Source organism: Megascapheus bottae, chromosome X (assembly GCF_031878675.1).
Source record: "Megascapheus bottae isolate mThoBot1 chromosome X, mThoBot2.hap1, whole genome shotgun sequence".
Lineage (NCBI taxonomy): Eukaryota > Metazoa > Chordata > Mammalia > Rodentia > Geomyidae > Megascapheus > Megascapheus bottae.
The window spans coordinates 73076181-73220359 of NC_143547.1; the positions used below are offsets into that span (position 1 = coordinate 73076181).

The 144179-nt window shown below is 38.4% G+C and overlaps 1 protein-coding gene across 4 annotated transcripts; it reads right to left on the reverse strand.

The window, feature by feature from the left end:
• Nucleotides 1-10206: 10206 nt before the first annotated feature.
• Acsl4 (acyl-CoA synthetase long chain family member 4) lies at nucleotides 10207-95862 on the reverse strand. 4 transcript variants are annotated; one of them, XM_090326774.1, is made up of 16 exons: nucleotides 95743-95862; nucleotides 61215-61267; nucleotides 49011-49540; nucleotides 47820-47997; nucleotides 45023-45132; nucleotides 41565-41703; nucleotides 38822-38972; nucleotides 38394-38517; nucleotides 35709-35780; nucleotides 34983-35122; nucleotides 32240-32412; nucleotides 29701-29775; nucleotides 26640-26831; nucleotides 22714-22828; nucleotides 19640-19797; nucleotides 10207-13006 (listed from the first exon to the last, which is right to left on the reverse strand). In XM_090326774.1, the coding sequence occupies exons 3-16, from the start codon at nucleotides 49359-49361 to the stop codon at nucleotides 12849-12851; spliced, it is 2136 nt and encodes a 711-aa protein (XP_090182900.1). In that variant the 5' UTR covers nucleotides 49362-49540; nucleotides 61215-61267; nucleotides 95743-95862; the 3' UTR covers nucleotides 10207-12848. The 4 variants fall into 4 exon arrangements, with proteins under 4 accessions (XP_090182900.1, XP_090182901.1, XP_090182902.1 ...); XM_090326775.1 differs by having other exon boundaries at nucleotides 61211-61267; XM_090326776.1 differs by having other exon boundaries at nucleotides 49011-49250; nucleotides 95743-95861.
• Between the last annotated feature and the right edge of the window lie 48317 nt (nucleotides 95863-144179).

The following is a 144179-nucleotide window of genomic DNA, read 5'->3' on the forward strand; positions in this document are numbered from 1 at the left end:
TCTGTTCATTTTCAGAAAAAGAAACATATTCAAAGTGGTTAACTTGCAATACTACTATTATAAAGGGATAGGGTGGTTGCCTTGAGCTGAAGAGCTCAGGGACAGCGCCCAGGCCCAGAGTTCAAAGCCCCATGACTTACAAAAAGCAAAAAGAAAACAAAAAAAACTGCCCTGGGTAAGGTCATCAGTGACCATTTGGCCAAATTCCAGGGATTTTGCTCAGTTTGGCTCTTTGACGTTGACGATGAATTTGATACTGTCCAGCACACACTCCTTCCTGTAATGTTCCTATCCTTGGCTCTTATGGCATTGCATTCTTGAATTTCTCTTCTTATCTCCCTGGCCCATCATTCTCTGTCTTCTTTGCTAGCTACTCTTCTTTCCTCTTCCCATTAGCTGTTGGAATCCCCAAAGACTAAGCGCTCAGCTAGTCTCTCATGACATGTATTTCCTTGGAAAGTATTTCCTTACAGAGCTTCACCTATGACTTGGCATCTATTTAGTCAAATTTGAGTCTCATGTTCTGATTCCTTTCCTTGGTAGCATCACTCAGATACATGGACTTCTTCCTATCCAGTTTCACTGCCATAAACTTAATCCACACTGATTACTACAGGTCAAACATGCACATTGAAAGTCTCCTTGCAGAGCTTCCTGACTAAAACGCAGTCCACCATGCTTTGGTTAGAATAATTCTCCTCCAATACCACATCTATCAATTCAGCCCCACATTCATAAACCCAGAGATGTTCTTTACTGTTGTTTTGTTTTATTTTGTTTTGTTTGGCCAGTTCTGGGGCTTGGACTCAGGGCCTGGGCAGTGTCTACGTATGAGCTTCTTTTTTTTTTTTGCCAGTCTTGGGCTTGAGCTCAGGGCTTGAGAACTATCCTTGGACTTTCTCAAGGCTAGATCTCTACCACTTGAGCCTCAGCACCATTTCTGGCTTTTTTCTATGTATGTGGTACCGAGGAATCGAATCCGGGTCTTCGTGCATGCTAGGCAAGCACTCTACCAATAGGCCAAACTCCCGGACCCATATGAGCTTCTTTTGCTGAAGGACAGCACTCTACCATTTGAGCCACAGCACCAATCCCAGCCTTTTCTGTGTATGTGGTACTGCGGAATTGAACCAGTGCTTAAGCATGCTAGGCAAGCACTCTACCACTAAGCCACATTCCCAGCCATTCTTTATTGTTTCTTTAGTGGAACCCAATCTTCCTCGGCAGGTCTTCATCACCAAATGATAGCATCACCTCCTCTTTTGAGCTAGAAAAACAGCATACGCCTTTTGCTTTCCTCAAAATTCACTGTCTGAAGGAAGCTTTGGTTTGTGCTCTTGTTTGTGTCCTCAGACACTTCACCAGAAATTCCCCCCTTCACATGCAACTCAGAGTGCAGCCTCAAATGCAAAATCTTGTAAAAATACAGAAAAATATTAAAAAATCTACCAATATTGTGCATGCATTCTGCCCAGATATATATGTATACAGATTTGCATACACATAAACACACACACACACACACACACACACATTGCTTTAGACCTATCTTTCAGTTAAGATATTGTGGATTTTTCCTATATTACTATTTTATAACATCATTTATTGTATACATAGCATAATTCTGGACTATGGATGCACATCAGTTTATTTATTTTGTGTTGGTACTGGGGCTTGAACTCAGCCTCCCCATCTTGGCTTAGCTTTTTTGAGCTTCACGTCCAGTTTTGGCTTTTTGCTAGTTAATTATAGATAAGAGTCTCACAAATTTGTCTGTTTATGCTGGTTCCAAACCAGGAACCTCAGATCTCAGTCTCCTGAGTAGCTAGGTTTATATGAATGAGCCACTCGCACCCTGCCTGTCAGCTTTTTAAATTAGCCACAATTGTCAGATTTATGTTACTTCCATATTTCTACTATTACAATTTATGTTTTGATAAACATATACAAGAATATTTCTTTTTCTTTCTTTCTTTCCTCTTTCTTTCTTTCATTTGTCAGTCATGGGGCTTGAACTCAGGGCCTAGACAGTTTTCCATTCTACCACTTTGATACACAACACCACTTCTGGTTTTTCTGGTTGTTAATTGGAGAAAAGAGTTTCATGGACTTTCCTGTCTGGGCTGGCTTTGAGTCATGACCCTCAGATCTCAGCCTCTTGAGTAACTAGGATGATAGGTGTGATCCAACAGTGCCCAATTATACAAGGCTATTTCTAGTTTCATTAAATAAAATATGAGCAGAGAGGAGGCGTTAATAATTTATAGTGACTTGGGCAGTTTATAACAAAAACAGAAATGGAACATAGACATAACATTTAAAGTTTTGACCTCAGAAAAATATGAAAACAACAGGTGTCTCTGGGGTTTCTGGCATTTTTTTTACCCCTCCCCCAGGGTCTACTGGGACTCCCTTCAAATCCCAGTCCCAGGCCAACCCCCTTTCCTATTACAGTTAATGAAACTGTGAATCCTTTGGGAAGGGATTTCTTATTCCTTCCCACTCTCCACAACTGCTTTGTTCCTATCAAATAATCATCTGTCTATCCATCATCTTATTTCCTGAATGGCAATTAAGTTGACAAATGGAAGCAATTATTATCATATATTTAGAGTTTCAAAAACTCTTCTTTAGGAAAACGTCTGATCCGTGCCAAGATTTTCTTAAAAGTACAATTGAGGCGCCATGGACTAGGAAATGCTTTGAATGTTCCTTGAGACTGAGTGCTTCCTGCCAACAGTACAGCTCTATGGAAGTTGGTTGGATTGAACTAAGATGGATTTGGCTAGTTGCCAAAGGACAGCTACAGATGGTAAGCACTGTTGGTGTCTGGGATGTTGGCACAACCACAGTGGTTCCAATGGAAGGGAGGAGAAAAGGTTTTGTGAAGTACTGACTTAGATTGAGAACAAATCATTCATTAATTGATTCACAATTAGTTATTGCAAGTTACTTTGCACCAGACTCTGTTCTAGGTCGTAGACAGACATCGGTTAGCATGTCACATCACTGAGCAGTCTGTGCCTTTGTAACTCTCTGAGTAACTTCTTTGTGAATTGAGAACAAGCAGAGAATGCCAGGACATGGAGCTGAGTGAGCTGTGGGTAGGGAATGCAGCCAGAATTCTGGTTTGGAGAGAACTGTGACTCTGGACAAAGTTGTAAGGAATAGTGTCTAAAGCCTTGTCTGAAAAGAAAAAAAGTCCCTGGAGTCACTGTCTGCTGTTTGCAACGCAACCTACTAGGTCCTAGAAGCACCATCTTGAGAGACTGGCCTGCCATAAGCCTCACAGCAGTTCCCTTCTCAAATGAATGAATGTGGACGACAGTTTGTAGGTCTAGCTGGGGCTTCTCCATTGCTCCATAGGAATATGTGCAGAATTGGAAAGCAGTCACTGGGCTATGATAAAGAGTATGGTACTTAAAAAAATTTCTAATTGTTATTATAAAGGTGATGCATGGAGGTGTTATGGTTACATAAATCAGGTAAAGAATATATTTCTTTTTTGGACATTATCACCCCTTCCCTCGCTCTCTCCCACCTTGTGCCTCCCAACCCACCCCAAGTTATATAGGTCATTTTCAGCAGTGTGTACCATTAGTCCAGTGGGTATCATTGCACTTCCCTTTCCCCTATGAATGCTTTCGCCTACTCCTAGTACTTACTGCAGGTACTTGCAAGCGCCATTTTACTTGCTGCATATCCTTAAGCCTTGCCATGAATTGCACCTGCTGATTTCTCCCAGCAACTTCTGTGAGCTGAGAGAACATTTTACTGATGTTTATTATTTCTTCATTTCTCCATGGTAGGATAGCGTTCACGTGAAGTTTTGCTGTGTATGCTCAGTCTGACGTGGAACTCACATTCTACCCCAGGCTAACGTGGAACTTCGGATCTTCCTGCCTCTTACCTCCTGAGTAGGTTACAGGTGTGGTACCACCATATCTAGTTTATCTAATCTTTTCGAACTAGGTCCTCATGTTGTCGAGGGTGTTGTTCAATATATAGGCTGAAGCAATTCTCTTACTTTAGTCTCCTAAGTAGCTTGGACTACTGTCAGGTGAACACGTGGCCCCAGTGGACTGCCAAATGATTCCTCCTATGGCTGTCAAGTCTGTTCCTTAGCTTGAAGATAGTCAACATTCGTGTGGGTATAATTACTGAAAATGTCTTCAACAACAACTGCTTTGTCGATTGATTGAAAGCTTCCTCTCCTTAGCAGTCCTCCAGCACAGAACAATGACAGGCATGCTCCTCGCTGGCCACCAGAATTTCCTCCCCTGGATCCCTCACGTTCGCTAGCACAGTTTGGCACATTATTTGCTTCTTCCAATGAAGTTTTACAATTGCTGAAAATGATTTCTTGTGTATGTGGAACTTTTAGGTAACCTTTTCTTCCAAGAAAATTTGGTATGCAAAATTCAGACACACAGCATAAATGAAAGACTTTTACAGCACACACTTTAATATCACTGAGCTTCTATCATCCATAATTGCCTATACTTGCTTTATCTTTTCCCGGCCCTCCATGTGCCCATATGGCTATGCATTATCTACCATCAGTGTAGTTCAATCCTTAGCTATTTCCCTACATCTATCACTAACTAGAGGTCATTATCTCCTTGATATTCTTTGGTTTCTTTGAATGTTTTTCTACCAGTACTGGGGTTTGAACGCAGGAGGCCCATATTTTCTGGTCTTTCTTGTTCATGCCTGGCACTCATGAGAGATATCTCCAATCTGAGTTTTTCCTGGTAATTTGTGGAGATGGAGTCTCATGGACTTTTCTATGCAGGCTATCTTAAAACTTCAACCCTTTGGATCTCAGATTCCTGAATAGTTAAGATTGTGGGTGTGATCTATGAGCAACTGTTTTTGCTCCCTTTCGAAGTAAGATATGCATACACTGAAGTATAGAAACATGAATTGTACATTTACTGAATTTGACAAACATTACTCTTTCTATGATTTAGACCAATATTAGTTAAGAAAATTTCTACTTGTCCCTTTCTAAAAGCCCCTCCCTTCACCCTGTGACAACTGTTCATTTTTTCCCATGAATGACTCTTGTTTGTTGTAGAAATTTATAATAAATGGAATCATGTAGTATGAATTCTTTTAAGACTTATTTTCATTAACACAATACTTGTAAATATTCATGAGATCTGCTGTGAAATTTCCACACATGCATCCAGTGTGATAAAGAACAACCCTCCACACTTGTACCTTCATCTCCTACCAGGACTCTCCCAGTCCCTAGTAATTACTCTTCTGCTTTCAGGTTGACTTTCCTTGCCTGCCTGCCTGCCATCTCCTTCCTTCTTTCCTTCCTTCCTTTCATTTTCACATAAAAGACAACATGTGGCATGCTACTTCCTTTTCTCTGTGTGCCTTATTTTGCTAAATATGCTGTTCTCTAGTTCACTCCCTTTTGCTGAAATGACAGGATCCTGTTCTTATAGCTAATATTCTATATACATATCACATATTTTATCCATTCATTGGTTGTTGGCCACATACTCTAATTCCATAGCATGGCTAATATTGTGAATAGTGATGTTATAAATATTGGTGTGCTAATTACATTGTAATTCTATTATTAATTGTGTGAAGAATCTCTATCCTGAGTTCTAAAGAGGCTGGATTAATTTATATTCTTCACAGCTTATAATTTGTCATTTTTTTCAAATAAGAGTTCTTTTCCTCAACTAATGATTCTGACAGGCCATTGCAAGTATCAGTAATTTGTTCATTTTCATTGCTGAGTACTAGTTCCACTGTGTGATTATATCACAGTTTAATTTTTTGACTGATGCACACTAGGGTTGTTTGCAGTTTCTGAATATTAGTAATAATAAGGCTGCTGTGAATTGTCTCATAAAATCTTTTGGTGAAAATATTTGCCTTTTTAAGGTAATACCTAGGATAGAAATTTGGGGTTGAAGGAAAGATGCAGATTTAATATTCAAAAAAAATTGTTAAGTTATGTGACCTCAGGGCCTGGGCACTGTTCCTCAGCTATTTTGTTCAAGGATACCACTGTACTACTTTGAGCTACAGCTCCACTTTCTCGTTTTCTGGGGGACATTTGGAGTTAAGCCAATTCAGGTTGGCTTTGAACCATGATCCTCAGATTTCAGACTCCTGAATAAGTAGGACTACAGGGTTAGCCACTAGCTCCTGGCTAGATTTAATTTCACAACAAACTGATAAACCTTTTCCCAAAGCAGTTGTGTCATGCTACATTCCCATAAACAGTGTATGAAGCTACCAATCCATGATTATTTGCAAAGCTTTCTACTTCTACTCTATATTAATCTTGTCACGTGTCTGTGAAATACATTTGCCTTGTACTTATAAAGTGAAAAGCCAGCCAGGAGCAGTGGCTCACACCTATAATCCTACACAAGAGGCTGAGATCTGAGGATTGCGATTCAAAGCCAGCCTGGGCACTAAATTCTAAAGTCTGTGAGACTCTTATCTCCACTTAACCACTAAAAACCAGGAAGTGGTGCTGTGGCTTGAGGCATAGGGTGGTAGCCTTGATCTGAAGAGCTCAGGGACAGTGCCCGGGCCCAGAGTTCAAGACACATAACCACACATACACACAAAATGTGAAATGCCTGTCTTATTTCTTAACCACTCCCACTTCTATGGAATTTCCATTTCTATGCAAATGCTACATCCAAATGCTAGAAATTTGCCAAAATATGAGAACCAGCTCTGTGCTGTAATCACGTTTACTGAAATTTTATGTGTCATGTGTGGGTTAGGCCCTTTGCATGTTGTCTCAGTCCTAAATGCCAACCCTGTGAGGCAAGTACATTATAGAGATGAGAAAACTGAAGTATGATTGTTAATTTGTCCAAAGTCATACAGGTGGCCAGGTTGAGATTCCAAGGAGTCTGTGATCTTTATTGCTATACTGTTATATCACTGCTGTCTAATGTCATTTGTATAGAGAGTAGCACACTTCCAAGTTAGAAAATACTTCCCCAGACCTCTTATTTTATAGATCAGGAACACTTTGAGGTCTGTGTGGGGAAAGCCTTTCCTGAACCCTCCCCTGGCAGGAAAGCTCTCCATTCTACTACATGACCTCCTTTGATGCTTCAAGCAATTGTGATTTTATCTGTAGACTTTTGATTGTGCCAAAGATGGGGAAAGTGCTTGATTTTTGAAATTAATGAAGGATCTTTATAGATTAGGGGTAAGGTCAACCTTCCTTTTGGGACTAAAACCTACAGTCATAAATAGCATTGTCAACCTTGTGTTGATTACTGCCTGACTATTATCTTGGGAATGTTTCTCCCACTTTCTTCACTGGTTAAGGAAAGCAAAATCAATGCAGTTATGTGGAATGTTCAGTAGAAACATAGTAGCAAATGTGGCTCTTTTATCTTGGACTCCTACAGCTCCACCTGGTGGATATTCAGGATTATTGTTTCTCTTTATTCAGAATGTTTTGCAGCACTTTTTTTTTTTAATTACCTGTTTCTGAGCTATGTGTTATATTAGATGCTGGGAATTAAGATGCTTGATGAGTTGGCTCCTGCTGTAGTGGAGACAACACTCTCATGGGAAGAAGAGAAAGGCGGATGCTAGCCAGACCATTGCAAGACAGTGTAGAAAACATTATGTTAGGGGGTCAAAAGCAGAGTGCAGTGCTTAAAAATATCAGCCTCCACCTCAAACCTGCATTGCATTTCGGCCCTGGCCACTATCTATTGTTAAGCCACTCAACTTTTCTGCACTCCAGTTTCCTCATGTACAAAATGTTTCCTACAGGGTATTGGGGCAAAGATTTTAAAAGGTGACACGCGAAGTAATTAGCATGGCACCGGAAACATATTAACTACAGTAACGCTGGCTATTTCATTATTAAGAAGCACATGGTATTTTGGAACCAAAAAAGTATTTGAGTCAATCTGAGAGTCAGGGCCTGTTTACCTGAGGATGCTATGAGCAGGGAATAACCACTCTCTCCATGTAGAAAGCAATAGCTGTAACATTGGGGGTGGAGGAAACAAGAGTGCCTCCTCTCTTGCTTTTATCAGCAAGGATGCGCAGACTCCTTTGCCTCAGGGGTGCAAGGGGGTCCCATGAGGCTTTTTGAGCTGGAAAATCATATAGGAACATTTAGGAACCATTGGAATCAGGTGTCAGGTCATGAAATTGTTCACATGGTGGCTACAGGGTCTGACTTGAAATTCAATGCTAAGAGAAAATTAAGACCAGTTGTGTCTGCTACCATCTGTTTGCTTTACTTTTTACTTTTTTCATGAGCAGTAAGGCTTCAAGGGCTCATTATTCATCCAGCATTATGCTAAGTAGGCATGATGGGGCCTGATCATTTTCTACTGCCTCAAAATATGAACAATTGTGGCTACCCTAGCTACCCTCTGAACTGCCTAGCACACACCATGACCAGAGCTAAGTCTATTCATATTGCTCATCTCCTCTGTGTATACCCTAATGTTTCCAGGTAATCCAAGTAGCACTTATCCTTATAGGCTTATAGTTCCCCCATTTATCTTGTGTGCCAGCAGAGTGGCAGGCATTGGAGATGTAATAATAGTGAATAAGAGCTGACAAGAGGCTGAGACTGCTGTTAGGAAAACATTCAGATCATGTGTCGACAAACAGGGATACATCTAGAAAATAGATCAAGAAAATGCACACACACACAATGGAATTTCATGCTTCCATCAGAAAGAATGACATTGCCAAATTCATAAAGAAGTGGAAAACACAGGTGGCATATCTTCCCTTATTTGTTATAATTAAAACATGTCTATAAATCCACAAGTAAACCCAATAGATAGGAAAAGACAACTAAACAGGACTATAACATTCACACAATGAGACCAAACAAGGATATTCTTAGGAGAGGATCACAAGGGCTCAGCGTGTGTGTGTGCGTGCACGTGCACACGCATATGGTCATATAAAATGTTACTTATCAAAATGACCTCCAAGAAATACAAAAAGGAGTTGTTTTTAGTTTACTTTTTGTGCTTTTTCCCTATTTTCCCACCTTTGTTACTGTTTTTGATTTCTGTCCCTTTTGTCTTGTATATAAATTTATCTAATTTGGGGAGAGGAAGGGGACGGATAGAAATGGTGTAAGGTGAGGTGAGGTAATTCAGCAGTGATACTCGCTGGACACTGTGTTGGAAATGAACTATACAACTTAGAGGAGAGGGCTTCAAGAGGGAAAAAACTGGGAGCAAATGAGGGGTGACACTTAAAAAAGAAATTATTCAATAACTGAATCTTGTACATCACTTTTACAATAAAAAATTGTAAATGGAATAAAATAAAGCATTTCAACAGTTCTCACTGCTTAGCCTACATGGGTAAAACAGAAGACTCCCTGGGATGAGAGGTGTGCTCTGGCCACTTCAATGGCAGGGGCATCAGTATCTATCTATCTAGCTCTTGGAGATCCCTAGTTTGTAACCTCAAGCTTATTGTCCACAAGGGTCCTGCTGCTGTCACTCCACTTAGTGAAGGCTGTTTGGGCAAAAGGTGCGGCTGTGGGGAATGAATACATACTTTCTTATAACTAGTCAGAATCTGATGATAATCACCCTTGTTTCTTCACCATTAGGCTCAGACTGGAGATATTCAAGGAAGCCTTCCCCAAAAGCTGAAATATAAATGGGTCTCTATCCCTCCCTTCCAAGTTCCGGCACACAGAATCTTCAACTCCATGGTCTACAATGTGCCGAAATCACTTGGTCTTCTGTCTCCCCGTGGCATCTCAAAGGATTACATGATTCTCCCTCTCTCCCCTCTCCCCCTCCTCCCCCCCCCTCTCTCGTGGGTCATGGGGCTTGTACCTTGATCAACTGCCCCACTTCCCGTTATCTAGTGATTAATTGGAGATAAGAGTCTCTTGTTCTTTAGTGCTTGGGCTGGCTTTGAACCGTGATCCTCAGATCTCAGCCTACTGAGTAGCTAGTATTACAGGTGTGAGCCACTGAGCCTGGCTTTAGGAATTTGTAAGTGAAGTGTTTTAAGAAAAAATATGGTATTGGAGGACTGGGGATTTAGCTCAATGGATAAGCACACACCTGGCAAGTGCAAGGCCCTGAATTCAGTTCTGAGCTCTGTAAATGCCCCCCTACCCCAAACAACAACAACAACAACAACAACAACAACAACAACAACAAAAAACTGAAGGAAAAAAAAAGACACAAATAGGCATGATAACATAGGTTGGATTTATTGAATAAGTTTTTGAGTGCAAACTTAAGAACAAAGCTTTTCATCAAAATTAAACAAAATCTACATAACAACCCTGCAATCGTGCATTTGGACAGAAGATACAAATATGAATACATAATTTGCAGCTACATTAAAAAATTAAAATATTTCTTTCCAAATTGAAAACACTTCACTACCTCTGCTAGCCTGTTTTCATCTTGCTACCCTAGAAACATTTCTCATAGGCTCTCAGGAAAATACAGGTAATGATTGCTGATCCAGCTTTGAGATCAAAGAAAACAGTATATTCTCTTTTACTTCCGAGTATTTTTAATTGATCGCTTCCATTTCCTTTCAGAAAAGTTACACAATTCAGCCTCCACTTTAGGCAAAAAAAATACAAACAACAAGGAAGCAGAATATGTTCATTAAAGCAAATGTCAAAAGTGTTTGACTTAGAAATGTACATACTTGTAGTAAGTTTAATAAGTACAACTTTGATGACTGACATGTAATAATAACTGTGTATGATCTAAACAGGTATAAAAATGTGAGATCAAAATCTTTAGGCTCAAATACTTAAAAATCACTATGAATATGTAAAGATTTCTACTTACATAAACATGGAAATTTTTAGATGAAAAAAAAATCAGAGGGTAGTGGCATCTCCCTGGTCCCTTAACAATATTAGGATTTTGCAAAGAATTAGCAGCACCCAACCTTACATGTTAATTAAGCATTTCTAAAGGACCTGTTCAACACATTCATTGGCAGTGTTCCAGCTTTCGGGAGATGAGGGTGGATAGGAGAGCTGATGTCTGAGACAAGATTGTATGTATGCACTCATGTTTAAAGCCACCATTCTAAATGCAGATGGAATCACCAGTTGGATAAGTCTAAGAAAATTACCTTGAAAGGATAAATAGTGGGTTGAGAATAGGAAAAAATGAATAGTAGTCAACTTGATAATGGTTTTTTACTGTTCAAAGACAAGTTAGAAAGTATGAGAATACTCATACATAATTTCAGAGAAACACTCACCTAAAATTGTATTTTGCAAAACACTGCACAGACATCTTTACAGAAATCTTCGATCTTGTTAAAGATACCAGATGATTTTTCATTATTACCACCATATACACAACATTTAAATATTTTCTTTATAAATATTTTAGAGCAACAAGAATTTTTCTTACAGTGGTGGCCCACATTTGTACAGAGCAATGTAAGCAACACACACAGATATACGTATATATAAAATGATTACGAAAAAGTGCAAAGAATAACAGTATTAAGAGTTTATGCATTTAACAGTAACTAAGGTTCAAGTGTGACTATCAGGGAACTATAATCCCAGATTTTAATTAAAGATTTAAAAAGAAACCCACACTCCAAGTTACTACACACACTTCAGTCCCTTATCAAGTAACTCTATCCTCCCAAATCCAGCATTTCCCATTTCTGAATTCTTTACAAACAGCAAAAAAGAAAAGTGATCAACAGTGTTTTCTTCCCTTTAACTTCCTGAAAACTCACCAAAGAAAATTAGTCACCCGTAGGTTTGAACAAGACCTTGAGAAGTCATTCATCATAACCTGCTATGCTAAAATGAAAGCAAAAGGACAGGCTTTCTGAAATGCAAATGACTGATCAAGAATCAAATCGGCAACATCAAACAGATCATGAATTACAAATGTAGTTGTATACTTTTTTACATTTGATAAAGTCAAAGTCTAAAGCTTTCTCAGGTTTGGTGCTGTACAATGGTCATCATTCCAAATGATGTGATTTGACCAGCTTCTCTAACAGAAAAGGATTCCTGTTACATTCTAGTATTTTCTTCCTGGTCTCAGTCTTTCACTTCAAACCAATACAGAAAAGCATTTTTCAAAATGTACTTTCCTCTTCAAGGAAATCATAATTACTCGTTTTAGGACTCAAGGTTTCAAAAGAACAGTTCAATTTGACTTCAAAAAGTGTTAATAGATTTTTGGTATGTATATGTTGTTTTGTTCTTACTTTAGGCACTGTAATTATTCACATTAATTATTAAAATGATTCTATGTCTAATCTATGTAGTATCGTGAACGTAAAACAATACCCCGTAAGGTATTATTTAACTGTGTAGAGTATATTATGACTGAATTTTCCCTTCAAGATAAATCGTTGGAAGAGAATTTAAAGGCCTGTTGCACTTTGAGTCATGGTAACACACATTTTTCATGCTCACTATTTAAACTTCTGTACGAGGAAGACAATAGATACTGAAGGCTGCAAATTTCTTCAAACTACATTCTACTCCAACTTCAGTTTATTTTGTTCAACATTAAATTACTTTTTCTTTATGAAAAAAATTGTATCTTAGGCTAATTTTTTAAAAAGTGTCTGCTCTAAAATTAATAACACAGCTAAAGGGAAAGAACTTTTCCATTTCTGTTTCACTAGAACTATACAAAACCAAGTAAAAGTAGATTCAAATAACTATTTTAATCACTTTTGGTTTATTTTTGATATTACCATGTCTTTAGAATGATACACCCTAACATTCTAATAGAGAGCTCAACAAAGAAACTCTAGAACCAAAAAAGCTTCACTGGGGCCACCTTGTCAGCAAGTGGAAACAAGACAGTCACATTTTATTTACCACCATACATCCGCTCAATGTCTTTGAGGTAATGGTTCCTCAGTTCCTTCCTTTTCAGTTTGAAAGCATCGGTAACCAAACCAGTTTCAGGGGTCCATGGCTCTGGGCTTAAGCGAACCTTAATTGGAATTTCAAACCGCTCCAAATTCACTGAAAAGCGGAAAATCGGAATAGAAGAAAGGGTAAGACGGAGAAAAAGGAGAAAGGACATGGAGGGAGAGGGAAAAGGGGGGAGAAAAGAATAATCAATAAAACACGAAGCATGTAGAATTTACCTACATGATGCAACAAACATACTTAATAGTATGGACAAAGTACCTAACGGTCCCACTACCTTAGAATTTTGTTTTATATTTCTCAAAGTGTGTACAAGTGTTTTAGTTGGATCATCTTACACACACACTGGCACACACACACCACAATTTTCTCTGAAAAGGCTGGATTCTATTACTTGGGATCATCTCCAATCTTAGCTCTATGGCTGCTTTACTTCATCCCCATGGCTGCTCAAATAGCACTGCCTCAGAGAAGAGGATCAGTTGTAGTAAAAGAAAACTCACCCATTTCCTCTACATCCACTTACTCTAAGGGTTGTTTAAAGAATTTACCCCCTTCACAGCATATTACACTTTTGTGTCACCCACTAGAACACAAGGTACGTAAAAGTAGAGTCCTCATTTCTTTTCATTGCCAACCACAGTGTTGCAAAGAGAACCTTCGATACATATGTCTATTAATTCATTCCGAAGAAAATGAAGCCCCTAAACAACTATTCTTCTCATAATCTATTATGAGGGGATTGTGAATTTCAATACCTTTTAATGGTATAAGGGCTAATACATTGTATTGGCACATATTGTATTTGAGTTAGGCAGCTCAGTGCATGCTGGAGATATTTAAACAAATAAGGTCAGAGGAAATTACACTGTATTCGATTACTGTTAGCTTTATTCTTAAAACTGAAGCCATAAATTATATCCTACTATGACAACTATTATTAATGTAAGTTCATACTTAGAATTCTGAAGGCCATTAATGGAATGTGAATGCGCATATGAAATTTATTTTATGTGTAGCTTTCTAAACTAATAATTATTTAGAATAAAACATTTGCATGTTTTCCGAAATAGCCTAGGTGACCTTAGAAACAATTTGGTTTCGGTGGAAAGGACAAGAAATTCAAATTCAGAGAAGTTCTTTTTTTTTTTTTACTACTGTGAATTTTGTGAAAGTTTGGTTCAATTAGTGACTTTTTTTCATTAAAATGAGGTAAGAATACAACACAGAGTATGAAATTTATCTTTCCAATATTACTTAGAACTCAGCCAGGAGTTTGGCCTAATGGTAGAGTGCTTGCCTAGCATGCCTGAAGGCCGGGTTCAATTCCTCGATACCACATACATAGAAAAAAGCAAGCAAGAAGTGGTGCTGTGGTTGAGGTGGTAGAGCTCTAGCCTTGAGAAAGTCCAAGGAGAGGAATCAGGCCCTGAGTTCAAGTGCAGGACTGGCAAAAAGAAAATATTACTTAGAACATATTACTTTCTAAAAATAGTTCCTGCCAGGCCCTGGTGGCATATGCCTATAATCCTGGTTACTCAGGAGGGTGAGATCTAAGGATTGTGGTTCAAATCCAGGCCAGGCACGAAAGTCCATAGGCTTTTATCGCCAATGAACCACTAGAAAACCGGAAGCAGAGATGTAGCTCAAAGTGGTAGAGCACTATATTGAAGGACAGTGCCCAGGCCCAGAGTTAAAGCCAACAAAAATAAAAATAAATAAATATAAAAATGCCTAAAAAGTAACAAAGAAAGATAAAATTTGCTTGAATTACTCTTTATACATTGCAGGAATGTTTAAAATACCTATCCCCAGCTTCCATCCGGATTTCAAGATAAGAGTTAAATTTGTCAACTATAAGTTTGGCTCTAACATGCTCCCTTCATTTTACATTTCCTATTTACATATATCCTATTCCAGAAGCATTAAGAGATTTGAGAAAGGTAAGCACATTACTTCAGTTACACACTAGTTAAAAATATGTTTAACTGACCATATGTTTAACTTCCATTAACTTAATTGCTACTTAACATGAAAACCGTGGGAGAAAGTACATTTTGCAGTATTTTATTTTTGAAACTCCTAAACACTATTTAGTACCACAAGCTCCAGAAATAAACTGATAATCAGTTTCTTATAAACAGAATAAAGTAATTGCTAATAAACAAAATGAGCACTGAAAGAAAAAAATTACATGTAGCATTTTTATCTTAACTTGAATATTATGAATTAAGATCTGCAGGGGGTAGCATAAACCAAAGTTTATAGCCATTGGTAGTGGCCCAACTTACCCCCTACTACTTTTCTTTCTTTTCTTTTTCTTTTTTGGTTTGTCATGGGGCTTAAACTCTGGGCCTGGCACTATCCCTGTTTTTTTCAGTTCAAGGCTACCACCCTACCCAAAGAGCGATAGCCCCACTTCACTTCCTGTTTTCTAGTGGTTAATTGGAGATAAGAGTCTCAAGTCCTTTTGTGCCTGGGCTGGCTTTGAACTGTGATCCTCAGATCTCAGCCTCCTAAGTAGCTAGTGAGCCACCTTGCCAGGCTACCCCTACTACTTCTCATTCTTATAATACTATGTCGTTTAAACATGAAGAGGATGACTAAGGAAAATGTTTTAGACAAAATTTTAATATAAAATTTATAATGTTTTTAGATTAATTTATACTGTATTGTGTAAATCTCTGGAAATTATTTGTTTGTTTTTTGACTTGAATGAAATGTCAGGTCATTTTTTTAATTTAATTTTGCCAGTCCTGGGGCTTGAACTCAGGACCTGAGCACTGTCTTTGGGCTATTCTCAAGGCTAGAGTTCTACCTCTTGAGCCACAGCACCACTTAGGCTTTTTCTATGTATATGGTCCCCAGGAATCAAACCTAGGTCCTCGTGCATGCTAGGCAAGCACTCTACCACTAGGCCAAACTCCCGGCCCAGGTTATTTTTTTTGGTAATGTATAGAGGGGTCACAGTTACATTCTCCAGACAGAGGGTACATCACTTCTCACACATTGACACCCTGCTCATATTTTTCTCTCCATTTCCCTCCCCACCCCTCCCAATCATCTTGTTTTCCCCCCTTCCCTTTCCTCTTTCAAATAAACAAATAAACGTATATATAATATACCAGGTAACAAAGTCAGATACAGTAACAACATGAGATTAACCAAAGGGCAACAAAAGAGAAGAGAAATAGCAAAGCACATTACGAACAACAATTACTCAAGATAAAGCTCTTGTTTCAATATCATAGAGATCCTTTCATTTAGCCTCATCCTATATGGCCTTATGTATATATGTATATAGGTTTTGAGCTATTGTAATCCAGTTAGGAGAGTCCTAGGTTTGTACTAATTATTACAAATGAGGGAAACCATTGAGCCTATGTTCCTTTGGGTTACTTCACTTAATATGATATTTTCCAAGTCTTTCCATTCCTTGCAAACGGGGCGATGTCGTTCTTTCTGATGGCAGCATAGAATTCCATTGTGTATATGGTAATTATGTTTTAAGCAAATGAATGAAGTCTAACATTCTGTAGGGTGAAATGGGACATTCAGTAGAGACAAGTAAAAGTTGAGGGACTCTTCCAAAATATAAAACCAAATGACAAGAAAAACAAAAGAAAATAGACAAACCTAGGCAATAAAAACAAGAGGGTCAAAAATCATATAAAAAGAGGGGCGGGGTGGGGGGAGGGAAATGGGGACCAAGACATGAGAAAGGGTATCAATGTATATGAAGTAATGCACCTTCTAACTGGTGAATACAATGTAACCCTTCTATTACTTACAATAAAAATATATGGAAAAAAACATATGAAAGTAGTTCTTCTAAACACCCACACCCACATACAGACAGAGGAAAAGAATAAAGAAAATATGAATGGATAAGATGAATCTGGAATATAGAATGATCATAGTTGTAAAACAAGCAAAAGAATAGAGATGATAAACAATTCCTAGAACTGATAGCAGACATCTGCATATTGAAAGGATCCACATCAAGTCTCTACACCAAAGCACATCAGACATTAATATCTCTGAAAGCTTAGAAAGAGACAATGATTCCTGTAAAACTCCAGGATATGGAAACAAGAGGTTTATCTTTGTGATTGTTGTTCTTAATGTACTATGTGAAGCTATTTCTTTTCCCCTTAAGGTTTATTTCATGCTGCTACTGTATTTGACTTTGGTACCTGGTATATTTTAAATATATATATATATGTATATATATAATTTTTGTATTTGAAATAGGGAAGGGAAAAACAGGATGATTGGGAGAGTGTGGGGGGAGGGAAAATGGAAGAAAAGCATGGGAAGGGGTATCAATGTTCAAGTAATATACCCACTACCTGAAGAATGAGACTGTAACCCCTCTATACATCACCCCAAAATTTAAAAAGAATAAGAAAAAAGAAGTAGACATGTGGACTGTTCAGCCACCAACACAGATATTAAAAGCCAAGAAAACCAAGATTACAAAATGTAAAGGTGACATGAGTTACTATCTAGACTTGTAAAATATGCCAAGCCATGTCTTTAAGCTGAACATATAATCAAGATGTATCTGACACATAATTACATCTCAAAATTTTATACCTCAGCCCAGCACGATGGCTCACACCAGTAATCCTAACTACTCAGAAGGCTGAGACCTGAGAATCACAGTTTAAAGCCAGCCCCAGCACTAAAGACTGTGAGACTCTTATCTCCAATTAACCACTAGAAACCCAGACGTGGTAGCATAGTAGCCTTGAGCTGAAGAGCTCAGGGACAGCACCCAGCCCCAGAGTCCAACTCACACAACCAACAAAAGAAAAAAATATACATCTCAGCAAACTATTAGAAAAGATGTGCTCTACTTAGATGAATGAGGGTAGAAGCAAAAAACTATACAGTGAGATCCAAGAAGTGATCATCCAAAACAGGAGTGAGGCCAAGGAAATCCCCTGGTGGCCCTGAAGGGAAGCCTGCAGGCATAGCCAGCCTCAACTTCAGCACCAGGACAGAGAACTGTTAAGAACGATGTCCCCAAGAAAAGTATACCTTCTTGTATTTCAACTTTTATGTTTGTTTCAGGATCTGGAGAGACGGGCACTGTTGGTTCATGCCTGTATTCCTAGCTACTTATGAGGTTGAGATTTGAGGATTATGGTTCAAAGTTAGCATGGACAAGAAGAAAGTTCATGAGACTCTTATTTCCAATTAACTGCCAGAAAACTAAGTGGAGCTGTTACTTAATGTGATAGAGTAATAGGTCTGAAGTCAAATGTCCATGACCGGGAAAAAAAAAATATCTCGAGGAAGAAGTAACAGTACCAACAGGTATGGAGGAAAAAATGTCAAGAAAACAAAACAAAAATAAACTTGTCTGAGAAAGAAACTGTAATCATAAAATATATGGCTCAGCCATAAATATTTTGTCACAATGGTAAACATGGACATGAAATTGTACTATGACTGGATAAGGATTTAAGAAAGCTACATCTTCTTTTGTGAGAAGAAAAGTCCACTGATAATATCTCAGATGAAAAAGGCAAGAAAGAATAATAAACATGCATTATCTTTAGAAAAATGGAAACAAATATCATAGATTAAGAGTAGTTACTCCTTGGCACAACTACTTGAAGATTTAAAAAGAATTAAATAAAATAAAGCAGGCTATGTTCATTGCAGCACTATTTACCATAGCAAAGATATGGAACCAACCCAGATGCCCCTCAGCTGATGAATGGATCAACAAGATGTGGTATTTATACACAATGGAATTCTAAGCTGCTGTCAGAAAGAACGACATTGCCCTATTTGTAAGGAAATGGAAAGACTTGGAAAAAATCATATTAAGTGAAGTAAGCCAGACTCAAAGGAACTTAGGCTCATTGGTTTCCCTCATTAGTCATAACCAGTAGAAACTTTGGGCTATCCTTGCAGAGATTTACAATAGAGCAAAACCTAGATACATAAGGCCAGATAGGATGATACTAAATGAAAGGACCTCCAGGACATAGAAACAAAAGCCATATAATGAGTAATTGTTGTCCTAAATTTACTGTTATCTCTCATCTCTTTTAATGTCCCTTTGTTATATCTCATAGTTACAGTATCTTATCTTGTTATCTGGTATATATGTTTATTTTTTTGAAATAGGATAAGGAAAGGGGGAAAATAAGTTGGGGAGCAGGGGTGGAAGGAGGGAAATGGGGATCAAGGCATGAGAAAGGGTATCAATGTATGTGAAGTAATGCACCTTCTATCTGGTGAATATAATGTAACCCTTCTATTAATTACAATAAAAATATATGAGAAAAGTGGAAAAAAAAGACTATACTGAGTGGGAAATCAGGTCTTGGGGACAACGTGGGATACAATATGGAGAAGTATTTTTGATGTAATTCTTGCAATATTTGCTATTTAAAATAACATATGGAGATTCTATTCCTTCCATACATGCCTCTTCCTCTAATGTTTCTTTAACTTAAAACTCTTCTGGTTCAATCTGCCCCCTTACATGCACCTTTGAACTGGTTTCCAAAGTGAAAAATCTAAAAAGGAACGTAAATCTGACCATATCACTAATCTCATCAAACCTGACAATGGCTTCCCATTTCCTATAAGATTAAATACACATTTCAGAAAACGGCCTACATAGCTCTACATCCTTACTTTGCACAAAATATTTCTGGATAACTTTTGTGGACCTTAGCAGCCTTACAAAAACATACTCACTGGCATTTGCAGCTTCTCGAATTTCTTTCAGTATTTCAGCTTCCATAGCAGGATTATTGCAGATATCAACCCAAGATCCTTCCACACCCTTCTGTTGTGCCAAAAGAGTCAACTTTTTCTGATTAGGAACAACAAAACTGATCACATAGGACTGGTCACTAAAAAATTAGAAAATTAAATAGGAATTAAAACACTGAGCATTTTTATTCACATATTACCCAATGACATAGCACAAAGATAAATAACTCCAGATATGCATTTCTCTTATTTGTTAAAGTTTCATTAAGATGGACTAAAAACCCATAGCACTGTCATAAAGAGAGGCAAATTAATGGACTAGGAAAAAGCTCATAAAAGAATGAGCCCTGGGGCCAGGAGTTTAGCCTAGTGGTAGAGTGCTTGCCTAGCATGCATGAAGGCCCGGGTTCGATTCCTTGGTACCACATACATAGAAAAAAGCCAGAAATAGTGCTGAGTCTCAAGTGGTAGAGCTCTAGCCTTGAGAAAGCCCAAGGACAGTGCTCAGGCCCTGAGCTCAAGCCTAGGACTGGCAAAAAAAAAAGAATGAGCCCTTGCATCTATACACCAATGACCTTCAATAGCAGTGGTTCATAACACTCAATGGCAAAATGATAGTTTCTTCAACATACCTTACAACATATACAAGAATGAACTCAAGGCCAGGAGTTTGACCTAGTGGTAGAATACAAGTTCAATTCCCTGGTACCACACTGAAAAAGCCTGAATGGTTCAAGTGATAAGAGAGCTACCCTTGAGAAAAGCCCAAAGGCATTGCTCATGCCCTGAGTTCAAACCCAAGGACTGGGGGATAAAAAGAAAGAAAAAAAAATGAACTCCAACTACATCAGATTAAGAGCTACAATTATACAACTCTCAGAAGAAAACAGGGTAAATGATTAAGGATTTGGCAATTAGTCTTAGATGTAACATCAAAGAACTGACAACAAAAGCAAAAAATTAATAAGTGAAACTACATCAGCCAGGGGCTGGGAGTTTGGCCTAGTAGTAGAGTGCTTGCCTAGTATACACAAAAACCTGGATTTGATTCCTTGGTACCACATACATAGAAAAAGCTGGAAATAATGCTGTGACTCAAGTGGTAAAGCTTTAGCCTTGAGAAAGGCCAAAGACAGCGCTCAGGCCCTGAGTTCAAACTCTAGATCTGGCAATCAATCAATCAATGTTTTGAGGCCAGCCCAGGTAAAAAATTTCTGAGACTTTTATCACAATTTGTAAAAGTTGGGCAGCAGGGACATGTATCCGTCATCCCAGCTATGGTCAAAAACATAAATAGGAGAATTATATAGTCCAGGTTTACTTGGAAATAAACATGGCTCTGAGTTAAAAAAAAGTATTATAAATAATAAAATTAATTATAATAAAATTAACTATACAATTACTACATGTGATTCTATATCACAGTAGCTACCTAAAACAATTAAAAGCAGACAAAGAATTATTTGGCCGGGGGTTGGTGGCTCATGCCTAAAATCCTAGCTATGCAGGAGGCTGACATCTGAGGATCATGATTCAAAGCCAGCCACGGGCACAAAAGTCCATGAGACACTTATCGCCAATTAATCACCAGAAAATGGGACATGGGGCTGTGGCTCAAAGGGTAATGTGATAGCTTTGAACTGAAGAGCTCAAGGATACCATCCAGGCCCAGAGTTGAAGCCCCATGAGCAACAACAATAACAACAACAACAACAAAAGAAGACAATAAATACTTTGAGAGTCTTCTCATATGATGTATCTAGAGAAGTCCAAATTTAAAGACAATAAAATGTAAAAAATTTAAAAGAAATAGAAAGTGGAATTTTGGTGGCTATGGGCCAATGGGAATAGGGAAAGGAAGAGTTAATTAATGGGTAGAAATTTTCCATCCTGCAAGATGAAAACATGCTATAGATTGATTGTTCAACAATGTGAATATACTTGAAATGGTGAAGATGGTAAGGTTTTTACTTTAACTAAAATTGTGATTGTGTAGGTGTACTTGCCCTGGGGCTGGAACTCACTGTCCCTGAGCTTTTGTTCCCCCTGAAAGTCTAATGCTCTGCCACTTGAAGCACAGCTCCCCTTCTGGCTTCTTGGTAGTTTACTGGAGATTAAATTCTAATTGATTTTCCTGCCTGAGCTGGCTTTGAATGACAGACCTCAGCCTCCTGAGTAGCTAGGATTACATATGTGAGACAACAGCACCTGGCTCCCAATTATAATGATAAAAAAAATAAATAAAAAAGAACACAGGGCCAGGAGCATGGCCTAATGGTAGAGTGCTTGCCTAGCATGCACAAGCCCTGGGTTTGATTCCTTGGTACCACATACACAGAAAGAGCCAGAAGTGTATGTGTTGTGGCTCAAGTGTCAGAGTGCTAGCCTTGAGCAAAAAGTATCTAAATACAGTATCTAGGCCAAGTTCAAGACCCAAGACTGTCCTACACAAAAAAACCCGTAATAAAAAAGTAAAACAGAAAAACCCATAATAAAAAAGTAAATGGTTCAATCTCTGAGGCTTTTGATTTAGAAAATTCGGGGCTAAAAATGCCTCTCAATATGTACTAGCAATGGATTTGTTATGTATGTTGAACAAAAGAACCTGTGGCATAGATAAGAACTTATCAATGGGGCTGGGAGCTTGGCCTAGTGGTAGAGTGCTTGTCTAGCATGCACAAAGACCTGGGTTCCATTCCATAGTACCACATACATAGAAAAAGCCGTAAGTGATGCTGTTTCTCAAGTGGTAAAGCTCTAGCCTTGAGAAAACACAAGGACAGAGCTTAGAGCCTGAGTTCAAGACCCAGGACTGGCAAAAAAAAGAACTTATCAAGCCAGTAGGTGTCCAATGAACAGTTATAATGGTTGAGTTACTGCAAGCAACCATCAAGTTGTTGAAGTCAAGAACTTTCATAAATGCACAATTTCCTAATATGGATGAAAGCTCTACGAAGACTTTAATATTACCCTATGCTTCTACTTAGACAAATTCATTTCTAATTTTCCTTTTACTGTAAGCATATGAACCACAAAACACAATGTTGAGAAGTCACCTTTTGGCAAAAGCACAGATGTTGTCAATAAGTGGGCAGTTCTTCAGTGCTGCCTCTACTTTCCCAAGAGAAACATATTCTCCAGCTTGTAGTTTTACAAGGTCTTTCTTACGATCTGAAAATATGAAGAAAGTTAAGTTATACTGTCTGTTTCATAAAGGTATGCACAGCTATGAATGTCTTTGAATTTCAATGCATTAATGTTTATTTACAAAGGTATTTTCCTTAAAATTTTGTTACATATAATGTTTGCCTAGGTAAAAGGTATTGTCTAAATCACACTCTTACCAAAGCTTTAGCATCTTTATTCTTTTAGTAGCATTGGGTCTGATCCAGAGACTTGAACCTACTGTGCTAGTAAGTACTTTTACTTCTTGAGCCATGTCTCCTTGATCCTTTGTATTTGATTTTCTTTATGTAATCAGGTCTCCCTAATTTTGCCCATACTGGCCTTCAACTCAAGATTTTCTTGTCTCAGCATTCTGTGTCACTAGGATTACAGGCATGGGCTACCATATACAGTGTTAAACCTTACTAGTGTATCAAAATTTTAAATATCACAATGAAGTTAATGGAAGGAACTGCATTTGAGTGTATTTGATTTGAAAGGAAGACTTGCCCAGTACCAGCAATGTAATTTCATGAATATCAGTTAACCTTTTTCCTTTTGCTTTTATCAGATAATGATGCTTATCTTTTTATAGGCATGTAACACCACATCTACCATATAGAGTACATTCAACAAATGCTAATTTAATTTCCATGTTTTCATATATGACTTTACCTTTTTACAAGGATAATGATATAAGAAATATCTAGCACTGATGAAGAGCTCAGGAACAATGCGCAGGCAAAGAGTCCGAGTCCCACAACCAAAAAGAAGAGGGAGAAGGGAGAGGGAGATCAGAGTCCCAGTGACCCATGCCTGTGATTCTAGGTATTTATGAGGCTAAGTTCTAGAGGATCACAGCTCAGTGCCATACAAGGCAGGTGGTGAGTGCTTGAAACTCCATCTCCAAAACAACAAACAAAACTTTAATCTTCAAGGTTCAAAGCCAGCCTGGGCACAAAAGGACCTGAGGCTCTTATCTCCAATTAACCTCTAGAAAATGGGAAGTGGGGCTTGGCTCAAGGGTAGGGCGGTAGCCTTGAGCTGAAGAACTCAGGGACAGCCTCAGGCCAAGTCCAAGCCACATGACCCACAAAAATAATTTAGTCTGGGGGCCAGGAGTTTGGCCTAGTGGTAGAGTGCTTGCCTCATTTGTATGAATACCCAGGTACCACACACATAAAGCTGCAAGTGGTACTGTGGCTCAAGTGGTAGAGCACTAGGCCTTAGGAAGTCCCAAAATCAGTGCTCAGGTCCCGAGTTCAAACCCCAGGACTGACAAAAATAAAACCTAAAGTTTTTTCTGGAGGTGTGGTTCAAGAGGTAGAGCATTAGCTGAGCAGGCAAGTAGAGAAAGCATGAAGTCCTAACTTCAAAAAAATAATCTGTTCTTGAAAAAAAAGGAGGTACAAATAGGAAGAGAAGAACTCAAAAGTTATTTGATTTGCAGATTTTATAATGCTATACTTAAAAGACCTCAAGGATAGTCCCATAAAGTAAATCCTTAAAGCTGATGATCATTTTTTAGAAAATTAACAGGAACTGATGAAGACATTAAAAAATGGAAAAGTCTGGGATGGGAGCACAGCCTAGTGATAGAGGGCTTACCTAGCATACACAAAGACCTAGGTTTGATTCCTTGGTACCACATACATACAAAAAAGTCAGAGGCAGTGCTATGGTTCAAGTGATAGTGCTAGCTTTGAAGAAGCCCAAAGACAGGGCTCTGAGTTCAAGCCCCAGAACTGGCAAAAAAAAAAGATGGAAGAAGTTCCATGCTCATGAAATGGCAATATTAATACTGTGAAGACTATATTTTTGAAAATAGTTCAAATGATATTCTTCATTGAAACAGAAAAATGAATCCCATTATCTACTTGGAAGCATAAAAGGCACCGAATAGCCAAAGCAATCCTGAACAAAAACAGCAATGTTGAAGGTATCATCATACCTGACTTCAAATTATACTACAGAACCATAGTAATCAAAACAGCACAGTACTGGTACAACAGTGAACTCCTTCAAGTGTAACAAAAGATCCAGCACTGAGCGCATCTTGATACAGCTATCTGACTTTCAACAAAGGAGCTAAGACAATGGATATGGTAAGACAGCTTCTTTTAAAAAAGTGATGGGAATACTGGATGTCCACATTTAGAAAACTGAACACCCCACCTCCCCATCTCCCTCTCTCTCTCAATATATACACACACACACACGTATAAATATATAAACACATCTCTCTCCATATATATATAATATATATATATATATATATATTCAGCGAGGCAGTCACCAGTGGCTCATGCCTGTAATTCTGGCACTCAGTGTGCTCAGAGAGAAAGAAATCTAGACCTTGTAAAACGAGTAACAGGAATGTAAAGCAGGGACTGGGAGTTGAAACCAGCAGGAAGGATAAGCAAAAGGAGAGCATGAAGAGGGTGAACATGATGGAAGTACTCAATATATAGCATGATGAAATCTATTAAAATTAATTTTAATGGGATGGGGATAATAAAAATTAATAAAGGGACTAAAATTAATCAAAGTATATTGCATGCATGTATGGCAATATCACAATAAAACTACTTTGTGCAATTAATATACACTAAGAAAAATGGAGGGGCATGTCTTAGGATGATGGCTCAGCTTGGGGAGAGGGGAAAGACAAATGGAGAGGGAAGGGTAGGTGAATATAGTCATAATATTCAATGTACATATATGAAAATGGAACCAGATAACTTGAGGGAGTGGAATTTGGAGAGATGGGAGAATGATGGAAGGTATGATGAGCAATATACATTATATTAAAAAATTGATATGTGCATTTGAAACCCTTCTGTATAACTACTTAAGGATAATACATAAGTAAAAACAAAGAATCAAGGAGAGAGCCTACAGCACAGATCAATTTCCTAAAGCTTACTATGCCCATGTAAAAAAAAATTTGTTTACCTGTTTAAAGTGAACAGAGTATTTCCTATGGAGTCAATTTGAGTTGCTTTTTGAGCATCAAGGTCTATTCCCTTTTTAGTTATTTATTTATTTTTGCCAGTCTTGGGGCTTAAACTCAGGGTATGAACTCTGTCCTTGGGCTTTCTCAAGGCTAGAGCTCTACCACTTGAGCCACAACATCACTTCCTGCTTTCTCTATGTATGTGGTACCGAGGAATCAAACCCAGGTCTTCATCCATGCTAGACAATCACTCTACCACTAGGCCAAACTCCCCACCCCAAGGTCTCCTTCTGAAGGCTTACTAAAGGCAATGCCAAAGTGACAGAAGACCTCAGAAGAACCAGCTGGTTTTGAAGATGGACATCATTTTCTTTCTTTTTATTACCATACATTAGTAGTGTGTGTGGGGGGGTGTTGTCATTGTAACATTTCTACACATGTAAAATAAACAATATATCCTGATCAATCTTTTTACCAGTCACTCTTTAAATAATTTCAAAATGTTTCACTGTTCTGTTTCTATTCATGCAAATAAACTACATGGGCTTTCTCAAGACTAGAGCTCTACCACTTGAGCCACAAGCACCACTTCCGGCTTTTTTCTATGTGTGTGGTACCAAGGAATCGAACCCGGGTCTTTGGGCATACTCGGCAAGCGCTCTACTTCTAGGCCAAACTCCCAGCCCCAGATTTTTTTTGCTGATTAATTACCATGTATTTCACATACAGAGAAGGTTAAACATATGATAAATAAAGTGTTCAAAGATTAAATCAACAGAATCATACCGATGACCTAATCAATATTATCTTTTGTTCAAAATACAGAAACTAATGAAAACCACAGAACTTAAATACACTGACCTATGATCTGCAAACATCCATCAGGATGGAATTCTCCAATATCACCAGTGCAAAACCATCTTTGTCCATTTTCATCCACACAGTAATCCTCAGCTGTTTTCTCTTCATTTTTAAAATATCCCATGGAGATATTCTGTCCACCAATTACAATTTCACCTCTGGGATTTGGCTTGTCATGAACTGTATAACCACCTAGAAATCATAAAAGCAAATCAGTTGTTGTTTAAAAGCAAAATTTTCCTCTATTAAAATTTTTACCCAGATCAAAATTTATATCATGATATGGGAGAATATTAGTTTAATTTTTAATTGCTTTCACATGAGGGTAATAGATGGCTGAAATTTCAAGAGCAACAAAAGCACCAATAATCACCACTGTCAACTTCCTATTTGAAACGTGCCCATGACATAAAATATCACCCTTAGAGCAGAATTAAAGCTTAGGTTGAAATCATGCCCAAGGAAATGATGCATAAGGCTGTTATAAGTAAATTGGTACTACTACATTATAGATCTTTGCTAAGATTTTAATCAAGAACAGATAGTGAGTGCTCAAAACAAAAATGCAATACCATGAAGTTAGAGAGAAGGGAAAGCTATGGGAATGTATAGGAAATTGTATGAATTTTCAGTGTGGCCAGTCATGATTAAAAATTCTGACACGGAAAAAGTTGATTACTAAAATAATTCAAGACTACTTTGCGAGTAAAGTTTATTGTTGAATAAAGTTCATTTTAAGAAAAATAGGCAGAGTCTAAATTTCTAAACTGATATATTTAGGTTTATGTCATTATTGAATAAAATACAGAGCTCCTTCCAGCTATAAGCTGTTCTTATAAATTTAAAATGATTCTTTTTTTTTTCTTTGTCAATTATAGGGCTTGAACTCTGGGCCTGGGCACCATCCCTGAGCTCTTCACTCAAGGCTACCTACCACCGTACCCTTGAGCCAAGCCTCACTTACCATTTTCTAGAGGTTAATGGGAGATAAGAGTCTCAGACTTTTTAGTGCGAGGGCTGGCTTTGAACCGTGATCCTCAGATCTCAGTCTCCTGAGTAGCTAGGATTACAAGCGTGAGCCAACACGCCCGGCTAAAATGATTCATTCCAATTTAACAAAGATTACTGAAGTTCCAACATTAAGATTGTTCCTATTTAATAATGCAAAATTCTTTCATAGAAAGGAAAAAAATCGCAAATATGTCCAAAAATAATCTATTGAAATTGACATTTATGTGAAACACTAGCAAATAACAAAACAAAAAGTTAAGTAAAAATTATTCCCACCAAAATTGCCTATATATTTTCCTTGAATTCCAATGTCTAACAACTAATGTATGAAACAACTTTGAAGCTATGGTCAAATGCAAATATATGCAGTACTTAAATTTTCTTCAGACTTTCTGTGAAAAAAAGGGATTACTTTGCCTGAAGATGTAAAACTCTTGGACTGTACTTGAGTTTTAAATGTAATTTTTAGCTTGAGAGTATCCTAGATAGCCTACTGAGAACCCATCCCAAAATAAGTAAATAAAAGTGAGTTTTGAAAGTTATAGTTGTTTGCTCACAGAGAACTTATTATATATATGTATACATACATATATACACACATATATACAGATATATAATGAAAAATACAAAAGACCCTTCCCATAACAAAGTGAATTCATTTTTTTAATTTTTTTTTAATTTTATTTCATTGTTGGAGTGATGTAGAAGGGTTGCAGTTACATCCATCAGGTAGTGGGCACATTACTTCTTGAACATTGTTATCCCTTCCCATGGGTTATCCCACTTTCCCTCCCTCTTCCCCCTCTCACTTGTCTTGTTTTTCCCTTATCTTCTCATTTTCAAATACACGAATAAATGTATATGCAAAACACCAAGTACCAAAGTCAGATAAAGTGACAACATGAAATAAATCTTAAGGGAAAAGGAAAAAAAAAAAGAAATAGCTTCACATAGTACCTTAAGAACAACAATGACAAAGATAAACCTCTTGTTTCTATATCCTGGAGTTCATTTTGCTTAGCCTCATCTTATATAGACATATGTACATAGTTTTTGAGCTATTATGATCCTCTTGTTAGGAGAATCTTAAACATATACTAATTGTTGCAAATGAGGGAAACCATGGAGCCTATGTTTCTTTGGGTCTGATTTACTTTATATGATTTTTTTCCAAGTCTTTCCATTTCCTTACAAATAGTAAACCCATTTTTAAATCCTGAGCTTTTCAATTATTCTTCGTTTGTCCACACAGGTAGGCTGGTAATTGCTTACTTCTTTAATCATACACATTATGTCAATGTATATTTAGTATTATATTTATCATAAGAAGATGTTTGCTTTCAAGGACTTCGAAAAGGTCTGCAAACTGCAGATTTCCTCTAAGTGGCTTGCCTTTGAAGGCAAAAATAAAAAATCAATTATAAGATGATATGTTGAACATGAATGATACAACTTGTGAGTGAGGATGGAAGGGACAATCTGGGAGAGAGCAAGAGAAATGGTGACACGGTTCAAAAAGAAATGGACTCTTTATCTGCAACTCCTCTGTACATTACCTTTAAAACACAAATGTAAAAAAATTACCCCAAATAATAAAAATAAATTAAAATCAATCAAATATATAAATCGCTGGACAGTTGAGTTTTGATCAATACAAGCCTTTGTTAGAAACGATTGTTATTCAATACAGATTTACCTAGGTGAATAATCAGTCACTCTATCACATGAAGGCTTGGCAGCTCTACCATATTTTTTAACAAAGTTGAGCTTCGAAGGCTCCTCACCTTCTCCAATCCCAGGGACAGATCCTCCTAAAACTGCTTTTATTTAGCCTTAAAGGTCAAGTATTCCTCACCATGTCTAGAATCTAGACGTTCTCTTTTTTTCTTGGGACCTCAGGTATTACCAATAGGCAACAAGCATAGGGAAAAGGCAATCACAAAGAATCATGGCATGCCTCATACAAACACCTTCAAAAATGGGATTCTTAAAGCTCACAGTGGTTTTCACTTTTAAATATAATCATGAAAGCTTATCACAAAATACTCACCTTCCTGCCAGTCTTTAAGCTTAATTTCACAGCAAATAAGTGGCGCACCAACTCTGCCAGTAGTGTAGTCAGTAACTAGAAGAGAAAAGGTGACACAAGTGTTAGTCTACCACATTTCACATGTGTACAAAGAGATTCAAGAAATAATGGATTTAGGTTAGAACAAGAATGAACGAGTGCAAAGTATAACTTTTCTGGGTTTCAATTCCAATTCCCCAGTGTACTTTTGCTTTTCAGCACTATATTTTAAATGAATATGTACAAGATACTCTTCTCTCTCAGAAGAGTAGGGCCAGTTCTACCACTGTTTACCTAGGACTCTGATGAAACAGACTTTGATAAGAATTTCTGCTCTATTACTTACTGGCTGTGTAATTTGCATATGTTACTTAACCTATGTTAGCTTCTCTTTTCTCCTTGTATTAAATGGAGATATTACAGACCTCCTTCATGTGGAAATATGCTATGAAAATTAAATGAAATTATATGTAAATAGTGCCTAAAATTCTTTGGCACAGACATGATGGTGATGATATTTTCTCTTTGTAATTTATTATTTCTGTTAGTAATAATCACATAGTCAAAGGCTGCTTATTCTGTACCTAGCATTATATTAAATATTGTGAAGAAATCGCACAAAGGATAATGGGAGTATGCACTCAATGATCTTACAAATAACTTGGGAAGAAATACATGTGAAATAAATTCAAGAACATTTAAAAATTCATCTGAACACTATCAGTTGTTTTCATAATAGTATTGTAAAGACTAGAAAGATCAACGTAAATGACGTTATTGGGAAAGACTTTATGGAAGAGTTAAGCACCAAAATAATGGCTGTGACCAGTTAACAAAAACAGTATTCCAAGAGAAGGGAATCAAAACCATAGAAAAGTGAGATAAAAAAATTCCTTGGGACCGGGATTTTATCCTAGTGGTAGAGTGCTTGCCTAGCAGGCAGGAAGACACAGGTTTTAATCCTCGGTACCACATACATAGGAAAAGCCGTAAGTGGTGCTGAGGCTCAAGTGGTAGAGCTCTAGCCTTGAGAAAGCCCAAGGACAGTGCTCAGGCTCTGAGTTTAAGCACGGGAATTGGCAAAAAAAAAATCCTTGGGAGCTGGGAATGTGGCCTAGTGGTAGAGTGTTTGCTAGAGTATCTAAAGCCCTGAGTTCAATTCTTCAGCTGGAAATGGTACTCTGCCTCAAAGTGGTGAAGTGCTAGCCTTGAGCAAACATGAAGCCCAGGCCCTGAGTTCAAGCCCCAGGACTTGCAAAATAAAATAAAATAAAAATAAAATAAATCCTTACATGAGAAAGAGTCAGATGCTGGAGAGAAGAGGGAGGTGTGCAAGTATGTGGAAAAATCATGATGGGTAGGTTCAATTGTGCTGAAGATGACTTCAATGCCAAGTAAAGTTGTGTCAGATGGGACATACCATTTAACAAATAGCAATTGGGGTACATGTGTCTAACGAAAGGAGACTGATGGATTTGATATGATGTAAGACATAGCCTCTGAAAAGCAAAACCTCAGAGTAGCTGAAGTAATAAGGACTGGGATGGCAAACTTGACTAGAAAGGAACAATTTAATGAACAATGGAAAGATCTGATGAAAGTTAAAAGTAAATAACCAGACAATCTCAAAACCCACACCATGAATAATATAAATGCTGATAAAACTGATAAAAAAAATTTCACAATGACAAGACAGAATGAAACGAGGTATTGATTTTACACACAATGGATTTAAAGTGATAACTAGGTAATCAAAACAGATCATTCACCCTAGTGTTTCTCAACCAGGAGTGAATTTTGCCCACTGCTCCCCAGAGCATATGTGGCAAAAGGTAGAAATATACTTTATTTACACATCTGGGAGGGGGCGAGTTACTACTTGTATCTGCCTGCTGAATATGCTTCAGTACACAATCAGGCACAACAGGGAAGAATTATCTAGTTCAAATGTGAACAGTGTCAATGTTGAGAGACTCTGCCTTGAAAACAATGGCCCAGAAAACCAAGAAGTGAGAACATGAAGATATATTGAAGAGGGAAATAAAGTGATACTTTAAGAATGTGTTGTCTTGGCTCAGGAGTGTGATCTGGTGGTAGAGTGCTTGCCTAGCACGCACAAAGCCCTGGGTTCAAATCTTCAATACATACACAGAAAAAGCAGGAAGTAGTGCTATAGCTCAACTGGTAGAATGCTGGGCTTGAGAAAGCCCAGCAACAGTGCCTAGGCTCTGAGTTCAAGGCCCAGGACTGGCAAAAACAAAAAGAATGTGTTTTCTAAAGTCATTACTGACAGAAAGATGGACGAACTAGGCTGACAGAATTTTGAGAATAAAGTCACATATTTATAACATTTGAAATAGTTCACATGAAACTATAAAATTTTTCTCTAAGCATTCATAAAACTAAAACTACGCAAGTTTACACTGAATCTGATGTTAGGAAGGTATTATAAAACAATAACCATGGTTTGCCAAGATAATCCAAATAAGGAGTGATATAGAATCACATCAACAATGCTTACCTTCTGTCACTGTCCCAGCTCCACAGGATTCTGTGAGCCCATAACCCTGACCAATTGGGCAGCAGAAGCAGACATTCATGAATCGGTGAGTCTGAGGAGACAGTGGGGCCCCTCCAGACAGCATCATCCGCACATTGCCTCCTAACAGTGCTTTCACCTTTTTAAACAGTAACCTCGAAAAAAGAGGAAATAAGTGTTTTTAGTTTGTTTTTTGTGTTTTTTTTTTGTCAATCGTGGAGCTTGAACTCTGGGCCTGGGCATTTATCCCTGAACTAGCTCAAGGCTACCAGCCTAACCCTTGAGCCACAGTGTCACTTCCAATTTTCTGGTGGTTAATTGGAGATAAGAGTCTCACGACTTTCATACCCAGGCTGGCTTTGAACCTTCATCCTCAAATATCAGCCTCCTGAGTAGCTGGGATTAAAGGGGTTAGCCACCACTCCCTGCTTGGTAAGTGGTTCTTATACATACATTATTCTTGGCACATTGCTAACACAAATTCTGGCAAAGATTTCTCAACTTTTGTTGAATATACAGGAGATTAACTAAGCAATCTTGAATATCTTCCAGAAACACATTGTCCCTCTCCCCACTTAAAAAACAGCACAAGTGGGCCGGGAGTTTGGCCTAGTGGTAGAGTGCTTACCTAGCATGCACAAAGACCCGGGTTCCATTCCTTGGTACAACATACATAGCAAAAAGCAGGAAGTGGTGCTGAGGCTCAAGTGGTAGAGCTCTAGCCTTGAGAAAAGTCCAAGGACAGCGCTCAGGCCCTGAGCCCAAGCCCAGGACTGGCAAAAAACAACAACAACAACAACAACAACAACAACAACAAAAACCCAGCAGAAGTGATGTTATGGCTCAAGTGGTAGAGCACTAACCTTGAGAATGTTCAAGGACAGTTCCCAGGCTCTGAGCTCAAGCCTCTCTCTATATATATAGTTGGGTGCTAGTGGCTCATGCCTATAATCCTAGTTACTCAGGAGGTTGAGATCTAAGGATCATGGTTCAAAGACAGTCCAGCCACTAATATCTGTGAGGCTCTTATGTCCAATTAATCACTAGAAAACCAGACATGATGCTGTGGCTCAAGAGGTAGGGCAGTAGCTCAAGGACAGTACCCAGGCTCAGATTTCAAGTCCTATTACTGAGAAAAAACACCAATATTTTGTGTAGTTTGGAGAAACTGTTGAAAGTAGATGAAAGAAAATGATACCAAAGAAAACAACCTAAAGTTATCTTTAGAACATTTAGCTACCTATCTTACCTCCATATAATTCTTCCATATGTCTAACTTTCCAGCCCATATTTAAAATAAATGAAATATTGGGCTGGGAGTTTGGCCCAGTGGTAGAGTGCTTGCTTAGCATACACCAAGACCAGGTTTCGATTCCTCGATACCACATACATAGAAAAAGCCAGAAGTTTGCTGTGGCTCAATTGGTAGAGTTCTAGCCTTGAGAAAGCCCAAGGACAGTGCTCAGGCACTGATTTCTAGCCCCAGGACTGGCAAAAATAAATAAATAAAATGAAATAAATGAAATATTCACACACTTACTATTATATGACTACACTAAATCAGAATTTTTCATGCAGAGAATTCTTATGGATCATTTTTTAAAGCCTTAAGATTATTATCTTTTAAACTCATGTGCCTTTATTCAAAGCTCTATTCTAGTATTTTTATGACAACCAATTGTATAAGTATTTACTTTATTACTAAATTTGATAAAATGCCCCATTCAGGGTATTTTGAAAACGTTTTCCTTTTATTCTAAATAAAAATTCAGCCTATCAATGGGGTAATAGTCAAATCAAATTAACCTGTCATTTATGCAATCATGTTTGCATTTAAAAGCACACATATAAGTATAGATCCAGTGTCTGTGGTCCTAAGCTATGTGGGAGATGGGGGCTGAAACCAGCCTGGATAGCACAAAGACAGAATGAATAAGTGCATACCACACAGAGAGAGACAGACATGTGTAATATACATATATGCATGCAAATACATATATATGTACACATGTATACATATATATACACACTAATTAACTTTATTCATCAGGAAAAATATGTTTTTGGTAGCGGTAGGTGGATAGAAATGGGGACAAAATTATGAGAAGGGGAATCAATGTAATGTGTGAGACGTAATATACCTACTACCTGACGAATATAACTGTAACACCTTTATATATAATCCAGACAATAGAATTTTTTTTAAAAAATGGATGAACCTGGGAAATTCATGCTGAATGAAATAATTCAGAGTCAGAGAGACAAATGACACATGTGGAAGTCAGATCTAAAATCGATCTGTATTGTCTGTCTATATGTATAGACAATTAAACTGTCTTATGTACATTGTATACACAGGGGTGGGTTTCCAAAGGTGCCCTTTGAAAAATAAGGCACTTAACCAAGATAAATACTAAGAAGTTAAAACATGTCTTGTTTCAAGGTGGGGAGGTGTTAAGTGGAAGGTGGATCAATGGAGAGGGAAAAAGAGAACACTGTCATATTCCATATATGTATGTGAAAATGGAACTAGGAAACTTGAGGGGATGGGTAGGGTTGAGATAGATGGGAGGGGATGATGAAGGAGCAGATACAGATTGGGATTCACTGTACTCATACCTTGGCATATTCAATTGGAACCATTGTGCAATTATTTCAAGATAACAGAAAATAAATTAAAAGAATGAATAAATGAATGCATGCAAGGCCTATGAAATGTACTTACAGATTGCAAAGAGGTGCATCATATCCCTTTTTGATCTGTTCCAATTTGTAATCATATCCTATCTTGAACAATGTTTTCTGAATATAATTCATCTCTTGAACTTTGCTCATAACATTCTTATAAATTCTATCCATGATTTCCTAAAAGGTAAGGCAGATATTCAAAAATCTAAAAAAGCATCATATCAGCAATGAGATATTCTTTTATTGAATATACCTTATTATAACAGCTTAGTTTTTAGGACAATAGATATATTTATTTCCTTCATTATAGAAATAAGTTGCTCATTACTTCAGAAAGAGTAAAGCTAATGTGTAAATTGAAATAATGCATTGTATCCCATAAATATATACAATTATTTCTTAATCTAAAACCAAGTAAAGACACTTACTGGAATTCTTTCAGTTCTATATGAGTTAAACTTCAAGAACTAATTTATTGTTCACAGAGACTTTTCAAAGAAAAAAGTAAGTTCTTCCAAATACACTGATATATTATTCTAACATGTTATCCTATCTTACAAAGAAAAGAAATTTTCATATCTTAATATTTTGAGGAATATATTTGCCATTATTTCTATGAAATACAATATATATGTATACATATATAGATTATTGTCTGTGCATATATATATATATACACAAGTTTACTCTTTCACCAAAGTAAAATTGTATGTAAGAAAATCTAGAAATTCTCTTCTGTTTTATATTCATATTCTGCACTCACCGGAACAGCAGCCATAAGAGTGGGCTTCAGGACAGTGCAATCGCCTTTGCTTCCTTTTTTAATTTTGCTGGACTAAATTAAAGAAAATGTAGGATCAAGAAAAACAACTTAGCAGAAAATGATATATTAATAAGAATGAAACATGTTATATTTGATCTTCTATTGGTCTGAGTTATCTGTTATAACTACCATAACCTAAAATTTCCCAGTTTAATTGTATTACCAATTTATCATATAGATTATGGCTTTAAGTACACTGTAGCCTTTTTTTAGAAAAGAAATTCTGATCCAGGTGGACAACAAATAATGTGTCCTCCTCTCCTTCCCTCCTTCATTCCTTAACTATTATCTGGGATTTTAAATATCAGATTAGTAGGTAGTGAAATTGCTAAAGTACCCTGCTGAAAAAGGTAGATACACACAATCTCCTGATATAGCCTGTAAATCTTGATGCTTTATGTGTTAGCCATCGCTAAAGAGGGGGAAGAAGACAACTAGCCTTTAAGAAGCAGTGTAATCCTCAAGAACTACCAACTTTGACATGTAAGATTCTGCTTGGGTAGGGAATGTGGCTCAATGGTACAGTGCTTGCCTAGCATTCATGAAGCCCTGGGTTTGATTCCTTAGAACCACATAACCAGAAAAGGCCAGAAGTAGCTGTGTGGCTCAAGTAATAGAGTGTGAGGCTTAAGCAGAGAGGTGACAGTGTCCCAAGCCCTGAGTTCAAGCCCCAAGACCTGCCCCCCAAAAAAAGGTTCTGCTGGTAGACCTGAATTGTTTTTCTTCTACTTTCCTACTTTACTTTAATATGAATTAGTGAGACAAAAATAACTTCTTGTGTTTATGTATATGAAAGTATGTACAAGCTTGTGAGTATACAGGAAGGCTACTTTAATAAAGAAAACCAGATTTTTTAAGTCCTTCATATAGTACTTCTATGCATTATCAACCAGTTTTTTGTTTCTGTTTTTTTTTACAACAAACCTATTCCAAGCATTAACAGGAACCACAAAGATCCCTCCCTTCTCTTCTGTTTTATTCTTTTAATTTAACCTGTCATGGGATTTGAACTCAGGGCCTCCATGCTCTTCCTGAGCTATTTTACTCAAGGCTAGTGTCCTACCACTTATAGCCACAGCTCTACTTCTGATTTTCTTGCAGTTAATTGGAGATAACAGTCTCCTTGACTTTCCTACCTCAGCTGGCTTCAAACCACAATTCTCAGATATCAGCCTTCTGCATGAGTAGCTTGACTTATTATTTATTTTTAGTAATACATTTGGGTGATTCACATTTAAAATGCTTAGGACCAAAAAAGTTTCACATTTGGGACTATTTTGGGTTATAGAATATTTGCATATGTATAAAGCATGTTGGAATTCAACTCAAGTCTAAACATGAAATTATACCCATAGCCTGAAGATAATTCCTTACATTTCATTGTTCTTGTGCTTTGATTGTTACTTGTCACATGAGATCTGGTATGTAATTTTCCACTTCTGGAATTATACCAGCACTCAAAAAGATGGAAATTTGGAGCATTGTGGAGTCCAGATTTTCAAGGTAGGGTATTCCACCTGTACTATCAGTTCCTTTGTGGTATTATGACCACAGTAACCTTACTTATGGCATTTAAAAAGCAGGCATAGGGTCAGGGGCATGGTCTATTGGTAGAGTGCTTGCCTAGCATGCAGGAAGAGTCCTCAGTACCACATATACAGAAAGGATATTTGAAAAATAACTTCTGGGCCTACAAGAATGGGAGTAGCAGACCCCTACAGAGCTAAGTCATTGCAAACTATACTCAATTCCTTGGAACCACACACATAGACAAAAGCTGGAAGTGGTGTTGTGGCTCAAGTGGTAGAGCTCTAGCCTTGAAAAAGCCCAAGAATGAGTGCTCAGGCCCTGATTTTATCCTCCAGGACTGGCAAAAAGAAGAAGAAAAAAGAATTTGAGCCGGGTGCTGTGGCTCACACCTGTAATACTGGCTACTCAGGAGGCTGAGATCTGACGATCCTGATTCAAAGCCAGTCTGAAAGTCATGAGACTCATCTCCATTTAACCACCAGAAAACCAGAAGTGGTGCTGTGGCTCAAGGGGTAGAGTGGTAGCCTTGAGCTGAAGAGCTCACGGACAACACCTAGGTCCAGAGTTCCAATAGCACAACCAACAAAGAAAGAAAGAGAGAAAGAGAGAAAGAGAGAGAGAATTGAATTTGAAATATGGCTAAAGAAAATGAGAATCTAAATTATTAAAATATAATTGAATTGATTTCTATCTATTTTATAATGTGGCTATGAACTCCTGTACTAGATAACATAGGGCTAGGGAAAAATTCCAAAGAAAACTAGCCTTAAAATTATGTCTCCTCCTTAAAAAAAACCTATCACTGCTCCTGAGTAACATGCATAAAGGGTTCCATGCTATTTTGTTCTCTATCTTAACTCTTCAGAGTAAAAATCTATCACAGAAAGAGAAGATCAAAGTAAACGTTCATTTCAAAATTTCAAATTCTGCCATTAAAGCAATGCTAACAAATCCACAAGGTTATTTACTAAAGCTAGTACTGCTCACTAAAACTCTTTTTGATGCCTCAGAGAAAGTTGAGTAAATAAAATAGCTGAGGCTTTAGTAATAAGCCAAACAACTTAATATAACAATAAACAATACAATGTTTATCACCTGGTCAGATAGTGTTAGTGGAGAAGAATATCCAATCCTGCAGCCATAGGTAAAGCAAGATATCTCAGCTGTCAATTCTAGCACATGAGCCAAAGGTAAGTAGCCAATGTATGTGTCCTTTGGTCTGAAATACAATAAGATAACGGTTTTAACCAAACTTGAAAAGACTATGTTATTAAAGCCAGGCATGGTGGTATACAACTGTAATCACAGCATCAATAGGAGAAAGCAGATACATTAGAAGTTTGATGCCAGCCTGGGATATATCATGAGACTCTGAAGGAAGGGAACGGAGAAGAAACGGGGTAAGGAGTAATAGAAAACGAAACACAAATGTTTTTAAATTAAAAACATTGGTAACTTTATCACTTCAATATAGACTGAGTTTTAAAAATGTCAAACATGAACTCTGTGTTCTTCTTGCTTACCCTAGTCCAGGGATTCTTTCACATTGGCCTGTCATTCCAGCAATCAAGTTGCTATGATGCATCATCACTCCTTTAGGGCGGCCAGTGGAACCACTGGTATACATGACAATGGCCATGTCTGAAGGAGATGGTCGGTTTGGAGGAATGCTTGCTAAATGAATGAAAAAAGAAATGCACCATACTTCCTTCATTTCAAAGGTTAAATTGCTTGGCAATAAGGTATTTTGATACAAGAAACAATTTAAAGAAAGTAATCTGAATGAACAATCACAACTGAACTGGTTATTGAACTGGGATTAACTGCAATCAGAATTTTAATTTGACCCCATATCCCCCTGCTCATCTCTCTTCAATGTGATTGGAAGATTTTTGAGGGTTTTGAAGAAACTGCTGAGTTTTGAATGTAAGCTCTTCAGGCCTCAATTTTTCTCATCTTTAAAAAGATTCATCTGGGGGCCGGGAGTTTGGCCAAGTGGTAGAGTGCTTGCCTAGCATGCATGAAGACCTGGGTTCGATTCCTTAGTACCACACACATAGCAAAAAGCCAGAAGTGGAGCTGTGGCTCAAGTGGTAGAGCCGAAGCCTTGAGAAAATCCAGGGACAGTGCACAGGCCCTGAGCCCAAGCCCAGGACTGGCAAAAAAAATTCATCTGAATTGGATTATGGACCTTCACCACAGGTGAGCATCAAAATCACTGGCAGAAGTTAAACAAAATACTGGTTTTCAAAGTCCAAATTCTGTATATGTGGGATCAAAGATAACCTCTACAGGGGACTCTCATATGTACTCCTGACTGAAAATCATGGGGCTTGACTTTAAAATTCTTATGTATTAACTTTGAAATGGCACACTGGAGCTTCTGTTTTCAAGATAGTAATATCACACTAATCTAGTATCCACCTTTCCTTCCCAGAATAATCAAAATTATCAAGCATGCAATATCATCATAATAAGATTAGAATAACAATCTGAAAATGACTTACTTTTTCAATAAACCAATTTAAAAAATTTTAGAAATCAAGATATATCTCTACAACAAAAGACCAAGTTATACATACAAACTAGCTAAATCAAATGCTTTAAAGGTTTTCTACTGTCATTGCTAGAAACTAAAGAAATAGAGACTGTAAATACCGTCTGAAAACTAAAGGAGAAGAAATAAAGTTCTTACTCTCAACACATAATAATATTTCACACATGTCCTCTTAGAATAAACAAGCAAAAGTTATCATCATTATACTGTCTACTAAAATAAGAATCACAAAAGTACATAGGTCCTATGTATTCTAAAGATGAATAGAAATGATATATGTGGGTTATAACGTTTATTGACAAAACACAACTATGAAGACTGAAAGAAACCCTCTTTTCTACCACTGTGCTCTGGCAAATCAGCAGAATTGGCAACTGATCCTCACCAATCAGAACAGCCAAGTATATTCTAGTCCTTCAGGGCCACCCTGGTCCTGGGGAACAAATCTCCATAGATTTCTTGTTTTTCTGCAAATCTTACAAGTAGAAGCATTGATTTGCTCCCGTTCTTTTTTTTTGTTGTTGTTGTTTGTTTGTTTTGCCAGTTCTGGGCTTAGGCTCAGGGTCTGAGCGCTGTCCCTGGATTTTTTTCTCAAGGCTAGGGCTCTACCACTTGAGCCACAGCACCACTTCTGGTTTTTTTTCTCTGTATGTGGTACCGAAGAATCGAACCCGGGTCTTCGTGCATGCTAGGCAAGCACTCTACCACTAGGCCAAACTCCCGGCCCCTTGCTCCCATTCTTTACATGATATTTACACAGGAATTCTCCCTCCCTCTCTTTTCCTCATCGTTTTCACAGAATGCATACTTCTGCGCAGAAGAATAAATATAATACAAGATTTGGTTTCTCTAATGTCAGAGTTTATCATCTATGATGAAAATGCGAATTCAAACTATTGTTTAAATAAGCAAAAAAAACCCTCCTTCATCTCTGACTAAAAGTCTGCTGTCTCCAAAAAAATCTGGTTAGGTTCACTTGCAAGTAACATATTTTTCCCCTGTACTGATGAAATACTCAGAGGCCAAGGAGAGGTTCATCCAACATTTCTTTTGCCCAAATTAATTGTTCATCATCTTTACAATATTGTGTCATTTACTTTCAATAATAGAAGAAAACTTCGTCTACGGCCATACCACCCTAAACGCGCCCGATCTCGTCTGATCTCGGAAGCTAAGCAGGGTTGGGCCTGGTTAGTACTTGGATGGGAGAAGAAAACTTAGAGTTATTAATTTCCACCACTCTGTCCAAATGACCCACTGACATTGTGTTACAAGCTAAATTTACTTATTTGAAATGAAATACTAGCTACTAATTCAATGCTGGAATAAACCGAAACATCAGTCTTGGTACACAGTTTGGCATTCTCTGAGACATCACTACAATCAAATTTACTAATTGCAAAGCTTGAGATTTTTTCCTTTTGTGAATCCAAATTCAAAGCTCATCAAGCATTTTTATTTTAAGATATGTTGGCACAAACTGCCTAAAAGTCTGAATCATTTATTACAACTTCACTATCAAGCAAATTTTAAACAATGGCTACCTTTTTATGAAAAAGAAAGAAAAAATGTTAAACCACGTGTAGTTTTGATAGCTTTAAAACATTTAAAAACTTTTTGACATCCAAGTACTTTAGTGTTTCTACTTTTCCTAACCTACTGAAATGTCAGATCTTGAATAGATGAATAAATTCATTTTAACTACTTACAGTTTTCTGGCTTGGATCCCAACTCTTCTACTGACTGCATGCTGTGAATCTCAAATCCTTCAGGGTATTCTGCTTTATTGACAGTCTTATTATCCACATAAATGATGTGTTTAACACAAGTGATATCTAACAATGCAGTCTGTTGAACAGAAAGAAAGCTCAGCTAATAAAACTGAGGTGCCACAAAATTTTACTTATTGAACATCTTCCAATCCTACCAGTTGATATTACTATAGAGTAAAATAAAATTTCACTGTTAAAAGTAACTGTTTAGACAAAACCACTGCACTCTAATACTGTCAACATGGTATATAAACCATTCATAAAGATGAAGACTAAATAACAAAACAATAAAAAAGACAGTAAAGTGAAAGATATATATACAATAAAATAATTTATGTTATGGAGATATATAAAAATATTTAAAATGGGATAAGGTTTGGAGATGCATGCTACATTCCCAGCACCCAAGAAACTCAGGCACGAAGATGACAAATATGAGGCCAACAGGGATAACATTGTAAGTTCCAGTTCAGCCTGAGCCCCATAGCAAGAACCAGTCACGTAATTTAGAATCTAAAACTAAAACTGAAACAAAATCTGAGGTGAAAGTAGTACACGTTTAGTTTTCTTACTAGCATATTTTTATATTATTTGTATTATTATGTGAAGTTGGTATCATTTTCAAATACAGTCAAACACACTTTTGCAAGGCTCATGGTAACCACCAACCAATGTATAATAATAAACCCTAAACAACAACCAAGGAATCAAAACATATCACTCCAGTAATCACCCACAAGGAGGACTATAAAACAGAGAAAAAAGAAAGGAATTGCAGTAAGACTACAACACAAGCCTCAAAACGGCTGCACCAAGACTTGTGGATAATCAAATGTAAATGGAACAAATCTTCAAATTAAAAGATACAGAGCAACTTAATGGGTTTTAAAGACAAAACCTAACTGTATGTTGCTTACAAAAGACTCACTTCTTCCCAAACAACATGAAAATGAAGGGACAGAATATGACACTCCATGCAGATGGAATCCAAATTTGGATGGAGGAAAGAGAGGCTCTTCAACAAATGGTGCTGGCAATACTGGTTAAACACCTGTGGAAAACTAAAGTTGGATCCTTCTCACCCTGTACCAGAATCAACTCCAAATGCATCAAAGACCTTGACATAAAAGCGGTAGATACCATAAAAAATTTACAGGAAGGAATAGGAAATACACTAGGGCTCCTTTGCACAAGTTGAAACTTTCTTAATAAAGGCCCAGAAACACAACAAATCAAAGAAAGGCTGGATAAACGAGATTGTATTAAACTGCAGAGCTTCTGTATGGCAAAGGACATAACTAGCAAGTTAAAAAGAAAGCCCACAGAGTGGGAGAAGATCTTCACTTGCCATACAACAGACAAGGGCTTCTTATCTAAAATATACTTAGAGCTCAAAAAATTAAATGTCTCAAAAACAATTCCACAAAGAAACAACCATCCCATTAAAAGGTGAGCTAAAACTTAGAGGCTTCTCTGATGAGGAAATAAGATTGGCCTATAGACACATGAAGAAATGCTGGGCATCTCTGGCCGTAAATCAAAACTCCACCTTACTCCAGTTAGAATGGCTATTATCAAGTAATTTAATAACAACAGATGCTGGTGGAGATGTAGCCAGGAGAGATTGCTACTACACTGTTGGAGGGAATGTAAACTTGTTCAACCACTCTGGAAAAAGTATGGCACTCTGGAAAGCAGTAGGGCGGTTCCTCAAAAGGCTATACAGAGCAATCCCACTTCTGGGCAATTATCCAAATGTCCACAAACAAGGCCATACTAAACCTACCAGCACAACCCTGCCCATTGCAGCATTATTTACCATAGCTAAGCTATGGAACCCAATCCAGATGCCCCTCAGTAGATGGATGGATCTAGAAGATCCCGAATTCTATGCTGCCATCAGAAAGGATGACATTTCCCCATTTGTAAGGAAATGCAAAGACTTAGAAAATACCAAATTAAGTGAAGTAAGCCAGACCCAAAGGAACACAGACTCCATGGTTTTCCTCATCTATAATAATTAGTGTTTAGGATTTTCCTAGCAGAGAAATGCAATAGCTCAAAAGCTATGTGCAGGCTGGGAGTATGGCCTAATGGTAGAGTGCTTGCCTAGTATGCACGAAGACCAGGGTTCGATTCCTTAGTACCGCGTACACAGAAAAGGCCAGAAGTTGTACTTTGGCTTAAGTAGTAAAGCTCTAGCCTTGAGAAAACCCAAGGACCATGCTCAGGGCTTGAGTTCAAGCCCCAGAACTGGCAAGGAAAAAAGCAGCTATGTGCATATGGATGAGGCTAAGCAAAATGAACTCCAGAATAGGGAAACAAGAGATTTATCCTTGTGATTGTTGTTTTTAATATATTATGTGAAGTTCTTTCTTTACTCTTATTTCCCCCCTTAGGGTTTATCTCCTGTTGTTGCACCTAATTTTGGTACCTGGTGTACTGTATATGCCTTTGTTTATTTGAATCAGGAAAGTGAAGGGAAAAAAGAAGATGATGAGACAGCAATATTCACAGGACAAGATGTTGGAAATGAACTTTATAACTTGGGAGGGGGTGTGGAGAGGGAAAGACAGAGAAAAGCACGGGAAGGGTAATGGTGTTCAAGAAGTGATATACTGACTACCTTATGAATATAAATATAATCCCTCTAGGGGCTGGGAGTTTGGCCTAGTGGTAGAGTGCTTGCCTAGCATGCACGAAGACCCAGGTTCGATTCCTCAGTACCACATACATAGAAAAAAGCCAGAAGTGCTGGTGAGGCTCAAGTGATAGAGAAAGCCTTGAGAAAGTCCATGGACAGTGCTCAGGCCCTGATCTCAAGCCTGGACTGCCAAAAAAAAAAACCAAACAAATAAATATAATCCCTCTATACATCACCCTGACAATAAAATTTTAAAAAAACGAGAAAAGAAGTGATAAATGAAGAGAATATATGTTTATCATGACTTAAACATTGTACAATATATATGAACTGAAATATAGCATAGGACCCCATTCACATGCATAATGTTACATTTTATATATTAGTCAAAAATTAATTTCAGCCAGGAGTTTGGCCTGCCTAACATGCATAAAGACCCAGGTTCACTTACTCATTACCACGTACACATTAAAAAGCTGGAAGCTGTGCTATGGCTCAAATAGTAGAGCGGTAGCCTTGAGAAGAGCCCAAGGATGCTGGGAGTTTGGCCTAGTGGTAGAGTGCTTACCTAGCATGCACAAGGACAGAGGTTCCATTCCTTGGTACCACATACATAGAAAAAGCCAGTAGTGGTGCTGTGGCTCTGGTAGTTGAGCTCTAGCCTTGAGAAGGTGCAAGGACAGTGCTCAGACACGAGTTCAAGCACCAGGACTGGCAATCAATTTTCTTAAAACCAACCTTAAATTCTTACCTTAAGTTTACTTTCCAAAAGTTCGACACTAGTGATTAGGTAAGAAGCTTCAGATTCATTTAGCCCATGTACCACTGCTTCTTTGCCAAGTGTGGCATATAAAGTCACAACTATATAGTAGAAAACAAACACATGTATTAAATTATAAATACTACAAAGGACATTCATTGAATTTTATAACTGCATTCTTCCCCATTTCCAGAAGTCTAATATTTTAAACTCAAAGATGTCCAGTTTTGGCAGTACCAAAATTGAAGCTGCATTCAGATGGGTCATGCCTGCAATTGTTGCTATCCAGCAAGCTGACATTAGGTCTTAGTTTGAAACCAGTGTAGGCAGAAATGTTCATGGTAGTCCATATCTAATTAATCAGCAAATGCCAGCATGGAGGTGTGGCTCAACTTGTAGAATATCAGCCATGACCAAGAAAACTCAAAGCCCAGCACGAGTCCCCTTGTGGTATACTTTCACCACTCTAATTGCCTCAAACAGAAAAGTTCTTGACAATTTGGAGAGTCTCTGGTCATATCAGGCATGGATGTTTTTATGCCTTCCAAGAAATTTTTCAGTGGGCCCAATTCCTAATTTGAATGGCAAGCTCCCCAAGTTACCTGCAGAGGCCAAGCATATCTATTTCTCAGGAAAAATGAAAAATAACAAAGTGAAGCCACTATGAGTTAGAATTGAGTCACATCTGCTAAGCTTAGTGCAGAAATAGAAATAGCTTTTAACTGGGAAGAGCAACATTATTAAAAACAGACATTTTCTACTATTAATTACTGAAGGGATTATTTTCATCTTACCAATATATTTTTTCTTTTTTTTTTGGTAGTGCTAGCATATGAACTTAGGGTTTTGAACTTGCTTGGCTTATGCTCTACCACTTGAGGTATTTCATCAGAGCTGTCCTACCTTTTGCTGTTCTTTTTTTTTTTTTTTGAGATGAAGTATAGCAAACTTTTCTGATTGGGCTTGTCATGAACTGTGATTTTCTAGATCTCAGCTTCCTGAGCTGAGCAGCTAGGAGTACATGTGTTATCTATTTTAGTTTACTAAAATGAAAACTGATCCCTACACTAAACTTATAGTGACCTAATTCATTTAGCAAATAACCAACTGCTCAGGATATGAGAAGACATTGTTCTGGACTCATTTTTTTAAGTTATTTTACAGTGTTCAAAGCAATTTTTTTTTACAAATGAGAAACATACCCAATTTTAATTTCTAACATCTTTAAACACAAGTTCAAAGTCAAATAAGAGGCCTCGAAGTAGTTAGCCAAAATTATCCTAAGTAATGATTTTTGTTGTTTTAATAATCATTTTGGTATATCACTTTTTAAACCAGATCTTCCATTCCAAAATCTTTCATGTATAATACCGTTCTAATTCTAAAATTAAATTCTAAATTATATCTACAAATCTTCCCATTCAAGCTCTTTAAAGTTACTATCTTTAGTAGGCATTATTAGATAGCTTTTAGTCATAATATCACATTCCATTTGATTTTATTTATTTTTGACAGTTCTGGGGCTTGAACGCAGGGCTTGGGCACTGTCCCTGAGCTTCTTTTGCTCAAAGCTAGTACTATACCAGTTGAGCCACAATATCAATTCCAGCCTTTTCTTGAATGGCATGCTAGGCAAGTGCTCCATCACTGAGCCACATTCCCAGCTCCTACAGTCTATTTTAGAGATAATATTAGGTAAAGAATACCAAGTTTAGCCAGTTGCAGATGGCTCAAGCCTGTAATCCTAGCTACTCAGGAGGGTGAGATCTGAGGATCGCAGTTCAAAATCAGCCTGGGCAAAAATGTCTGTGAGACTCTCTAACAGCCAGAAAACTGGAAGTGGCACTGTGGCTCAAGTGATATGGCCTTGAGCTGAAGCCCAGCTCAGGGACAAAGCCCAGACCGAGAGTTTAAGCCCCAAGACTAAAAAAAAAGAACACCCAGTTTTTTTGACAAGTTTTTTGTTGTTTTCATTTCTTTTATTTTTATAATGCTGGAGACTGAAGTTAAAGCCTGACTCATTCTAGGGGATCATTTACTGCTAAGCTAAATATAGCCCAGAATATCTGCTTTAAAAATGAAGCATCTCGGGCTGGGAGTTTGCCTAGCATGCATGAAGACCCAGGTTCGATTCCTCGGTACGACATACCTAGAAAAAAAGCTGGAAAAGTGGTGCTGAGGCTCAAGTGGTAGAGCTCTAGCCTTGAGAAAGTCCAAGGACCATGCTCAGGCCCTGAGCCCAAGGCCAAGACTGGCAAAAAAATAAAAAAACACAAAAAAAAACCTGAAGCGGGCTGGGAGTTTGGCCTAGTGGTAGAGTGCTTGCCTAGCATGCACGAAGACCCGGGTTCAATTCCTTGGTACCACATACTTAGAAAAAGCCAGAAATGGTGCTGAAGCTCAAGTGGTAGAGCTCTAGCCTTGAGAAAAATCCAAGGACAGTGCTCAGGCCCTGAGCTTAAGCCCAGGACTGGCAAAAAAAAAAAAAAAAAAACCTGAAGCATCTCGGGCTGGGAGTTTGGCCTAGTGGTAGAGTGCATGCCTAGTATGCACAAAGACCCAAGTTAGATTCCTCAATACCACATACATAGAAAAAGCAGGAAATGGTGCTATAGCTCAAGAGGCAGAGCTCTAGCCTTGAGCAAAAAGTGTCCAAGACAATGCTCAGGCCCTGATTTCAAGCCGCAGGACTGGCCCCCCCCCCCCCCCAAAAATGAAGCATCTCAAAACAAATTTCCTGTGTACACAAAGTCCTCCCTCTGCCTTTTTTAAACCACAGAGCACTTACGTGGAAAGTTGAACTTGAAACAGGTCTGAGCTGCTATCATCCATTCAGCCCTGGTCTCACAGAAAATAGCAATGGTGTTCTTTGGTTTCAGTCCCAATGCAGTGAGTCCACTACCGAAGTTACTCACTCTGCGATTTACTTCGAGATAATTTATCCATTTATAGTTCCCAAGGATTAACTGTTAAAATGAGACATCCTCTACTATTAGTACATTTATCCAAATAAGTAATTAAAATACTATTAAAAATGCACAAGTCTGGGCCGGGAGTTTGGCCTAGTGATAGAGTGCTTGCCTAGCATGCACGAAGACCTGGGTTCGATTCCTTGGTACAATATACATAGAAAAAAAGCCAGAATTGGTGCTGAGGCTCAAGTGGTAGAGTTCTAGCCTTGAGAAAGTCCAAGGACAGTGCTCAGGCCCTGAGCTCAAGTGCAGAACTGGCAACAAAAAAAATAAAAAAGCAAAAAATGGATGAAGAAGATCTAGTAAATTTATGCCACTGAATTAGTTCCCAAGTATAAAGAAAAATGAACTCATGTCATTGAAAATGTATGGAATTAAAGACCATCATGCTGATGAGCCAGGCTCAAAAAGTCAAACATTATGTTTTCATTCAAATGTGGAAACTAGACCTAACAATATACATATATGTATACATGCAACTACATATGTAAGCATGATTCTTACTGAGACTACGTAGGGGGATGGGAGTAAAGAAGAGGAATGAAAAGATGGAGGATGAGCTGGACACGATGGCTCACGCTTGTAATCCTAGCTACTCAGGAGGCTGAGATCTGAGGATCAAGGTTCAAAGCCAGCCCGGGCACAAAAGGATCTCAAAAGGACCTGAGACTCTTATCTCCAATTAACCTCTAGAAAATGGGAGGTGGGGTTTAGCTTAAGGGTAGGGTGGTAGACTTGAGCTGAAGAGTTCAAGACACATGACCCACAAAAAAAGCACAAGTCTAAAAAGGCCCTAGCGTACCTAGATGCTATGAGCATCTTCTGAGAATTCATTACATAGCACTATAACAGAATGCCAGCATTCCTAAAATGTGCTGGACTTTTTTTGAGGTATGGGGAATCAAGCATTCAATCTGGTACATATTCAACTGCTAAATGTAGGTCATTCATAACAAAGTAAAATGTACTTTCATCCTTTAAAATAATAATGTGCAATTTTCTTTTACCTTCTTAAAAACCTTTCCATTTGGCTGCATTTCATTTTCTTCACTCAGGATTTCCCTGGTGCCAAGGCTGTCCTTCTTCCCAAACTTGGATACGGCATGGTCAAACAATTTATCCAGAGTGTCTGCTCCAGGGATGTCTATGACAGCTAGTGAGTCGAAGTGTGTGACAGAGCGATATGGACTTCCAGGTTTGTCTGAAGTGGGCTTAGCTTTTATTCTCTTTGCCATAGCGTTTTTCTTCTTAGCATTGGTAAGAAAATACCATGGAATAAATATAAGGGCACTGTATATTGTTATTAACAAGTGGACAGGAAGCAAAATAATGGTGAGCACATTTAGTTTAAGTTTCATGGCGGCAGTTGTCTATAATGGTGTTTATTTCTTGTTATTCTTTGGCTTCTGAGAGCCTTATTTTGCTGAAGAAGGCAATAATGGAAGCAGCAATGAGAGGAGCAGTAGAGCGAAGGCAGTTGAATTTTAGTGATAAAGGTAAAAGTTAGTAATCTTTGGAAGCTGACAATAAAATACACCTGTAGATGAACACAATGAACCAGGCAGAGAGAGCAGAAAAAAAAATGAAACAAGAGTATTAGCAAGTTGATAGCACAATGCATTTAAATACTCAGGTCTTTATTAGTTTACATAACTGATACAGAAAGCTGAAGTAACTGGTATGAATGACTCACATTTTCATTTTAAGCCTTAACATAACTGTTTTTAGTGTACCAGCTTTGAATTTTTTTCTGGGTATGAAATAAGCTAGTGCTCTGTCCAATGTTCTGTAAGTCGGGTAGCTAGCACTCTCTTTAATACTTAGATGAATGAATAAATAGCATATCTAAGCTTTGCCAAACACTGGGAGAGTAAGCTATGACAATAGAAGTTTCACTCAAGTACATGTATGTCAACAAGATAGGTTCAAAAAGGACTAGGTTTTGTATCCAAACTGTTGAGGCGAGGGGGAATGCTATGAGCTTAGGTTGAATTCTCCAAGAGCAAAAAGATCCTTAAAGGTTAATTGTTAGGTAATGTTGACTACTTTGTCCTGTTGTCTAAGTAGGCAGGATATGAATGCATAGAAATTTTGCAAAAACGGCCCTAAGCATGGAATATCAAGCCATCGAAGTAAAAATCATCAATATTGGGGGTCAAAAATATGTACACATTGAAAACAGCCTCTTAAAGGCTATGTATAATTTAATTAAATTCAACCTGCAATGTGTTTTGTCATTCATTTTGTATCTATTTAATCTTTTATGTGCATTTGCTTTATGCCTTAGAGTAAGGAAAATGCCTTGTAAATAATCTTCATTGGCTAGTATAAACATCAACATAAACACATACAAATATTAGACAATGCTTGAAGAGCCTTCAGATGATGCCAGGCCATAGGGATCATTTAGTCTTAAATTTTGCAAATTCTTTTGATCAATGATGTAGGCATGGGTCACCCAGCTCAATAGAATCTTATATGGGTGTGACAATACATAGATAAAATTTAGAAGTCAAGCTCTTCTGGTAGGGAAATGTTGTGTTACTCCTTAGAGACTCCAGTTCAAATGAATATTTGAACTAACTACCAGTATTGTCTGATCCTTATCATACAGAAAATTACAGAACATACACTGAGTATCCATTGCTCTTTCAGGCATACCAGTTTGCCTATAGCCAGTTTTGCCCATTATCTTGAAACCTTTTTTTTTTTGCCCAAAGTTGTTTGGGGTTGCACTCAGCCTACTGATGAACACATTTCAGGGGGAAAAGACTTCATTATTTTAGCATTGAATCTCAAAATTTAGGGTAAAAATTTATGAGTTGGTATATGCCTGTAATCATAGCAAGCAAAAAGCTGATGCTGGAGAATCATAACTTCAAGGTCAACCTAGGCTATATAATAAAGTCTTTCTTTAAAAAAAAAAATAAAAAGCAAACAAAAAAGTTTATGTGATTATATTGCTGAGCACTAAATACAGAGTACAGTACACCCTCAGTCCTTTCTTTTCATGAATATATATATATATATGTATTCATATGCAGAGTAGAACCAGAAAGACTAGGTCATAAATAACCTTAAGGTTGAATATGAGGAATCCTATAAAAGAAATAGAAACAAAATGCTACAGGTATTCAAAAGAGCAGAAAATTGCTCCAGGTTTTTTTTCAGGGGGAGGGGATATGACAGTAAATTTAATCATCAAGAATGGTTATACAAAAAGAAAACACCACAGTATTTTTGATGGTGTACAGGACAGGTATGCTTGCCAAAGGAAAGGACAAAGACTAGAAAATGAGAAAAAAGTGGGGCAGAGCTGTGCAGGATATGCTTGAGAAAAGGCAAGTTGTGTACAATGCTCAATGCTTTCTGCAGTGACTGCCATTGCACTTTTGTAAGTCCATGGAAAAACAATGCTTACCTAGTCCATTTTATTAGAACCATAAAAAGACACATACATGTGATAATTTGGCACCTGGAGAATAAACAGTGCTATTGGATCAAGGGACAATAAGTTGTCTAAAGAGGACAACATCTGCAATGCCAGGTTGTAAGTGTGCTACCCTAAATTAGTATATCTCACTTCTAACCTTAGTATCTGCTGGCAAATGGGAGGTTAAACCAATGATATGATCTGTCTCTTTAAGAGTTCTATATCAGTAACTTTGTAAAACAAGAATACTGTTCTTTTTAACCTCCCAATTGACTGTATTATAGGGGGAATCCACAAGTCTTCCTCCATTTAAATTGCACAGGTGATCATAATCATCCTTGCATACACTCTCAACTCTCTTGCTACTCTCTCACTTTCTTTGCTTAGTTAGCTAAACCACAACCTGAATTGAATCTCATTCTCCAACAAATTTAGACTTGTTCCCATATAAGTATATCAGGAAAGCTGCATAGTCATACTGAATGTTTTGTTGTCTACTTAGAGCCTTTTCTTCTGACTGTCCTACTGTATTCTCCCTCATCCGACCACCAATGCTTCGCTTCCATCCCTATTCTCAAATGATGACCTGGCTATGATTCTTTTTTTTTCTTTTTTTCTTCTTTTTTGTTGGTTGTGGGGCTTGAACTCTGGGCCTGGGTACTGCCCTTGAGCTCTTCAGCTCAAGGCTAGTGCTCTACCACATTGAACCACAGCACCATTTCCAGTTTTCTGGTGACTAATTGGAGATAAGAGTTTCACGGACTTTTGTGCCTCAGATCTCAGCCTCCTGAGTACCTAGGATTACAGGTATGAGCCAGTGGCACCCAGCTTGACTTATGATTTTTATAGAGAAAGAATCTCCACAGAATTCCACTATATCTACCTACTTACTTGTACTCATGGCCATATGCTTGCCTGTGTTCTGTGACAGGATGAACTGACCATTCTCATAGCTGACCCTTCTATGTACTATACTTTTGTGTATACATAATTCACTGAGGTACTATGTCACCCATTCATCCCTATCTTCTGCCTCAATGTGTCTTGCTTATTTGAATCATGCCCATTCATATCATAAGTCTATAATTTCTTTCATGTTAAAAACATTTTCTCTCTTGTACCCAACTCTCAGCTACATTGTATTTCTTCTCCTTCTCTTTAGGACTCTTTGAAAGAGTTATCTAGTACTGTCAACATGTTTATTATTTTCTCATAATACATGGGCTTTGGTTCACTATCACTCCAATGAAGTGCTCAAAGCAATCAATGTCACAAGTGACTTCATGTTGTTAGAGCCAAAGGTCAATTTAATGCTCAGCTCTCCATCCTACTTTATCCAGTGAAGTCCCACTTTCCAGCTTGCAACTTCTTTGTACCACTTCCAGATTGCACTGAGGTTTCTTTCTATTTCTCAGGCCTTTTCTTTTCAGGCCCAAGAGAATAGCAAGTCCAAAGGTCCTGAGGCAGGACTAAACTTGAGAAGCCCCAGAAACAGTGCTACTCCTCATCTTCCTGAGCACTTCTCTAAGTGAGAACCATGATGGTTCTCCATCCAGATAGACCTCATAAGAACCATGATCCATCCTGATCTCATTTCTGCTCACATATATGGTGTTGATTCCTAAATTTCTCCATAAAGCCTAGAAGTCTCACTGAAACAGTTTATACATCTAACTGTATGTATCCTCAATGAATGTGTTTAGGTATCAGACAAACTCAGCAAATCCAAAACTGACTAACTTGTTTTCCTTCCGCAATCAGATTTCACCATCTCTTCTTTTCTCTGGACATTCCAACAGATTTGACCAAAAAGTATGGATTCATACTTTTATTCATCCTCTTTCTCATCATACACTCTACTTACAAAAAAAAGAAAGAAAAAGAAAAACCAACCCACCCCAGACAACTAATTCAACTCCTTCTCATCATTTCCTGTGTTATCATCATGAGTCAAACCTCTATCAATTTCAACTCCTATAATAAGTTATCAATTCAGTACCAGTCCTTGTGCTTGAACTTGGAACTAGATGTGGTCCCTAAGCATTTGTGCTCAAGGTTAGTGCTCTACTACTTGAGCCACAGCTCCACCTACGGCTTTTGGCGGTTATTTAATAAACTTTCTTGCCAAGGCTAGCTTCAATCCATGATCATCAGATGTCAGTCTGCTAGGTACCCAGGATTACATGAGTACCAGCTCAGAGGGGTCCTTTGTAAATGTTAGATCACATCATTCATCTGCAAAATTATTCAAATAATACTCAAAACGAAAGCTAAAGTCCTTACTCTCACCTACGGGACTTTCTTTTCCCTATTCATCTAGGTTCTTATTTCACTGACTTCTGGTTTCCCCCTACTTATTCTGTTGCGATACTTGTTCCCACTGTTCCTGGAACATCTCAAGTCTTGTCCTGTCTTGGGACCTTTGGACTCGTTATTCTATATGTCTGCCAATGGGAAGGGGGTTGGGACAAGAAAGGAAAAGGAAAGGAAAGGAAAGGAAAGGAAAGGAAAGGAAAGGAAAGGAAAGGAAAGGAAAGGAAAGGAAAGGAAAGGAAAGCAAAGGAAAGCAAAGCAAAGCAAAGCAAAGCAAAGGAAAGGAAAGGAAAGGAAAGGAAAGGAAAGGAAAGGAAAGGAAAGGAAAGGAAAGGAAAGGAAAGGAAAACGCATGGGGGCCTGGAGTTTGGCCTAAGGGTAGAGTGCTTGCCTAGCACGCATGAAGACCTAGGTTCAATCCTCGGTACCACACATAGAGAAAAAAAGGCCAGAAATGGTGCTGTGGCTCGCCTTACCCTTGTGAAAGCACAAGAACAGTGCTTAGGACCTGAGTTCAAGCTCCAGGACTGGCAAAGGAAAGGGAGGGGAGGGGAGGGGAGGGGAGGGGAGGGGAGGGGAGGGGAGGGGAGGGGAGGGGAGGGAAGGGAAGGGAAGGGAAGGGAAGGGAAGGGAAGGGAAGGGACGGCAGACAGACAGAAAGGCAGGCAGGCAGGCAGGCAGGGAGGGATGAAGGAAGGAAGAAAGGAAGGATGCACAGAATTGTTATGAGCCTCAAAATGGAAAGCATATACAAGTACAGTCATCTGAACGCTCATAACTTTATTTTTATTTTTATTTTTTTTATTGTAATTAGTAAAAGGGTTACATGATATTTGCCAGATAGAAGGTGCATTAATTCACATACATTGATACCCTTTCACATGTCTTGGTCCCCAGTTCCCTCCCCCCCACACACACCCCCCACAACGCTCATAACTTTTAATAATCTTAAGAAAAATCATTTTTCACGTCAACCTTCTATTAAATACTAGGTAGTTAAAATCCTTGGTGACTAAAATAAATTTGTACTCGTTACTAGTTGCTCAATCAAACCTATAAAACTAGAAAACTTGCTTAGTGCAGAGGGTAAGGATTGGTATTATAGAAGTACAAAAGGTTACAAAATTTGTACTATACATTTTTCACTGATGTCTTTTCAAAAATATGCTGTCCTTTCATCTATGAAAAGTATCACTGCTGCCCCATTAATAGGTGTTAACTCTGCTTGTATTTCCTTATTGTCTATCAGGAAGGCTAAGACATCTTTAGTCATGAGATATTCGTTTCTGCTTCGGATATACCATTATATAAGGGAATTCATCTTTATAACTATTAAGAAAAATTATATTAAGTAACCCAGATCCAGAGAAAAAGAGGTTGCATGGTATCCCTCATTTGTGGTAACTAGGATATGCCTATAAATCTACAAGGAAACACTTATCAAAAAGACAAAAAGAATATACTTGGTCATGATAAATTATACAGGTCTCTAGATATTTACAGAGTGAGACCAAATGAAGGTACCACAAAGACTCATTAGCTATGTGCATATGATTGTGTAGTGCATGTGATTGTATAAAATGATATCTGTCAAAATGAACTCCAAGAAATGCAAAGAACAGGGTTTTTGTTCTCCGTTGTGCTGCTTTTGTTTTCTGTAACTTTTGTCTTGTTTCGGGGAGGATAAAGGGCAGCACAGAAATGGTGGGAAAAGGGTGAATACATGCAGCAGTGATACTCACTAGACACTGTATTGAAAATGAGCTATGCATCTTGGGAGGTGGGATGGGAGGGAAAATCTGGGAGAATGTGAGGGAAGATGTGACAGTATTTAAAAAGTAATTTACTCATTATCTGACTCATGTAACTATAACCCCTCTGTATATCACCTTTATAATACCAATTAATAAGAATTAAGTAAAATCTGCCCATACTATTTTTTAAAAACCTCCCAATTAAGCATTTGCTAAGTTTTTCATATATATTATTATGCTTAATCCTTACAGAAACTCCTTTAAGGTAATGCCCTTTGATTTGCAAATATAAAAGACTTGAAAGATAAAATAACTTGGCAAGGTTAGCACAGCTAGTGGGGATTTGGACACAAGCCTAATTTTCAAGCCCATACTTCTTCTATTGCCTGTTATCCTGGTTCTACTGGAACAATCTAAATAGGTAAAAGTGTCAAACTATGTATGAAGAAATCCTGGGAAAAATTTTGAGACTGATCTATCTTGCATCCTAAGGACAGACCTTGTCAGATGTCTAAGAGATCTAGTGTTTTAGTAAAGTATCATATAAACTGTAATGCATTATATTGTATTTTGCTTGGAAATCAAATTTAATGATGAGTATTTCATTCCAGTTACTTCAAACACCCTGAGATAGGATAAAGACAAAAAGTATTAGTGATACATGAAGCTCTAGTACCAAATATACACACTACATATGGAGTAAAGTCTGAATTTAAAAGAAGGAAGCAACTCCACCAGAAGCAAGTGACACACCACCAACTTAAGAAAGAGAAGGAAAAAACTAATAAATTCAAGTAGATTAATGGCAAGATGTTTATTTGAAAAGTTTGAGCAAATAAACTGAACCAAGCAAGGACAATGCATGTGCCACACTGAAACACAGTCTTCATCTATTTTTTCCATTAAAATCTTATGAAAATATTAAATGTCATTCTGAAAATCAATGATTCAGTGCATCCATGCTATTTCAAAAAATCATATTTACATGTCGTTCATCATTAAGTGTAACTTATATAATGAATAATCTGCCTTATGAGGTCAGAAAATTATGATAAAAGTTATAAAGGATTAAATACATAAAAGTACCTGTTATGGTTTAATAGATTATATTTCTAAATAGATGTTGCATCACTGAGACACTTGCACAAGGGTGGAGTGCTGTTATCAAATCTATTTTCTTTCACACACTACTAAAAGCGTCTAAAAAGATGTAAAGCATACACGAGCAGCTCAAATATTGTTATTTTCCAGAAAAAAAATTAGAATAGCTGCATTTAGCAAATGAAATCAAACTTTATAGAGACACATAACTAATTTTATACTTCGGTTTTAAAACTTACAAAATGTTAACACTAGCAAGATCTCTTGCTGTCGGATCATTCTACCATGAAACATACAAACACCCATTGTCAGTCTTACCTGAATATAATTGTACTGTAAATGAAATGTGAAAACAAACATGCAGATAAATATGTTCTAGATGCCCTACACAAGCATATTCTACCTTCCCCTAGTTATTTTCACTCAGATCATGTAATTACTCTCACTGATCCATGCATGAATCTCTCACAAAGTCAACCAAGGCTGTTTAGTTTGTCACCTGGACAGGTGTTAACTTCTGAAATCTCCATCCTGCCAGTCTCTTCCCAGCTTTTCCCAGCAAAGCAAACACTTCAGCAGCCATGGTGGAGGTGCTATTTCATGCTCTAGTGTGAGTGCCTTCCCTCCCGCAAAGTTTTAAAACATCCCCAGCATGCATCATTTTTTTCTAGGTCATAGGTTGGTACAATTGGGATACTATCTCTATGTGTTGAAATACAGACGTGTTAGAGAAAATGCTACCTTCTACACACTTTTTATGCTGGGTATGATTACACCTAGTTCTCATTTGAGAATGCTCTCTAATAAAGACAATTAACTGTTTAAATATATAGTTATCTTACATTGGGAATTGATTGCATATAATTTAATCCAAAGGTTTAAAGAATTCTGAAGAGAAATCTTGTTGAAACTGTTATCTACTGACAAAGTTGGATCGTGACACTATCATTTTTAAAAAAGGAGAAAGGGCTGGGTGCAGTGGCTCACGCCTGTAATCCTAGCTATTCGGGAGGCTGAGATTTGAGGTTCATACACAGAAAAGGCCAGAAGTGGCGCTGTGGCTCACGTGGTAGAGTGATAGCCTTGAGGAAAGGCAAATGGCAATACTTGGACTCTGATTCCAAGCCCCACGACTGGCAAAAAAAAAAAAAAAAAAAAAAAGAGGGAGAGAGGAAAAAAAAAGAAATAGACAGGAATATGGCCTGGTAGTAGAGTGTTTGCCTAGCTTGCACAAAACCCTGGGTTCTATTCCTTGGTACCATATTCACAGAAAAATCCAGAAATGGTACTGTGGCTCAAGTATTAGAGTGATAGCCTTGAGAAAGTTCAAGGACAATGCCAAGGCCCTGAGTTCAAGCCCCTGAACTGGAAAAAAGAAAGACTGATAAATCTGTTTAAGACTACGTATTTATACTCAATTTTTATGTATTAGCACTAGCAGAGAAGGGCATATGTCCAAAAGCTTGCATACTATTCGAACATTGCATACTATCCTTAACATTTCACTATAGGTATGTCCGACATTTCAGAAATTAACAAAATATTTGCAGAAGAAGGAAGCTACATACAGCAAAACACACTAAAGTTAAACATTTCTATGTATGGAACAGAAATAAATTCCCTGGTCTTCTGTCTTCTAATTTGTGTTTACCTGGCCCAGGCTTCAGTACAGTGAGTAAAGCAAAGCTGGTCTTAAAAAGGGAAAGTATTATTTCCATTTTGAGATATATTTTGGAATTGCTGGAGCAGCAAAACTTTGACAATTGATGGATATTATCCAAGATACCACAAGGTACTCTCAGCAAACGCCTTCATATAAGTGGTCAGATGTACTGCCAAGACTTTGCTCCTAACCTTCCAAGTTTTTTTATTCCTTCTAGTCAATCTAGATTGCCAACAATATGGACTGGCCAATACTAATTGCTAAAGGCCAATGGTTATAAATATCTATTTGTGTGTGTGTGTGTGTAGGTGTGTATGTATGAGAGCCAAAACGATATTCTCTGTGGGAAAATAACTGCAGAGGCTTAATATAATGGCTCTCACAATGGCTCTAGTTTGTCACTTTCCCAAAGAAAATGCTAACTTTATTGATATGGCTTAATTCAGAAACAGGTAATTCTGGATTGTTGACCAAAGTCTATGGCCTTATTTAAATTTCTTGTAATAAAGACTAATCAGTGTGCTTTGGCTCTTTGCTATAGGTCTTTTTTTTCCTTGCCAGTCCTGGGGCTTGAACTCAGGGCCTGGGCACTGTCCTTGAACCCATTTTGCTCTAGGCTAGCGCTCTGCCACTTCTGGGATTCATTCATGCTAGGTGAGCACTCCACTGCTAGGCTATGCTCCTCACCCTACATAAGTCTGGAGCTTGAATCCAGGGCCTCTTGCTTGCTAGGCAGTTGCTCTACCACTTAAGCCATGACCCCAGTATATCTTGCTTTAGTTTTATTTTAAAGGTCTCACAATTTTGCCTGGGGTAGCTCAGGATAACAAGACTTGTAAGAAATGAGAGGTGAGTGGCTCAAAGCTTTATTGGGGAATAGACTTTCTGGGCTGCTCCAAGCAGGAATAAAGGCAGCATCAACGGACAGGTGCGGGCAGAATATCAACACAATTTTCAGAGATAGTCATAAGAATCACTGTGCCAAGCTTAATGCCTGTGATGGAATCTCTCAAATCTTTTACCTGCGCTGATCTCCAGCCACAATCCTTTCAACCTTCAACCTTCAAGTAGCTAGGATTATAGGCATGAGAAACTTTCCCTAGCCTCTTGGAATTTATATATAATTGAAATCCAAATTAGTTATTAGCCCATAAGAACTACTAGACCTCCTGTTCATAATCTAATATAATGAGAGCAATTCTCAAAAGACCAGAAATACTAGAGATGGAGCAACTAAGCTGCTGGGCTGTCAGGTCTGGAACAAATTAAATAGTTCCTCAATGTCTATTTTCTTGTCTGTAAAATAAAGTTGGATTCCAATTTTAAGATGCAAACAATTACTTAAAATGTTTTACATTATTCCAAGTGGAAATTGCAGAGCTGTCACTTGCTTGGATAGGTATCAACTTTTTAAAAGCCTTATTTACCCTCACCATCATTTTATAAAAGTGCATGTGTTTGGCCTAGTGGTAGAGTGCCTGCCTAGCATGCACAAAGACCTGGGTTCAATTCCTCAGTACCACATACATAGAAAAAAGCTGAAAGTGGTGCTGTGGCTCAAGTGGTAGAGCTCTAGCCTTGAGAAAGTCCAAGGACAGTGCTCATGCCCTGAGTTCAAGCCCAGGACTGGCAAAAAAAACCCCACACATCAGCAACCGGACACTGGACTGGTGGCTCAGGCCGGTAATCTTAGCTACTCAGCATTCTGAGATCTGAGGATCACAGTTCAAAGCTAGCCTGGACACTAAAGCCCTAGAGACCCTTATAACCAATTAACCAGCAGAAAACTGGAAGTGGCACTGTGGCTCAAGTGTTAGAGCCCTAGCCTTGTTTTTTTTTTTCCTTGCAAGTTTTGGGCTTGGACTCAGGGTCTGAGTCCTTGGACTTTCTCAAGGCTAGCACTCTACCACTTGAGCCTCAGCACCACTTCCGGCTTTTTTCTATGTATGTGGTACCAAGGAATCGAACCCGGGCATTCGTGTGTGCTAGGCAAGCACTCTACCACTAGGCCAAACGCCTGGCCCAATGGTGTTTTTTTTTTTTTAAGTAAGATTGTGGAACATATACGGCTATGGATTGTACAAGGCTCTCAAAATTATTTGGCACAACCAGGCGTGGTGGCTTCTGCCTGCAATCCTAGATACTCAGGAGGCTGAGATCTGCGGGTCATGGTTCAAAGCCAGCCTAGACACAAAAGAACCTGAGACTCTTAAATCACTAGAAAATGGGAAGTAGGGCTTGGCTCAAGGGTAAGGTGCTAGCCTTGAGCTGAAGAGCTCAGGAACAGCGCCTCGGCCAAGTTCAAGCCTCATGACCCACAACAAAATTACTTGGCACATGATGAATCAGAAATATATCCTAATTACTGCCAGTTGGAAGTTTAAGTGCCTGTACTAATAAATTTGTATGGCTGGAAAATAATACTAAAAGGCCCTTGGTAGAAAAATGGTTCCTCACTCCTGAGTAGTATGAGGTATAGTTGCTGCACTAGAATAAGCTGGAACTTACTGAGGCAAACATAAAATGTTAGAGATACAACGATTCAATAATAGTTGTATGTCAAGCCCATTTTACAGAGGAGGGAACTGAGGCAGTGGGGTATTAAGTAGTTTATCAAAGACATAGAGCTAATTTACTATGGTAGTGAGATCTGGAATTCCTATATGTAACTCTATCTTTTATTATGACTCAAAAAGAATTATGAAATTAATTCCCATTTGCCTTTTTATAATGGGTAGCTAATGATTTACATTTTAGAAGTTACATAGGGTAAAACATGTTTTTCCATTTTACTTTTCCAAAATTTACCTATTTAACATCATCATAAATATTGGCAGTGTTTTTCACTATAGAAAATTCCCAGATGTCAGTTAGTATATAGTTCCTTAACTTTGTCAAGATGTCAAGATAATTACAAATTTAGAATGTCTAAAGGGTACATACTTACAAATATCCTCTTTTCCTTTTAAAAGAACAAGGTAATTCTTCTGTGGTTTCAATCTGTAGTAAGAGAAAACATATGAGTACAGTGTCATGAGAAATGAGCCTCTGAAAAAAGGTCAAGGATTTCATCTTCCTATGTCTCTAGCTCAGGTTAGACTAGGCACCAAGGGCAAAAGAAGGGCTAGTGAAGATGAATGCTTAGGAGTATTAGTGCATGGGCTGGGAGTGTAGCCCAGTGACAGAGTGCTCACCTAGCATACATGAAGTCCTCAATACCACGTACACAGAAAAAGCTAGAAGTGGCACTGGGGCTCAAGTGGACAACCGCTAGCCTTGAGCAAAAAGTGCCCAAGGGCAGTGCCCAGGCCTTGAGTTCAAGTCCCAGACTGGCAAAAAAAAAAAACAATGGTAGTGCTATGAGGATCTCCAGTAAGTTAAGTGAGTCTGACTCCAAGAGACAGTAGTCTAATTATACAAGAAAGCAGCAATATATTGATTCCCCTGTAGTCAGGACCATAACAAGTTTGGAAACACTTTAAACACCTAAGCATACCAAACTAGTTAGTTGATCTACCAAGAAAGGCATCCCCACTTTCAAATGTCTGCAGTCATCTGGCTATTTTTTCCTATCAAAATCCACCAACAAAATACTCCTCTTTAGCTTGGCATCAGTGGCTCACATTAGCAATTTTAGCTACTCAGGAGGATAAGATCTGAGAATAATGGTTCAAAGCCAGTCCTGGCAGAAAGGTCCTTAAGACTATTAACTCTAACTACCCAAGCCAGAAATTGTATTGTGGCTCAAAAGTGGTAGAGCACTAGCACAAAAAAAAAATGTCCCTTTAAACTGGGCAAGGTTTGTTGCAGTACTGGTCTAAATAAGTATAACTCTCCTCAACTCATAAATAGATGGCTGTTAAACATCAATTTATGGTTGAGGACTAACCTCCCTGGACAAAGAAGGAGAAAAGCATGTAGCATCTTAATGTTTAAAACACTAATTCTAAACACTCAGAACACTTATTTTATATTGCATATCTACAATTCAACATTCACACGACTGTAATCCCCACACTACAGGGCTGGTGCTGATACTAACTGGAATCATTAATTTTCTCCTTTGTTATCTTTAGAAGAGTACAGAGAATAACTTGTATCCAGATCAATCACTAAGTGATGGTGCCTTTTGTTCTATTTCACAGACTACTTTCAAACTTCAAATTAATATCCTTAATCTATTTGGGGGAAGAGAGTGGCAGAGATAAAATCAGTAAGAGACTAAACACAGATGATTAAGACTTCTATTTATAAACAAAAGTAAAGCTATTTAAAATATTTTTTCTCCCATTTCATATTAATATGAAGAGAAACCTTATATAAATATGTTTTTTTTGCCAGTCGTGGGGCTTGAGTTCAGGGTCTGAGCGCTGTCATTGGGCTTTTTAAGGCTAGCGTCTACCACATGAGCCACATCAAAGTTCAGAGTTTACAAAGTAAATACCGAAAAGAATGGTGAAAGACTTCACAGTTCTATATTAAAAATTTGTATTTGCCACAGATAATTCTGACAAACCAAAAAATGGCAAAACTTTCTTCTATAGATCACTTACAGGCCTATAGGTAACAGGAGGATTAAGAAAGGAATATTTAAATCCATCTACTAGTTTTCTTAATTTATAAAGTAATCCCATAAACAAATATTTGCAAAGAATAGTCAATATTTGGCTCTTGATATGTGAGATGAAGAAACTGTAGAGGAGGGATCAAGGGTCAGAAAACTGCCTCCGCTTGACAGGTATATAAGCTTCCACCTTGTACTTCTCTGTAGTCTCATACAGCAAACCAAGTGAGAAGGAGAAGCAACTTCCATAGGTGAATTAAAAAAAGAGATACATGAAGCTAGGCGTGATGGCTCACACCTTTAATCCTAGCTACTCAAGAGGCTGAGATCTGAGGATCAGGGCTCAAAGTCAGCCCAGGCACAAAGTCCAATAGACTCTTACCTCCAATTAACCACTAGCAAACAAGAAGTGGTGCTGTTCCTCCAGGGGTAGGGTGATAGCCTTGAGCTGAAGAGCTCAGGGACAATGCCCAGGCCCAGAGCTCAAGTCCCAGGACCAACCAAAAAAGAATAAAAACAAAGTCAAAGGGGCCAGGATGAATGTAACTGTGCAACCCCTCTGTACACCACCCTGACAATAAAATAAAATAAAATAAAGTCCAACTGACCCTGGACTCCCTTCTTTCGCTCTTCCCCACTTCAATACAGTAATGTCCTCTAAAGTCATTCTACTAAAATACACTGAATGCATAATTTCGATTAAATTTATATAAAAACATTTTCAAATTTATGAATGAATATACAGGTATTTCATAACAATAACATAAGCATGCTGAAATGTCTTAGCCCATTTTTAAAACACTGGCATATATAATAGGGCAGGAAATAATATATCATTAGAGGTTTTTTTATCTTACAACTATTGAAGAAGATCACTTTGAGAAAACCCAGCTCACTAAATGCTAGGAAGCTTAAACCAAAGTCCACAATTTAAAAAAAAAAAAGCAAAACATGTCACAAATACCAGCGAATGTTGCTTAACTTCAAATAACCATTATATTTGGAGACATTCTGAAAAACAAACCACTAATATGTTTGCTTTGGGACTTCTCTGTAAATAAATTAGTCTATTAACCAATACTTTGAAAACATTCCCCCAGAAGTAAAGTCAATACTAAAGTTGCAATAGTATCTGTGTTGGAAATGTTTTAAGGATGATGAATCATCCTCCTGAACTTATGGCTCAAGTCCAATCCTAATATGTTTGAAATAGGATGTTCAGAAGAGTGGAAAATAGTAAGAAACTCATTAGTACACAATGTTCAAATCTAAAAGTAAATTCTGCCAAGTCCTTTTGGAAAAAAATTCCTAGCAAAATGCTACTGTCTCATACCTGTAACCCTAGCTTATCTCCAATTAATCAACAAAAGCCAGAAGTAGCCAAAACTCCGGCCTTCTCACTTATTTTTTTGTGCCAGTACTGGGGTTCGAACCCAGGGCCTTATGCATGTCAGGTGGGTGCTCTACCACTTGAGTCATACACAACTCCGGCAGAACACCAGCCTCGAGAAAAAAAAAAAAAGGCTTAGGAACAGTGAACCGAAGCCCTGAGCTCAAACTCCAGGACAGACAAAAGAAAAAACTGCCTTTCAGATATGAGCAGTAAGTGACACCAATTATCACTACAATGAGCATAACCAGGCACCCAGATTTTGGGTTCCAATTAAAGGAACCAAAACTGTAGAGTTAATTACAGGATCAGAGCAGGAAAATTCAATGAGCCTGATGTTGTCTTCAGCCAAAAAGTAAAGGAAATGGTTGGGGCCAACCCTAATGATGTTACAGTTTGAGCAACAAAATAATGATAGATTCTATCATAAAGACAGTACTACCCATGAATCCACACTAAGACTAATAAAAGATGAGATAAACAAATGAGGCAGAGAGGACAAACTTTCCTGAAAGAGAAAGCCTAATCTAGAAAGAAAAAGGGAAATAGAAAATGTCCATTCGATTTTCATAGGAAAAAATATCCATGAATTCTAACACTGATAGGTAACATTTCAAAGTTGAAAACTGATGTCTCCAACTATCTTTCTAAATTTATATGGATAAAATATGAAGTTAAAGTCTCAAAATTTCTTTATTACAAAGGGAATACATTACTTCTTTATAATATAGCTGTTATCTCCAGAACCGGGTAATGGAAGCTACCATGCGCAGTTAGAAAGTACACCAGCAAGCCAGGCACAGTGGCTCATGCTTGTAATCCTAGCTACTCAGAAGGCTGAGATGTGAGGATCAAAGTTCAAAGCCATCCCGGGCACAAATGGACCTGAGACTCTTTATCTCTAATTAATCTCTAGAAAATATTAACCTGTAGAAAACAGGAAGTGGGGCTTGGTAGGGCGGCAGCCTTGAGCTAAAGAGCTCAGGGACACTGGCCAGGCCAAGTTCAAGTCCAGGAAGGAAGGAAGGAAGGAAGGAAGGAAGGAAGGAAGGAAGGAAGGAAGGAAGGAAGGAAGGAAGGAAGGAAGGAAGGAAGGAAGGAAGGAAGGAAGGAAGGAGAGAAAGGGAGAGAACGAAAGAATGAAAGAAACAGAAAGAAAGAGAGAGAAAGAGAAGGAACGAAGGAAAGGGAAAGGAAAGGAAAAGGAAAGAGAAGGGAAAGGAAAGAGGGAAAGAGAAAGAGAAAGAGAAGGGGGAGGGAAGGAGGGAATGAGAAAGAGAAAGAGAAAGAGAGGGGGAAGGAAGGAGGGAAGGGAAGGGAAAGGAAAGGAAAGGAAAGGAAAGGAAAGGAAAGGGAAGGGAAGGGAAGGGAAGGGAAGGGAAGGGAGAAAGAGGGGGAGGGAAATGGGGACCAAGACATGAGAAAGGGTATCAATGTATGTGAAGTAATGTACCTTCTATCTGGTGAATATAATGTAACCCTTCTGTTAATTACAATAAAATATATACGGAAAAAGAAAAAAAGAAAGAAAGGAAGGAAGGAAGGAAGGAAGGAAGGAAGGAAGGAAGGAAGGAGGGAGGGAGGAAAGAAAGATAAAAGCCAGCATCATGTAAACTGGAACATGATACACTGAGAAGAGCCCAACATTATTTCCACGGAATTTCTAGAAAGGGAAAACAATCATTTGCAGTGGTCAAAGCTGACTAACGCCACCTACATCAAGTGACTAAGCGTATCATCAGAGGTACTAGGACACATCATTACACATCTCCTGATATGATGCATCCAGAAGGACATACCATTTCCGGGATAATTTTACCCAAATGGCATAACCTTAACGTAATTGCAAAAGATACAAGATTGCATTCAAACTTGAAACATCCTACTAATTAATTGACTGGGGACAGGGAGTATGTCCGAATGGTAGAGTGCTTGCCTAGCATTCACTAAGCCCTGGGCTGGATTCCTCAGCACCACTTAAACAGAAAAAAGCTGGAAGTAGTACTGTGGCTCAATTGGTAGAGTACTAGCCTTGAGAAGGCTCAGAGACAGTGCCCAAGCCAGAAGTTCATGCCCTAGGACAGGCCAAAAAAAAGAAAAGGAGGAAAGAAGGAGAGAGGGAGAAAACTGACTAGTACTCTTCAAAATTGTCGAAGGCTAGAGATAGACCTGTAACTGTGGCAGAGAGATTGCCAAATACTCAGAAGGCCCTGAGTTAGATCAACAGTACGACAAAAACAAAACACAAAAACCAATCTCTACAAAATGATCAATGTTGAAAGAGAGGCTGAAGAACCGACCTAAGTCAGAGGAGAGGAATGGAAGGAGGCAGAACTCAGATGCATTGGTGGATTCTGAACTCTACAGTAGAACACAAAAAGGAAATCAGCAGAAACTCTGGTAGGACTTGAACAAAGTCTATTTACCAATTTTACCAATATTGTACCATTATTAATGGTGCTGACAACTGTGCTATGTAAGGCACCAACATTAGGGAAAGTCTGGTGAAAAGGAAAGGGTATATTATTTTTACCTTTTGTAAAAGTCTAAAATTGATTAAAACTTAGTCTAAAACCAAGCATAACCCCTGAAAAAGGATGCAACATTTCATATTTTCCCTAGCAGTTATGCGAATGCCATTTCCCTATTACCCCTCCAATACTTGATGTAAGGTTTAAAATGTGCCAAAGTTGGTATTTTACATTTTCATGTTAAAATGAAGAACATATGAGAAAATTCCATGATTATGAGTCTCTTCTATTAAGGACTTATTCAAGTCATTTGCCCATTTTATCACTTATCATTCACTGTTTCATTGACTTATTGAGCGTTCATTATATATTAAGAAAATAAGCTATCTGTCCGAAATACTGTATTTTCCCAGTACTGCTTTCATTTTCATTTAAGGTATGTTTTCTTTTTCACAAATGTTGCTGTTTAAATTTTTGATAGTAAAATAATGTCCTCCATAGCTTCTGGGTTATAATTCTACTTCAAGATGATAAAAATTATTCCCTCAAAGTGTGACTAGCAGGCCAAAAATAGATTTATTTTTTATTTTTGGTTGGTTGTGGGTCTTGAACTCTGGCCCAGGTACTGTTCCTGAGCTCTTCTCAGCTCAATGCTTGCCCTCTACCACTCTAAGCCACAGCATGCTATTTCCAATTTTCTGTTGATTAATTGGAGATAAGAGTCTCATGGAATATGGTTCCAAGGTTGGCTTTGAGTTGGCTTTGAACGGTGATCCTCAGATCTTAGCGACTTAGGTAGCTAGGATTACAGGCGTGAGCCACTGGCCCCTGGCTTCCAAACTTTTTTGAGGCCTGGGTAGAAAGATGGAGATAGTAGACGCATTTCCTAACATACACGACAAAATTATTTCATATTTTGAAAGGCTATACCCATTTATATCCTCATTGGCAGCACTGAATATTTTGCTACAAAATAATTGTATTATCCCATAGGCAAAAACATCGACATATGCCCTATCCACAAAGAAACCGTTTGTTATCTTTTTTTTCATATATTTTTATTGTAATTAATAGAAGGGTTACATGATATTTGCCAGATAGACGGTGCATTAATTCACATACATTGATACCCTTTCACATGTCTTGGTCTCCATTTCCCTCCCCCTCCCCCTCACCCCTCATCTTGTTTTTCCCCATTCCCTATCCAATTTCAAATAATCAAATACAAATATATCTGATATATCAGGTAACAAAGTGAGATACTGTAACAATATGAGATAACCAAGGGACAGCAAAAGAGATGAGAGATAACATAGTACATTAAGGACAACAATCATTCATTATATGGCTTATGTTTCTATATCCTAGAGATCCTTTCATTTAGCGTCCTACTATATGGACTTTTGTATCAAGGTTTTGCTCTATTGGAAATCTCTGCTAGGAGAACCCAAGGTTTCTACTGATTATGACAAATGAGGGAAAACATTGAGTCTAAGTTCCTTTGAGTCTGGCTTACTTCACTTAATATGATCTTTCTATCTACAAATTCAACGCAATACCCATCAATATCCCAATGTCATTCTTTAAAGAAATAGAAGAGGCAATCCAAAATTTCATATGGAATAATAAAAGACCCCGCATAGCAAAAACACTTCTTAGCAGAAAGAACAGCACAGGAGGAATTTCAATACCAAACTTTAGACTCTATTACAGAGCTATAATTATCAAAACAGCTTGGTACTGGCACAAGAACAGGCCTAAAGACCAGTAGAATAGAACTGAAGACCCAGATATTAAACCACAGACCTATGGCCACCTAATCTTTGACAAGGGAGCCAAAAAAATAGAATGGAAGAAAGACAGCCTCTTCAACAAGTGGTGCTGGCAGAACTGGTTAAGCACCTGCAGAAAACTAAAGCTGGATCCTTCTTTGTCACCCCATTTGTTATCTTAAAAATTCATATGGCTATAATGAATGATTGTTGTCCTTAATGCACCATGTAATCTCTCATCTCTTTTGCTGTCCTTGGTTATCTCATATTGTTACAGTATTTCACATGGTTATCTGATATATTGTATATATGCATATTTGGTTATTTGAAGTCAGATAGGGAAGGGAGGAAAACAAGATGAGGGGCGGGGGTAGGGAGAGGAAAATGGGGACCAAGACATCAGAAAGGGTATCAATGTATGTGAAGTAATGCACCTTCTGTCTGGTGAATATAATGTAACCCTTCTATTAATTACAATAAAAATATATTTAAAAAATCCATATGGCTGGGAATGTGATGCTATGGCTCAAGTGGTAAGAGTACTAGCCTTCAGCTGAAAAGCTCAGGGTCAGTGCTCAGTCCGAGAGTTCAAGCCCCATGACCGACAAAAAATAAATTCATATGGCTGGGTACTGGTGGCTCACAACTGAAATTTTAGCTTCTCAGGGGGTTGAGACCTGAGGATCATAGTTCAAAGCCAGTCTGGAGAGGAAGTGAGACTCTTATGTCCAATTAACCATGAAAAAGCAGGACATGGAACTGTAGCTCAAGTGGTAGAATGTTAGCCTTGAGCAAACAGCTCAGGGGACAATGCCCAGGCCCCAAGTTCAAGCCCCAGGAACAACACACACATACAACAAAAACTGTCATTTATTTCCAATGTTCTTTTTTTTTTAACACTTTATTCATGTTCTTCTTGCCATCTAGAGTTTTGGTCAAAAGCATAATGCCTTCTGAGATATCTTTATTAAAATATATAACTTTCAAAACACAGCTCTGTTTTCATGGTTCTTAAAATATATTTTAGTACCCTCTATGAATAACAAAAGTCATTTAAGTCTGTAAGTTCAGTCAAGAAAAGGACCATGTCTTAGGATGTCTCTGTTCCACTTTTGCTGGTAAATAGCGTCAAACATTTCATGGAGTAAGTAATAGAAGCAAACACTTAGAATATAGCTAGTTGAGTCATTATTCTCCCCTGACAATTAACATCATCTTTCACTTCATTTGTTTATAACCAAATCTTTTTGCCAGTCCTAGGCTAGAGCTCAGGGCCTGAGCACTGTCCTTGGACTTTCTCAAGGCTAGAGCTCTACCACTTAAGCCTCAGCACCACTTCCTGCTTTTTTCTATGTATATGGTACCAAGCAATGGAGCCCAGGTCTTCGTGCATGCTAGGCAAGCACTCTACCACTAGGCCAAAATCCCGGCACCATTTATAACCAATTTCTAAGTCAACATTTCTTTTTTTTTAGTTTTATTGTAAAAGTAATATGCAAAGGGGTTACAGTTATATAATTCAAGGTATGAGTACATTTCTTTTTGAACAGTGTTGCCCTCTCTCATTTTCTCCCGCCTCCCTTCCATCTTGGCATCTTTGAAGATAAGGGGCTTTCCAAAATCTCAGAGGTGAAATCCCATCCCCAGAAGATGGGGGTGGTGTTTGAATTCCTGGAGGCAGAGCAGGGTGGGGAGACTTGGACAAGCCAAGGATTGGCAAAAAATAAAAAAGAGATCAAAAGAGAAAAAGGAAAAATGCAAATTCACTCTCACATTCTCTTTTCAATCAATCAATATATCAACTACATTTATTCATTGATTTATAGCATACTCTAGGCATGTGCTTTACCATGTGAGCTACATCCCCAGTCCTTTTTATTTTTTTTGTTTTTGAGACAGAGATTCACTATTACCTTTGTCTGAATTTGTCTCAAACTCATAATCCTCCTGCTTCCTTCCATCTCTCTAGTAGCTGGGATTACAGGCACGCATCACTATACCCTGGCAATCAATTGCATTTAAATAGGGATTTTTAACTACAAAAAGTAAATAAATACTTTTACAAACACAAATAGTTTTGAGGTTCACATAAAATAAAGCTGGATACTATGAAACATCCACTAGGGAGAAAACTTCCAGCAAGCAAAAATTGTTATCACAGTGGTAATGCTGACTTCATGGCTCAAGAATCTGATGACACTGGTTTTCTAAATACTGTAGACGAATAGATTGCATAATAGCTTGGTCCTATCAAGTCTCCCTCTTCAAAGTTGCTTCGTGGGTAAGTCTTAATTTCTAAAAACTAAAGGCCTGAATAATATTTCAAAGACATGCTTTTTACTTAAGTGATCCTGTTGACAAAATATTATTGTATAACAATCATTATGTTCCACAAATTTTATGCATCTTCAGCAGGAAGTTATGCTTTGTTTTCAAAAAACAGAAAACATGGGGCTGGGAATGTGGTCTAGAGTTAAAAGTGTTTGCCGAGCATGCATGAAGCCCTGGGTTCAACTCCTGGTACCATATACACAGAAAAATCTACAAATGGGCTGGAAGTTTGGCCTAGTGGTAGAGTGCTTGCCTAGCACGCATGAAGACCTGAATTTGATTCCTTGGTACCATATACATAGAAAAAAGTACCATATACATAGAAAAAGGCCAGAAGTTGTGCTGTGGTTCAAGTGGTAGAGCTCTCGCCTTGAGAAAACCCACTGACAGTGCTCAGGCCTTGCGCCCAAGTCAGGACTGCCCCCCCCCAAAAAAAAAGAAAAAGAAAAAGCTGCAAGGGGTGCTGTGGCTCAAGGGGTATAGCACTAGCCTTGAGAAAAGCTCTAACACAGTGCCTAGGCCCTGAGTTCAAAACCCAGAACTGGCAAAGAAAAAAAAAAACCTGAGTCTTTGTAACTATCCACACAGAAATAGCTAATGAGCAATAACCATTTATGCAGTAATAATTTTAGGTAAAGAAATGTATATATTCTTTTTATCCCCACAGCTGAGGACTGAACTCAGGGCTTTGCACTTGCCAGGAAAGGGTACTTCTGCTGAGCTAAATCCCTCAGTCCCCAAAACTGTATATTCTTTATAAATAATTTCAGAAGAGAAAAATATATTGTAGAAAAATAGACTCAGATAAAACATGAACTGTTTTAATGGTTTGTCAACGTAGCATCTAGTAGTACCAGCTACTTATAGGTTTACAGTTTATATAATATATAATATCTTTTCTGCTGTAAATGTTTTGGGGCCAGTTCTGGGGCTTGAACTTAACTTAGGGACTCTGTGCTATCCCTGAGCTTTTGTGATCAAGGTAGCACTCTACCATGCAAACCACAGCTCTGCTGCTAGCTACTGGGTAGTTAGAGAAAAAAGACTCATGGATTTGTCGGCCAAGGATGGCTTTGAACCAGGATCCTCAGATCTCAACCTCCTGAATGGCCAGGGTTACAGGTGTGAGACACTGGCATCCAGCTCTGTGAATATATTTTTTATTTCCTTAAACATACAGCCATCCATTAGGATTTCCTCAAAATGAGGGCAGGTTAAAAATAAAGAAATTATCCAATTTCAGATAACCAAATACAATCTGAAATTGGATAGGGAACGGGGGAAAACAATATGAGGGGTGGGGGAGGGGAGAAGGGAAATGGGGACCATGACATGTGAAAGGGTATCAATGTGTGGGAATTAAGGCACCATTTATCTGGAAAATATCATGTAACCCTTCTATTAATTACAATAAAAATATATTAAAAAATAAAGAAATTAGTGCTGTCAAAGGCAGACAAGAAAGCTATTCAAGAGTGTTGAAAGAGGTGGAAACTGGAACATATTTCTTAGAAAGCAATTTGGCAATCTGTCCATAAGCCATACTTCATCACCTGCTGCTTCATTTCTACTTCTATGAATAATGAAAAGAAATACATACACAATAATGGAATAATGAAAGAGATGCATACACCATAAAAGGATTGATTAAACTATGGTATGGATAACAAACAGAAAAGTAAAGAGCAGCTCCACATGGCCAAAGTAGATTGGTAAAATAAGAATGTTTATTGGATCAAAACTACCAAGTTACCAACTAGATGCCCCACTGTGGTTATGGATATGAAAAAAAAAGAACACACAACACATGAAATGGAACTGCTTTAACACAAAACTTAAAGTAAAATATCAACTTCCTGAAATTTACCCAGACTAAAATTCAGAATAAATGTAGATTCTAGATGCAGAATTATGGGTAATTTTTTTAGTTTAAATACGTTTAATAAACATTTTGGGCCTTGTAAAATGATTGAAAAGCTAAATAAAACGGCATTTCTTTTATTTTTCATATTCTAACTACAGTGTTTCCTGCTTCCTTAGCATCCCACGGCCTTCCTTGTGAAAAGATAACTAGTAAAGGGACAGAGGGTCGGGCACAGTGACTCAGAAGGGATAACATGCAAAAACTCAAATTAAATATAAAGACCAAACGGCCATCATCTCTCCAACATCTGTGATGTTCTCTACCAGAATGCTGTTTTCCACAGTGGTACCAAAGTAAACTCTGCCGGCCCTATCGTGTTACAAGCTGACCCCTTGGACCAAATATTCAAACTTCAAAGGATATCGTCCTACCTACAATAATCTTGTTTCAGACATTCCAATCAACTTTGATATAACATTAGGGATGTGTACTAGCTAACTTCAAGAAGAAGTAAGATGCAAAAAGGATGAATCATTTCTCTCCCTCCAAGTTCTCATTTCAAAATGTTTTGGACAACAGTAAAGTATTAAGTAACCTCACTTCCTGTAAGACCCACCCATCTATGAAAGCGTCCTACAATAACCTCAACAGAGTTCAACAGAGTCTGCAATGCTAAAACACAGGAAAGAACACAGCTGCCACACATACAACGGCACTACAATGTACACTAGTATTATTTATTTAAAAATGATTTTTTTTCTCGGAAGTAAAGGGAAGTTGCCCTGTGACTGTTGCTGAACTGTCAGAGCTTCCAAAGCTAAACTCACAAATTTGATCTCTTAAAGGAGCTAGTTAAAAAGATGGTGACCACATTTTCCAGCTTGCCAAATACTGTCCCCCATAGTTACACATGCTGTCCTATTTCTTCTGAAAAAAAATCCTAATGATGACTGTAGTTATACCCTAACTCTTCTCCCCCAGAGAAAAAGGCCAGAATGTGTGGCTGTGTTTACCTTCACTACTGAAAAAGCACTTGCAAGTAAAATCTCCTGTTTGAATCCACAATTACAATGGGCAAGTAAATAAATGTTCCAGCTACTAAGCATGCACGCATGCACACACCCACCACACCCACACCTGCGCAAGCACGCATGCATGCATGCATACACACACACACACACACACACACACACTTTCTCTCTCTCTCTACCCCAAGTGTTTCAGTAATACCTAATATAATGTAACTTTAAGTAGTTTATGTACAATGAAACATTAATCCAACTAAAATCTAGGTCAATACCCTAACTGTTGACTTTAAATTGAACAAGAGGATTGTGAGTTCAAAACTAGCCTGTACTACATAGTGAGGTACAAAGTGAAACCTTGTTTCAATCAAACAAGCAACAGCAACAAAAAACACACATATCTAAAGTTACAGAGTAAATCAGATAAACTATAAGAAAATATTTCTTGTAATAGCTTTCTTTGGTGGCACTGGGGTTTAAACTCATGGCATCAAGCCATACCTCCAGTCCTTTTATGTACTCTTCAGAGAACACAAATTTGATGTCCCTAGGCGTGCATCCATCTATGATTTTTCTGTAAAATATTGGAGAACAACCTTAAGTGTTGCCTATCAAATGAAGTACTTGATTTCCAGGCAATTATAAAAGATTAAAACATATATGAATATTTCTAAACTATTCCATATCCCATATGCAGCAGCTTCTTGAATAGTCTGTATGTCTAGTATGTAGACATGTACATACACATATATACATACAGATATACATATACACACACCCCATTTACTAAGAAATATATTATTTTAGTTGAAATAGCCCATTAGAGATAAATACCACAGATTAACAGGTTCTGTGCTTCAGCAAAACTCAAGGAGGTGGCTCCTAAGAATCTATATAACACCATACCCCATAAGTTAGGAGTCCATATAGTACAACCAAAAGAACCTAGCTCCAGTGTCTGGCTATGCCTCTTACTAGACATGGGAGAACTAAGCATTAGCCTTAACTGTCACAACTATAAAGTAGAGGTAATAAATACCACTACCACATACTTGGGAAACCATAGTGATGCTCCAAAGAGTCCAACTCACAGCTTTACATCTTGTGAACATCATTTACTTTCTCAAAAGCACCAACCTTAATCTCTCACCTTCTTTTTTTTAATCATATACTTTTCCTACTACTAAGAATGTCCTCTTTTCCATTTTCCTGGTATCCTTAGGTCAGTTTCGATGAAACCTACATAAAGCTTCCTTTGACCTAGTATTTCTGTCAACTGTGTCCCCTGTGTGCCTTCAAAGCACCTTATAGGTCTGTACTTAAATTTGTCTAGGTTTCTGTTTGCTTGCTAGGCTTTATGTATGTCTTGGTTACCACCATAATCCTGAGATGTAGTACAGTATAGGTTTTCGAGTAGGTTCTCACTAAATAGTCATTGAATGAGCATGGGATGGATTAGTAAGTCATATGACAGAGAAAAGAAGCCAAAGGAGTTCTACACTTCATACTAGATAGGAACTTATACCTCTTCCCATTTGAGACATAGGAGTCTGCTTTTCTCACACACTCAGAGGCTTTCCACCAAATTTAAAAAGTATACTCTGACCAAGTATACATGAGGCATATTGTGGATAAAGCTCCTTAACTTCAAAAACTTAATGGACAACAGTGTAGTCAGTGTGTTTTTTAAGTGTGTGTGATGGAGCTTGAACTCTGGGCCTGGGCCCAGAAATCTTCAGTTCAATGCTATAGCCCTAACCCTAAGGCCACAGCCCCATTCCCCATTTTCTAGTGATTAATTGGAGATAAGAGTCTCAGGTTCTTTAGAGCCTGGGCTGGCTTTGAACCACAAACCTCAGATCTCAGCCTCCTGAGTAGCTAGGATTACAGGCATGAGCCACCATGCCCAGCTTCAATGTTTTACTTACTATTTCATGTTCCCTATTCTGAAAATAAGAGTATCACAGCAAATAAGAGTATTACAGAAGTTACTCATCTTCCTGAATATCAGCTACTGATATTCAGGCCTAAGTGGAGACAAGAAAAGGGAGGTAAAGCATGAATCCATAGCATGGGGGTAGGAGGGAATGTGCCTTACTGGGAAAAGAAGCAGCTTGTCCAGAAAGTGCCACTGGGTGGCAGCAGTACCTCTAGTTGCCCACTACAGAAATGAAACCAGAATGGCCACCAGGCTCTCAGCTTAAATTGAAAGCTCAAGTTTTTCTAGTGCAGAGGGAATCAGAAGCATATTCCTCCAAAGAGAATTTGGCTAGTTTTGGGTAATCAAAAGATCTCAAGGTTCATCTAACGATTCTAAATGCGGACATTCTTAATGAATGTGAGAAAGGTAGGAGGAAATGAGAAAGTGCTTTCAAACTTTAGCTTGAACCACATAAGAATATCAACAGTCAAAATCGAATTATATGTCAAAACTCACCTATTTCAAGTAGGTAAACCTAACATCTATAAATTAATCAATGAGGACTCATGAGAGAATACCTTATTTCTCTAGTTTAGGGGAGAGTTTGAAAACACCACACAACTGGCCTCTTAAAACAATAAATAAGTGAATAAAACAAAAACCATCTAAGGATAAGGAATAAGCTACATTAAATAGAGTACACAGGAGAAGAGGTACATCAAAGAAAAAAAATTTGTACTATATTTATATGTAAATCAGCAAGTTTAAAATTTATATAAAATATGCTCTGTATCATATCTTTTCTTTCTGCCAGTCCTTGGGCTTGAACTCTGGGCCTGAGTGCTGTCCCTAAGCAACTTTTGCTCAAGGCTAGTGCACTTTAGTCACAGAGCCACTTTGGGCTTTTTTTGTAATAGGCGGTAAGTGTCTCACAGCCCTTCCTGCCCAGGCTGGCTTTGAACCACGATCCTCAGATCTCTACCTGCTGAGTAGTTAGGATGACAGGTGTGAGCCACAGGAGCCTAGGTATAACATACTTGTTGGAGAAATCTAAATTATTTTTATGGAATGGATTTCTATTCCCCATAGGAAAAAAATGTATAGACAGATGTACACTAAAAATACCAGTTGTCTCTGAGTAGAAGGATTACCCAGCTGTTGTTTTTATTTTTATCACTATATCTGCATACACATTCTAAAATGAATCCGTATTCCCCCTTCCCTATCAAATTTCAAATAACCAATTACAAATAAATTCAATATATCAGATAACAAAGTGAGATACTGTAACAATATGAGATACCCAAGAGACAACAAAGGAGATGAGAGATAACATAGTACATTAAGGACAACAATCATTCATTATATGGCTTTGGAAAACCAAGACGGGGGGTGGGTGGTGGGTGGGGGGGAGGGTGATGGGTACCAAGACATGTGAAAGGGTATCAATGTATGCGAATTAATGCACCTTCTATCTGGCAAATATCATGTAACCCTTTTATTAATTACAATAAAAATTATAAAAAATAAATAAAATGAATATTTACAATATATTTGGATCTTGAAAGACAAAAGAAAGAGATTGGTAAAAAAAAAAATTATGGAAAGCCAGGCACAGTGGCTCACATCTGTAATCCTCGCTACTCAGGAGGCTGAGATCTGAGGATCAAGGTTCAAAGCAAGGCACAAAAGGATCTGTGAGAGAAAAAAAAGGATCTGAGACTCTTATCTCCAATTAACCTCTAGGAAATGGGAATTGGGACTAGGCTCAAGGATAGGGAGTTGTTAGCCTTGAGCTGAAGAGCTCAGGGATACCAAGCAGGCCCAGGGGATAGGGTGGTAGCCTTGAGATGAAGAGTTCAGGGACAGCGCCCAGGCCAAGTTCAAGCCCCATGACCCACAAAAAATATTAGGGAAAAATAAGTAAAATTGATATTTAAGAGCATTGTACCAGTTTTGTCCTATATAAAATATTAAAATTTAGGGGCCAGGAGTTTGGCCTAGTGGTAGAGTACTTGCTTAGTATGCAAGAAGACTGGGGTTTGATTCCTAGGTACCACATACATAGAAAAAAGCCAGAAGTGGTGCTGAGGCTCAAGTGGTAGAACTCTAGCCTTGAGAAAGTCCAAAGACAGTGCTCAGGCCCTGAGCTCAAGCCTAGTACTGGCAAAAAAGAAAAATAAAAAATAAATATTAAAATTAAGGGAAGCTGGGCACAAATAAAATATGGTTCCTCTGAACTATTCTTAATACATTTTCTAAAATAATTTCAAATCAAAACATTTTAATACAATAATGCAAGTATTAATGGCTTTTTCTATAAAATGAACACAACCTTTTTTGTGCCAGTAATAGGGTTAAAGCTCAGGGTGTTAGCACTTCCCATTTGCTTTTTCACTTAAGGTTGGCATTCTACCACTTAGGTTACTGGTCCACTTCTGGCTTTTTTTGACAGTCCTGGGGCTTGAACTCGGGGCCTGAGCACTGTCGCTGGGTTTTCCTCAAGGCTAGAGCACTACCACTTGAGCCACAGCAACACTTCTGGGTTTTTTTTTCTATGTATGTGGTACTGAAAATTGAATCCGGGCCTTCGTGCATGCGAGGCAAGCACTCCACCACTAGGCCAAACTCCCAGCCCCACTTGTGGCTTTTTGGCTGAGTAATTGGAGATAAGAATCTCGTGGGCTTTTTTGTTAACCCAAACTGGCTTCAAATTATGATCCTTAGATCTCAGCCTCCTGAATAACTCCGGCTTATGCTGGCTTTGAACCACAAGCCTCAGATCTCAGCTTCCCGAAGTAGCTAGATTAAAGGCATGAGCCACTGCCTCAAACTTTGTCTAATCTAGAATAACAAATGAATTTTCATCCCTACATACAAATAAGCATACAGACAAATAAAATTTTTGACAGTAAGCCATTATATCTTCTAGCATTACAACACAAAGTTGTAAAGACAATTATATCAGCAGGCCATTCCTAAATATGAGAATCATGTCAGTCTACTCAATGAAACAGAAAACAACTTGTTAAGGATTTACTACTTGGTTTTATAAACATTAGAACTGAAGATTATCTACCATAATAACAGAATTCAAGAAAGAAATCTGAAGTTAAAGTAGCCAATGACACATACTAAATCCACTAGCCCAATGATGTTCATTGCAGCACTATTTACCATAGTAAAGATATGGAACAAACCCAGATGCCCCTCAGTTGATGAGTGGATCAACAAGATGTGGTATTTATACACAATGGAATTCTATGCTGCTGTCAGAAAGAATGACATCACTCCATTTGTAAGGAAATGGAAAGACTTAGAAGAAAATCATACTAAGTAAGCCAGACTCAAAGGAACACAGGCCCAATAGTCTCCCTCATTTGTCATAATCAGTAGAAACCTTGGGTTCTCCTAGCAGAGATTTACAATAGAACAAAATCTAGAGACATAAGACCATATAGTATTACACACTAAATGTAAGGACATTCCGGATAAGGAAACAAAAGTCATATAATGAGTGTTTATTTTCCTTAATGTACTGTTATCTCTCATCTCTTTTGCTGTCCCTTGGTCATCTCATATTGTTACAATATTTCAGCTTGTTATCTGATATATTTTATATGTGCTTAATTGGTTATTTGAAACTGGATAGGGAACGGGGAAAATCAAGATGAGTGGGGGGGGGAGAAATGGGGACCATGTCATGAGAAAGGGTATCAATGTTTGTGAAGTAATGTATCTTCTATCTGGTGAATATAATGTAACCCTTTTATTAATTACAATTAAAAAAGATTAAAATTTTTTAAATTTAAAAAAGAATACTAGCTAAGAATAAAAAAAATAGCCAATGTCAACTTTTTCCTTTTTTCCTTCATAATGTATTTTTTAATCTAGATCTCAAACTGAGTAGCTACAGGTGTACATGCATAGATTTTTTTCACTATTCAACTAGCATATACTCTGATACTCTTATGGAGCTTACTGTTTAAAAAATAGTATTTTAAGTGGAAAGTAACCTAGAACAGAGAGCTAGATATACAAGTAGATTAGGAAAGGAAGATCACCCACAAGGCAATTCACAGCCATATAATAATAGCCCAACCAAGATAATGATTATAGAACTTTTTATATGTTAATAATACTACCTGACTATAGACCTTTTACAAGTGAATACCAGACACTCTCTGCAATTATCCAGTTATACCTGTTACTATTTAGGTAATAGCTGAATTACCTAGATTATCATTTTCAATTTAAATTTATTTTTATTTTAAATTCCCCTCAAATATTTGGTCATGAAGAAGCATAGAGGACAGAAGATGAAAATGAAGTGTGAGAAAGCACAAACAAAACTAGAGGTCTGCAGGGAGTTTAGCCTAGTGGTAGAGTGCTTACTTAGCATGCACGAAGACCTGGGTTCGATTCCTCGATACCACATACATAGAAAAAGGCCAGAAATGGTGCTATGGCTCAAGTGGTAAAGCTCTAGCCTTAAGAAAGTCCAAGCACAGCGCCTAGATCCTGAGTTCAAGGCCCAGGACTGGCAAAAAAATAAAACTAGATGTCTTCAAAGGAGCATAGGCTCTATGGTTTCCCTCATTTGTAATAATTAGTACACATCTAGGACTCTCCTAGCAGAGGATCACAATAGCTCAAAAACTATGTACATATGGTCATATAGGATAAGACTAACCAAAATGAAGTCTAGGATAAGAAAACAAGAGGTTTATCTTTGTGATTGTTGTTGTTAATATACTATGTGAAGTTATTTCTTATCTCTTTTTTTCCACTAATGATTAATCTCATGGGGTTACTGTATCTGACTTTGTTATCCAGTATATTATATATACATTTATTTGTTTAATTGAAATAGGAAGGGGGTATCAAAGTTTGAGAAGTAATGTACCCATTACCTGACAAATTTAACTGTATAACTGTAACCCCTCTATATATTATCCCAACAATTAAAAACAAAAAGAAAAACTAGAGATCTTGCTGGGCCCCAGTAGCTCACACCAGTAATCCTAGCAACTTAGGAGGCTGAGATCTCAGGATTGTGATTGAAGCCAGGCCGGGCAGGATCATCCATGAAACTTTTATCTCCAACTTAATCACCAAAAAGCCAGAAGTGGACTTTGTGGCTCAAGTGATAGAATGTCAAATGTCAGCCTTGAGTGAAAATGCTAAGGGTAAGCACTTCAGGCTCTGAGTTCAAGCCCTAGCACTGATACAAAAATAAAAGGTCTTGACCAACTTCATCTACTGACTAGCCCACTGTCTGGTTATAATATTCCAGTAAATATAAAATTCAGAATAAGTTAGTTCTACTGTGGAACACACCTAATGGAGGTTTCATTGTTTAAGTATTTAAAATACCTTAAAATAAGCCCTTCTGCACAGGGCTTTATATGCAGCAAGAGGAACACAGCTCAGTGGTAAAGCATTTTACTAGCAAGCTCAAGATCCTGTGCTGAAGTCTCCAATACAACAGAATAAAACAAGAATAGTTTTTTTTTTTAATTCCCAAGAAGGGGAATTATAAATCACTATACAAAGGTCAGCCAAGAAACTTGCTGCAATTTCAAGTATTGATATTTCCTATTAGCAGATACTGTTCATAAATCTCTAATGCATTCAGCTTTTGCTACATATGCAATGCAAAGTGCCTTTAAGACATCCCTTTGCTGTTAGTGTGGTGATTATTTAATCTTGAAAATATATATCATCTTTAAACAAGGCAGTAATTCAACATTCCTTAAGGTATCTGCAACCAATGTCAACAGTAGTGAGAGATAAAATGATAGCTTGTTTTTCATATATGGAACACTGCACTGCTTACTCTTCTAGACCAAAGCTAAGGTCAACACAGGATTAGCAGTGCAATATTCTCTGATCATACCTCCACCTAAAGTTCTAAAGGTTACATTAAAGCAATTTGCAGGAGGCCAGATTCTTAAGAATAAGGGAAGGTATTATCAATGATGTGCTCAATACGTTCATCTCATAGTTTCCAGGGTCATTGTGCCGAAAGGCAGATAAGAACCACACTGAAGTTTATGGGTTGGTGGAAAAATTCTGGTCCTTCAGAATCGGAGGGAGCAGTACTTGTGCGGTCAGTGGGGACAGAGAAAAGTGGTCAAATAATAGTATTACATTACTGTAGATTTGGCAAAGGACCAAACTGTAAATTTAGAGGATCATTCCACATGCTAGATTGAAGGAATGCAATCAGATAACTATCACTGGGTTATCATTTGAATCATCCTTGACTTTCTTTAACTCAAAAAGTAGAGGACAATCCCATTAACCCAGAGGTTGAGACAGGGGCCAGGAGTTTGGCCTAGTAGTAGAGTGCTTGCCTAGCATACATGAACACCCAAGTTTGGTTCCACAGTACCACATACGTAGAAAAAGCCAGAAGTGGTACTATAGCTCAAGTGGTAGAGCACTAGCCTTGCGGAAAACCCAGGGACAGTGCTCAGGCCGAGTTCAAGCCCTAGGACTGGCAAATAAAAAAAATATCAGAGAAATTGACTCTAGGTTGGAAACAATTCTTATAACCAAAATCAGCTACTCATTTCAAAATCAGGTACTTGTATACTATTAAAATACTACATTAGTGTTTGAAAAATAATCTTACCCTTTTCCTAATTTCAATTATGTTCTAAAATCTAAGTGCCAGTGATTGTTTATAGAGATTCCCTTCTTGAATACCTGTTTGTTAAATGTCATTTGAAATACGATGTAAAAATCAATGTTAATAAATTCTTTAATAAAAATGCTAAAAAAATAATAATCTTACTTTTCCCGGCGTCAATGATCATCAAAGTAAACACAGCAGAGCTTCTTCATATACCACTTAGTGGCTCACACCTGTAACCCCAGCTAATCAGGAAGCCGGGATCTAAGGACTATGGTTGGAGGCCAGTCTAGGTAGTCCATGAGATACTTATCTACAAGTAACCACCAGAAAACTAGATGTTGTACTATGGCACAAAGTGGGTAGAGTGCTAGCCTTGAGTGCAAAAGCTCAGGGACAGCTCCCAACCCCTAAGTTCAAGCCCCACAAGCAACAACAACAAAAACTGCCAAGACAAAGCTGAGCTATAAACGTGATGTTGGGAATTTCAAGACAAAGAGAAGCTGGGAAATTCACCATATGAAGGTTTTTCATTTTGCAGTTGTTTCTTCTAAAACAGCCTGTGCTTTCAGGTATAACACCTGTCATTAAGTCCATTACCCACGCCCTTTTCTTTGGCAGTTATGTTCCAAAACGTTCCTTACATGCCTGAAACTGGATAGAACTAACCTCCCTGTGAGCTGTTTGTTCCTAAACAAACATACCAATGATAAAGTTTAATTTATAAATTAGGCACGCTAGGAGATTAACAACAATAACAAAATAGAACAATATAACAATGAACTGTAATAAAGGTTATTTTTAATTCAAGTTGTTCACTTCTGGAATTTTCCATTTAATATTTTCAGACTGGTTGACTGTGAGTAACTGAAACTGTGGAAAGTGAAACTACAATCAGATAAGAGGAAATTGTTAGATTCTTTGGGGGCTGTTTCCTCAGGAAAGCTCCTTTCCTTCAAACATTTTAGTTTTTAATCTCTAGTTATTAAGGGAATACTAAAAATTAACATATATATGTATACAAGCAAAACACCTGTTTTCACATTAAAAGGCTTGCCATTCTGGTTGATATTAAAAGAAATTAAATCAAGCAGTCCAAAAAGTTCTGGGGAAATTTTGAATTGAATAACTCAAAAGCATGAACATGCTCATATTGACATTTCTATTGGGGGAAATAATTACTACAGAGCTTCTACAGTAAAGGTTAAGTAATTCACCAAAAGGGCACCAAAGCCCTGTCTTTTCTAGTTTTTTGCTTATAGAAAAAATTTACTTCACAGATATTCTAACCTACCACCTTCAAGGAACTGTCTGAGCAGAGAGGAAACCCAAATAAATGCTTGCTCTTATTTTGTTTCCAATGCCTTCTTAGAAACACTTTTGGGTCTTGTTTTTATATCTGATGCTTTCTACATCTCAAATATTCCAAAGAGTTTAAATCATTTTAGACTAACATTGAAACTGACTTTTGACCAAATCTGGAAAGTTTCCGTGGTTCCAGCTGATGGGATGTTATCATCCTCAGCCTGCTTTTCCCTCTTCTGCTCTACTTGTCAGAAATATTATTCACATTACAACTGTGATGACTACTTCTGTCCAGCTCTATTCCATTTGTAAAGTCAGAATTGTTCAGCTGTGCTTTTAGGGTGCTTCTTTATTTCATATCTTTGTGATCATGTGGATCATAGTAACTGCTGTGTGGCTTTAACACATCCAATATTAGTGTGAATTCTCCGCTTCTCAAAGCCATGATTGAGTTTTAAGTTCATTAATGCAATTCCTGTTTTCTATCTGAGAGAACTTCACAGGTTTTGATTTATTTGAGAAACATGACTACTACAATTTGGGCACAATGAACCATCACCATCTTCTTAGCAGTTCTGTCCATTTCTCTGAATTTTTTTTAAAATGACACATCACTCAGATGTTGTCAGTGGTCCTTCAAATCCTAACTATTGCTTTTTAAAAACTAAACTATAGACTAGGAGTTTGGCCTAGTGTTAGACTGCTTATCTGGCATCTAGGAAGACTTGGGTTTGATTCCTCGGTACCACATTCATAGAGAAAGACAGAAGTGATGCTGTGGCTAGAAGGGTAGAGCTCTAGCCTTGAGAAAGCCCAAGGACAGTGCTTAGGCCTCGACTTCAAGCCACAGGACTGGCAAAAAATTAAAATAGATGAAGCAAGGGCCTGGAGCATGGCCCAGCAGTAGAGTGCTTGCCTAGCATGCACGAAGCCCTGGGTTCAATTCCTCATTACCACATAAACACATACACACACACACACACACACACACACACACACACACACACACACACACACACACACACCAGAAGTTGTGCTGTGGCTCAAGTGGTAGAGTACTAGCCTTGAGAAAGCCCAAAGACATTGCTTAAGCCTTGACTTCAAGGCCCAGGACTGGCAAAAATAAATGAATAAAATAAAATAAAATAGATGAAGTCCACATTTCAGGTAATGAACCTAAGAGAATAGATATTACACCTGGCCATTCTGTTGTATTAGCCTCATAATAACCACAAGAATCCACCATTAATATTTTCAGCACCTCTCTAACAGTCTACTGTCACATGCCTTCCTTATTAATCAAATGAGAAAATAGAGAATCTCTATCCTGACTCCTGTATTTTCTGCTCAGTTGACAGCACCTCTTAGAGGAAAATCTTCCTGCTATGAAAGCAATTTCCAAAAGGTCAAGATGCAGACAGTCTGGAAAAATAGGAACTGTTTCAGTTACTATAACCAAAATACAAGTAGCTATGCTGAGTCTTCACATTAACAACATTGTTGACAAAGCAGTCTTATAAAATGTCTCATTGGACTTGTGGAAAGCTGTTTTCTAAGGCTTTATTTAAAAAAAAAAAAGTCTGTATTGGGCCGGGGAGCATGGCCAAGTGGTAGAATGCCTGCCTGGCATGCATGAAACCCTGGATTCCCTCAGTACCACATACCCAGAAAAAGCCAGAAATGGTGCTGTGGCTCAAGTGGTAGAGTGCTAGCCTTGAGAAAGCTCAAGGAGAGTACTCAGGCCCTGAGTTCAAGCCCCAGGACTAGCAAAAAATGCTGTATTTAACTAGGCATGGGGTTGTATGCCTATAATCACAGTACATGGTAGGCTACGGCAGGAAGAGAATAAATTCAAGGCCAGTCTAGGCTTCATAAGCAAGCTTCTTGGCCTACACAGTGATATTCCTTCTTCAAAAATATATAAATAAACAAGCCTGGAAGTTTGGCCTAGTGGCAGAGTGCTTGCCTAGTATGTACAAAGTCCCGGGTTTGATTCGTAGGTACCACATACATAGAAAAACCCAAAAGTGGTACTGGGCTCAAGCAGTAGAGCTCTAACCTTGAGAAAGCCCACGGACAGTGCTTAGGCCCCAAGTTCAAGCCCCAGGACTGGCAAAAGAAACCCTCTAAATCCTACATATAAACCCAGAGATTATAATGGCCCTCTGGTGTATTTAATAAATGCCTCTAAGTAATAAACGCAGCATACAGATCTCTAAATCAAATTTTTCCTTCCAACACTGTTCTACTATTCAAATTTACATGGTATAAGCAAGGATATTATAGACAAATATTCATGTTACTATTGCTGATTAGATTTTCTTTACATTTCTAAGTTGTAAAATGAAGAGTTTGGTAAAACATACCTTTCTTTAGCCAAACATTGCCAAATGGAATTGGTTTTTCTTTGGCTAAAAATAATCATTTTAGTTTTTAAAATGCATTAAGCTGGGCCCAGAGTTTGGCCTAGCGGTAGAGTGCTTGCCTACCATGCACAAAGACCTGGGTTCAATTCCTCCATATTACATACATAGAAAAAAAAGCCAGAAATGGTGCTGTGGCTTAAGTGTTAGAGTGCTATCCTTTAGGAAAACCCAAGGACAATGTTCAAGCCCTGAGTTCAAGCCTCAGGATTGGCAAAAAAAATCAGAGAAATTGACTCTAGGTTGGCAAAAAAAATCATTAAGTTTGGGGGCATTTTCAAATGATAGCGTGCCTGTCTAGCAAGTGTACAGTCCTGCATTCTAACCCCAGAACTACACACACAAAATTCACACAATGATGTTTCCTAATGACATTTCAATACATGCACTTATACACCATTAGTAGTAACTACAATTTAAGTACACTTAAGCACTGTAAGCTGATGTGGTTCTACACAACTATAACGGAGCTCACAAATTCCTATCATCTAATAGCATTGTGGTATAAGCCATTACTCATGCTTGTGGTAATAAGGTATAAACAAATTTAGGGCCGCCCAGTCTTACAACATGTCTTCAAATACTATTATATCTCATAGATGTGTTGTAAGCTATAAGGCAGAATTGCAAAAATACAACTTGTGATGTTATCCCAGGGACAAAAATCAATGAACAAAACCAATTAATGCTTTTTCTCAGAATACATCCTAACCATGAAGTGTAATGCAAGTGTAACATATTTAGTTAAATTCAAACAGAATTAAACTGATTCAGCACTGGGAACTTCTTTTTTGGTGATTTACTTTTTTTTTGTTTTTGCCAGTCCTGGGCTTTTAACTCCGGACCTTGGCACTGTCCTTGGGCTTTCTCAAGGCTAGAGCTCTACCACTTGAACTACAGCATCATTTCTTGCTCTTTTCTATGTATATGGTACCAAGGAATCGAACCAGGATCTTCATGCATGCTAGGCAAGCACTCTAGCACAAGCCTAAATTCCCAGCCCGGTGATTTACTTTTGATGACCTGAGCTTTTTTTCCAAGATGAAAATTACCCCTAGAAAAATGTCTTCCATTATTCAGTCATCAATTGCAAAAAATGCTTACAGTATAATGTCAAGGTAAAGACAACAAGCTACAAATCAATACACATGGTAAGAACTCATTTTTGTAGAAAGATGCTAAACATGTATGTACCTGTACATGTTTGCAAGTACTGCAAATGTGCACATGCAAACATATGTATGTACCAGAAAATTAATAATAGGTCTGCCTGGGATGGGATTATGGTGTTTTATTCTTTTTTATATTTTTCAATGCTGAAAATTTAGAAAATACAAACACCATTTTGACAATCTAAAAGGAAAACCTATGATCACTCAGTACAAGCCAATGCATTTGTATGCACGCTATTACATAATAATGAAAGTGAATTGTAACTACCTCCCAACGTGCAAAAGTTTGCTATGAATCTATACTACTAACTAAATAGCAATTATAAACTGATGAATACATGATAGAACTACATAAGTTAAGAAGTAAAAGTATTGCTATCGCACTCCATTTTCCTCTGGAAGTAAATTCAACGGTTTTGTTATCAGACTAATTTTATTATCTATACACATGATAAAGTGTGTTTACTTTCAGATAAATGGAATCACCAACTCCCTATATCTCCTACTTATCAACTCAGGAACTTCTCTACACTAGTTTTAATAGGACTACCTTTATATTCTTTTCCTTTTAACTGCCCAATGATATTCTGAATATAACCTAGAATTTAGATCTTTGCCCTAAGGATGAATATACAGAATGCTGCCAAGTTTTCACTGTTGTAAACCATTTCACTACAGTGAAACTTTATATAGTTTTTTGTTGTTGTTTTTCTTTTTTTTTTTAATTTTGCCAGTCCTGAGGCTTGAACTCAGGGCCTGGGCACTGTCTTAGGACACTTTTTGCTCAAGGCTATCACTAAAGGCATCGTAATGTAAGTACAAAATATTTTTAGATTTGTATATTTTACATAAATCTTCTATAATTTTCCTACCCATACCTAATGATGTCTTTCCAGCACAATCTTTCATTATAATGAACCCAATGTTCACTCAGCTTCCAAAATTATCCATGTATTCATTTCCTACCTCCAAGCCCTCATATAAACCATCTCCCTGACATGTTACCAATTCATTTGAAAGTGTTCCATAAGGATTCTAATTCTCCCCACACATAGTTTATCAGGCTGTAAGATATTAAACAGTACATGTTTAAACAATAAGAATGTAGCTCAGTGGTAGAATGCTTGCCCAGCATGGACAAGAGGTCTGGGTTTCATTTCCACACAACACCAAAACAACAAAGTATATGTACAATCAACCAATAGCAAATGCAATAGTAAAAAACATCTGCTGGGCCCAGCGCTGTGGCTCACGCCTGGATCTCAGGAGACTGAGATCTGAGGATCAAGGTTCAAAGCCAGCCAGGGCACAAAAGACAGTAAGACTCTTATCTACAATTAACCTCTAGAAAACAGGAAGTGAGGCTATGGCTTAGGAGTAGGGTGGTAGCCTTGAGCTGAAGAGCTCAGGGACAGAGTTCAGGCCCCATGACCCACAAAAAAATACAAAAACAAAACAAAACAAAATCTGCTGTACTGGTGAGTACAAAAGCAGATGGGAATACTGGAGACCAGCCTACTAAGAGTAAACATTTAATGCCCAGTATATTTCAGAAAGGAAATAATCATCTAAAATGGTGGGTCAAGTAAGTGAAAATCAGTTAGTTTTACAACTTGTAGAGAACCTATTTCTTCCAATCTACCACTTGCCCTTTTAACTTTATTATAGTGTCTTATGCTATCTAGAAGGTACATAAACTTTTATACTATATCCTTAATTTATTTCTCTGTAGGCTAGGAAAAAAGGATCCATTTCCTTCCAAATATATGGCCAACTGTCCTAACTCCATTTCCATTTTCAGCATCACATTAAAGTTATCTAAAAGAGCAGAAGAGGGCTGGGAATGTAGCTTAGTGGTAGAGTGCTTGCCTAGCATACATGAAGAATTGGGTTCAATTCTTCAGCACGACATAAAACAGAAAAAGCCAGATGTGGTGCTGTGGCTCAAGTGGTAGAGTGCTAGCCTTGAGCAAAAGAAGCTCAGGGATAGTACTCAGGCCTTCAGTTCAAGCCCCAGGACTGGCAAAATTAAAAATAAAAACTAAATAAATAGAATTAAGCCTGGTGCAGTGGCTCACACCTGTAATGCTAGCTGCTCTGGAGGCTGAGATCTGAAGATTGCAGTTCAAAGCCAGCCTCACCAGAACTCTGCAAGACTCTTATCTCCAATTAACCACTAGAAAACAGGAAGTGTGGCTCAGGCTCCAGGGTAGGGCAGTACCCTTGAGCTGAAGAGCTCAGAAACAGAGTTCAAGCCCCATGACCCACAAAAAAAAATAAAAAGAATTAAAATGTCCATTTAACTTACAAAAGAAGGAAGCTGTGTAAACAAAATAATAAACAACTAAGTTCCATTTAGTAACCACATTACTACTATGTATTTAAAAATCCTCAAATGGTTTCAGTTGCAAAAGATTTCCATGCCTGGCTTACTCATTACTCTGGCCCACAATAAGAACTCCAAAGGGCATCTTGACTACATAGGCCTCTGTCGGAATCTTACTAATTGCCACAGTATAATTTTCATTCACAATGAAACAACCCACACTTCCACAATAACAAAAAAAATATCTTCCTTCCTAACTCCCTATATATGCATTAATGTGCCTGCTATGCTTAGCCAAGAAAATAAATACAATTGGACCATTAGTTTGGCCTAGTGGTAAGAGTGCTTGCCTAGCATGCACAAAAACCCAGGTTCGATTCCTCAGTACCACATATATAGAAAAAAGCCAGAAATGGTGCAGTGGCTCAAGTGGTAGAGCTCTAGCCTTGAGAATGCCCAAGAACAGCCTTGAACTCAGGCCCCAAGTTCAAGGCCCAGGACTGGCAAAAAAAAACTTTAAAAAGTCCAAGGAAAAATAAACACAATTTTCAGAACCACAATATCCAGACAAATGAAACCAAGATAGAAAACGTGAACATTAAGTCTGCTAAATTTCCTTCAGAACATAGAAAAAAGACCATTTAATATAATCTTATCTCTGTGGTCATCAGATACATTTCTATAAACCTTTAGAACATAAATTGGCTTAGCAGGCTCTACAGATGTATTATGAATACAACAAAACAATACATAAATAAATGATGGGGCTATGTTCCAACAGAAGTTTATTTACAAAACCAAGTGGTTACCAAGGATTTGACCACAGGAAGTATTGTTCTGGCCCCTTCTTAAGTTTAATCTTTACTAAGTATCCACTTTTCTAGTTGCACACTTATTTGATCAAATGCACATAAATGGACACATGATGACAGCATCACCTAGCAACAAGTTCTCAAAATTAGTCACTGATCTTCATGCTTGGTTCTTTTCATAACATAAGCATAAACATTTTTCAAAATATAAAATTTTATGAGCATGTTACTAAATATATATGTTCAAGCTAATATATATATTTTTATTAAATTTTTTATTGTAATTAGTAAAAGGGTTACATGATATTTGCCAGATAGAAGGTGCATTAATTCACATACACTGATACCCTTTCACATGTCTTGGTACCCATTTCCCTCCCCCTCCCCCCCCCGCTAATATATATTTTTAAATAGTTAAAATCAGCAAGGCACCATGCCTGTAATCTTATTTATTCAGGAGACTGAGACTGGAGGATCATGGTTTGAAGCCAGCTGGAGCTGGAATGTCCTTGAGACTCTTACAGATAAAAGGGGAAGTGGTGCTGTGGGTTTCAGTGGTAGAATGCTAGCCTTGAGCAAAACAAGCCAGAGACAGTACCCAGAGCCAGGATAGAAAAAAAAGGTTAAAATGAATGTTAAGTAGCTACTGTAGAAGAAAAAGATAATCTAGACAGTGAAATCTTTTTTTTTTTTGGCCAGTCTTGAGGTTTGAATCAGGACCTAGACAATGTCCTTGGGCTCTCTTAAGACTAGCACTCTACCATTTGAACCACAACACCACTTACAGCTTTTTCTGTGTATGTAGTACACAGGAATCAAACTGCACTCTTACCACTAGGCTACACTCCTACAGTATCTTTTATTCAGTATTTTGACAAAGTACATAGGAAAAACCTACAAAATTCATGGACAGGATTCACAACTACTACTCAAAATACAGAAGCAAACATAAAACTATTAACTGAGAACTCAAATTAGTTATTTCATAGAATGTACAGTTTGCCAGGCACTGGTGGCTCACACCTGTAATCCTAGATATTCAGGAGGCTGAGATTTGAGGATCACAGTTTAAAGTCAGCCCCAAAGCCAGCACGGGCACTGAACTCTGTGAGACTCTTACCTCCAATTAAACACCAGAAAATATAAGTGGCTTTATGGCTCAAGGGGTGGGGTGAAAGCCTTGAGCTGAAGAGCTCAGGGATAGCGTTCAAGCCCCACAACCAACAAAAAAAAAGAAAAAAGAAAATTGTACAGTTCTACTAAGCAACAACCTCTTCTGTATATCATGTGTCGAATTTTACAATACAGATTTTGTAGTTGAAAACCTTGTATGTATATTTGTAAGGGAAAAGTGATTGACAGCCATTTTTTTTTTTGCCAGTCCTGGGCTTGAGCTCAGGGCCTGAGCACTGTCCTTGGACTTTCTCAAGGCTAGAGCTCTACCACTTGAGCCTCAGCACCACTTCCGGCTTTTTTCTATATATGGTACCGAGGAATCGAACCCGGGTCTTCATGGATGCTAGGCAAGCACTTTAACCACTAGGCCAAACTCCCGGCCCTTGACAGCCATTTTAATATGAGTTTATCACATGATAAGGTTAAGGCCACTTGTTACAGAGGATACCTGAAACCAGAGACCATAGAAATAGAAAATGATCATATTTCTTGCAGACAAACTATGAGCAGTCTACAGATCAGATAAATTAGATTAAAAAACAAAACTATGTAAGATTCCCTTGGCATCAAAAGCATGGCACATGAGAGGAAAAATTTGAAAATCAGACAACGCCCAAATAACATATTCTATTCTGTAAAACTTCTTGTGAACAAGTTAGAAAGGCAGACCACAGAACTGAAATATATTTTCAAACCACATATCTGACAAAGGATTACTATTTAAGATAACACGAAGAACTCTCAGAACTCAACAGTTTAAAAACATCTAACTAGAAAACAGATAAAAGGTATGAAAAGGTATTCCCTCAAAAAGCATATAGATTGTAATAGAGATTCCCTTCTTGAATACTTGTTTGTTAAACATGCAATGTTAATAAATTATTTAATAAAAAAGCATATAGATAAGGCAAGTGGGCACAGGAAAACAGATTCTTTAGCCATCAGGAAAATGCAAATGAATCTACAAGTGGTGGGTATCAGTTCTCACATATCAGAATAGCTACTATAGAAAATATTGCCCCAAAGACGGGCACGTCTCACAGGGCATGTCACACCAGGCTCACACTGTGGCTCACGCCTGTAATCCTAGGTAATCTGGAGGCTGAGATCTGAGGATCAAGGTTCAAAGCCAGCCAGGGCTGAAGGGTAGAGTGGTAGCCTTGGACTGAAGAGCTCAGGGCCAGCACCCAGGCCCATGGGGTAGGGGACAGTGCCCAGGACTAGTTCAAACCTCATGACCCACAAAAAGGAAAAGAAAAGAAAAAATTATTTGGGAGGTGGCTTAGTGGTAGAGTGCTTGCGTGGCATGCATGAAGCCCTGGTTTTGATTCCTCAGTGCCACATACACAGAAAAAAAAAAAGCCAAAAGTGTTACTGTGGCTCAAGTGGTAGAGTGCTAGCCTTGAGCAAAAGAAGCTCAAGAACAATGAAAATACCCTATAACCCAGTAATTATATTTAGAAATGTAAATTTCTGTGCACCTAAATCCTGCACATGCTTATTCAGGGAGCTTTCTTTATAACACGCCAGAAAAAATAAAACCTTGGAAATAGCAGATGTCATTTGAAAAGTGAACAGTATAAAACATGCTCACACCATGGAATACTACTCAGCAATGAAAAAGTATTGAGCCAGGCTGGTGGTGGCTCCCTCCTGTAATCCTAGCTACTCAAAAGGCTGAGATCTGAGGATCAAGGTTCAAAGCAAGGCACAAAAGGATCTGTGAAAGAAAAAAAGAGGGAAAAAAAGGATCTGAGACTCTTATCTCCAATTAACCTCAAGAAAAGGGAAGTAGGGCTTGGCTCAAGGGTAGGGTAGTAGCCTTGAGCTGAAGAGCTCAGGGATACCACCCAGGCTCAGGGGTAGGGTAGCAGCACTGAGCTGAAGAGCTCAGGAACAGCCAGGTAAAGTTCAAGCCCCATGACCCACAAAGGAAAAAAAAAGACATTATTGATAAAAGATACAACCCTTGTTCCAATCTCCAAGGGAATTATACCAAGTGAAAAAAAAAAGCTGGACTGGGAATGTAGCTTAGTGGTAAAGTGCTTCAGTACCACATACACAGAAGCTGGAAATAGCTGGCTGTGGCTCAAGTGGTAGAGCACTAGCCTTGAGCAAAAACAAGCCAGGGACAAAGCCCAGGCCATAACGACTGGCAAAAAAAAGGCATGAAAGGTCACTACTGCATGATAATATTTATATAACATTATTGAAATGACAAGATAACAGGTTCAGAAAACAAATTAGTGATGCTAAGGGGCAGAGTGTAAGAAAGATGAACAGTAAAGAGTAACCTTAAGAGATGCTCATAATGGGAGAACTATTTTTTTATTTTCTTGTGGTGATCATAAAAATCTATATATACATCAACATTGCATACAAGTAAATGCTCTCCCAAAGGGGTGCATTTTTAATCATAAAATGGAAACAGAGTGAATAAGTATGTCTTTCAATTTCTTGGTTGCGATGTTATACAATTGTGCATAATGTGATCATTGAGGAAAATCAGATAATCGGTTTCATTTCTTATAGTTGTTTAACAATCTATAAGTATCTCAAAATTCAAAATCAAAACTGGGAAAAAATAAAGAGTATAGGATCTGTCAGGGGCAGAAGTAGAATTTTTTTTTAACTTTTTGCTCAAGGCTCCATAATTGAAATTCAGGGTGGAAAACAGAAGTAATTTTTTTTTGTAGGTTGTGGGGCTTGAACTCTGGGCCTGGGCACTGTCCCTTCATTCTTCAGCTCAAGGCTACATCTCTACCACTTGAGTCATAGCTCCACTTCCAAGAAAGTAATTTTTTTAAGTGAACAGTATAAATCATCTCTCCTATGGAATCTTATTTCCTGACGATTTTATTTAGCCCCTCCCCATTTGACTGTTGCTGTGTTGAATAAAATTACATCTTTCTTTTCACAACCTCACCACCTTCTCACAGTATAAATTCACAAGGTAGAAGGTGCTTCTTAACCATCTTTTGAGAGTCTAGCACAAAAATTAAGTGACAAAGAAAAGGGAGATTTGAACAATTTTAAACAGAATGAATGAGATGCATGCGATTTTTTTTCACAGTTCTTAGCCATTTAGAGTTCTATATAAGGTATGGCGTATTCATTTCTTTACAAGTTTGTAACAGGTAGAAATGTTAGAGCATAATCTCTGTTATGCAGCAACACGAATTTAAAAGTCCAAAGCAACAGAATATAGAAGGAACCTTCATTATGCTGAAGTCCAGCTGTATAACAGGTGAATTAATTATTGCAGAAGAGGAAACAGAGTCGTTGATTAAATCGTTCACCAATAAAACCAAGTGGTTACTTTAACGGGATTCGATTTAATGGCATTTTCTCCGGATTCTGCAACTCACCTTTGTTTCTCAAAGCAGGATTGACGTCTTTGTTTTTTTAAGGTGAAAGAGTGGATGGAGAAAAGTAATTTCAAGAGGGGGAACAAATGCCTTCGAGAGAGGGGATGCTGGAGTTTTTAAAAAAAGGCGAGGGGGGGCAAAAAAAGGAGAAATGACGTCTTATTCCAAATATGTAACCCCTTGATAGGATTAGTCAATGAATCATATTCTCCTAGGGTTTTGTGCATCTACAGACATTTAGCCACAGTTTTTTCAGGCACTGAAATGAGAGGAAGAGGAAGTGAATAAGCCAATACTAAATATACAGCACCCACCAAAGGCATGGATGCAGAGAGAACACAGAGTGCATGTTTCTATTTGAATCCAGCTGTTTCCCAACACATCTAGAAACACAGATGCTTCAAGGATACTGGAAGCCAGAGCATCCTTCAAATTGGAGAGGGTGGATGTTTGCACACTCATAGAGACCCCTCCATAACTCTCGAATTATAGTGCGACTGGGGGGGGCAAAATGGAGCTGAGGTCTAGGGGAGCCCTAAAGGTCGTTTGGAGGTCTAGAAGCCCTACATGTGCTCTCCAAAGAAGGAAAGGAACTACCACCCACTTACGAAGATGCCTTCTGGCCCTCGTGGTGCGGGATCGGTAGGAAAAAGCTAGGCACGTTTGCCAGGACCCCCAATGGAGACGATCGGTTGTGACGGCGGGAATTTTTCCGATCGTGGGATGGCACTCAAGGCCATATGTCAGGCTCAAGAAGAAAGCAGCCGATTCCAATTAGTGGAAATGTTCACCCTACCTCTTCTAGGATCAGATGAGGGGTGCTAACACCTCAGTAACTGGGGCCCCCTGGAGACCCACAGAACTGGCTGGGGTACTGGAGTAGCAGCTTCCCCCCCCCCCCCTGGGGTTACTTACCACGTTTTCGCAGCTAGCCGGCACCTGGCCCTGGGAAACCTCACGGAAAAGAACCGCTCGCCCGCTAGCGCTGGGGCGAAGAGGGGCGCGCCACCGAGGCCAGAGAAAAAGCCGCAGCCCAAGCAGTGCGCGCGCGCACCCGGACAGCCGGCGGGGGCGGGGTGTGGCGCGAGCCCGGAAAAAGACGCGCCCGGAGGGGCGGGCGGAGCGGGGGCGCGCAGTGGTGTGGCTGAGCCGGCCGAATCGCAGGCGACAGACTGCTCGGCCCACCCACACGCCCGCCCCCGCTTGCCCAGGACGTCAGCTGAAAAGGCGGAGCCCGACAGGCTTTCAGCTGCGGGAGAGATGGGAGGGGGAGAGAGTGAGGGCCCAGCCTGCGAGCGGAGGCGTCTAACGGCTCCCTGTGGGTTGCCAATGCTGCCTGCCTGGCTGGCATAGCAGATGAGTGTGCTTAGGGAGGGCCTACAGCCTATCTGCGGAGAGATACAGAACACAATCACGCCCGCACCTGCTTTCTTGGACTCCACCCGGAATGAAAGTTCCCCTGAGGTCATCTTCCAGCTGCCTTTAAAGATACTCATCTCAGACTTAATTCCTCTTCCTTTACAGACAGATCTTAACACTCTTTGACCCACTCCCAGAAGCCTAATACCTTTCCATCTCTTTATCTTGTTCCTCACCTCCTTAAGATTCTCGTTCCCACTAGCTCAACAAATATCACAAAGACCTAGGGTTTTCACTTTATGCCTTCCATATCCACCTGATGTCGCAGCCAACTGATAAGCAAAGGGAAATCAACTTCGTAATGAATCTCAGTAACTGATCCTGAAGGTTGATGAAAAGGCTCTCCTCCAAACACTTCTCCTTAAAGCTTTGGCAAATTAGTGCTGAAAATCAAATTCCAGTGAATGGTGTCAGGACTTCAAAAGGGACAGACTGTAATTGCAAATCCACCACAACAAACAGCCAAGAACATATTACCCAAAGAAATGTCAAGTACTCTTCCAGTTCTCTGATGCATTATGGTGGGCTAGCTTCTATTTTCTGCTTATAACCGACAATTCGCATCACTTGCTCTTTGACCTTTTGTCACAGAATTAGCAGATATCACCATCTCAGACTGCAAACGACAGTCCCTTTTACACTTTAGTGTGCATTAGAATCATCAGGAGTTACGTGTTTAAATATGGGTACCTAGAGTTATAATCTCAAAATTTTTCTTGAATGCACTAGGGTTGAACTCACAGGTAATCTGTAACCTCTAGCCCAGCTGTTTTCTGCCTATTTGGGATATTTTGCAAATAAAGTTTTGCAAACTTCCTGCCCGACCTTTCTTTGATCCCTTGCATCTCAACCACCGAGCTAGGATTACAGGCAGAAGCTTCCAATGCCAGGCTCTCATATATTTTGATCCAGGTCTGAAAAACACTATGTCTGAATTTTTAAAGATCATCTTAGGTAATTCTATACTTCATTGGCTAGGAGCACAAACCTGCTACTTTAACGTGTTACTACTTGGAAGCCATACCACTCATTTCATTTTGAACAGCTCCACTCATATATAATATGCCTACAAATATTGCTAATGCATTCATAAAGTTTCCTTTCTGAAGATTGACCTAGAAAGTTTAGAACTTCAAAGAACAAGTTTGTCATCTTCATTTTTATGAGATGTTGTAACATCAGAAATAGGTTACCATTTGTCAACTATATAATCCACTGGGCACCTACCTTGTACAGAGAACTGTTATCCATGATAGGATTAACACCACAGAAATTGAACTTTGTCTCCACTTGAGGAATTAAAGGATGGAAAGGGCTGGAAGTGTGGCCTAGTAGTGCCTGCCTAGCATTCACAGAGCCCTAGATCCGATTTGTCTGTACCACATACACACATAAAAGCTGAAAGTGATGCTGTGGCTCTAGCATTGAGAAGGCTCAAGGACAGTGTCCAGATCCTGAGTTCAAGCCCCATGACTGGCATAAAAAAAACTAGACTGCAGGTATGACTCAAAAGGTAGAACACTAGATGACAAGAAGCAAGTTCTGCAAGTTTGAGACCCTGAGACCAAACCCCATTATCAGCAAAACAAAAGAACAATATAGACCCATTGTAGCACACAAATCAATGAGACTAAAATGAAAAAGGAACGTATAGGGCCAAGCATGTGCCCTATTGGTAGAGTGCTTGTCAAGCATGCACAAAGCCCTGGGTTTGATTCCTCAGTACCACATACACCAAAAAAAATCCAAAAGTGGTGCTGTGGCTCAAGTGGTAGTGTGCTAGCCTTGAGAAAACACAAGGACGGTGCCCAGGCCCAGTGTTCAAGCTCCAGGACTGGCCAAAAAGTTTCCTTTATTATAAATATCTGCTTAGACATTTCTAATTAGAAAAATCTTATGAACCTAAGAGTCCTCACCTTGAAGTTCCACCAGCTTTGAAGTTTTCCATCACTAGAGCCTGAATATATTTCTTATTTGCATATGCATATATCCTCAATATAGGTATTTTTCAGAACAAGGTATTTTATCATTAAAATTATCAATGGTCACAGTTCCTTTTTTGGAGACTAAATGTGTGCAAATATGTTTCTAGCTCCTCTGGATTTTTTTTTTTTTTTGCTCTTTTGGAGGCTAAAGCAAGCCTTCTTTGATTTCTTGCCATCTGAAACCCTCCAAGAATTACTACCCAGGAGCAAAACATTCCTCAAGCAGCTGTCTGACATTTTAGAGAGAACACATGCACCATTTCTTACTACTTAGGGAGATGGGACATTGGTATACCTGTTTGAAATATGAACAAAGACATGCAAGTAGTAAGACTTGTCCAGTTACACTATCAACTGGTAACAGAACCTGAATTTTCAACTACACCAGGGTGTTTGCTACTGTAAAATTTGCCCAGTAGTCCATCGTACCCAGAACTACCAATCTAGTTAGAAACACAACATGTATGGGGGGAATGGAAAACATACATTCAATTCGTAGTTCAAAATACCACATGAAAATACTGAAAACATGAACATTAAGCTTTTCAAAGCTAAATAAAATCTAACAAGACTACTCTGTTAGCAGGCAAGGCTATTTAAACCTTGCCTGTTTTGCTGGTGTGTAACTAGAAGCTGAAACAGATAGCTAGGCTGCTCCTGGCATGAGTTATTTATGGAAAGTCAGAGAACAACTGTTCTTCATTGACTGTGGAATAAGCCTTTGCGCTTTAAACTTACTTCATGGGTTAGTAGAATAATAATTTCCTCCTGTGGTCTAACTATAACAGCAGGATTTTACAATAATATTTACATAGACAAGCTATGTTAGATTTTACCATGAGGAAACTCTTTTTTTTTTTTCAGACCTAGTAAGAAGGCCGAATATTTTCCTTTGCAGTGTGTCTAAAACAACTATTGAAATTAGAAACCTAGGAAGAAGATCTTACTGTGAACTAAAAAATAACCTACGTCACTTCTTAAAACAAAGAAAGATCAAAGGCAGGGCTGGAGATGTAGCCGAGCAGTAGACCATGCGTCTAACATGCATGACCTGTGATCAGTCCTTGCACCAAATAATAATATGAAAATGGTCAAAGATATAGTAGCTATATCTAAATGTTATTTTTAATAGATTCATCTTGATAAATAACCTTATTTTCATTCCCATACATTTTATTTTTCCAAGTAACTGAAATCCCCAAACAAGTGAAAAGATAGCTAATGTTTCCAAACCAGAAGATTCAGTGTTACAAGTCATATATTCCCAAATTAATCTATAAAATCAGTTCAGTCTGAATAAATATTCCAGCACGGTTTTAGTAGAATATGATTTCAGTTTCTCTCATGAAATTTATTTGTTGTCCTTTTAAAAGCCAACTCCTCTTCCCCCTAAATAAAATCCTTGGCAGGTACCCTTCAAAATTGCTTTAGCAACCTTCTGAAAAAGGAAACAAAATCCTATTTTCCATAAGGCCAGCAAAGAGTGAAATGTACTGTGATGTCACCAAATCCTTCTGGTATATGTTTGCCTGATCTCTTAGTGGTTCTAGCAAGGGCATGTTACAAAATGGTAGGTCATTAACTTTATAACTCATGCACATCTGCTTTCTTTTCTTTCACATACAAGAAGGTTCCAACACATTCCAGTATTTAAAAGACCAGTTTGGAGGCATTTTTTGTGTTTTGTTTGTTTGTTTTTGTCCGTTGTGGGGCTTGGGTGGGGTCCCTGAGCTCTTCAGCTCAAGGTTACCACCCTACCCCAGTGGAAACTGTTTAGGTCCAACTGGAAGCAATGACTTCTTCCCTTGGCTCTCTCCCCCTGCACCCTGGAAATCCCTGACAAGCACCTGTATCCATGGCAACCGGCATGCCTGGGGGCAGTGGGAGGCCCCCTTGAGGTATTTCCCCATGCTCTGAGATCACATCCACTTCTGCTGTGGCTATACCTTTCCCCCTATATAATATCTCTCTTCCTGCCCTAAGCTCCATCTTGGGCAGCAGGAGTCTGCTCTTTCCCCAGGCAATAAACCCTCTTCTCCTAAACTTCCTGGAGTTTCCTTTGGGCAGACCTTACAGTAGGAACCTTCTGCACTTTGGAAGGTTCTGGAACCTTTAGAGTTTAAATGAATGAAGTAGATGATCAAGGGTGTGTCTTTAAACCTTATATCTGGGATCCTTCAGTCTCTTCCTCTATTTCTCCTTCCTGTCTCTTCCAGTGCTGCTTTTTGACACCACACAGTCTCTGGAATGGTTTTCTGACATATCACAGTCCATAAACCAGGGAGTTTGAACAGTGAGCTGAAGATCCAGGAATCATAAGCCAAAGTCCTTTCTCTTTAGTTGGTGATGTGATATTTTGTCACAACAATGAAAAAAGTCTGACTGACAAAATTATAAAATTCAGTCTCTACAATGATCAGCTTTAGCCTCCTTATTTTCCACATAAGAAAAAAAGGAAGCGCCAACCAGATTCTCCTACTTATGAGTGACTTTTGTTAAAGCTAAGGACTTAAATCCTCAGAGTATGTCTATAGCCAGTTCATTCACTAAATTACTGTCTGAACTCCAAGTTACTCCGTATTTCCTTCCATCTTCCAAATATTCACTTTGCTTATGCCTTCAATAAAATGGACAAACCTCGTAATTATATCTAAATATTCCACTCTGCTAAGCCATCAGAAATGTGTTCGAGATAGTCTTTCTTCAACTTCAAATACAAAAATTAAACTTTTTCACTTAGACCTTATATGACACCTAGTAGAAGCCAGATGATAGTTACTCAAAGATGTTTCAGTAATAAAAAGCCACAATGTATGGAGCACTTAACTAAATATATTGTATGTATTAGTTTACATAATTCTCACAACAAGCCCATGAGGTAGATAATATTGTTTCAAATAGGGGAAAATTAGACAAAAATCCAGAATATTCACTCTTTTTGGAGGAAAATATAAATATAGATGAATAAATGTAATCTATTTGTTCATCTCCACTGTCACATAATACTACCTAAGAGAGAAGCAAAATTTCATTTAATAATATCCTACTAGTATATTATACCCCAAGGATAACCTTTTCTCATGAGAAGACGTTTATAGCCAAGTCTTTGATGGTTAGCACATAATTTTTTTTAAAAAATCCTTTCTAACTCAGACTTACTATATTAGTTTCCAAAATCTTTGGCTAATCTCAAATTCTGGTAAAGTCCTTTCCAATAGTGTTTATGCAACAGTTTAACAAATCTGATTTTTGTTGCTGCAGGGCAAAGATTTAACTACAGTGATCTACATCAGCTTATGAGTCAGTTCCTCCCCTTTGGCTATCTTCTGCTGTGTCATAGTGAAAATTAGGCCCCACGTAAGAGTCTTCAAACTCTTTGTAGCAATATATCACTGTAAACAGATGAACTACATTTTTGAACTACATTTTTAAATGCTATGTAATTTTAATTTTTATTGTAAAGATAGTATACAAAAGGGTTACAGTTATACATAAGTCAGGTGATGAGTATATTTCTTTTTTTAACAGTGTCAACTTCTCCCTCATTTGTTCCCAGTTTTTTTTACCTCCCTATCCCCCAAGTTGTCTAATTGATTTCCAACATCCTATTTAGTATTACTGCAGCATTAGTATTAGTTCACCCTTTGTCCCACCATTTCTGTGCTTCCCCTTTCCTTACCCAAATCAGATAAACTTATATACTAAAGGGTACAGAAGTTAAAAAAAAGACAGCAACCAAAGGAGGAGGAGGAGGAGGAGGAGGAGGAGGAGGAAGAAGAAGAAGAAGAAGAAGAAGAAGAAGAAGAAGAAGAAGAAGAAGAAGAAGAGAAGAAGAAGAGGAAGAGGAGGAGGAAGAGGAAGAAGAGGGGGAGGGGAGGAGGTGGAGGAGGAGGAAGAGGAAAGGAACTGTAAACAATGTAATAAAAAAAATCTTTTACATAGCCCAGTGCGGAGACTCATGCCTGTAATCCTAGCTACTGAGGAGGCTGAGATCTGAGGATCACAGTTCAAAGCCAGCCCAGGCACAAAATGACCTGAGACCCTTATCATTTTCTAGAGGTTAATTGGAGATAAGTGGGGCTTGGCTCAAGGGTACGGTGGTAGCCTTGAGCTGAAAGTGCTCAGGACAGTGCCCAGGCCCAGGATTAGGACCATAGCCTTGAGCTGAAGAGCTCGGGGCAGAGCCAAGGCTGAGTTCAAGTCCCGTGACCCATAAAAAAAAAATCTCTTGCCAGTCACCTGACTCCCACCTATAATCCTAGCTACTCAGGAGGCTGAGGTCTGAGGATCACAGTACAAAGCCAGTCCAGACTCTAAAGACTGAGACTCTCATCTCTAACCACCAGAAAACCATAAGCGGTGATGTGGCTCAAGGGATAGGGCCGTAGCTTTGAGCTAAAGTGCTCAGGGAAAACACCAAGGCACAGAGTTCAAGCCCCATGACTGACAAAATAAAAATTGCTTGTTTTCATTTCTTGCAGCTCATTTTGGAAAGTATCATTTTATATGATCATATGCACATAGCTATTGTGCCATTTTGATCCTTTCAAGAATATTATCCTTTGCGCTCGCTTTGAATGTTTAGAGTCATGTATAATTATACCCAAGTATAATTTTTTTTGTCTTTTACCATTCATTGGGTTTACTTGTTGATTTATAGGCACATTCTAATTATTACAAATAATGAAAAGTAACCCATATTTCTTTGGGTCTGGCTTTTAATGTAATTTTTCCAAGTATTTCCATTGCCTTATAAATTGGGCAAGATCATTTGTTCTGATGTAAGCATATAATTCTCATATATATATATATATATATATCACATTTTCTTGATCCATTTAGGTTGATTCCATATCTTAATTATGGTAAATAATGTTCCAATGAGCACAGTTATACTAGTGACCTTAGTGTAGCCTGGTTTGTGTTCATTTGAATAAATGCCCAGTTAGTTTGCTGGGTCCTAAGAGAGCTCTATGTTTAGTCTTTTGAGGAACCTCCATATTGCTTTCCAGAGTGGTTGAATAAGTTTACATACCAACCAATAGTGTAGTAGTGTTCTCTTTGGCCACATCCCCAATCGCATCTGTTGTTTTCTTGATAATGGCCATTCTAACTGGGGTGAGGTGAAATTTAAATGTCTTGATTTGCATTTCTTTTATGGTCAAAAATGTTGAACATCTTTTCCTGTATCTATTGTCAATTCTTAATTCTTCTTCTGAAAAGTTTGTAAGTCTTTAGCATATTTATTAATTGGATTGTTGTTTCTTTGAAGATTTGGTTTTAGGGGGTTAATTATTTTGAGCTCTAAATATATTTTAAATATGAGGCTTTTGTCTGATACATAGCTAGTAAAGATCTCTCATTCTGTGGACTTTCTATTTATTTTACTAGCTATGTCCTTTTGTACAAGGCCACTTACAAACTACATTTTCTCTTATAGTCATTCACCTTTCCAGTAATAGGAATGTTAAATAATAAGAGTCATGGTAGTTTATATCTATAACCCTTGCACTTGGAAGGCTGAGGTAGGAGGATTGGGAGTTGCAGGACAGCTACATAAAGAGATTACTTCAATGCCTCCTAACACATAATAACCTCTAATATGATTTCTGAAAGCCATAGTTATAGAAAATAAACATTATAGAGAATAGAGAAAGCATCAAACCTGTACAATGAATGTATTGTAAATTTATAAATCTACTGCCCCATTAATATTCTGATACAGCATTTACTATGTTTGTCTTGTGCTTATTGTTTCTAAGAGTCAAATCATTCTGTAAGTAGTGTATCCTATACTTTCTTTCATTTTCATTAAACATGAGCCCCCTAAATATTATTAAAAATCATTTGATGATATAACATATACAAGTTACTGTGTAACATTGTAGTAGTACATGTTGTGTAATTTATTTAATTCCTCACAGCTTGGGAGACATTTGGGATGGCCCCTCAAATTTGTCAGTACTATAAATGATTGTCATCAACACAGATTTGTGTTTCCTTCTGTTGTATTAGAACATCTAGATGTAGACTTGCTGAATCATATGATAAACTGAAAAGTAATTGTCTCTTCTCATCCCAACACATTCTCTGATTTTCAAAGAAAACGGAAAAGACTTCGTAATAATATTTCCAATGATAAGCAAACCTCTAATGAATAAAGAAATAAAATTTAATACTGTAAAGCCATAAAGGTGATTTTAAATTAAATCAAATATAAAGAGAAAATTTTACCAATCTAAAATTGATAATGCTTAGTTCAGGGTAGAGAAAGGTAATTATGTTCTGTTTGGAGAAATTGTGCACAGTACAATATTTTAATACTCTCATGTATATTGAAAGTTAAAAGAGAGAAGGCATAATTGAATAGAAACACTAATCTTAAAAGACCATTCAGCTTCAGTTCCATCTTCCTCCTCCACACTCTACTCTGTTTTTCTACATTTGGTAGGAGCTACTGCTTTCTTTGGAAATATACAAGCTTGTCTAAGTGCTGAAAGAAACACTAAACACAGAAACCCCCAAAAAGCACAGATGGAAAGTATACCAGTAGATTTTTAAAAAAGAGAAATAGCCAAGACATAATGAAAAAAAAAAGGTATAGCTTGCCAGATAATTCACAAATGATAAAGTTATCTGATAATTCATTATCATAGAGTTTTTGTGTACTTCAATGTTCATGCTAAAAAGACTTCCTCTAACACTGAGAGTTAGGAGAACTAGCGAGATAAGCATGTCAACTGTACTCACCTGAGATGAGCAGGCTTACCCTTTCCACTAGCAACTGAAGTATATGATATTGAGTCCAGAAGTATTATGTTTCATTTAGACCCAGCATAGAATGATTTTTTTTGCTAGTCCTGGGGCTTGGACTTAGGGCCTTTGCACTGCCCTTGAGCTTTTTCCTGGCCCAGAATGAGCTCTTTTATCTTCTTGTACTTAAAAACCATCAGCAGGGCCAGGAGTTTGGCCTAGAGGGAGAGTGCTTGCCTAGCATGCCCGGAGTGGTGCCTAGCATGCCAGAAGTGGTGGTGAGGCTCAAGTGGTAGAACCCTAGCCTTGAGAAAGTCCAAGAACAGTGCTCAGGCCCTGAGCTCAAGCCCAGGACTGGCAGAAAAACAACAACAGCAACAAAACACATCAGCAGCTGCACACTGGTGGCTCAGGCCTGTAATCTTAGCTATTCAGCAAGCTGAGATCTGAGGATCGCAGCTCAAAGTCAGCCTGAACACAAAAGTCCTAGAGACTTTTATCTCCACTTAACCACCAGAAAACCAGAAGTGGCACTGTGGCTCAAGTGTTAGAGCAGTAACCTTGAGCTGAAGAGCTTAGGGACAGCACCCGGGCCCAGAGGGCAAGCTCCATGACTGAAAACAAAACAACAAACAACCAACAACAAAAAAAAATCAATGAGTTGATCTCAACTTACTAGCACCTATGTGAAAAATTCCCAGTTGCTAGCTAAACCACTTCAGCATTTATTATGACTTTTGTGGAGTGGAGGGGAAAGGAGAAGGATAAGAGGGAGGAGGAGAAGGAGGCATTTCAAAACTTAGTACTTCGCTGTAGGAAAGAAAAACACACTATGGTGCTCTCACTTGAGGTCACAGTAATTAAGGAATGAGAGACTGGAAAAGTTCAGCTATGAAACAGAGCTATAGCCTTGCTCAGACAGTTTCACTCTGTTTGATAAACACACATCTATGACAGACATTGCAAAATGTAGATTAAGAAACCTTGAGGCAGAGGATAGATAATCACATACACAGTGCCAAGGCTCTTGGCCAGTACACAAAACACACCCTGGTTTTAAACACTATATGGCCCTGAGCCAGTCTTCATAGTTTGGCTTAAATGAAAAGCATGAATTTTCTTTGAACTTTAAACTATCTAATACATAAACTTCCCCCCTCAGCTCTGCAAAAATTTTTGGATGTGTTAACAATCCTAGCTATTCAACAGGCTGAGATCTGAGGATCACCGTTCAAAGCCAGTCTGGGCACTAACGTCTATGAGATTCCTATCTCCAATTAACTACCAGAAAACAGGAAGTGGCACTGTGGCTCAAGGGGTAGGGTGATAGCCTTGAGCTGAAGAGCTCAGGAGTAACACTCAGGCCCCATTGGTAGGGCGGTAGCTTTGAGCTGAAGAACTCAGGGACAGTGCCCAGGCAGAGATCAAGAACCACCAAAAAACAAAAACAAAACAAAAAAATACACTATATTTAGAAGAATACTTTAGATAGGGTGATTTGGGTCATGGGGCTTGAACTCAGGGCCTGAGACTGTCTTTGGGCTTTTTTTTTTTTTTTACCAGTCCTGGGCTTGAGCTCAGGTCTTGAGCACTGTCCTTGGACTTTCTCAAGGCTAGAGCTCTACCACTTGAGCCACAGCACCACTTCCGGCTTTTTTCTATGTACGTGGTACCGTGGAATCGAACCCGGGTCTTCGTGCATGCTAGGCGAGCACTTTAACCACTAGGCCAAACTCCAGGCCCCTCTTTGGGCTTTCTTAAGGCTAGAGCTCTACCACTTGAGCCACAGTAGCATTTCTGACTTTTTCTATGTATATGGTACTGAAGAATTGAACCAAGGTCTTCATACATGGTAGGCAAGCACTCTACCAGTAGGCCAAACTCCCAGCACCATGGGTCTTATATTTATGCCTGGATGCAGCCTGGACCACAATCCTCCTATTTATACTTCCGGTGTAGTTGGATAGAACTACATGTGTGCCAGTCCTGGAGCTTCAACTCGGGACTTAGGTGCTATCATTGAGCATTTTTGCTCAAGGCTATCCATCACTTGACCCACAGCTCTATTTCCAATTTTTTAGGTGCTCAATTGGAGTAAGAATCTCATGGACTTTCCTTCCTGGACTTTCACTGAACCATGATCCTTAAGCTCAGCCTACAGCCTCCTGAGTAGGAATGATTATAGGCATGAACTACTGATTTCCATCTGAAGCTTTCGTCCTTCCTTCTACTTTCTCCTCCTCCTTCCTCTTCCTTCCTCATTTTCTTTGCCTTCTTATCTTGCTAACATTTTTTTTGCCAGTCCTGGGCTTGAGCTCAGGGCCTGAGCACTGTCCTTGGATTTTCTCAAGGCTAGAGCTCTACCACTTGAGCCTCAGCAACACTTCCAGCTTTTTTTCTATGTATGTGGTACCAAGGAATAGAACCCGCGTCTTCGTGCATGCTAGGTAAGCACTCTACCACTAGGCCAACCTCTTGGCCCTTATCTTGCTAACTTTTTGAAGGTCCTGGAATCGAGCTGTGATACTTTCTAGCCTTGCTGTTTGGCGGTTTTGTCATTGAATTGTGATTCTTTCTATCTCTACTTTCAAAGTAGCTAGGATTACAGACTTAAGTAATCAGATATGGCCAAAAAATTATTTGATGTACTTGGAATACAGTTTTCTGTTTTTTTAGTCCAAGACTTTTCAATGTAAGCATATTGACATTTGGGCTAGAAAAATATTCAGAGAACAGACCTGTATATTGTAGAACACTGAACAGCATTTCCTGATCTACAAGATGTTTACAGCATTTTCCTCCATATTCAGTTTATAACTACCAAAATCATATCCAGATATATTCGGGGGGAGTGGGTTGTATTCTGTAGAAGAGGCAAAAATGACCTTGAATGAATACCACTATTCTTGTGCAAGGCAAGGCAGTAAAAAGATGTCAGGTAAGCCGGGCATGTTGGCTCACACCTGTAATCCAAGCTACTCAAGAGGCTGACATCTGAGGATCAAAATTCAAAGCCAGCCTGGGCACAAAAGGACCTGAGACTCTTATCTCCACTTAACCTCTAGAAAATGGGAAGTGGGGCTTGTCTCAAGTGTAGTGTTTTAGCCTTGAGCTGAAAAGCCTCTAGGACAACTCCCAGGTCCAAGGATAGGTCTGTAGTCTGATTTGAAGAGCTCAGGGACAGCGCCCAGGCCAAGTTTAAGACTCATGACCCACACACAAAAAAAGATGCCAGGTAGAGCAGGTGGACTTTGAAAAGTAATCCAATTCACCACCAGAAAGCGGGAAGTGCTGCTGTAGCTCAAGGGGTTGGGAGGTAGCCTTGAGCTGTAGAATTCAGGGACAATGCCCAGGCTCAGAGTTCAAGTCCCACAATCAACCACAACAACAAAAAAAAAGAAGTTATACTTTCCATTTAATTTTACCTTGCCCAATTCTTGATTCATTGCAAAGCATCTCTTGTGCCTCTGGAACAACATACTGATTGAAAATGAACATTGTGAAAATACCGAATGTTAATCTGTACATAGTGAGACAGTATTTCGCAGAAGCAGTGGGATTGTTAAGGGGAGCAGGGACTGGCGCCATCCTGAATGCCTAAGAGTTTCCCGCCACATTGTGGAAGGTCAACAATGGTAAAGCAGCCCAGCCACCTTTGCCCTTCTAGGGAGGGGCAACCTTGACCTTCTCCCCACCCCCCATGAGGAGGGATATCCGCTTGGGTGGGGGTGGGCCTGCTTTGTGTGGAGACCTGCCCAATTGGCACGCCAACTCCAGCTAAGGTGATAGGTAAATTCAAACACTGGGCTGTGACCCTATTGGCTACCTGCGGCCAGAGCTGGCAATGGTCCTTCTGTGTACATGACTATCCCATTGGCCACCTGTGTGCAGCCAGGTTCGACCGCATGGGTTTTTCCCTTAAAAACCCAGTGTGAAAGCTGCTCGGGGTCATAGTGTCACCTCCTGAGTCTGCACTGTGTCCCTGGCCGGTCAGTTCACCATCTACTTCCCCAATAAATTCACCTTTTCATATGAGACTGTCTCTGTGTGGTGGACTCTGGTGGGATGTGGAATCCCCTTCTCCTGACCCCATAACAGAGTGACAGAGGACACAGAGGACACTGCTGAATTAGAATAGTATGGATAGATTCCTCAGTTCTTTACACACCATTCAAGAATCCAAACTATGTGTATTTTCAGAACAGAAGCAAATATTCATTTTAGATTTCCCAACAAAGTTTTCTGAAAATAGAAGAGTGCAGGGACTGAAGTTCAAGCCCCATTACTGGCACAGAAATATAAAAAAAGAATATTTCTCTTTGAAGTAATATTACCTGTTTTTAGAAAAATATTCCATTGATTTAAAGAATAGGCAAAAGATGTTGCAAAAGCAAACAAACTATTTTCTATAGCATTTTATGCTATAAAACCATCTTAACTAATGGTTGTTCTGCCATATATGCTCATTTCTGCTTTCTTCTAGAGCAAACTATGAATGAACAAAATACTGAGGAGCTAAAAAGCGCCCCCATTCTGAAGCAGCAACCATCTTGTTGTTTATATAAACTGTGAGAGATCCAAAAGTGCACATAAATTAAAGAAACAGAATTGTGGTGCCATTAAGTCCAAGGAATTGACCTGTCTGTGTTAAAATTAACCAGAATTCGTGTAAATTCAAGGGATGGCATTTGTTTTCTAAAGCCATAAAACTACCCCCAGACAGCTAATTAGGACTCTACTGGCATGGGAACCTCCCATTAGCTTCCACTGTCCTGAAGTGTCCCTAACTCCTACCTTATCTCACTCCAATAACTGATTGCTGTGTTCCTGTAAATCTGTGGTCTTTGTCTTTAAAAGCCCTGTAGAGGGCCGGGAGTTTGGCCTAGTGGTAGAGTGCTTGCCTAGCATGCACGAAGACTCGGGTTCGAATCCTCGGTACCACATGCATAGAAAAAAGCTGGAAGTGGTGCTGAGGCTCAAGTGGTAGAGCTCTAACCTTGAGAAAGTCCAAGGACAGTGCTCAGGTCCTGAGCTCAAGCCCAGGAGTGGCAAAAAAAAGCCCCTTAGAAATGCAGCTCGCTGCTTCCTCCTGAACTCCTGCTAAGGGTGTGTAGGACAGAGGCCCTGAGTTGCAGACCGACTGAATAAAGCCTTGCTTTTGCATTTCAGAACGTCTGACTCTTGGTGGTCTCTTGGTGGTCGTCCTGAGACTTGGGCATTACACTACTACTAGATATGAAAATTAAACCTGAGGAAATGAAAGATAGTAGTAAGAAGGAAAGAGAAGAGTGATGTCAGTAACATTTAAGATTTAATCTTTCTGAAATGTTAAGAGTACTCTTCAAAAGGCATGAGTAGCAGAGTCAGTGATGATAGTAGGTTGGGTAAGAATGTGAGTGAGCGTCTTACCAGCACATATGGATGGGGAAAATCACATTGCTGAGGATGGCCCAAAATAATTGCAGAATCTTTGGAAGGGGGTTCATTTCTTTTGTGAATAAGTGGGGGCTTATTACTAGCATTCATGTGCTCTTATCACATGAGTTAGAGAAGTCTGGGATATTTGACCTGTATATTTCTTGTTGAGTTGGGAGTGAAGCTGTAATAAATACAGGGTGTGTTCAGCAAGTACAAGGCCTTGAGTTTGATCTCCAACCTAAACAACAATAGCAAAACCTGATTTATTAATTATTTTCTAGGCCTCAGTACTAATGAGAACTCCAACTTCAGAAGACTTTCTTTTTCCTATAAGACTACTGCTCCATGCCTTTGTCATCACTCCCTGCCAGGAATAAATGAACTCTATACTTTCAGTGGATAGTCCAACATTAACTGTTTGTATCTTTGATCTTTTGTAAATTCCAATGCTCCTCAGATAGTGTCCTAAATCAACAAGAAAGGGTTCTTTTTAAAAGGTCATCTAGCACTTGTATTTACTTTGCTTCCTTAGAAATATCTAAGTATCATTTTATAAACATTTACAAGAAGCCATTTGCTTCTTTCAGTGTCTAGTATTTCTTTTTGTGAGTTTAATCTCTTTGTACCAGTACTTTGTTTTGGCAACATTTGGGTAACTACACTTATTATTTTCCCTTTGTCTTAGTTTTTAACACTGAAGTAAGGAGGCTGAGCCTAAGTAACTTCTTGCAGCCATCCTGGTGCCTCTCTTCACCCGGTGCTGAAAAGCCTAGAGGTGAGAGGGGCTATGAATTGAATGCACATGAGAACTCTGCTTCAGAAAAAAATGCAGATGACATAGCCTTAGGAAAGAGAATCATATGGAGAATCAAGGTGAGGGGGGGGTAGGCAAAGCCCCCTGCCCCAGGTGATGGGTGTGCCTAAATCCCTGGAGACAGGGGTAGGCACTTGACTGATAAGTTACCAGACCTGTCAGTCCAGTGCCTGGGACATGGAGTGTCTTGTGACCCTGCCCCATGACCTGACCCTATTTGGGCATGGATCAGCTTAGGCTCTTTCATACCATGCCACATGTCTCCACATTTATGTCTTGTGCCCTGTCTTCTGGCTATTTTCTGGTCACCATGGCTTCCCCGTTCAGCAGTCCATTGGAACTGAATTGGCTTGTTGATATTACTTTTGTAGCTTCTTTCCTCTCTTGTCTGTTTCCTGTGTTAAAGGTATTTTCTGTCTGCTGGTCTTTAAGACAGGAGCCCACCATACAGTCACTGGCCTTCTAATAAAGACTCCAAGATTCAAACCCTCAAAATATGGTTTCTCTGTATTCTCACCTTACAACAGTTTGCTTAATATGGAAAAATAAGCATTCATAATTTTCAAATTATAGCAAATACAGATAAAAATCTAGTGAACATCAAGTCTTCTGGATAATATTACCAATCAACAAATGATTTAAGAACACAAAGTCCTCTGTAGCCATGTTTTGTTACCTATCAAGTTAAATATTCATAGAAGTTCAATTTAATAATATGGTCAGTTATAATGTAGATTTTGGTAACTGAACTACTCCCCCATGGCTGATAACCCAAAAACGAGCTTGCTTCTCAATTAACATGTAATTCATATGCTCTTCACGTGATCTTTATAGTGTGTATATCATAGAAAATATCCACCACAGGATGTGCAAAGGTTCCATAAAATGGATTTGAACACTATTAAGATATATACTAGTGTGTATTATGGTTATATAATATAGCACCCTAAATTTTTCACAGTATAGGTAACTGAACATGAGTGTCAAGTCTTACAAAAAAAAAACCCTCAAGTATAAGATCAATGTCAGCCAGGCACTAGGTGCCTCACACCTGTAATCCTAGATACTTAGGAGGCTGAGTTCTGAGGATTGAGGTTCAAAGCCAGTCTGGACAGGAAAGACCATGAGACTCTTATCTCCAGTTAACCACCAAAAAGCTAGACATAGAGCTGTGACTCAAGGGGTAGAATATTAGCCTTAAGCAAAAACACTCAGGGATAGCACACAAAAAAATATCTCAGGAGATTTAAATAAGCATAAATTGTGTTTAAGCAACATAAATCTTAAGGTTATCAGACTTATACTTTGGGTTTCCCTGTCTCATTCTCTTTTGCAAGCTGAGAGTCAAGCTCAACACAAGCTCTGTGAATGAGTTATACCCTAAGTATATTTGTGTTTCTTTAATAATCCATTGCCTTTAAGAGATGCTTAAAATCAAGTGTCAAACAACAATTTCTTAAAAAAAAAGAAGTGCTACGATCCTGCCATACCACCTTTGGACATCTACCCTGAACCTCATAACCCTATGTTTTTTTTTGTTTTTTTTTATATATATATATTTTTTATTGTAATTAGTAAAAGGGTTACATGATATTTGCCAGATAGAAGGTGCATTAATTCACATACATTGATACCCTTTCACATGTCTTGGTACCCGTTTCCCTCCCCCCCCACACCCCCCAGCCGTCTTGGTTTTCCCCCCTTCCCTATCAAATTTCAAATATCCAAATACAAATAAGTTCAATATATCAGATAACAAAGTGAGATACTATACCAATATGAGATAACCAAGGGACAGCAAAGGAGATGAGAGACAACATAGTACATTAAGGACAACAATCATTCATTATATGGCTTTTGTTTCACTATCCTGGAGGTCCTTTCAATTAGCTTCACATTATATGTCCTTATGTATCAAGATTTTGCTCTATTGCAAATCTCTGCTAGTAGAGCCCAAGGTTTCTACTGATTATGACGAATGAGGGAAACCATTGAGCCTAAGTTCCTTTGAGTCTGGCTTACTTCACTTAATATGATTTTTTCTAAGTCTTTCTATTTCCTAACAAATGGGGCAATGTCATTCTTTCTGATAGCGGCATAGAATTCCATTGTGTACAAATACCACAACTTGTTGATCCACTCATCAACTGAGGGACATCTAGGTTGGTTCCATATCTTTGCTATGGTGAATAGTGCTGCAATGAACATTGTTGTGCTAGTGGGTTTAGTATGTCCTTGTTTCTGGGTGTCATAACCCTATGTTTATCTCTGCATTGTTCACAATAGCCAAGCGATGGAAACAATCCAGATGCCCTATTGCAGATGAATGGATACAGAAAATGTGGTGTATATATATATATACAATAGAATACTACAGACAACAGACAAGGTAAAATAATGGCATTTGCAGGGAAGTGGATGCATCTAGACCTAATCACGTTGAGTGAGACAAGTCAAGACCAAAGGAAAAAAAGGAGCATGGTATCCTTAATATGTGGGTATTAAATCCAAACAGTACAAGAGCGAGGACTCAATAGTTGCATACCCAATGCTATGGACATGGTATTGGAAATATAAACACAACTACATAGACATAAAAACCTATAGACATAACATTTTATTACATAGATTAATATGTATCTATGATATAAAAACCCTTAGCCTAATTTTGATTATGTTCTAAAAACTAAGTGCCAGTGATTGTATATCGAGAATCCTTCTTGAATACTTGTTTGTTAAACATGTCATTTGAAATATGATGTAAAAATCAATGTTAATAAATTCTTTAATAAAAAAAGAAGTCATTAAATAAGGTAAATGGAATGATTCTAGATCTGACACACATTCCAACCGTTTCCAAACAGCAATAAAAATTGGGTAAGTATCAACAGATAGCTTCTCTTCCCTAAGGAAATGCTGTGAAATCAGAGTTCAGGAAAGGTTTGAGGATTTCCCCAAAGCTATTCAATTTCAGACATTCATAGAAATAAACACTTAAATGTGACACACAACAATCAAACCTTTGTTCAATATGCACAAATTGCCATGTGTCTTCCACTATAGTAAATGCTTTTGGAGCACATGAAAGAGACATATTATCTTCCTAAGAAGACAAGACTTAAACATACAAAACCGAGGAAGTTATAAAACAAAACAAGAAGGCGCACTGTTATGAAGCAGACTAAAGACATCAGAAGAATAGTAAAGGCGGAGTGGAAGGTTTCTTGGAGAAGTCTGGATTTTAGGGGGACAGCAGACCATTCTTTGGAAGACACAGTAAGACCAAGAACAGATTGTGGAGATAATTAGATCCTTTTGAAAAGAGTACAGAACTTAGCCTAACGCGAACAGCACATAAACATTGTAGAAAAATGTGGAGGCAGTTTGGGAGATATTGGCTGCCACTGAGAAGAGCTTTAGAGATATAAACCAAGAATGACTACAGAAACAATAGCTAGATTTTTTTAATACATACCAGTGTAGACAGAACTGAAGTGTTAATGGCGTCCCTAGTCACTCTTTCAAATGTAGAGGACTCTGTCAACAGTGTTCCCTTCTCTTTTAAAAAAAGATGACAAAACAGACATTGAACAAATTAAAATTCAAAACAGAATGGCATGGAATATAATCTCTGTCTTCTGAAAGAAAACCATCATTACAATCTTTAGGGATGTTAATATTCTTTTCTTACTGAAAACTACAACTTTGGGGAGAATAATAGCTATTTATTTAATCAATTGTACATGTAATACACAATGAAGGATTTGTCTTTGCAGCCTGCTAATTCATTGCTTAACATAGAATAGACCTTTTTTGTTTTGACTTTTAATCTAAGAATTACAGAGATAAAATCTATATTCATGTCATCACAAAACAACAGATATTTCTAGTTTCCTGTAAGACATTAGGAAGTTGCCACTCAATCATGTGTGTTCCTGTGCCCATGTGTGCACATGTCTGTGTGTTTTACTGGTTCAAGGGATTGAACTCATTTGACTTTGCTTCTTTTTTTTTTGCCAGTCCTGCTTGAACTCAGGGCCTGAGCATTGCCCTTGGACTTTCTCAAGGCTAGAGCTCTACCACCTGAGCGTCAGCACCATTTCTGGCTTTTTTCTATGTATGTGGTACCGAGGAATTGTACCCGGGTCTTCGTGCATGCTAGACAAGCACTCTACCATTAGGCCAAACTCCCGGCTTGCTTCTTATCTTCCTAACCCAGAAGAATGATTAGAATAATCTGTTTGTCTCAAGGGTCTTGGAATTGCCAGACTGTGAATTTAAAACAAGTGTGTGTGTGTGTGTGTGTGTATGTGTGTATACACACACACACACATATATATATATATATATATACACATTGTGACACACACACACACACACACATTTTTTTGGTTGTGGGGCTTGAAGGGCCTGGGTGCTGGGTGCTACCCCTGAGGTCTTCAAGATTAGCCCTTTACCACTGAACCACTGTGCCACGTCTAGTTTTCTGGTGTTAGAGATAAGAGTCTCACAGTCTTTTGTACCTGGGCTGGCTTTAAACTGTTATCCTCAGATTTCAGCCTCCTTCTTGAGTAGCTAGGATTACAGGTGTGAGCTACCAGTGCCCAGCAACAACTATAATTTTTATGCTAGGAGGTCTAGTGGGAAAAGTACACAACACAGGAGAACAAATGAAAAAAGCTGAAGATGTGGCTCAGAGGTAGTGTATTTAATGAGCATGGAAAAAAAATCAAGAATAACTTGTGTTGGCCAGGCACCCATGGCTTACGCCTGTAATCCTAGCTACTCAGGAGACTGAGATCTGAGAATGGCACTTCAAAACCAGCTTGGGCAGGGAAAGTCCATGATACTAGCATCTCCAATTAACAACCAATAAAGCTTGAAATTTAGCTGTGGCTCAAGTAGTATAGAGCCAGTCTTGAAAGAGAGAGAGAGAGAGAGAGAGAGAGAGAGAGAGAGAGAGAGAGAGAGAGAGAGAGAGAGAGAGAGAGAGAGAGAGAGAGAGAGAAACATAGGGACAATGCCAGGCCACGAGTTGAAGCGTCAGGAAGAGCATGCACAAGCGCACACACCCACACACATATAAACACTGCTCTGGATTCCATGTCTAACTCCAAAACCCTAAAATGATTCAGTTATGACCCTGCGTCAGGTGTCATGGAAAAGACATTATGGAAAATAACAAGGGCATCCTTGCCTGTGGCTTTGGCATCAAATCTTCCATCTTCTCTAACCTTGAGTACGGGAGGTAAGGAGGAAATTTCTGCCAGTTTTTTGTAAAAGTAGGCTCAGGCATGTCAATGTGAACATTGTGGAAAATGCAATGTCCAAAATGGGCTTAAGACATGGTAAAAGTTTTTCTTCCTATACTAAAAGTTATGATCATAAGAAGTAAACAGATAAACAATGTAAGGAAAAATACAATTCTAACAAAGAATTAAAAGGAAATTCTAAGCATAAAATGAGAATGTTTTTAATTGCCTGATTAGTAGGTTGCACTGCCTATGGGAGTGAAAAAAACAGTACAGCCACTTTACAAAATAGTTTTGCACTTTCTTCCAAAACTAAACATATTCTTGCTATAGAGAATGAACAATTTATGCAGTTTGGCTTTTATTCAAATGATGGAAAATTGATGTCTACACAAAGACATGCACACAGATATTTATAATGTACTAATGATGAGGAAACTCGGAAACAAATACAACCTTCAGTAGGCAAAGATACATTATGGCTCATCCTGAGAGTGGAATGTTACTCAGCTAAGAAAGTTAATGAATTGTCAGTCTACAAAAAGACAAGGAGGAGGGCTATGGATATAGATGAATGGGAAAGTACTTGCTTAGTGTTTTTGTTGCCCTAGCACTACACAATAAACAAAACAAAAGACAAGAAGAGAATTTTAGATGACTATATGGAAAAAGGCAATATGAAAATGTCCAAATATGACATTCTGAAACAAGGTGAAACTATGCTCCTGGTGCTTACTAGAGAAGAGGGAAATATTGCAGAACATGAAGGGTATTTAGTGCAGAAAAACTGTTTATGTTATTAAAATGTTAGATATGTGCTATTGTACATTCATTCATCCAGACCCAAGAATTATTACAACACCAACAGTGAATCCTAATGTAAAAGATGGCCTTTGGCTGATAATGATATGCCAATGTAAGGTGATCACCTGTAGCAAAGTATCACTGTTGGTAGTGAAGATGTGTATGTGTGTCATCTGTGGAGACATGAAAACTATCCTTTCTGCTCCATTTTTCCATGAACCTAAAAACACTCTAAACTATAAGGTTAGATAAAAGTAGAAGTTGAGCCGGGTGTGGTGGCTCACACCTGTAAGCCTAGCTACTCAGGAGGGTGGGATCTGAGGATCACAGTTCATAGTCAACCCAGGCACTAAAGTACATGAGACTCATATCTCCAATTAACCAATAGAAAATGGGAAGGGGTGCTGTGGCTCAAGGGGTAGGATGATAGCCTTGAGCTGAAGAGCTCAGGGACAATGCCCAGGCCCTGAGTTCAAGCCCCATGACCCACAAAAAAAGTAGAAGTGAAGGGTATCAATGTATGTGAATTAATGCACCTTCTATCTGGCAAATATCATGTAACCCTTTTACTAATTACAATAAAAAAAAGAAGAAGTGCATCTATTAGAAAAGAGCAAGTCACTGGTAGGAGAGAGAAAGACATGAACAGAGAGGTTAATGGGAGTTGAATATGATCGACATACATCAACTATATTTATATGTGTGTATGCATGCAAAAGTTATATGAAACTCCTTGTTTTGTATAATAAAGAACTGTAGTCCATTTGTAAAAAAGGAAAACAAAATAAAAAAGTTAAAAATTATTCTTAAGGGTACCACCATTAAGTTGCAATACTTTTTAAAATGATTGACATTGGAAATTCCTGTTGCAAAACTCTATTCATTATTCCTCTCATTACACGGCATTAAATGAAAGGGAACTATAAGTAGGTCTACTTTTTTCATCATAGAATCTAGTATTGTAAAACTTAAATAGCTATTTGAACTGGAGCATAGACATGGGATTCAGTCAGTAGTTTAAGAAAGATTTAAAAAAAACTCTGAAAATATTTATTACTTTGTCCTTTGGTGGAAAAGTACTGACCAACTGTACTTAAATACACTAGACACTTGCTCAAGGACTATTTATTAAAAGTACATTATGTGCTGGGCACTGTGGGAAACATTACGAATCCCATGATCAGTTCCTATTCTCAAGGATCTCACATCTACTAAGTAGAAACAGACGATAATCAAGAAGTCAGGATCCAAGATGCTACTCTTTGAAGTCAGCAGCTCCTGGGCCTATCCCTGAAAGAGCAGCTCTCCTGGAAGAAGCATGGCAGTTCCAAGCCATGAAATTCTGGGTTCTAGGCAGCCTGGAAATGTTCAAGGAAGTATTCAACACATATATATCTTTACTCTGCTCCTTGACACATAAAGAAGCTGGAGTGGCTGTTACTGGAGAGATAATTCACAGATCTCATAAAAAGAAGCATTTTTGTAGGCTATAGTAAAGCATGCCTGTATTCCAGAATTCAGGAGGCTGAGGTAAGAGAATTTTGAGTTTGAAGCCAGCTTGGCCTATATAGGAAGACTCAGTCTAAATAAATAAATGAATAAATAAATTTAAAATAAAGCATTTGAGGAAAAACATGGCTGTCTCCAGAATTATTCAGGAATTCATGATGAAGTTAGGAAATATATATGTGCCAGATCACATGGGGCCAGATATATATGTGCCAGATCACATGAGGAAACCATGGAGATTATAATGTGAGGATGATGTGGGATTCTTTTGTAAGACCATGTTGATTGCAGTGAGAATGGATTTGAAGGGAGCTAGAATAACTGTGGGCAGAATGAGGGGTAGTCCAGGTAAGAGATAATGGTACAATGGTGGTAATGAAGCTGAAAATAAATGTGTTTTTTTTTGTCGGTCATGGGACTTGAACTCTGGGCATGGACATTGTGTCTGAGCAATTCAGATCAAGGCTATCACCCTACCCCTTGAGCCACAGTGCCACTTCTGTTTTTCTGGTGGTTAATTGGAGAAAAGAGTCTCACAGACTTTTTTAGTGCCTGAACTGGCTTTGAACCATGATCTTTAGATCTCAGGCACCTCAGTAGCTAGGATTACAGGTATGAGCCACCACGCCAGGCAAAGAAGTGTATTTTTAGAAAGCAAAACAGAAGAATTAAAAAAAAAAACATATGTTTGGATGTGGAGGCAGGGACATATCAAAAGATTCTCAAATGTAATGCTATAAAAACAGAGTAATAGGAGCCAGCAGTGTGGCCTAGTGGTAGAGTATTCACTTAGCATGCATGTAGACTTCGATTCCTCATACCATAACACAGAAAAAGCTGTAATTGGTGCTGTGGCTTAAGTGGTAGAGCACTAGCCTTGAGCAAAATGTGTCCAAGGACAGTGCCCAGGCTCTGAGTTCATGTCCCAGGCCTGGGAAAAAAAAATAAAGCAATAAACCATAGAGGCAAGGAAACCTGGAAGAGAACCAGGTTTGGGAGGCAAGCTGAATGTGAGGGGCTTTGTGACATCCTACAGAACATTACAAATAGGTAGTTAGATATACTGTTCTGAAGGTCTAGAGAGAGGTTTGAACAGAAAATCTAGATTGGAGAATCCATCTGCCTGCTTATTGTAATTAAGCTGTGGATGACAGTGAGTTTGCCTAGAAAGAAAAAAAAGGAGAGAAATCAAGGTTGAGCTTCAAGAACAGACAGCACTTGTAATAGAAGTTACAATGAATGACAAATAAATTATTTCTCCCCTTGTAGAATTCAGAAATCCTGAATTCTTTCTTTTCCTTAGCCACCTATTACTTGGTACTGTCCAAAACGTTAGGACATCAATATTCCACATGTTGAAAAAGGATGTGCCATTTTTGTCCTAAAGGTTTCTTGACTGTTTACAAAATACCATTAGAAAAAAATGTTAGTGAACATATTATAAACAGGGCATATGATGACAGGCATTTACCTTGTTAAAATATTGAGATAAAAGTGAGAGTTGGAACTTTTGTATTGTTAGCCAGGTTGCATGGAGGGGAAAGGGATAAACCTCAACAATTTTGACCTTCAAGGTGGTCTGAGTTCTACATGTCCAGCCCTTCTCCGAGGACAGAGTCATGTGTGCGAAGTATATCAGTTTCCATCTGATCAATAAACCTGCTCGGGGTGGGGGGGAGGAATGAAAGAGAAAAAAGAATTAAAAAGCAAAAAGCCAGATGTCAGTGGCTCATGCCTTGTAATCCTAGCTACTCAGGAGGCTGAGGTCTGAGGATTGCAGTTCAAAGCCATTCCGGGCACTAAAGATCCTGAGGCCACTAGAAAACCGGAAGTGGCGCTGTTGCTCAAGGGATAGGGTGGTAGCCTTGAGCTGAAGAGTTTAGGGACAGCACCCAGGTCCAGAGTTCAAGCCCCAAGATCAAAATAAATAAATGAATAAATAAATAAATGCAAGGTTTTCTCCTTTATTGGTTCAACTTTATACCTCATGCTTTTATATCTTTGAGAGAAGAAACAAGTTAATTTTTGCTATGCAGCATTTTTCCTCTGAATCCAAAAGTTGTTTTTTTTCCTTAAATAGTCCTTTCCTCAGTGGTTATATTTTTGAGACGGGAGTCTATACCTCTAATAATGAGTCATATGCTGACTGATAGAAAATAATACAAACTCACTTTCTCCATATCAATAATGTTACCTACCCCATGTCTCCCTTCAGATTGTTAAGAGACTCTCAGGAGATCACAGATTAAAATGCCATGCCATAGCCAAAATCATCCATCTTAAACTAATCGACCTTGATGATAATCCCTTACATCATACTCATAGCAACTCTGGTTCTTATTTCTGATTCATGTTCCTTTCAAAACCAAAGTCTTCTGTCAAGATATATGCAAGTTATTTTTACCACTACAGCTAAATCTCAAATGTTCTAAATAAAACAATATTACAGGCTTATGCCTATTATCCTTCTTAGCTACATGGGAGGATAGAATCAGAAGGATAATAATTTGAAGCCAGCACAGGCAAAAAGTTCATAATGGCCTATTCCAAGCATGAGCATGACAGTACATACTTGTCATAATAGATTCACCAATAACCACATAATATAATATAATCAGGTTTACATGCATTAAAATTGCAACACAAGCCAGAATACAGAGAACAGAGGACAAAATTGTGGGGGTTTTTTTTGTTTGTTTTTGCTTCTGTTTGTTTGTTTTGTTGGTTGTAGGGCTTGGACTCTGGGCCTGAGCTCTGTCACTTAGCTTTTCAGCTCAGTACTATCATCCTACACCTTGAGCCATAGTGCCACTTCCAGTTTTCTAGTGGTTAATTGGAGATATGACTCTCAGGCATTTAGTGACCAGGCTGGCTTTGAACTGTGATCCTTAGATCTCAGCCTCCTGAGTAGCTAGGATTACAGGCATGAGCCACCGTGCCTGACTAGGCTAGAGGACAAAATTTTATTCATAAAATCTTACACCATACAGCTTATCTGCAGGTAGAAGAAATCTTCACTTTGTTTAAGACTTAATAAAAGATTCACAGAGGCAAGGAGTTTGTCCTAGTGGTAGAGTGCTTGCCTAGCCTGCCCAAAGACCAGGGTTTGATTCCTCACCACATAGAAAGAGCTGGAAGTGGTGCTGTGGCTCTCAAGTGCTAGAGCTCTAGCCTTGCAAAAGCCCAAGGACAGTGCTCAGGCCCTGAGTTCAAGCCAGGACTGGCAAAAAAAATGATTCATATAGGTAGGCACTAGTGGCTTAATCCTGTAATCCTAGCTACTCAGGAGGCTGAGAACGTATGATCATGGTTCTAAGCCAGCCTATGCAAAGTGGTACTGTAGCTCAAAGTGTTAGAGCACAAGCCTTGAGCTGAAGAGCCCAGGTCCAGAGTTCAAGTATCACAATCAACAACAACAATAAAAAGATTCTTATGAACAATGTATGGTAAGATGATGTGATATGTCAGACTGAACATAAGAACCATGAATAAAATACAGAAACAAACAAAACAGAGCTAACCAGTGCTATGTCTGTGGTCTTGACAGTACTGTTCTGGTGAAGTTTGTTAAATTATATTGGAAAATTGAATAAAATAAGTTAGATTTTCTAATCACATTTAATTTAATGAAATGTTTTCATTATTTTTAAGCTTTCTAGAGTATGGATTATGGATTTAATCATATGTCTAAGTTGCTGCCCATTTCTACCATACATTTTGTTTGCAAAAAAAAAGTAATAGACCAAAAAAACAAAAGTCAGGCTTTTTGGGTAGATTTTTATTTATATTTATTTTGAGCTATGGCTAAAAAATAATGCTAGTGTTGAGTAAAGAAAGTCAGGGACAGAACTCAGGCACTGAGTTCAAGTCCCAGGATACACACATACACACACACACACACACACACAAACTGGAAAGTTATAAATGTATATAAATTCTACATACAAGCAGTTGTTTTTTTCTCCCAAAACTTCACTAAGGCAGCCAGATATAACACCTTTCTATTTGTATTTATCCAGTATATATCTCTTGCCTTTGTTTGTGCCAGTACTGGGGTTTGACTTTAGGGCTTGGGAGCTGTCCTTTAGATAGTTGGCTTCAAGCTAACACCCTCCCATTTGAGACACAGTTCCATTTTGGGATTTTTGGTGATTACTTGGAAGCAAGGGTCTCATGGATTTTTCTGTTCAACTGGCTTTAAACTGAGATCCTCAGATCTCAGCAGGATGACTGGAGCCTGGAAAAGCCTGATTTTCAATTATTGCAATGTTGGTTCTCTGACACTCACTGTTCTCTGATAACAGGTAGCAAGTGAGTGTTCACTGTTATGTGGAGTCAGATGGAAATGTATGAGAACCCGAGGAAAATTTTCAGCTGGTAGATGTCATTCAGAATTTATTGTGTTTGATGGCGTTTGAGGGATTTTTCAGAATTCTTCACATTTCTCATCTAAACCTGTCACTCCTGTGGTGCTTTTATTGTGAGAAGCTAAAGAAATAAAAATGGAACAAAAAAAGTAATCAAAGTACTGAGATATTTGTATTTCCTCTTCAATGTTCAGAGGTAGCCAGATCCCCAGGCAGTAAAACCAATACTTAGAATTATTTCCTCACTCACTGTCAATGGCCTAGAACAAAGAAACTTCCCTAACAAAGATTTCCTTGTCTCTTTCCTCGTTCTTCTAAATGTCATTTCACTTCCAACAATAAAGATATTTATTGATCGAATTTTATCTTATACTCTACCAAGCATTGAGTTATTAAAACACTTTTACGTCTTAAATCCACACCTCAAAATTCTACATGATTCCAATTGAAACAATAGCATATGAATTGTATTTGTAGTTAGAAAGTAAAAATGAAGTCCTCTTTACAGAAAAGGTTTCAAAGTTAACAGGATTAAAGAATGGCCATGAGCACAGGTCATAATCAGAATTCTCAAATCAAGTCCCCACTCAAATACTTCCTCAAGCTGTGTGACCTTGGTATGCTTGGGGTAACCGTTCCTTGCCTTACTATCCTCATCTGTTAGGCAAGAATAATAACCTATCTGCCACCGATTTATCATGACAAAGAAATGAACTGAACCTGGCTTGTGGCTCAGACATGGTAGACTTTCTAGAATATGCAAGGCCCTGGGGTCCATCCCAACGAAGGAAGGAAGGAAGGAAAGAGCAGGGAGAAAGAGACAGCGAGCGAGAGAGAGCAAGTGAGAGAGTGAGAGCGAGCGAGCGAGAGAGCGAGAGCCAGAGAGCGAGAGAGGGAGAGCAGAGAGGGAGAGGAAGGAAGGAAAGAAGGAAGAGTGTATGAAAAACTTTATCAGTTACCTAAAGGCATTTTGTATCAATTTTTCATAATCAGTAATCATCATAAGTGTGCAATTTCAGAAATTCAGTGATATATTTGAAGTAAAATGTAGTTACAGGGCTTTCAAAAAAAAAATCCCAAATAAAGCTGGCACCCATGGCTCACGCCTGTAATAATAGCTACTCAGGAGGCTGAGATCTGAGGATCAAGGCTCAAAGACAGACCTGGCACAAAAGGCCATGAGATTTTTATCTCCAATTAACCTCTAAAAAAACGGGAAGTGGGCCTTGGCTCAAGGGTAGGGAGGGTGGTAGCCTTGGGCTAAAGAGCTCAGGGACAACGCCCAGGCTGAGTTCAAACCCCACAACCAACAACAATAAAAATCCCATACACTGTTGAAAATTGGAAACTGACAAATCTTTTTGGTGATCGCCTGATGGGACATTATTTTAGGTTTTACAGTCTATGCTTGTTCCAAAAAAAAAAAACCCAACTTTATAAAAACATGCTATAGTCTGATTTATGGGTCGTTTGCCCACACTTGCTGTAAACAATTCTCCTAGCCTATGGAAGTGCTAATGGCCACTTCAGCTAGGAAATCACAGAATGCAAATGGGATGACCCTGCCAGTGTTGTCCCAAACGCTATTAGAGACTTTAGATAACAAGTAACCAGAATACTTCATTTACTCTCTCCCTCATTTAACATATAACCACATAATCATGAAGCCCTTACCTCACCCAGGCATTGTGCTGAAAATCTGTAATGCTGAGAGAAAACATAGTTTCTGCTTTCATCTAATTTATAATCAAGTCAGGAGAGGATATGGTACTGGGACAAACATCAGTCAAATAATACACAAACAAATGGAAATTGTACCTATGCTAGCTAGGTCTCATGAAAATTTGTAGAATCATTGTTCTAGTTACAGTGCTCACCATAGGCTTCTCTGAAATATCTAAACTGATGTCAATACTGACTAAATAATTCACAAGTGAGGGGCTGGGAGTGTGGCCTAGTGGTACAGTGCTTGCCTAACATGCATAAAGCGCTGCATTCCTTTCCTTGCCACCACATACACAGAAAAAGCCAGGAGTGGTGAGGGTGGGAGTTTGGCCTAGTGATAGAGTGCTTGCCTAGCATGAATGAGTACCCAGGTTCAATTCCTTAGTACCGCATACATAGAAAAGGCCAGAAATGGTGCTGTGACTCAAGCGGTAGAGCTCTAGCCTTGAGAAAGCTCAAGGACAGTACTCAGGCCACGAGTAGAAGCCCAAGGATTGGCAAAAAAAGGAATTAAATAATTAAAAGTCAATATACAATGGAGATATGTACACTCATGTTTATCCCAGCACTATTTGTAATAATCAAACTTTGGATTTATCCTAGGTACCTGCAAACTGATAAATGAACAAAGAAAATACAGTAAATATTCAAAATGGAGTATTATTCAGTCACAAAGAAGTTCAAAATCATGTCCCTTTCAGGAAAATGGATAGAACTAGAGATCATGTTAAACAAAATAAGCCAAGCCTATGAAGTATTATATGTTTTATTTCATATTTGGCAACACAACAGAAGATAGACTTAAGGAATGGAAAGGGAAATAGAGGAGGAAAAAAGAGAAGGGTAAAGGAGGAAAACAGGGAGAGTAGATACGAAACATACATGTATGTAAATATCATTATGAAATACATTATTTGTGTAATTAATATGACCAATTATAGTAAAAAAACATGGAGCAGCCATCTAACAAATTAGTTTATTAGGCAAGAGGGTTACTAGTCAGTCTATGATGAATGATAAGCAAAGGTTCTTGGACCACAGAAAGTCTGGCAAATTCAAGAGATGAAAATTTGCTCACTGTGGTTAGAGTCCAGAGAGCCAGATGGAGGATGGTGCTGGAAAGATAGGTAGGGAAGCACCATGTGGTAGCAATAAATTCCTTATTTATTCAGCAAATAGTTGCTGAACTGTACTCTAAATCAACCTCTGCATGTACTGTGGCAAATGAGAAAGTCAGATATTAAGCAAACACAAATTAATAATTACAAAGTTCTGCTATTAGAAGTTCTATAACCTTAAACCTTATCTAACAGCTTGATGGATTAAGAAATATTACCTAGCCTGCTCCCAGGATGAAGCCTTAATCAGATATCCTAGTGAGATTGACAAGTATATTACTTCATTCTACTGATTTTTTACTCATGAGTAGATTTAATGCACCATCCTCACAACTCAGCCTGTCGAATACTATGTTAGGCATCACTTTCAAATTAATAGTGAGCCACTAATAGTCTCTTATTGGAATATGTGCTTCCAGAGAGCTGTGGACCCTTCCAATGACAAGTGTCAACAAGTCACTATCTATGGTATGGTATCATGGACAACAGTGAGATCTGAGGGTTTGATATATTAATTTGGTCATTTAAAAACAACTTCTTGATTATTTTCCTACATATTTTTACATATATTTCTCTAAAAAATACCCCTGACAAAGTAGTGGAAAGTATCCCTATTTTCACAAAAATGCTAATTTTTTCTAGTATAGACTACTAAACTTGGAGAATCTGCTTGCTAGACAAGTTCTACTTTTTGAACCACACCCCAGTGCAAAATACAATTTTTAATGCCCAGGGTTATTTTCATTTTTTCCAATCTTCAGGCTTGGACTCAGAACATGAGCATTATCCTTGGGCTTTCTCAAGGCTAGCTCTCTACTACTTGGGCCACAGTACAACGTCTGGCTTTTTCTGTGTATGTAGTACTGAGGAATCGAACCCAGGGCTTGCATTCATGCTAGGCAAGTACTCTACCACTAGGCCAAACTCTGGGCCTTTTTCAACATTCTTATCCATCCCTCTCCAGTCCCAGACCAGCCAGTCCCAGCCCCTAAAGGCAATCATTTTTTTTTGGCCAGTCCTGGGCTTGAACTCAGGGCCTAGGCACTGTCCTTCAGCTTCTTTTGCTCAAGGGTAGCACTCTACCAAGTGAGCCACAGTGCCACTTTCATCTTTTTTCTGTTTTTGTGATACTGAGGAATCAAACCCAGGATTTCGTGCCTGCTAGATAAGTACTCTACCACTAAGCCACATTCTTAGAACCTATTTTGATTTTTAAATAATCAACATTTGTACATTTCTTCATTTTAATTTCTACATTGATAATAAAGATAGGTATAATTCACATAAACACAAAGTCTTAGTGGTCACCATAATTTTTTTTTGTCAGTCATGGGGCTTGAACTCTGGGCCTGGGCACTGTCTCTGAGCTCTTCAGCTCTAGGCTAGCACTCTACTACTTTGAGGCACAGTGCCACTTTCTGTTTGCTGGTGGTTAATTGGAGATAAGAGTCTTGCAGACTTTCATGCCTGGGCTGGCTTTGAACCTTGATCCTCAGATCTCAGCCTCCTAAGTAGCTAGGATTACAGTCTTGAGCTACCGATACCTGATACCATAATTTTTTTTAACTGTTTCTCTCTTAGCTTCCCAAACAACACTCTTAACCAGGTATTTTTTCTTCTTTTCAGTTATGGACTTTTTGCTTTTCCATATTTAGATCCTCTCTGTGGCTAATAAAAGCTTAAAATACAATTACTAAGAGATCTACAATAATCTTCCAAAATTCTTTAAATACTCTTGTGTGCTCAACTTGTGTCTTCATAGGTAGAGCAAAGTAGACTTTTCTGAATGTTGGTGTAGTGGATTTTGCAAGCTGCTTTTGTCTATCCCACATAATTTTATGTTTTTCCTTGCCTATCTGTTATCCCCTTTCCTATAAACAACTCTACCTCAGTTGATTTCTCATCTTTCTGCTGAAGGCTGGAAATGAGGGAACTCCCACTCTAATTGAATAAAATTAGAGCACATAATCCTGGGCAAGTTCAACTATACTAGTGTATTTCCCAGGAAAACAGAGTTGGGGGGGGGGGGGCAAAGAAGAGGTCATGTGACCTAAGCTAAGTTAAATGAATTGAGTCCTTACAAAAAGTGTCCTAAGTGCCAGGTGTGGTGGCTCACACTTGTAATCTTAGCTACTCAGGAGGCTGACATCTGAGGATCGTGGTTCAAAGACAGTTTGGGCACTGAAGTCCGTGAGACTCTTTATCTCCAATTAATCACAAGAAACCCGGAAGTGGTGCTGTGGCTCAAGTGGTTAGAGTGGTACCCTTGAGCTGAAGAACTCAGGGACAAAGCCCAGGCCCAGAGTTCAAGTCACACAACCAACAACAACAAAAAGGAAAATATGGCTCTCTGAAGTGATCCATTCAAATAAAAATATCACACATTTCTGGAGTTTGGGTTTAAATCTGGTCCTTGGGTCAAATTTCAAAATGGAAAATAAGATTTGTTTTCAGAAAGTAACAAGCACAAGTACAGTTGGTGAGAAGTAAGGTGGAATGGAACTTGTTTATAGATTTTTTTCTCATAACAATTGTAGAGATGTGCTTTAGTGACTTAAAATTTATTTAAATAAAAATACATAGTAATAATACAATGTATTTCACGTTATACCAGAACATGTAAGACCTTTTGTTTGGATCCTTTTCTTTGTGCTAACAGCTAACAAATCACTTTCTAATAAACCTATAAGCCACTGTTCTCTATGGTACAAAAAAGGTAGCCCTTGTTTTGATCAGATCATGATTTATAAGAATATATGAGTGGGAATATTACACATCTACCGAGAGTCTGTCTACAGAATGAATTCAGGCAAAGATAAAAAAAAATAAAGTCAAGTGGAAAAAAGTTCTAGTAATGTCAAGTCTTTATTCTAATCTCTGACCACCTGGTGCCTGGCAACTTTTTCCCCTTTGTTCTGCCAGGTTCCACACAGGTATGTGAATAAACAAATTTCCTTTTGTGCTAAAGTTATCTTTCCAGATGGAAGAATTCAGAACAATACACTGAAGGAAGGATTTTATTTTTCTGACTTAAATTTCTCTATGGGAATATTATTAACTCCCTTGATTCAGAGATTGAGAGGATTTAATGAGACAATGTTAAAATACATTGAAATCTGTAAGGCATTATGTATGTTTTGAATACAAACAAATATGAGTTTTTTTTTATACCCAGCTTACAAGATGGCTAGCCTCTTATCTAGAAATTATTTTTCTTTTTTTTTTTTGCCAGTCCTGGGCCTTGAGCTCAGGGCCTGAGCACTGTCCTTGGAGTTTTTCAAGGCTAGAACTCTACCATCTGAGCCACAGCACCACTTCTGGCTTTTTCTATGTATGTGGTACCAAGGAATCAAACCTGGGTCTTTGTGCATGCTAGGATAGCACTCCTGGCCCCTAGAAATTATTTATCTACCACTAAATCTACACATACTTGTGGCCAAAAGTACCTTATAAGACCCTTGATTTTTTTTTCTGGAAGTTAGAGTTTAGAATCCTTTTCTACTGTGGTTACCCTATCTGGGAGGATTTTCTTTTAATTAGGCCAGTTCAAGAATCACCAGGATCCAGGAAAGCCATTGCATTTAAGGACCTGGTTGGATGATTGCAGTTAGCTAAGAGATTAGGGAAGGGGATGGGGCAGAGTAAAAATGGGAGAAGGAGAGGAAAGAGAAGAAAAGGGAGAGACGGGGGCCAGAGGGGGTGCACGGGGAGGCAAGGATTGATTTTCATTTAAATCACTCATTCACTCTTCCTTGACCAGAAGTTTCAGTCAGTTGAAAATAAATGCTAGAAAGGCTTTATGGGGATTATGACATGTTAAGCAGATGACTCCTGTACAACTGTTATTAAAATGAAGCATAAGTGAACAAAACCTCTTACTTCCCCACACTGTGAAACAAAGCACAAGTAGTGAAGGAACAGTCAGGTGAATCATCTGTGGTATATGGAAGTAGGGGGTGTAAATGGAAGGTCAATACCACAGGATGATTAGTAGCTTCTACAACTGTGCTTGGTTGCTCCAGGTCAAAGGTATTTTAGTGAAATATTTTCTCAGTATGGTCTAAGCTATCCTAGATCTCTAGTGAATCTAAATTAATGTATTCTTATTCACTAGCAGCTACATTCCAAGGAAATCTGATGCCTCCTGGGAGATACTCTTTGATGTCATTTAATCAAAAGACTGCACATTCTCTTAAATGACTCTTCTAATAATTCTTGTCATCTCATAGCTACTTTTGAATATCTGGCTACACAGAGCCTGATGAGTTTCCAGGTGAGGCTTCCTACCAGGGAGTGGTTCTCTTCAATCCAGATTCATAATAAATCATGAAGCAAAAGTGTGGCCAAAAAATAAGGGTCATTTTATTTCAATTGTTAAAGTGACAATCCTCTCCAAATTATCTAAAAAAAAATCCAAGGACAGTGAGAGTCATTCTCACGAGTATATATTCTAGGTAAATCTGCATCATTTCTTTTGACTTTGAATGAGAACATCACAATTAATATCCTGTGTTTCATGTTCAGTTTTACCAAGGACCTTCCAGATGGCCTTGTTTCTGGGGGAATCTCTTACTCATCACTCAACTTCATTTTTTTGGTGCCAGTCCTGGGGCTTGAACTCAGGATCTGAGCACTGTCCTTGAGCTTTCTCAAAGCTAGAGCTCTACCACTTTGGCTTTTTCTATGTATGTGGTACTAAAGAATTGAACATGGGTCTTCATGCATGGTAGGTGAGCACTCTACCACTAGGCCAAACTCCCAGCCACTCCGTTTTATTTAATTAATTAATTTATTTATTTATTGGTTGATCATGGGTCTTGAACTTGGCCTGGGCACTATCCCTGAGTTCTTCAGCTCAAGGCTACTTCCCTACCCTTGAGCCAAGCCCCACTTCCTGTTTTCTAGGGGTTAATTGGCGATAAGAGTCTCAGGTTCTTTTGTGCCCTGCTGCCTTTGAACCTTGATCCTCACATGTCAGCCTCCTGAGTAGCTAGGATTGCAGGCGTAAGCCACCGTGCCCAACTTAATTTTTAATATAACAATTTAATAAATTTCCTTCCATTATGGTCACCCTTATATCCTCTTCTTCTTTTCCCACCCATCCACCACTGGTGAGAAATCATGGGCTTCCATAACTACTCATATTTGGGATGGACATAACATACTAGATGTAGATAGTCTGAATTTACACCCCCTCCTCCCAAATGCCATTGAGCTGTTTTCCTCCTTTTATTTATTTATTTTTATTTATTTATTTTTTTGCCAATCCTGGGCCTGAGCACTGTCCTTGGACTTTCTCAAGGCTAGAGCTCTACCACTTGAGCCTCAGCACCACTTCTGGCTTTTTTTTCTATGTATGTGGTACCAAGGAATCGAACCCGGGTCTTCATGATGCTAGGCAAGCACTTTAACCACTAGGCCAAACTCCCGGCCCTGTTTTCCTCCTTTTAAAATCCAAGTTTGATCTCAAGAAGTTTGGGGTTGCCTGTCTCAGTAGAAACTATTCTCTTTATGACCACATGGGAATTACCTTTGTAATGCCTTTAAGTAAATTTGAAACATGTAATTTGTCATTTGACCAGGCAAAATTGGAAAAAATAAAGTTAGCTCAGTTTAACACAGGAAAGGAAACTCTGCACCCAGTGAGGTTAATGGCAGACTCTAACCACCCCTCTGACCTGAATTGCCTCTGTTTTGGCCCTATAGACAGAACAGAGCAAATCACAATTTTATTAGCTATGCCTTTAGTGAAAAGCATGTTCAAGTGCTATGGTGAAATAATCAGTTAATGTTCTATGCCATTCAGGTGTACTTGAGTTATTGCTCTTTTTATGATTAAAAGAAGTGGATTTAACTGGAACTGGACAAGTGCAGAAGAGGAAATGCCAAGGGGGATGGAGGTTGGAACAGTTGGCCACGTCTCTCCAAGTATAAATCTCAGCTTTACGCTGTTACAAGGCCATTTGGCACACTTTTCTTCCTGATCTAACTCAGGAGGTACAATCTAGGCTCCAGGGCACCCCTAACTCACCCTTCCCAATTCCAAGTTGTTTCCTTTAAATGACTTGAAGCCTTTTGCTGTTATAAAAAACAAACAGTATTTGGGGAATAGCAAACACTGCAAATATTCACAGAGCTATGCTTAGTGATCTACCGAGGCTACACCTTTTACCAGAACAATTTAGCTTATGTGGAATTGACAACTTAAATAGGAGAGTCACATTATTATGCCAAGGCTGAACTAATGCAGCCTTGAGTTCCCAAGTTTTCAGGCTCTTTGCTTCATTTTCACAGATTTGTAGGTAAAAAAGAGTAAGTACAAAGACCAAATTACTCCACCTTCTAAAAGATAACAAAATTAACTCATTCAAAAAACAGAAGGGTGTGTGTGTGTGTGTGTGTGTGTGTGTGTGTGTGTGTGTGTGTGCCCATTTATGCCTCTTTTGAAACATTAAGCAGAACTCTACTATGGATATTGATTTAAAGTAATGATGAAGTTTATTGAACATCAAAAGCCTCAGTGCTTTATACAGATTGCCATGTGATCCTTTTACCAATTCTGTGAGGGAGGTATTAATACTAAATCCATCATTCATTCATTCACTGGAGATTAGAAATAGGTTATAAGGCCTTATATATTTTTATTCAGTCCTAGGGCTTCAGCTCAGGGCCTAAACACTCTCCCCAAGCCTCTTTTGCTCAGGGCTACCACTCTTCCACTTGAGCCACAATGCCATGTCTGGCTCTTTTGTGTTTATGTGGTACTGTGGAATCAAACCCTGGGCTTCATGCATGTTAGGCAAGCACTCTACAACTAGGCCACATTCACAGCCAAAGCCTTGGATTTTCTTTTTACAGTTCTGGGGCTTGAACTCAGGGCCTGCACACTGTCCTTGGGCTTTCTCAAGGTTAGTGTTCTACCATTTGAACCACAGCACCACATACAGCTTTTTTTCTGTATGTTGTACCAAGGAATCGGACCTGGGGCCTTGTGCATGCTAAAAGGCCTTGTAGTCTTAGTCACTCTACCATCTTAGGTTCTGGTCTTCCAGGATGATGAAAAAGACTCTATGAACTACAAAATCTATACTAAAAAGTATGGATTTCAGATTCATAGTTTCATGACTTGCTTGCTACTGATCTGTGAGAACTGAAGTTATGAAAATTGAAAGCTGTGGGCTGGAGCTTGGCCTAGTGGTAGAGTGCTTGTCTAACATGCACAAAAACCAGGGTTCAATGCCTCGGTACCATATACATAGAAAAAATCCAGAAGTGATGCTGAGAGTTCAAGCCCCAAGACCAACAACAACAACAAAAAATTTAAAGCTACCTTTCATAAACACAGACATGTAAAATAGTACTTTTGTCAGTTTAATTAAATTTTCTTTCTTATTTCCTTCCTCTCTCCCTCCCTCCATTTTCTTTCTACTTTTACTGGCCTGGTCTTGAACGTAGGGCCAGAGACCTGTCCTTGAACTTTTAAGGCTAATGTTCTACAACTTGAGACACAACTTTAATTCTGGCTTTATTTTTTGTGGGTCATAAGGCTTGAACTTGGCCTGGGCACTGTCCCTGAGCTCTTCAGGTAGGCTACTGCCCTACCCTTGAGCCAAACCCCACTTTCCGTTTTCTAGAGGTTAATTGGAGATAAGAGTCTCAGGTCCTTTCGTGCCCAGGCTATCTTTGAACCCTGATCCTCAAATCTCAGCCTCCTGAATATCTAGGATTACAGATGTGAGCCACAATGCCTGGCTCATCCATCCCATTGTTAACAAAGATATAAAAAACATATTGAGGAAATGACAAGTTATTCAACAGACGATTCTGGGAAAACTATTTTCATATGTGCCACACTGAATCTCAATCCTTGTTCCTGTCTTTTGCCATGTACAAAAATCAGGTCAGAATGGAAGACCTCAAACTTTGACACTACTAGAGATAGCATAGGAGAAATACTTCAAGATATCAACAAAGGCAATGATTTTCTGACTAAGAGAGGATATGAAGAATTGACAAATAGGATTTGGCAAATAAAAAAGTCTCCACAGCAAAATAGTCAACCGAATGAAGAAATGGTCTTCAGAATGGGAGGAAGCTTTCTCACCCATTCATTTGCCAGATGATTAGTGTCCAGACCATACACAGAAGTCAATAAGTTTTTTTTTTTTACCATTCCCAGGGTTTGAACTCAGGACCTGATCACTGTCCTTGGACTTTCTCAAGGCTAGAACTCTACCACTTGAGCCTTAGCACCACTTCTGGCTTTTTTCTATGTATGTGGTACCAAGGACTCGAACCCCGGTCTTCGTGCATGCTAGGCAAGCACTCTACTACTAGGCCAAACTCCCGGCCCAGAAATCAATAATTTTAACAGCAAAAATATCCATATTGGGCTAGGAGCGTAGCTTAGTGGTAGAGTGCTTGCCTAGCATGCACTGACTGCTCAGTACCCACATACACAGAAAAAAGATGGAAGTGGTGCTGAGGCTCAAGTGGTAGAGCACTAACATTGAGAAAGCCAAGGACAGTGCTCAAGCCCTGAGTTTAAGCCCTAGGACTGCAAAAAATCCACATTAACCTATCAATAATTGGGCAAGTGATCTGTATAGACACTTCTCCAAAGAAGAAATCCAAATGACCAATAAGTATATGAGAAAATGCCCAATACATTTATCTATTAGGGAAATGAAAAATAAAAATTACATTGAAACCAGGTATGGTGCTACACAAATATAGTCTCTGCTCTCTGAAGATGGCAGCAAAAAAGAAAATGAATTTGAGGGCCTGACCTATAGTATAAGACCCTGTATCAAGAAAGAGTAAAACAACAGCAAAAACTACATTAAAATTATATTCTCTATCAACCTAAACAGAATAGTTATCATGAAAACAAAAACTAATAAATGCTAGTAAGCCTGTGGAAGAAACTCCTAAGTGCTGTTAATAAAAATGTGAAAGAGGGCCAAGAATTTGGCCTGGTGGTAGAGTACTTGCCTAGCATGCACAAAGACCTGAGTTTGATTCCTTGGTAGCACATACACAGAAAAAACCCTGAAATGCTTAAGTGGTAGTGTTATAGCCTTGAGAAAGCCCAAGGAGAGTGCTCAAGTCCTAAATTCAAGCCCCAACACTGGCAAAAAATATATCAATGAGTCCAGCCACTGTGGAAATCAGAATTTAAGTTCCCCCCAAAACTAAAAATAGAACTATTATGGGATTCATCTATTCCATTCCATTTGAGGATAACAAGTCTGTTTATATAACCAGAGACACCTTCATACCCATATTTATTGCAGCACTATTCATATTAACCATGCTATATAATTAATCTAGATGCTCCTTGACAGATGAATGTATAAAGAAAATATGGTACACACACACACACACACACACACAAAACGGAGCCATGTGTAGAAAGTAGAATGAAAAAAAAAGAAAAAAGACAATAATGTAGCAGGGGTCCTAGTAAGGATGGGGAAGCAGACCAAGAGAAGCAGAAGAGTGATGAGGAGGAGTATTGGTAGGGAGAATGAAATACTATGAAAGCACAGTAAAGGGTTGCATAAAAATGTCACAGTGAAACACATTAATATGTACAATTAACTTGCTTTATAATCCTAGTTTCTAAAAATTCCATGATAGATAAGAATGTGTTTTTTGTGTGTGTTGATTATGGGACTTCAATGCTGTGCAGGGTCACTGTATGAGTTCTTTAGCTCAAGGCTATCGCCCTACACCTTGAGTCTCAGCTCTGCTTCCCATTTTCTACTGATTAATTGGTGATAAGAGTCTCAGGGACTTTAGTGCCCAGGCTATCTTTGAACCGGACTTTAGTGCCCGGGCTAGCTTTGAACCGTGATCCTCAGATCTTAGCCTCCTGAGCAGGTAGGATGAGAGGCATGAACCACTGCGCCCAGCAAGTACGTATTTTTTTTAAAGAGAGCTATTGCTTCACTGTAATTTAGGAAGCACTAAATGGTGTATCTTATCTACTACAGAAATGAAGATGGAAGACAGTGAAGTTTGAGAACTTCGTGACATTTGTGGGAGCTTTCTGCCCATTTTTTCAGCTGTCACCACTTCTCCCTGATAAATCCACTCATAGTTCTGTTAGATTTTAAAAGAATAATCAGTAACTCCACTTGTTCACTTCCAAAGATGAAAGCAAGTGAGACATGAATACCAGAATCATACAGTGATCAAAACATCAGTTATACACTGGAACGGAGGCTATGGCTGAGAAGTTTGACATCAACTGTCGTTCAGATCCCTCATTTTAACACTAAATTATGGAGACCGCATCCACCTAGTCACTAGCACACAGATACAGGCTCAGGCCTGCTCAAACTTTCAGCAGGTTACAATGAAAGTCTTAAAATAAATACCTGGAAACCACAGCCCAGAATGTTCTTATTCTCTTGTCAGACCTCCATTACTCAGGTAAGCCTTTCTTCAGTCGGTGGGCCATCGGGAAACCCCAGTAGTCCCTCTAGTGTATGTCCTCTCCAAAGAATTTGAGGCCCACCATGATGATAGGTGCCTCCATGGAAAGTCAGGCCTTATGTGTTCATGTTTGTATCATCTCCCATAATTATATTTTAAAGGCTGAGCCACATGTTCACATATTTGGATGAAATAATTTCATAAGTGTATGTCTGAGGAAACCCTTCATTAAGGGCCTCAATAAAATGCCTTCTCCACTCACCTAGTAGCCCCTACTTTCTGTCAGTGAGGAACCTGTATTCATGTTGATCCTATAGAATTATTAACTTTTCTGAAAATACTCTGTTGGATGCAAACTTCATGAACTGGTGTTCTGAATTTCTGAATCTGGGTGTTTTAAATTGAATGGAAGTTCACTTCTGGCATATCATTTTTCCATTCATTGAATTTCCACCTCCGAATATTCTATAGGCTCCTCCTCATTATATATGAAGTTATTAAGAGTATAGAACCACCAGACATATCCTAAGAAAGTGACAATAACTGGACCTTTTAGGTGTTTTGCCCAACTCTGGCAAAAGCATTAATTTTTTTTATTTTTACCACTGTTGAAAGTGCAGTATGAAATTGTCTGCCCGATTGCAAAAGCCATAGGGGAAGGGATTGTACACATGTTTACCAGTTTACTATAGCTCAGTGAACCAGTGGGTAATTAATGATTGCTTTGATCTCCAAGATGATGAAGGTGTAAATGGCAGTAATGATGGCTACCTTGGTTATTTGTATTCTTGTCCTTACCTTGCATTACAAACCAGTTATCCTGCTTCTCTTGGTTTCTTGTACTACCTGATTTGCAGCATTTTCCCGAGTATCGATTCTTTTCCTTTTTTTCATATTTTTTATTGTAATTAATAGAAGGGTTAGGTTATATTCACCAGATAGAAGGTGCATTACTTCACAAACATTGATAGCCTTTCTCATGTCTTGGTCCCCATTTCCCTCCCCCACCCCTACCTCTCATCTTGTTTCCCTTCTTCCCTATCCTATTTCAAATAACCTAATAAACATATATGCAATATATCAGATAACAAGGTAAAATATTGTAACAATGAGATAACCAAGGGACAGCCAAAGAGACGAGAGATAACATGGTACATTAAGAACAACTATCACTCATTATATGGCTTTTGTTTCTATATCCTGGAGGTCCTTTCACTAACCATACAACAGACAAAGGCCTCATATCTAAAATATATCAACAGCTAAAAAAAATTGAATCACTTCAAAACTAATTTCCAAAGAAACAACCATCCCATTAAAAGATGGACCAAAGACTTAAAGAGAGTCTTATTTCTGAAGAAATAAGAATGGCCTATAGACACATGAAGAAATGTTCAACATCTCTGGTCATAAAAGAAATGCAAATGAAAACAACTCTAAGATTCCACCTCACTCCAGTTAGAATGGCCATGATCAAGAAATCTACTAACAACAGATGCTGGAGGGGATGTGGCCAGGAGGGATCACTACTACACTATTGGTGGGAGTGCAAACTCTTTCAACCACTATGGAAAGCAGTATGGCAGTTCCTCAAAAAACTAGACATAGAGCTCCTCTATGACCCAGCAATTCCACTATTTGGCATTTACCCATTCGCACAGAAAGAAGGACAGTCTAAATCCACTAGCACAAAAATGTTCATTGCAACACTATTTACCATAGCAAAGATATAGAACCAACCCAGATGCCCCTCAGTTGATGAGTGGATCAACAAGATGTGGTATTTGTACACAATGGAATTCTATGCCGCTATCAGAAAGAATGACATTGCCCCATTTGTAAGGAAATGGAAAGACTTAGAAAAAATCATATTAAGTGAAGTAAGCCAGACTCCAAGGAACATAGGCTCAATGGTTTCCCTCATTTGTCATAATCAGTAGAAACCTTGAGCTCTCCTAGCAGAGATTTACAATAGATTAAAATGTAGATACATAAGGCCATATAGAATGCCGCTAAATGAAAGGACCTCCAGAGTATCAATTCTTAACAATAATTTTCAATAAAAAACTAATGTTAGGAAAATTTGTTGTCTCATAAAATAGGTGACTTGTATTTTAAAGCTCAGTTCTTTCATGGAGCTATTCTTTTATTTACCCCTTTCTTTTGACATAGGGTCTCATTATATTGTTCAGGTTTGCCTGGAACTCATGGACTGAAGTGATCCTTCTTTAGCCTCCCAAGTAACTAAGAACACAGATGTGTGCAACCATCCCATGCTCATAGCAATTCTTAATGTATTTTGTCATTGCATATTGTCAGTGATTCATCCCAACTGTGGGGTACAGTCATTCTTCCATTCCTTTTATTTTCAGGTTTTTTTTTTAGCTTTTGCATCAACTTTATTCTCAGAGCCAACTTATGTGAGTTAACAAGTCTCTGCATTGCCACCTATTATAAGAATCATATTCCTTTTTAAATGTACTCATACTCCTTTAAAAATATAAATCTCATGCACAACCATGAGTTCTGAGTTCCAAAAGAGGATTTACTATTTGCATCTGACTATAAAGGTTTTGTTACAAATTAAGCAAAGACATACACACACAGTGCTACATGCTTCTATTCTTTCATGCTTTCCTTTCCACTGACACTTTTCAGTCCTTAGGGCTCCCATGCCTTCAGGGCTTTCCACAGCTTCCCATTGGTATTTTTCTCAGGCCTACTATATCAACCTGTATTTCCAGAGCTTTTTTGGCTAGTCCTGGGGCTTTAACTGAGGGGCTGAACCCTGCCCTTGGGCTTTCTCAAGGCTAGAGCTCTACCACTTGAGCCACAACACCACTTCTGTTTTTTTTTATATATGTGGTACAGAAGAATTGAACCCATGTCTTCGTGCATGCTAGGCAAGCACTCTACCACTAGGCCAAACTTCCAGACCCATAGTATTATTATTATTTTGTTGGTCATGGGGCTTGAACTCTGCCTGGGCACTGTCCCTGAGCAATTCAGCTCACAGCTATCACCCTACCTCTGGGCCTGGGCTCTGTCCCTGAGCTCTTCAGCTTAAGGCTACCATCCTACCCTTGAGCCAAGCCCCACTTCCCATTTTCTAGAGGTTAATTGGAGATAAAATTCTCAGGTTTTTTTGTGCCCAGGCTGGCTTTGAACCTTGATCCTCAGATCTCAGGCTCCTGGGTAGCTAGGATTACAGGCGTGAGCCACTGGGCATAGCTACCCATAGCATTATTTTTTTAAATATATTTTTTATTGTAATTAATAGAAGGGTTACATGATATTTGCCAGATAAATGGTGCATTAATTCCCACACATTGATACCCTTTCACATGTCATGGTCCCCATTTCCCTTCCCCCTCCCCCACCCCTCATCTTGTTTTCCCCCATTCATAGCATTATTTTTATGTGATGGTCTTCTTGATCACAGAATAAAGAATGAAAGTAAGAAGAGAGATAATGGATAATGGACAATCTGAGCAAGGAAGAACATTAATAATGACCAGGACACCTTGAGACCGTGTGTTGATCTTGGGATTCACAATTAATTTCTTAGTAAAATGTTTGTGGTTTTGCAGAAAGCAGTGCCTGTCACATGGTAAGTCATAATAGATACTATTTTTAATTATTATTATCTGTTATTATTGACTAGAATAGATGAAGATAATTTAACATAGGCATATGAGATTCTTCTATACTTGAAAGGAAACACATTAGTTTGCCAGTTTCATGTGTGGTAATAGAAATATGAGACTACTGGTTTAGGAATAAATTATTTAGCCCAGAACACAGAATATTTTTTGAATCTTCTTGCCCTCATGCCCCCCCAGGGAATCAACCATAAATTTTCAAAGCTTGGAAAATCCATAGTCCTTTTAATAGGTAGAAAGCATGCCTGCTTTTTGTCAAAGAAGATACCCTGAAAACTCTCTCAAGGTTTCAAACTTTACATGCCTGGGTGAATTGCCTACGTGAACAGAAGTGGTGGCTTTACATTCCTGGCACATCCAGCAAAAGTATGCATGGATTCTCATGGACCTTGACAGATTTCTCCTCATAATAATTATGCTGCTGTTAGAAAAAATATGTTTTCCCTGTTCATGTCCACACATATCCTATCCTATATTTTCCCATTTTAAATCCTTAATTTGGCCTTTCATGGAATTACACAATGACTCAAACGGAAAAACATACTATTCTTACCTCTTACAATTCTCTTTAGACTTAGGATACCAACACACTTGTAAACCTATTTTACTTTACACCGAGACTCATACAGACTTTTGTATTAAGAATTTTTCCTTTTTCCCCTTTGTAATACACATTTTGAAAAAGCATTAATTTTCTAGGGTAAAAACAGACATGATATCTTCCAGCATAACAGCTCAGGAGACCCTATTTTTGCCACATGAATCAGACGAAGTGTCACTTATTAGGCAAGCTGGGGCTTGCTCCAAAATGAGCTTTGAAAACATAAGACACGAATTTTTTTGGCTGCTTTGTCTAGCCATGTGTATTTCCTTGGATATTAATACATTAAGCTCTTTTAAAGCTTAATGTCTGCCATAGATTCTTTTGTAAATAAAAATTAAGAATATTTATGTGGATAGAGAATTTAGGTATTCACTATATTTGTTTCTTATGGCTATTTAAATATGAACCAGGAGAGCTTAACACAACCGATATATATTCCTCCTGTCTCTGAAGATCAGAATTCTTACATTATACAACCTCTTCAAAGCTTCAAAGAGAGAAGCCTCTTTTACCCTTATCAGTTTTGGGTAGCCTGTAGTGTTCCTTGGTTTGAAACTGCATAAGACTCTGATATCTGCACTCATCTTCATGTGAAGTTCTTTTAGAGTTTTCATTGACCTCATTCTGCAAAACTAGCTGGGTTGTGTTCTCTGGATGACTTTTGCCCTGATGTCACCTTTTCTGTCTAAAGTAAAATGTATGAGAGGTAGTTCCTGTGTCTTTGAACACTCTAGGTAAAAACACAATAGACACTGGAAGACACTTGTGCCTTTAAATTTTTTTTTCATATATTTTATTGTAATTAATAGAAGTTACATTATATTCACCAGATAGAAGGTACATTACTTCACATACATTGATACCCTTTCTCATGTCTTGGTCCCCATTTCCCTCCCCCCACTCCCACCCCTAATCTTGTTTTACCCCCTTCCTATGCTATTTCAATAACCAAATAAACATATATACAATATATCAGATAACAGACACTTGTGCCTTTAAATTTTTTTTGACAGTTCTGGGGCTTGAAGTAGGGGCCTGATCACTGTCGTTGGGCTTTCTCAAGGCTAGAGCTCTACCACTTGAGCCACAGCACCCCTTCTGGCTTTTCCTATGTATATGGTACTGAGAAATCAATTCCAGTCTGTGTGCATGCTAGGCAAGCACTCTACCACGAGGCCAAACTGCTGGCCCACTTGTGCCTTTTCTGCAGAAGCAATTTTTACCTTTGTTTCTGATTTATCAGTCACTCTTATGGAGAATATATTAACCAATGAAAAATTAATAAACACAGTGCTATGGTTTAGATCGGAAATGTTCTCCAAAAGCTCATGCATTGAAGGCCTGATCCCAATGTAGCAATGTTCAGATTTTGGAGCTTTGGGAAGTGATTAGATTGTAAAGGGTCCAGTGTCATCCATGGATTAATCCATTGATAGATTCCTGATGTAATAGGTAATGGGGAGATGGGAAAAGATTTAAGAGGGGAACCTAGTTTTAGCAAGTAGTCAGTGCCACGAAGTCACTAAGAATATCTCCTTGAAGAGTATATGCTGTTCCTGACTGCTTCCCATTCCCTGTTTTCTTGTCACCATGAATTGTGCAGCTCTGCTCCACTACTTGCTCCTCCCCACAATCCAGAAGCAATAGAATCATGTGACCATGCACCAAAACCTCTAAAACTGTAAGCTAAAATAATAATTTTCTCCTTTAAATGGATTTGCTCAGGTATTTTTTGCTCACTGTAACAAAATTCACCAATACAGACAATATTCATATATGAAAGAGTTTATTGTGGAAAATCTCAGAATAGCAGACAAGTAATAGCACCATTATTTTAACTGATACAAAAACAAAACATACCTGACAGAGTACTTTCTTCACAGGCTCACAGGGCAAGCATGAGCTAGTAAAGCCTTTGAACTATTTTCAGCTTAAAGTCTTTTCTGATTCTAGGGATTTGCTCATATTCCTGTGGGATTGGAAAACATGTAGATGATTCAGAGATGCCTTCAGTGGATTAATGCATCAAAAGCCAAACCCTCTAGGCAAGAAAAAATTTCCCTTCTCCTTCTTGGGATTTTTTGCTTTACATACACTGAAGACAACTGATGTATTAATTAGCAAATATTTATCTTCTCATTTAATTCAACTGTTGAATATATACATAAAAGATTAAGTTTATATTACTGAGCAGATTTAATGTTATTTGAAATTATTGAAATATGCTCAGCATCTAAAATTCTCTTGTTGCATTTATACACATGTCAACTACATAAACAAAAATGAAAAAGATCAGTTGGGTGTCAGTGGCTTATGCCTGTCATCCTACTCAGTAGGCTGAGATCTGAGGATCATAGTTCAAAGCTAGCCCAGGCACAAAAATCCGTGAGTCTCTTATCTACAATTAACCACCACAAAATCAGAAGTGGCACTGAGGCTCAAGTGGCAGCAAGTTATTAGACATGGCATTACTCGGCCCCCAAAAGCTCCCCCGTTTTTATTTTAGAAAAAAGAAAAAACCTAGGATATGTGGGGCTACCATCATATCAGATCGACTGTGCCTGTCTTAGGTGTCTCCAAGCTCGCTAGTCTTCTTACCCGTCATGGGATCACCAAGTCCTTTTTACTTGGCTCCTGTACTAGGTTGATAGGCTACCAGCTGTCCATTTAAGCAAATCAGACCTGAGGGGATGCACCTATTTCCATGCAAGCAGATGCCTGTCGCATTAGCATTCATTTTCTGCGTTGACTTTGTAGGCAAGCAATATAGACATATTACAATTATAGCGCATATAAATCCAAACCGATCAATCCTGCCCATCTTTGATCAAGTCCCAACATAGTCTTAACCAATCACCCAAAGTTAGAATATTAACATGTCATTTGTGTACATAACAATTCCAGTCCTCACATGTTGATTAATGGCTTAATCAAAGCATTCTCTGTAGGAACGCCAGTGGCAAGGGCAATATTCGCGGCAGATGTGGCAATGGCCACCACCACAGCCAGAAAAATACCAAAGTCTCCTCTACTGATGAGTGGGAAAGCATTCTCCTCTGCCTGTACAGGCACTGGTATATAATGAGGGGCTCTGAATGCAACAGCCAGAGAAAACAGGGAAACATTCCAACATTAACAGAACATTATTCATAATTAGAGATTGAAACCAATAGAAAAAACAAAGACTATCATACAAGCCATAGGGAATAGCAGGGCAATGGAAGAATTAGAAGAGTTTTCCAATCCTCCCCTTTTTGTTTTAAAGTACTGTCTCCCATGTCTCTAACTTATCCTATCTCACCTTCCAAAAATGACTCTGGTCCCTTCATTTTAAGGGGGTTATGGGTGAAGATCCATTTTCTGTAACTTCAAGCTGACTCAGGGGTGTTGTCTCTATATTTTGCCAGGGACCCTAAAAAGCTTTAGCCTGTTTTCAACTATGGGCAGTGGCTCCCTATTTTGCAATTCTGCACCCGAGC

Bases quoted from the DNA above. Each gene is read 5' to 3' on its own strand.
- Acsl4 (XM_090326774.1), bottom strand. From the start codon at position 49,361: ATGAAACTTAAACTAAATGTGCTCACCATTATTTTGCTTCCTGTCCAC. The intron at 47,998-49,010 runs GTAAAAGAAAAT...TCATTTTAACAG, and splicing joins ATGGAAAGGTTTTTAAGAAG to TTAATCCTTGGGAACTATAA. The intron at 19,798-22,713 runs GTGACTTCTCAA...CTAATTTTTTAG, and splicing joins ATCTGTGCTTTTGCCAAAAG to TGACCAGTCCTATGTGATCA.